General features: G+C 48.0%; 2 protein-coding genes and 2 long non-coding RNA genes across 4 annotated transcripts in view; 3 read left to right on the forward strand and 1 right to left on the reverse strand.

The window, feature by feature from the left end:
* LOC142070971 (uncharacterized) overlaps positions 1-4586 on the forward strand; it is a 4632-nt gene extending 46 nt beyond the window's left edge. Inside the window, exons 1-4 of the mRNA XM_075125073.1 lie at positions 1-242; positions 1274-1325; positions 1873-3477; positions 4573-4586. The exon at positions 1-242 is cut by the window's left edge and continues 46 nt beyond it. Of these exons, the coding sequence (XP_074981174.1) occupies positions 108-242; positions 1274-1325; positions 1873-3477; positions 4573-4586 (1806 nt within the window). The 5' untranslated portion in view covers positions 1-107. The remainder of the gene's footprint in view (positions 243-1273; positions 1326-1872; positions 3478-4572) is intronic.
* Positions 4587-5720: 1134 nt separating this feature from the next.
* Positions 5721-8981, reverse strand: LOC142069417 (uncharacterized). Its single transcript, XR_012665240.1, has 3 exons — positions 8928-8981; positions 7113-8798; positions 5721-6339 (listed from the first exon to the last, which is right to left on the reverse strand). It is a non-coding gene; the product is annotated as an uncharacterized LOC142069417 (long non-coding RNA).
* A 29580-nt stretch (positions 8982-38561) lies between these two features.
* LOC142069403 (antigen WC1.1-like) lies at positions 38562-88407 on the forward strand. The gene is made up of 15 exons (XM_075120328.1): positions 38562-38701; positions 46867-47181; positions 66153-66467; positions 66717-67022; positions 73113-73430; positions 73510-73824; positions 76398-76712; positions 77286-77348; positions 77424-77738; positions 78195-78332; positions 80613-80708; positions 82181-82264; positions 85931-86020; positions 86996-87139; positions 87979-88407. Exons 1-15 carry the CDS (start codon positions 38638-38640, stop codon positions 88125-88127), a joined length of 3027 nt encoding a protein of 1008 aa, XP_074976429.1. The 5' UTR covers positions 38562-38637; the 3' UTR covers positions 88128-88407.
* Positions 88408-94091: 5684 nt separating this feature from the next.
* On the forward strand, positions 94092-98192 carry LOC142069419 (uncharacterized). Its single transcript, XR_012665242.1, has 2 exons — positions 94092-95653; positions 97644-98192. It is a non-coding gene; the product is annotated as an uncharacterized LOC142069419 (long non-coding RNA).
* The last annotated feature ends 24764 nt before the right edge of the window (positions 98193-122956 follow it).

Genomic DNA, 122956 nt, shown 5'->3' on the forward strand with positions numbered 1-122956 from the left:
TGTTTCTGTACCATCCTCGATAGCAGGATGTTCTGGTACCACTTGATAGTGGGATGTGTTTGCATTCCAGCAGCACCTGTGTCACATGAAGCCTGCACCACACCAGTATGTCTCTCCTGCTCTCAGATCAATACTTTGCTGGCCAGTACCCAGGTTACCAGGCCCAGCCCTTCTCCCCAAAGGGTGACAATGGTTGTGTGAGAGGAGAAACTACATCTGGACTACTTCACCTACGGTTTTGGGTAAGCTCTGAGTGTCTGGTGCTCACGCTCCCTCTCTTTCTGTCTTGACCCCGCACAGTCACCTGCTCTGTCCCTCTCTTTGTTGTATGTGCCCCAGTCTCCTGTCAGTGCCATTTGTTTACCTGTGACTGACTCTTAGCATGCTGGATGCCACAAGAGCTCCCTCCCCACTCTGTCAGTCTGGACTGGGCTAGGAGCTACATTGCTGGTAGGCCTTGACGTTGCCTACTTGGCTGAAGAGCTCAGATTCCCTTCCTCACATGACGAGGATAGGTAATGCCTGTGCAGTGCCCTCTGGATGAAAATCTCTCTGCCAAGGCTGAGTCTGATCAGTTTAGCATGAAGCCAGTACTAGTTTGAGTGACTCAGGATTTAATTCTCTCTCTCACTCTGGTTTGGTACATGGGCAATTATCTTAGGTATCGTGAAAGACACCAAATGAGACGAAGCCAAATGCTGGAGCCTGTGGGAGTGGGACATCCCAGGAGCTGGAGATAGGACAGAAGGACACCCTGATCAAGCCCCTGTTGGTTGAAGCATGGTAGAAAGCCCTGACCCCTGAGAAGAGGGAACATTCTTTCTATCTCATCCCAACGATAGCTGGAAGCTAGTTAGGATTTTTCCTACCTGTGCTGAAATCCGCTCAGCTGGGGATGAGTAAAGCTGGCAACAAAGCTAAGGTGGACCCCAAATAAGACTCCTCCTCCTCAGGAAATCCAGTGTTTGGTAAATGTGATGAACATGGTCTGTTGGGGACCTTGCAAGCTCCAACCACAGAGCAGGAGGGGGTTGGCCTCAGAAGAATGGGCATGCCTGACCCCTTCCTGCTAAGCGATGGGCAGATGTTCCTCACAGCCAGTTCTTCTAGTCTCCTCTCCCAGCATAATGCCACTTGCTGTGCGTAAGCCTGTATATTATTGTGGTCCCCCATTCCCCATAGGGAGCACCAAGGCCAGGGTAGACCAGAACACCATGCTTAGCATTTCATGAAGTCACGTCTGCTTGTGTCTTCCCCCATCTCTGCTGAGCAGCCTGAAGACATCGAAAAGGAGGTGACCCAGAGTTCCCTCATCTGCATAAAAGGTAAGGGCATCTCTCCAAATTCTGTACTACTGAGACTAGAACCAGCAGCGAGGGCAGCAAAGGGAGGGAATTTGCAGCATCTCCCTCAGTCCACAGCTAACATGATATGCTCAGATACACCCATGTAAAACAAACCCTTGGGTGTGAGCTGGTACCTAGGACTCTCTGGCAAAACACTGTGAACGCCTGTTATGTTGCACTGCCACTAATATTACATCCACACTAAGGACCAAGGACATCCAAAACTCCATGAAAACCCACTCCAGCAAATCCTTCAAAAGGAGCTTGCAAGTGGACAGCAAGAACCGCCTGCTGCTCCAGCAGACTGCCCTGCCTGATGTTTCGGGGAATTACACAGTGTATGTGAATGGCCATGGCTGTGTCTATGTGCAGCTCAGAGATCCCTAGCCCACTGCCCCTCACTGTGGGCAGCTCCACCCAGTAATGAACCATTCTTGTGTCTGCCTCTTCTTTGTTCTTTCATTCTTTGGTACATTCATTCTTTCTTTGATTCTTTTGTTTCTTTTGCAATGTTTTATTCTTTTAGATTTCAGAGGAACAGCCGTGTACAGCCTCAGAAACAACTCTGACATCATAATCAAAAAGGCTGACAAAGGAGGTGCTGTTGTCATCATGAATAGGTCGGAATATGAACAAGAGGCTGCTCGGCAGCTCTCCAACACGAGTTTCTACAAGCCATTACCCTCTGATCCCACTGAGAGTTACCAAAAGCAACTACAGCATTTGCTCAAGAAACTTCCTGAAAAAGCACAAGATCAAATCCGCACAGACACACCCCTGGAACCCCGACCTGGGATATTCTATCTACTACCCAAGATCCATAAACCTGGAAATCCTGGGCGCCCCATCATCTCAGGCATTGGCACCCTGACAGCAGGATTGTCTGGCTATGTAGACTCCCTCCTCAGGCCCTACGCTACCAGCACTCCCAGCTACCTTCGAGACACCACTGACTTCCTGAGGAAACTTCAATCCATCGGTGATCTTCCTGATAACACCATCCTGGCTACTATGGATGTAGAAGCCCTCTACACCAACATTCCACACAAAGATGGACTACAAGCCGTCAAGAACACTATCCCCGATAATGTCACGGCTAACCTGGTGGCTGAACTTTGTGACTTTGTCCTTACCCATAACTATTTCACATTTGGGGACAATGTATACCTTCAGATCAGCGGCACTGCTATGGGTACCCGCATGGCCCCACAGTATGCCAACATTTTTATGGCTGATTTAGAACAACGCTTCCTCAGCTCTCGTCCCCTAAAGCCCCTACTCTACTTGCGCTATATTGATGACATCTTCATCATCTGGACCCATGGAAAAGAAGCCCTTGAGGAATTCCACCATGGTTTCAACAATTTCCATCCCACCACCAACCTCAGCCTGGTCCAGTCCACACAAGAGATCCACTTCCTGGACACTACAGTGCTAATAAACAATGGCCACATAAACACCACCCTATACCGGAAACCTACTGACCGCTATTCCTACCTGCATGCCTCCAGCTTTCACCCTGACCACACCACACGATCCATCGACTACAGCCAAGCTCTGCGATACAACCGCATTTGCTCCAACCCCTCAGACAGAGACAAACACCTACAAGATCTCTGTCAAGCTTTCTTACAACTACAATACCCACCTGCAGAAGTAAAGAAACAGATTGATAGAGCCAGAAGAGTTCCCAGAAGTTACCTACTACAGGACAGGCCTAACAAAGAAAATAACAGAACGCCACTAGCGGTCACCTTCAGCCCCCAACTAAAACCCCTCCAACGCATTATTAAGGATCTACAACCTATCCTAAAGGATGACCCAACACTCTCACAAGTCTTGGGAGACAGGCCAGTCCTTGCCTACAGACAGCCCCGCAACCTGAAGCAAATACTCACCAACAACCACATACCACACAACAGAACCACTAACCCAGGAACTTATCCTTGCAACAAAGCCCGTTGCCAATTGTGCCCACATATCTATTCAGGGGACACCATCACAGGGCCTAATAACATCAGCCACACTATCAGAGGCTCGTTCACCTGCACATCCACCAATGTGATATATGCCATCATGTGCCAGCAATGCCCCTCTGCCATGTACATTGGTCAAACTGGACAGTCTCTACGTAAAAGAATAAATGGACACAAATCAGATGTCAAGAATTATAACATTCATAAACCAGTCGGAGAACACTTCAATCTCTCTGGTCACGCAATCACAGACATGAAGGTCGCTATCTTAAAACAAAAAAACTTCAAATCCAGACTCCAGCGAGAAACTGCTGAATTGGAATTCATTTGCAAATTGGATACTATTAATTTAGGCTTAAATAGAGACTGGGAGTGGCTAAGTCATTATGCAAGGTAGCCTGTTTCTTCTTGTTTTTTCCTACCCCCCCCCCCCCCAGATGTTCTGGTTTAACTTGGATTTAAACTTGGAGAGTGGTCAGTTTAGATGAGCTATTACCAGCAGGAGAGTGAGTTTGTGTGTGTATGGGGGTGGGGGGGATGTGAGAAAACCTGGATTGGTGCAGGAAATAGCCCGACTTGATTATGTAAAGAGTTGTCACTTTGGATGGGCTAGCACCAGCAGGAGAGTGAATTTGTGTGGGGGGGTGGAGGGTGAGAAAACCTGGATTTGTGCTGGAAATGGCCCACCTGATGATCACTTTAGATAAGCTATTACCAGCAGGACAGTGGGGTGGGAGGAGGTATTGTTTCATATTCTCTGTGTATATATAAAGTCTGCTGCAGTTTCCACGGTATACATCTGATGAAGTGAGCTGTAGCTCACGAAAGCTCATGCTCAAATAAATTGGTTGGTCTCTAAGGTGCCACAAGTACTCCTTTTATTCTTTTAGAGTTTTTGTTTCATTCTTTATTCACTCCTTCATTCCTTCATGTCTGGTGTTCCTGTGTTTCCCTCACCGTTCGGAGGGAACTCTTTGTCCTAAGCCTCTTCAGTCCAATTCTGCACTCAGAGGCGTAGCTTTGTTTTCCAGCTTTAGCACCTCCTAGCTTTAGAGTCTCCTAGTGGCACATGAGGCAAACCGTTTTTTCCACTGCTGTCTGCCCAGAGCAAGACATTTGACTCCATTGTAAGTTTTCTCCATGATGGCAACATCCTTTTCAATCATCCTGCTCAGAAAAGTACATGCATTTCCAGTTGAAATCTGTGCCAATTGCACCCTCTTGAGCTCTATGGTTTTCTTCTTTCCCAGGCAGTGAGGTTTGAGGGACATTAACAGCAATGGATTGTGTGTCCATTGCAGATAAACCATCTGCCTGGAGGAGTCTCTGTGCTGTAGTATTTGAGTCAGAAATGAATCTGATCGGAATTAATGATGTGAAAAATAAAGGATAGAGGTAGATCTGTCTGAAAGGCATTTGAGAACTGCCACTGTGTTAAATGCAGGATGGGAGTGATTGGGGTTTGTCAGGACATCTGGGTTCAATCTCTCTCTGCAGACAGTGAATGCTTCCTGCACACCAGCCTTGCAGCAAAGTTTGATCTGCTCCTTTCAGCCAGGTCACTTCCCACCATTGCCCCAGCTCCCTGAATGACAAGAATCAGCCAACTGGGAAATGGGGGCGGATAGGGGTTTAAAACAGGATTACTGATTATAAATATTAGAACAAATCTGTGGCACCCAAAGACGTCCCTGTTGTCACTCTGCTGCACTGCATGGCCCGTCAGGGCTGCACTGTGACTGTGCACATAAGGCTTGGCTTCTCCTGCCCCATAAACCCCAGGCCTCAATGACTGGAGCTAAAGGAGATTGCCACTAGCTGTTAGCAGTATAGGGTCTACAGCTAAGCACTTCTGGTTCCATCCAACAATGCCCTGCAGGGCGCATTGACAGCTGAGTGCAGCGTTAGTGCTGTTTTATAGTGGGGTTGATTCACGTTTGCTCCCTGCACCCCTTTAGCCTCCTTGTTGTTACAGAGATGAATACAAACCACAACATGCATACGACCAATGAATAATTTACATGGCAGTTGCCACATTGCAGCAGCCATTGTAAGTACACTGGGTTCTCTCCAGCCTAGGGGGACCATACGTCCCATTTTGGACAGCATAGTCCCTTTTTTAAGCCCTGTCCTGACTTTTTTGGCAAAAGTGGGCATTTGTCCCATTTGCTCTTGTGGTGCGGTGGTGGGGGGGAAGGGGCAATGGTAGCCCTGCACAGGGGGAGAGGCAGGGCTCAGGTAGGGGGTAGGCAAGGCTCCAGCGCCCAGCAACAGCCTCACATGGGGGCAGAAAGGACTCAAGTAAGCAGCAACAGCCTCGTACAGGGGGCAGGCAGGGCTTCAGCGAGCAGCGGCCCCGGCCCTGCACAGGGAGGGTGGCTCAGGAGAGCAGCTTGCGCCAGCCCCATGCAGTGTCCTGTTTTCCGTTTGGGAAATATGGCCACCCTACTCCAGCCACAACCCTGTGACACCTGAGTCCCCTGAAGCACTTCCTCCTGCTGAGACTCCTGTTGCCTGTTCCTGATGCTGGGAACTGTCTGCAAATGTGATTTGTATTCAGTGGCCCCAAGATAACCAAGTCCAATAATTTTGTATCAGGTCCCTGTACTATGGTCCGAGTCAAACACCTGGAACATTAGATCCCTCATCCTGCATGAAACTTACCATGCTTCATGGAAACACCCTTTCTGTTTCTAGATGTTTATAGAGCACCCAGCACTGTAGAAACCAGGTACTGTATTAAGAGGCCTCCTCTCATGGCCTATCGCTCCAGGGGGCCCTTTGCTACCCTCTCTCTCTCCGTGATGTAATTAAGTAATCACAATGGAACAGGTAAATCAGAAAAGTCTTCACAGGCTATTCGTGCTCTGGAGCAGAATGTATCGTGTTTCCTCCTCACTTGTGGTCCAGACTGATCCAGTCTCTCTGGTTTCAGTTATGCTGGGAAGCGCCATAGCTCCAGCATGGCCATTGTTGATAGCAAGATGCTCTCAGGCTTCATCCCTCTCAAATCATCCCTGCGGAAGGGAGAGATCAAATATTTGAAAATAAATATTAAAAAAGACAATTTTTCTATTTGGATTTTTTTCACAAAAAGGAAACTTCTTTGAAATTTGCTGTCTTCAAAACAGCAATAATGATGGATATTTTTTTCATTAGAAAACTATTTGATCAGCTGTCAAGGCTGATTTGATCAGCTGTCAAGGCTGATTCCCCACTTTGGCCCTTCGAGTGCAGAAGGTGGGGGCTCGCAGGGATTTTAAAAATTAATGCTGGCCACTCCAGGCTTGTATTAAACTCCCAAGGCTACAGCTTCTCTCTGACCTTGGATGGGTAGATGCTGTTACCACCCAAATGCAAAACCCATTGGAACCCAGGAAGGCGCACTTGGGAATTTCTTTCTGTGGGGTACTTTCAAGCCCTTTCTCACATACACACACACACACACGAGCTGAGAAAGAAAACAAAGGAAATTAGCTGTTGCCCCCAGCTAATTAAACATCTGCACAAACCTCTTAGGACATCAAAAATCCAATCCTGTTCTTAAAAAAAAAGTACATTTTATTAAAAACAAAAAGAAAGAAAATACACCTGGAACTTAGGCTTTTGTTAGATTTAAAAAACCCACTTACAAAAATTAAACATCAAGAATTCCCTTCTTAAGGTCCAGCTTAAAGGTTACAAGCAAAACAAAAGCATTTGGGGTTAGCACAGAGGAGTCCACAAGCCAACAAGAACTAAACAGAAATAAACCTAATCACATCTTGCTAAACATTCCTCATTTACTTACAAAATCTGGTTTGTTAAATAAGTCGTTCTAGATATGATCTGATGATTTTTATATCTGGCCTTCAGCTTCTCACAGCATAACTGCTCCCTGTTCCCCTCTTTCCCGGAGAAGAACAACAGCACACAAAGGGAAAGCTTTTTCCCCAATTTTACAAAGTTTTAGCCTTCCCATTGGCTCTTTTGGTCAGGTGCCTATTCCCTTCCTTTTACCTGGACTTTTTTAACCCTTTACAGGTAAAGAAAGTAGAAAACAGCTACCGAGAGGGACTCTATAGCTAACTGGCTGGCTGGGTGTCCATAAAAGGGAGCTTGCTTCATTTATCACATCCTCCTGACGTGCTTGGCTCTTGCAGGAGTTAGGCCCCGTCTACACTGGCAAGTTTCTGCGCAGTGAAGCTGCTTTCTGCGCTGTAACTCCCAAGGTGCCCAGACTGCCAAGCCTCTTAGTGCACAGAATCTGCGCAGTTGTAGCGCTTTAAAAACCCGCCCCGACGAGAGGCGTGCGGCTTTCTGTGCTGGGGCCACAGTGCTACGGTGCCAGTGAACACACCGTGGTCGATACAGCGCTGTGAGTGGGCTCCGGGAGGTGTCCCACAATGCCTCTTCTCACCTCTCTGGTCATCAGTTTGAACTCTACTGCCCTGCCCTCAGGTGACCAACCGTCATCCCCACCCCTTAAATTCCTTGGGAATTCTGAAAGCCCCCTTCCTGTTTGCTCGGCGATGCGTGCAGTGGTCTCAGCGCATCTCTCCAGGCGGCCAGGCCTGCTCCACGCACCAGGCGATCCCCCACTTGGAGCAATGCCGAGCTGCTGGCATTTGGGGAGAGGAGGCTGTGCAGTCCCAGCTGCGCTCCAGCCATAGGAACTATGATACCTACAGACAGATTTCACAATGCATGACACAAAGGGGACATGACCGGGACACACTGCAGTGCAGGGTCAAAGTGAAGGAGCTGCGGAATGCCTACCACAAGGCGCGGGAGGCAAACCGCCACTCTGGTGCTGTGTCCATGAGCTGACAGTTCTACAAAGAGCTGGACGCGATACTCGGTGACGACCCCACCTCCACTGTGAAGATCACTGTTTATACTTCGGTGGCTTGCATGACCATTGAGAGGGGACCGAGCCAGGAGAAGGAAATCTTGGACGAGGATGTGGAGGGGTACCCAGAGGCGGAGGATGTCTCCGATGTCAGAGATGCATGCAGACAGGAGCTCTTTTCTACCCCGGAGGAGGCTAGCCAGTCACAGCAGTCAGAACTTGGTGAAGCGCAAACAGGAGAGGAGGCCCCTGGTAAGTGGAACTGATTTTGGGAATCGCTGAAGTGAATTGTTGGGGGCAAAAGGGTTGCAGAAAGCAGGCTTGTCTCCCACCGCATGGCAAGTCTGAGCGGTGGAACAGGCTGATGATTGTCTCCCTCACTTCATGGGAATCTCCCTCAGAGATCTCCAGGAAACTCTCATGGAGATACTGGGCAGCCCGCTCCCACAGGTTCTTCAGCAGAGCTGCTTTGTTTCTTGCCCCATTATCGGTAACCTTCCTGTGCCATCACGGGGCGGGGGGGACCATTGCTGCACACAGGTGAGCTGCACAGGAGCCAGGACAGAAGCTGCAGGCTTGGAGAAGACCCTCCCTTGATTCCCTGCTCACCGTCAGCAGTGAAATATCTTCCATAATGATCACATCCTGTGGAAAGTGTGGGGATAGGAATGATTATCAGGCCTCCCTACAGTGCTGGCTCTCCCCAAAAGCCATGTGCCCAGTGTACAGCAGGGTTCGGGAAGAGTGATTTACCCTGCCCCTGTGGCTACTCACCATTTTGGGGGTCTTGTGGCTCATGTGTGCTTGCCTGGGGTCAGCCAGTTAGTGACAGATGTGTGAGTACTGTGTTTTAAATCACTGAATCAGTGTTCTCTGTGTTGCAAACAATACTGCTTCTGTAAAATGTTGCATTTCAACTTCACAGAGATGACCTTGGGAGCCCAGCCTCCCTCTTTCTAATCGGCGGCTGAACAGCTGCAGAGAATTAGAAAGCGGCCAAGAAGAAATAAGGAGGACTTTCTGCGTGATATTATGATGCACTCCGCAGCTGAAAAACAGGAGTTGAAGGAGTGGAGGGACAGTGAGAAGAGGCACCAAAAGGAGAACACAGCACGCCAGAATGAAGCCACAGAACAGCTCTTAAAGGTTATGGAGTGCCAAGCAGACACGGTCCAGGTGATGCTAGTTCTTCAAACCGAGCAGCTCCGTCCCCACCCTCCCCTGCAGTTGCTGTCACAATAGTCTTTCCCATGCACCCCCCAGACACCGCCAACACACTCTTATCAACCTCCTGACTGCAGTCCATACCCGTAGTATTCCACTCCTCCCTGCTCACAGTCCAGCACTGCGGACTCCCACTGCCCACTGCACTCAACACCCATCCCTCTGCAGTTTGGCCCTGCTGAAGTACAGCACTCACTGCGTTGTACTCCAAAGGAGAAGGTTGGATATGATCCCTGGACATACACAAATCTTTAGCTGTTCCGGGACCCATCCCCCTCACTGCTGATGGGGTTTTTTTTGTTTGACTCTCTCCTTCAGTTGTTGTCTTTTAACAAAAGAATTGTGTTGGTCTGAAAGCAATCTTTATTCTATTAATTGAAAGCAATTGAAAACAATTATGTTAAACCCACATATTGCATCATGTGCACCAATCGCCTCCTAGCATTACAAGCACTGCACTCCCGAGCATATCAACAAATATTAGTGGCTTTCAGCTTCAAATTGCTGCCTCAAGGCATCCCTGATCCTTATGACCCCACGCTGTGCCCCTCTAATAGCCCTGGTCTCTGGCTGTTCAGACTCAGCCTCCAGACACTGAACCTCTGCGGTCCAGCCCTGAGTGAAGCTTTCACCCTTCCCTTCTCAAATATTATGGAGCGTACAGCACACAGCAATAAGCATAGGAATATTGTCATCCGCCAGGTCCAGCTTCCCATAGAGACAGCGCCAGCGGGATTTTAAATGGCCAAAGGCACACTCAGTCATTCTACACTTGCTCAGCCAGTTGTTGAACCGCTCCTTGCTTCTGTCAAGTTGCCCCATATATGGCTTCATAAGCCACAGCATTAAGGGGTAGGCAGGGTCTCCCAGGATCACAGTGGGCATTTTGACTTCCCCTATGGTGATCTTCTGGTCCAGGAAAAAAGTCCCTGCTTGCAGCTTCCTGAACAGGCCAATGTTCCGAAAGATGCATGTGTCATGCACCTTTCCCGACCAGCCTGCGTTAATATCTGTGAAACGCCCACGGTGATCCACAAGCCCCTGGAGAACTATTGAGAAATACCCCTTGTGATTAATTTACTAGGGGTCTGGTGCCAGAATTGGAATATGCATGCCATCTATCGCCCCTCCACAGTTAGGGAAGCCCATTTGTGAAAACCCATCTACAATGTCACACACACTGCCCAGAGTCACGGTCTTTCAGAGCAGGATGCAATTAATGGCCCTGCACATTTCCATCAACACGAGTCCAACGGTAGACTTTCCCACTCCGAACTGATTAGCAAACGACCAGTAGCAGTCTGGAGTAGCCAGCTTCCACAGAGCAATCGCCATGCGCTTCTCCCATGGCAGGGCAGCTCTCATTCTCATGTCCTTGCGCTGCAGGGCTGGGGTGAGCTCATCACACAGTCCCATGAATGTGGCTTTCCTCATGCAGAAGTTCTGCAGCCACTGCTCATCATCCCAGACGTGCATCACGAGGTGATCGCACCACTCAGTGCTTGTTTCCCGAGCCCAAAAGCAGCGTTCCACTGTGGTCAGCACCTCTGTGAAAGCCACAAACAATCTCATCTTGTAGCTATTTGTGTGGCGAGATCAATGTCTCACTCCTCTTGCCTTTGTAGTTTAAGGAATAACTCCACTGCCATTCATGACGTGTTGGTCAGAACGAGCAGCACACTGGTCAACAGTCCGGGATCCATTCCTGCAGCCCGAAGAGACAGGGCGCGCGCAGTACGCAAACCATTGGAAGATGGTGCCAAATGCGGACGGAAGCACAGGGATTGCTGGGATGCAAAACAATACATCCCAGGTCATTGGCACAGGACCCAGGATGCCGCAAGACCCCCTCTGCTTTCCTACAAGTCTTAGCTGCAGAAGAGAAAAAGGTATTCTGTGGGACAGCTTCCCAGAGTGCACCGCTCCGAATACCGCTGCAAGTGCCACAAGTGTGAACACACTATTGTGCAGGCAGCTGACAGTGTGAACACACAACAATGGTTTCCCTTCCATGGTGTCTGAGCGGTGCTGTAACTGTCGGTGTTGTGACTCTGCCAGTGAAGGCATGGCCTCCGTACATTTCTGACTACCAGAGGAACCTTTGGAAACAGACTCTTTGGTGCATACAGGAAAGTGCCCAACATGCACGCCCACACACACACCCTGATCCAGAGAGATTTGTCTCAGGTGTGTGCTTAAAAAAAGGGTCCCAACATTCTCTCATTTAAGATACAGAGATTAATCCTTATAAAACTCAGACGGAACTGCAGAAACCACAGTACCTCCTCTATACAAGTCTCATATTTCCTCAGGGCCTGAGTGAGGTTTCCTGAGTGGTTTCTTTCCCACCACTCATTTCTCCTCAGGCAATGAGCCTCTTTCCTCCCCGTTGTGTAAACTCTACTATTAGCCCCATCTCTTATATAAACATCCTTATAAGAGATAATAGAAGCTGAAAATCAAACGTGCACTCATAAAAACGTACAGTTGTAAACAGAACTGTGAAACCCTGGTAATTTGGCTCTTGGAGTGTGTGTGCTCTCTCTCACTCATATATATTTATAGACTGTAAAAGTTTTCAGGGCATGGGATATCTTTTAACATATATGTTTGTACAGTCCTCAATGTACAGTGTTCAGAACCCTAATCCTGACTTGCGGCTTCTGAACACTACAGTAATATGTACAGTTATTTGTGTCTATATCTCTATATGTCTCATTCTAGGCAACCTAGGAAGCAGTGACCATGAGATGGTTGAGTTCAGGATCCTGACAAAAGGAAGAAAAGAGAGTAGCAAAATATGGACCCTGGACTTCAGAAAAGCAGACTTAGACTCCCTTAAGGAACTGATGGGCAGGATCCCCTGGGAGGCTAATATGAGGGGCAACAGAGTCCAGGAGAGCTGGCTGTATCTTAAAGAAGTCTTATTGAGGGTGCAGGAACAAACCATCTTTCTGATGTGCAGAAAGAATAGCAAATATGGCCGGTGACCAACTTGGCTAAACAGTGAAATCTTTGGTGAGCTTAAACTCAAAAAGGAAGTTTACAAGAAGTGGAAATTTGGACAGATGACTAGGGAGGAGTATAAAAATATTTTTAGAGCATGCAGGGGTGTAATCAGGAAGGCCAAGGCAAAACTGGAGTTGCAGCTATCAAGGGATGTGAAGAGTAACAAGAAGGGTTTCTCCAGGTATGTTAGCAACAAGAAGGAGGTCAAGAAAAGTGTGGGACCCTTCCTGAATGGGAGAGGCAACATAGTGACAGATGATGTGGAAAAAGCTGAAGTACTCAATGCTTTTTTTGCCTTGGTCTTAACAGACAAGGTCAGCTCCCAGACTGCTGCACTGGGCAACACAGTACGGGGAGGAGGTGAGCAGCCCTCAGTGGTGAAAGAACAGGTTAAGAACTATTTAGAAAAGCTAGATGTGCACAAGTCCATTGGTCCAGATCTAATGCACCTGAGGGTGCTGAGGGAGTTGGCTGGTGTGATTGCAGAGCCATTGGCCATTATCTTTGAAAATTCGTGGTGATCGGGGGAGGTCCCGGACGACTGGAAAAAGGCAAATATAGTGCCCATATTTAAAAAAGGGAAGAAAGAGAACCCAGGGAACTACAGACCGGTCAGCTTCACTTCAGTCCCCGGCAAAATCGTGGAGCAGGTCCTCAAGGAATTCATTTTGAAGCACTTGGAGGAGAGGAAGGTGATCAGGAACAGTCAACATGGATTCACCAAGGTCAAGTCATGCCTGACTAATCTAATTGCCTTCTATGACGAGATAACTGGCTCTGTGGATGATGGGAAAGCGGTGGATGTGTTGTTCCTTGACTTTTCATATGGTCTCCCACAGTATTCTTGTCAGCAAGTTAAAGAAGTATGGATTGGATGAATGGACTATAAGGTGGATAGAAAGCTGGCTAGATTGTCGGGCTCAATTGGTAGTGATCAATGGCTCCGTGTCTAGTTGGCAACTGGTATCAAGCGGAGTGCCCCAGGGGTCGGTCCTGGGGCCGGTTTTGTTCAACATCTTTATTAATGATCTGGATGATGGGACGAATTGCACCTCAGCAAGTTCGCAGATGACACTAAACTGGGGGGAGAGGTAGATATGCTGGAGGGTAGGGGTAGGGTCCAGAGTGACCTAGACAAATTGGAGGATTGGGCCAAAAGAAATCTAATGAGGTTCAACAAGGACAAGTGCAGAATCCTGCACTTAAGAAGGAAGAATCCCATGCACTGCTATGGGCTGGGGACCGACTGGCTAAGCAGCAGTTCTACAGAAAAAGACCTGGGGATTACAGTGGATGAGAAGCTGGATATGAGTCAACCGTGTGCTCTTATTGCCAAGAAGGCCAACGGCATATTGGGCTGCATTAGTAGGAGCATTACCAGCAGATCAAGAGAAGTGATTATTCCCCTCTATTTGGAACTGGTGAGGCCTCATCTGGAGTATTGCATCCAGTTTTAGGCCCCCCAGTACTGAAGAGATGTGAACAAATGGGAGAGAGTCCAGCGGAGGGCAACAAAAATGATTAAGGGGCTGGGGTACATGACTTACGAGGAGAGGCTGAGGGACCTGGGCTTGTTTAGTCTGAAGAAGAGAAGAGTGAGGGGGGATTTGATAGCAGCCTTCAACTACCTGAAGGGGGGGTTCCAAAGAGGATGGAGCTCGGCTGTTCTTAGTGGTGGCAGATGACAGAACAAGGAGCAATGGTCTCAAGTTGCAGTGCGGGAGGTCTAGGTTGGATATTAGGAAACACTATTTCACTAGGAGGGTGGTGAAGCACAGGAATGGGTTACCTAGGGAGATGGTGGAATCTCCTTCCTTAGAGGTTTTTAAGGCCCGGCTTGACAAAGCCCTGGCTGGGATGATTTCATTGGTGTTGGTCCTGCTTTGAGCAGGGGATTGGACTAGATGACCTCCTGAGGTCTCTTCCAACCCTAATATTCTACGATTCTATGCTTCTCGTGCACATTAATAAGCCATTAACAAAGTCCATTTAAAAAAAAAAAACTCTTATGACTAGGCCAAATCCCTAAAAGCTTTTCTCTGTGCTAACAGCGCATCTGCAACAACTCTGCTAAATTTCTAGTTTCTGCACCAAACCCCAGAGATGCTATCGCTGTTCAGTGTAAGGTGTGATTTGTTTTGTTTTAATAATGGTAAAAAGTGTATTTTTTTCTTTGTGTTTACAAATGTCTGGCCTGTTTTGGCTGATTTTTTTCTTTAATCACCTTTAGGAGCGTCTAGGTTAGAAAACTTCTGCCTTAAAGACAAAAAGTTATAAAGAGGTGGAAAGGATCCCTTTAAAGTGGAAATGCCCAGGCAATGTTAACTGTAGTCTGGAGCACAGGTGTTGCTCTGCACCCCACCAGCAAAACACACAAGATGACGACCATCCCCCGCACGGCTGGATGTGGCTCTCAGTGGTCAGCTCTTGTTATGAATTCACTTGTTTTGGGCAATTCTCTTGGATAAATTTGATTCAGTAGAACTGGTGACCTCATGTGACCTTAATTTCTCCAAATGGAGGCTTCAGAGTAGAACTGGTTGAATAATGAAAAAGATTTACAAATATTCTCAAACTTCTCTCATTCCACTTGCTGCTGTTCATGAGGTCAGACTATTCAGATGACTGCCTGGGACTCTTCTAAATAATTTCCAAATCCCAGAAGTTACATGAATTTGTATCAGAAATTCATTATTTGGTCATTATTCACTTTTCATCTTGTATTGTTCTCTAAAAGTTGCATTCATCAAGTCAAGGAGCAGACATGTTACTCTGGGACCGGTCACACACCACAAATAGTGAATACAAAATACTCAACGTGAACATTTGGGAAACATTCCATATGCTAAGAGATGTTCATCCAAAGCATCTGTTGAATACTTAGGAATACCTAATACATGTTTATGTACTGGTGCAGGTGAGCCAAGTATTCAGAAGTCAAAACTCCTACCATTTTTTGTTTATAACTAATGTTCAGGAGAGCTGGCTGTATTTCAAGGAATCCCTGTTGAGGTTACAGGGACAAACCATCCCAATGAGTCGAAAGAATAGTAAATATGGCAGGCGACCAGCTTGGCTTAATGGTGAAATCCTAGCGGATCTTAAACATAAAAAAGAAGCTTACAAGAAGTGTAAGGTTGGACATATGACCAGGGAAGAGTATAAAAATATTGCTCGGGCATGTAGGAATGATATCAGGAGGGCCAAATCGCACCTGGAGCTGCAGCTAGCAAGAGATGTTAAGAGTAACAAGAAGGGGTATGTTGGCAACAAGAAGAAAGCCAAGGAAAGTGTGGGCCCCTTACTGAATGAGGGAGGCAACCTAGTGACAGAGGATGTGGAAAAAGCTAATGTACTCAATGCTTTTTTTGCCTCTGTCTTCACTAACAAGGTCAGCTCCCAGACTGCTGCGCTGGGCATCACAAAATGGGGAAGAGATGGCCAGCCCTCTGTGGAGATAGAGGTGGTTAGGGACTATTTAGAAAAGCTGGACGTGCACAAGCCCATGGGGCCGGACGAGTTGCATCCGAGAGTGCTGAAGGAATTGGCAGCTGTGATTGCAGAGCCATTGGCCATTATCTTTGAAAACTCGTGGCGAACCGGGGAAGTCCCGGATGACTGGAAAAAGGCTAATGTAGTGCCAATCTTTAAAAAAGGGAAGAAGGAGGATCCTGGGAACTACAGGCCAGTCAGCCTCACCTCAGTCCCTGGAAAAATCATGGAGCAGGTCCTCAAAGAATCAATCCTGAAGCACTTGCATGAGAGGAAAGTGATCAAGAACAGCCAGCATGGATTCACCAAGGGAAGGTCATGCCTGACTAATCTAATGGCCTTTTATGATGAGATTACTGGTTCTGTGGATGAAGGGAAAGCAGTGGATGTATTGTTTCTTGACTTTAGCAAAGCTTTTGACACGGTCTCCCACAGTATTCTTGTCAGCAAGTTAAGGAAGTATGGGCTGGATGAATGCACTATAAGGTGGGTAGAAAGCTGGCTAGATTGTCGGGCTCAACGGGTAGTGATCAATGGCTCCATGTCTAGTTGGCAGCCGGTGTCAAGTGGAGCGCCCCAGGGGTCGGACCTGGGGCCGGTTTTGTTCAATATCTTCATAAATGATCTGGAGGATGGTGTGGATTGCACTCTCAGCAAATTTGAGGATGATACTAAACTGGGAGGAGTGGTAGATACGCTGGAGGGGAGGGATAGGATACAGAAGGACCTAGACAAATTGGAGAATTGGGCCAAAAGAAATCTGATGAGGTTCAATAAGGATAAGTGCAGGTTCCTGCACTTAGGATGGAAGAATCCAATGCACCGCTACAGACTAGGGACCGAATGGCTAGGCAGCAGTTCTGCGGAAAAGGACCTAGGGGTGACAGTGGATGAGAAGCTGGATATGAGTCAGCAGTGTGCCCTTGTTGCCAGGAAGGCCAATGGCATTTTGGGATGTATATGTAGGGGCATAGCGAGCAGATCGAGGGACGTGATCATTCCCCTCTATTCGACATTGGTGAGGCCTCATCTGGAGTACTGTGTCCAGTTTTGGGCCCCACACTACAAGAAGGATGTGGATAAATTGGAGAGAGTCCAGCGGAGGGCAACAAAAATGATTAGGGGTCTAGAACACATGACTTATGAGGAGAGGCTGAGGGAGCTGGGATTGTTTAGCCTGCAGAAGAGAAGAATGAGGGGGGATTTGATAGCTGCTTTCAACCACCTGAAAGGGGGTTCCAAAGAGGATGGCTCTAGACTGTTCTCAATGGTAGCAGATGACAGAACGAGGAGTAATGGTCTCAAGTTGCAGTGGGGGAGGTTTAGATTGGATATTAGGAAAAACTTTTTCACTAAGAGGGTGGTGAAACACTGGAATGCGTTACCTAGGGAGGTGGTAGAATCTCCTTCCTTAGAGGTTTTTAAGGTCAGGCTTGACAAAGCCCTGGCTGGGATGATTTAACTGGGAATTGGTCCTGCTTCGAGCAGGGGGTTGGACTAGATGACCTTCTGGGGTCCCTTCCAACCCTGATATTCTATGATTCTATGATTCAGCAAGATCTGCTGCATTCCCAGCTCGCTGAAGGAACTTAAGTTGTGTAGATTGTTAGATCGATGACCTTTCAGTAGGATGGCTGAGAATAGCTTGTGAACAGCTGAAAACCAATAGTGGACAATGAGTGGCCTTTGGGCCCAGATTTATAAAGGGATTTAGGTGTTTCTCCACCCAGGGTTGCAAGGCCTAAGGGTGTGTCTACACTGCAGGCTTGCCACAAGTTGTGCCATGTGGTGTTGTCGAACCGCCACTACCATCCACACTCAAAGCCCTTCAACACATATGTAGGGCCCTGAATCCGTGCCGGAGTGCTTGGCTGATGGCATAGGGCAAAGCATATGTTAATACTTGACCTACCCCCTTACCTGCCCACTTTGCAGTATGGGGACAGCAAAAGCATGGACCTGGCCGCACGTTTCGATAATCCTTCAATGCCATTCCCAGAATTTCCTGCGCCCATATCTTCTGGCACATCTACCTACTCACTTCCCCTCTATGCGTAGCTGTAGTCTGATTGCTAGATGTCGGGGGGGAGGGGGCAAAGTGCACATATGCACACACACACACACACACACACGTCCACGCTGAACCCGGTTTCCTTGGCTGACTGGCTCTCTCCCCCTGCCTGGGGTGGTCCCTGGGCTGCTGGTGCTGAGGGGGTTGGGCGGCATAACAGGGGAGCCCCAGCTGCTGCTGTCTGCTGTGGTCACCTGAGCATAGGAGCTGCAGCCACCCCAACACCAAGTGCTGCAGTGATGGTGCTGATCTGGTGCCTTCTGGTGCTGCTGCAACCGCCTCCCAGCTGGGGCTGGGCCTGGGGCTGCGGGCACAACATATGCTTCCCCAACCTCCATTCCCATTTCCCTTTCTCTTTCCCATCCCATCCCCCTTCCCCTACCCACTGTCCTCTGCCCCATCCCATCCCCCGCCTCACACCCTATCTCACCCCCTTACCCTACTGTCTCTTCCACAACCCCATCCCCTTCCCCCAGATCCACCCCCTTGTCCTGCTCCCGTATGGGCACTCGCCTTTGTACAGGAAACTGGAGGGCACTAGGTTCCAGGAGGCAGCAGCAAGAAAAGCAGCTCCATTCCTCCCCCACCCTGTCTCCTCCTGGGCCCAGCTGCAGGGGAGAGGGGGCTGAGGGAGCAGGAAACATGCTGAAGAAAGAGGAGGTCACAGTGTGGGAAGGAAAGAACAGTGCAGTGCGGCACCTCCCCCTCCCAGCAAGCCGAGCAGGGCAGCTCAACGTTCGCATAAATGAGGGGGTACCACATGACCCCACAGCCCCTCCATGCCTCACCTCTGTTGGGGGGGGGAATGCCCCCCCCAACCCCAAAACCATGAAACTACCTGACAGTCCTTCTTCAAGTAATGTCCTATGGTTGCTCCACTCCAGGTGCACATACATCTCTTGAGGCCTTGATTGGAGATTTCCGTTTGGCCCACGCATGTTCCCTGTGCCTCCTCATGGCAGACACTGAGGCTAGGAGTGTGTGGGGCAAACCACCCTCAGTTCCTTCTCTAACTGCTAGGCCCAAGATGGCACACTGGTGTGTCCATTTTGAGCATACTCAGCTTTTCTCTTCACTTCTGTTAAAGTTATTTATTACAAGTGAAACAGCTTCAAAATGAGAAGAATTCAGACCAGCACACTTGCCTGTAGTGCAGGAGATCTGAACTCAAATACCTTCTCTGCATCAGGTAGAGTGGGGGCTAGAACTTGAGCCCCATGCCTGTGAGGTGAGTTCCCTGACCTCCAGCTCTGAACACTGCATGGGGCTGACAGCTCAGTCTATCAGCCCTGGGGCAGGGAGGTGGCTCCAGCTGTGAGCCCCACAGGGGCTGACAACTGGAGCTGGAGACCAAAGGTCAACTAATAGCAGCCATTACACTGACAAGAATGTCAATTTAACTGCTGGTAGGCTCCCTGTTGTGTAATTGAACCTTGTGCTTGGCTCACAGAAAATCAGCCTTAGGATGGTGGCAGGGGGAGCTCTCTCTGTGAGCTCTGTGTGGCTGTCAGTGCCTCACAATGCCCCACTTCATTCAGTGCAAGCGCTTCTGCTGAGGACACACATCACTGGCAAAAAGAGGGTAGTGTAGACACCAACAGACGCTTTAATTACTACGGTGGCTGTAGGTCGACCTCACTTAAGTCAATCTAATTTTGTATTGTAAACAAGCCCAAAAGCTGTGAATTCAGATGCATGTTATCAAAGGAATACAGACCAACAGCTTTCTCAGCCCCAGCATGGCAGCCACGATGGGCCTAGTGAGAAAGGTGGAAGAACTTGATGGAATATTTGGTGATATTCGACTTCTGAAAGGGAATCCAGTACAAATAACCTTAAAAAACAATACTGAACATGTATAAGTGTATATACACCCTGTAGGATTCCTATTTGGTTACTTCATAAAGTGGAAACTGAGTTAAAGAGAATGGAGCTGAATGACATACCCAAGAAGATCTCCAAAAGCATGGTGTTCCCCAACAGCGTCAGTTAGAAAGACAAAATGGGAAAAATACGAATCTGTGTGATCTTAAAAAATGTAATGAAGCAGTTGTGAGAGAAAAAATATCTCCTCTGAACACTTCATGACTTCCTCCCCAGAGGAAACAGCAAAGCCCTCAGTGAAGTCCAAAGCCTAATCACTCAGTCTTAACTGAAGCCAAACAAGGAACAATGCATTTTCTGCCTATCCCAAATCAAGTTTTTGGGACAGACACTAAACAAAGATAGAATCAGTCCAGTTTGAGAATTGAATGCACCAGGAAATGTAACAGAACTGAGACATGTACTGGGGATGGTAAATTACCGTGGTGGATACCTACAAGACCTTTCTACAATGACAAAACCACTGAATTACCACTGTTAAAGTCCAACACATCTTGGCTATGGGGGCCAAATTAAGAAATTGCCTTGAAAAAGGATAAAATAAATTATCCAAATGGCTCCAGTTCTCAAGTACTGTGATGTGAACAAACCCATACTGGTCCATGCAGATGCAAGCAGGTCTGGCCTGGGTGGTGTATTGATGCAACAACATGGCTCTAAGTGGAAGCCAGTTGCATTTTGCTTTTGCACCCTCATAGACACAGAAAAACGATGTGCACAGATTGAAGAGGAGTGCCTGGGGAATGTATGGGCATATGAGAACTTTTACAGATATCAGTGTGGATTGGATTCATTTACACTGATAACAGACCATAAACTGCTTGTAATCTTCATCAAGGGGAAAAACCTGGATCAAGTACCTTTGAGATGCTAATGTCTTTTGATAAGTTTAACGCAATTTAACCCAATTGATAAATATGTTCCTGGGGAAATCTGGTAGTAGCCGACACTCTGTCACAGACCCTGGAATCACATTCAATTACCGGTGAGCACGAAGATGACATAAAGGTGTACACAGATGCTGTGGATATATACAGATCAGTGTCAGATAAAAGACAACACCAGCTACAAACAGCAACCTGGACAGATACGCAACTACAGGAAGTTCTAAGTCTCATTGGGGTGGCTGGCCCAAGTACCTAAAGAACACTATGGAAATGACAAGAGACTAATTAGTGGAGCGTGGACAATATAGCGAGTCAAATGAACTCATGGTTAAAGGCAATTGTATCATAATTCCAAATGAAATGAGAGGAGAAATCCTAAACCTCATCCATGAAGTATATTAAGGATTAACTAAATGCCACAAATGTGCCAACCAGTCAGTGTGGAAAGAAAGAACAAACAATAAATTATCTGTATGTGAACACTGTAGAACTAACAGATCAACCCAACACAAAGACCCTTTAATAACAACACTTTACCTGGGAGACATTGGAAAACACTAACTGCAGATTTATGCAAATTCAGAGGACATCACAGGCATTGTGAACTATTTTTCCAGCTCTATAGAAAGAATGTACTTGAAAGACATAACATGCCACAGTATTACTGAGAAACAGAAGTGCACTTTTGCTCACTTTGGTATTTCAGAAGAACTAGTGATAGACAACAGACCACAGATCACTGCAGAAGAATTTAAGTTGTTCTGAATGAAATATGATTTTGATCATATTATTAGTGGCCCACATTACCCACAAACAAATAGAGAGGCTGAGAGATTTGTACAGATAGCCAAGAATATCCTAGAGCAGTAAGATCCATTCCTTGCTCTTCTGAATTACAGATCTATACCAATAGCCGCTACTGGATATAGTCCAGCACAAATCCTGATGGGAAGACAACTCAGAACTCCTGTTCCAACTTTGGAAAAGAATCTGTCTCCAAAGTGGCCAGTCATGAAGAAAGTAGCCAAACTTGGATAACAAGGCTAAAAGAGCTTATGAACACTTTTGCAACAGATGTCATTCAGTTCAAGTACAGCCATGTCTAGAATCTGGTGACCGTGTTCATGTCAAATCAATTGGAAATAAAGGATGGACAACTCCTGGTGAAGGGATCCCTGGGGTACAACATGGAACTGGGGTACCGCTGTGCCCCTGTCATAAATATAAAGGGAAGAGTAAACCCCTTTAAAATCCCTCCTGGCCAGAGGAAAAATCCTCTCACCTGTGAAGGGTTAAGAAGCTAAAGGTAACCTCGCTGGCACCTGACCAAAATGACCAATGAGGAGACAAGATACTTTCAAAAGCTGGGAGGAGGGAGAAAAACAAAGGGTCTGGGTCTGTCTGTGTGATGCTTTTGCCGGGGACAGAACAGAAATGGAGTCTGAGAACTTAGTAAGCAATCTAGCTAGGTATGTGTTAGATTATGATTTCTTTAAATGGCTGAGAAAATAGCTGCACTGAATCAAATGAATATTCCTGTCTGTGTGTCTTTTTTGTAACTTAAGGTTTTGCCTAGAGGGATTCTCTATGTTTTTCTTCTATTAAAAGTCTTCTTGTAAGGAAACTGAATGCTTTTTCACTGTTCTAAGATCCAAGGGTTTGGGTCTGTGGTCACCTATGCAAATTGGTGAGGATTTTTACCAAACCTTCCCCAGGAAGTGGGGTGCAAGGGTTGGGAGGATTTTTCCTCTGGCCAGGAGGGATTTTAAGGGGTTTACCCTTCCCTTTATATTTATGACAGCCCCCTTAACTCTCTAGCCTGGGCTGTCTCTCACAATGCTCTGTTAGTGACAAGCAGCAAACCCTATCAGGCACTGTTATCACTCAGCACAACAGCATGTGGAGCACCCCTCCCCCTACCAATCAAATTGTGTGAGTGCTCCCTGAGTCACTCAAGAATCACACAGAGAAAGGCATGAGCAAATCTCCCAAGCCCCGAGCCTTGCATCCCTGGAATATAACGTCTTGCCCTGGTCAGAAGCTTGACCAGTGTAAGTTTATTACCCAGTCTGCCCCACCCTTGATGTGGAGAGGATACACACAGGTCTTTGTAAACTGAACTGAGATTTCCCAAGCACTTGAACAAAAACACACTGTTTTAGGTAAAAATATAAAACAAGTTTATTAACTGCAGAAAGAGATTTTAAGTGATTATAAGTGGTAGGCACAAAAGGTCAGAGAGAGTTAACCAAGAAAATAAAAGGTAGGCACAAAATTCTAACTCTTAAACCTTATTAGACCAGGCAGTATTTGGATCAAGTAGTTTGTGTCACTCCACTGGATGTTGCAGGTAGGTTACCATTTTTAATACACAGGTTTCCCCTTTAAGCTTGGGACTAGTCTCCTCAATTTAAGTTTTTGTCTTCCCAGCATTCTTGCTGCTTCCAGCATAGGTGGGGGAGGAGAAAGGTACAAGCATGATGCCATTGTCCTCTATTTTATATCCTCAGTCCATGTGCCTGGAAAACACTAGCCCAGACATGTCCTGGTGGTCTTTTCTGAGTCACAGAGTTTCATAGATTCATAGATATTAAGGTCAGAAAGGACCATTATGATCATCTAGTCTGACCTTCTGCACAATGCAGGCCACAGAATCTCACCCACTCACTCCTGCAATAAACCTCTCACCTATGTCTGAGCTATTGAAGTCCTCAAATCATGATTTAAAGACTTCAAGGTGCAGAGAATCCTCCAGCAAGTGACCCGTGCCCCATGCTACAGAGGAAGGCGAAAACCCCCCAGGGCCTCTTCCAATCTGCCCTGGAGGAAAATTCCTTCCTGACCCCAAATATGGTGATCAGCTGAACCCTGAGCATATGGGCAAGATTCACCAGCCAGATACCCAGGAAAGAATTCTCTGTAGTAACTCAGATCCCACCCCATCTAACATCCCATCACAGGCCATTGGGCCTATTAATCATGAATATTTAAAGATCAATTAATTGCCAAAATCATGTTATCCCATCATCCCATCTCCTCCATAAACTTATCAAGTGTAATCTTGAAGCCAGATAGGTCTTTTGCCCCCACTGCTTCTCTTGGAAGGCTATTCCAGAACTTCACTCCTCTGATGGTTAGAAACCTTCGTCTAATTTCAAGTCTAAACTTCCTGATGGCCAGTTTATATCCTTTTGTTCTTGTGTCCACCTTGGTACTGAGCTTAAATAATTATTCTTCCTCCATGGTATTTATACCTCTGATATATTTATAGAGAGCAATCATATCTCCTCTCAGCCTTCTTTTGCTTAGGCTAAACAAGCCAAGCTCTTTGAGTCTCCCTGCATAAGACAGGTTTTCCATTCCTCGGATCATCCTAGTAACCCTTCTCTGTACCTGTTCCAGTTTGAATTCATCCTTCTTAAACATGGGAGACCAGAACTGCACACAGTATTCCAAGTGAGGTCTTACCAGTGCCTTGTATAACGGTACTTACACCTCCTTATCTCTACTGGAAATACCTCGCCTGATGCATCTCAAGAGCGCATTAGCTTTTTTCATGACCATATCACAGTGGCGGCTCATAGTCATCCTGTGGTCAACCAATACTTCAAGGTCCTTCTCCTCCTCCGTTACTTCTAATTGATATGCCCCCAGCTTATAACTAAAATTCTTGTTATTAATCCCTAAATGCATGACCTTACACTTCTCACTATTAAATTTCATCCTATTACTATTACTTCAGTTAGAAAGGTCATCCAGATCTTCCTGTATGATATCCCGGTCCCTTTCTGTATTGGCTATACCTCCCAGCTTTGTGTCATCCACAAACTTTATTGGCACATTCCCGCTTTTTGTGCCAAGGTCAGTAATAAAAAGAGTAAAAAAGATTGGTCCCAAAACAGATCCCTGAGGAACTCCACTAGTAACCTCCCTCCAGCCTGACAGTTCACCTTTCAGTATAACCCGCTGTAATCTCCCTTTTAACCAATTCCTTATCCACCTTTCAATTTTCACATTGATCCCCATCTTTTCCCATTTAACTAATAATTCCCCCTGTGGCACCGTATCAAATGCCTTACTGAAATCTATGTAAATTAGATCCACTGCGTTTCCTTTGTCTAAAAAATCTGTTACTTTCTCAAAGAAGGAGATCAGGTTGGTTTGGCATAATCTGCCTTTTGTAAAATCATGTTGTATTTTGTCCCAATTACCATTGACCTCAATGTGCTTAACTACTTTCTCCTTCAAAAATTTTTCCAAGACCTTGCATACTACAGATGTCAAACTAACAGGCTTGTAGTTACCTGGATCACATTTTTTCCCTTTCTTAAAAATAGGAATTATGTTAGCAATTCTCCAATCATACGGTACAACCCCTGAGTTTACAGATTCATTAAAAATTCTTGCTAAAGGGCTTGCAATTTAATGTGCCAATTCCTTTAATATTCTTGGATGAAGATTATCTGGGCCTCCTGATTTAGTCCCATTAAGCTGTTCGAGTTTGGCTTCTACCTCAGATATGGTAATATCTATCTCCATGTCCTCCTTCCCATTTGTCATGCTACCATTATCCCTAAGATCCGCATTAGCCTCATTAAAGATTGTGGCAAAGTATTTGTTTAGTTATTGGGCCATGCCTAGATTATCCTTAACCTCCACTCCATCCTCAGTGTTTAGTGGTCCCACTTCTTCTTTCTTTGTTTTCTTCTTATTTATATGACTATAGAACCTTTTACTATTGCTTTTAATTCCCTTTGCAAGGTCCAACTCTACTTGACTTTTTGCCTTTCTCACTTTATCCCTACATGTTCTGACCTCAGTAAGGTAGCTTTCCTTGCTAATCCCTCCCATCTTCCACTCCTTGTAGGCTTTCTGCTTTTTCTTAATCACCTCTCTGAAATACTTGCTCATCCAGCTTAGTCTACAACTCCTGCCTATGAATTTTTTCCCTTTTCTTGGGATTCAGGCTTCCGATAGCTTCTGCAGCTTTGACTTAAAGTAATCCCAGGCCTCCTCCACCTTTAGATCCATAAATTCTTCAATCCAATCTACTTCCCTAACTCATTTCCTTAATTTTTGAAAGTCAGCCCTTTTGAAAATCAAAAACCCTAATCGCAGATCTATTTTTGTTTATCCTTCCATTCAGTTTGAACTGAATTAGCTCATGGTCACTTGAACCAAGGTTGTCCCCTACAGCCATTACTTCGATGAGTTCCTCATTGCTCACCAAAACCAAATCTAAAATGGCATCCCCTCTAGGCCGTTCAGCAACTACTTGATGAAGGAATCCATCAGCTATCTCATCTAGGAAAATCTGAGCCCTATTATTATTACTAGCACTTGTGCTCCAGTCTATATCTGGGAAGTTAAAGTCTCCTGTGATCAGGTAGTTTCCATTAGTATTTACTTCATTAAAAACATTAAAGAGGGCTCTATCCATAACCAAATTAGATCCCGGCGGTCTATAGCACACTCCGAGCACTATCACAGGGGAGGCTCCAGTAGTTTTCTTCCCCAATGTGATTTTTGCCCAGACAATCCCACACTGTGTGATGCTTGTACAGCCCTCTTACAGCATTGTAAATCCCTTGTTTCCCACTCCCCTGCTGATTAATGGTCGTTTAGCACCCTTCTGGGAGTGGATCACTTCCTTTGTTGTCACTGGGTAACTGGCAGTGGAGAATCTCAAATTTACAGTAACAAGCATACAGCAAAATTTCATAACTTTACACACAATGATATATGTATTTTGACAGAACAGTGGGTTTCAGCAGATCATAATCTTTCCTATGATATCTTAGATGGCATGCACTGTATGAAATTTAAACTTATATGACAGGGGTGAGTATGGGGGTTCCAGCATGCTGCTTTGAGGTACAAAGTGCCACACTCCAGCTGTCGTGGGGGAAAAAAGAATGTAATGCCCAGCTCATATGTGATTGAATCTGAGAGTGGAGAGTTTAACAGAAACAGTTGACATCTAGTGTTTATTCCTCAGAAAGAACAATCAACAGAGCAAACTGTACCGATTACAGATGCAGTTCTAGAAGACCCAAGGATCCTAGACCAGCTACAGCCTGTTGCTGCAACTAATGCACAGCTAGATGCCCAAGTGGTTATGCATTTGGGTTGCATAATTAGAAGAACAGAATGATCCAGACACTTAACAGACTGATATATACTGAACTTCAAAGAACAGCATGATAGTGTAAATATTGTAAATGGTAGGAATGTAGAACTTAAAGGGGGAGATGTAATGACATGCTCAACTGTATTATACCGTTCAGCCACGAGATGTTGATGTATATAACTTACCTTATTTAAGCTAACTTCAGTCACATTTGATTGAGTATTAAAGGTTCTTATGAGGAACACATCCGGTGTGTATCTCGCTCAGAAGCAATCACTGTAGCTGGTCCTTATCTGGTACAGGAGCACGACATTTTCTACCTGAAGCAAACAGAACAACTGAAGACTGAGAGACTATGGTTAGACTGTTGTATGACAGGGTACAATCCATCAAACATCTGTGTGTTCTGTCTCGATGGAAGGACCAGCTGTCTGGACTTGTCTAGAAGGTTGAGGAGAGAATCTGCATATTGACATCCTTTATCACACCCTGAATGTTTTGGAGGCTTTTGTTTTAATCAGGTACCACTTGGCAAATCATCTGCCCCGAACAAGGGCATCGGAGCCTTCCCAAAAGTCGGGGGGGTTGGGGGCCCCCACCCCCGGAGGAGCCTGCCGCACCATACCTAGGGAGGGGTGGGGCCAAACAGCCCCCAGCCCATATCCAGGCCCCCTGGGCTCACTGCCTGACCAAGGGCAGGTGGAGATGGAGGGTCTGTGCTGGCTCCCCACAGCTATTTGCGTGGCTCTCCCCGACCCAGCTTCAGCTGTGGGGGCTCGGCACTGCAGCCTGGCCATGGTAAGAGCTGCGCGGGCAGCTCTGGGGAGCCATGGCAGACCCTCCACCAGCCTGTGGTGCAGGGAGCCTGAGGAGAGCAGCCCCTGAACACTAAAAAGGGAAAATGTCACAGCCCTTAGGAGAACTAAAAGAGGTCATGTGCCAAACAAATGATATTCCCGTCTGGGGGTCAATGCAAAGCCAGCATGGCCAATGTCTCTTTGCAGTCGTAAAGGAAGCGGAGAAGTTAGTCCTAAAATCAAACAATAAGGGTGAGATCTCAGAACAAAGTGTCTTGGTCAAATCATTGATGGACAGAGGTCAGAGCAGAGGCAAAACATTCAAACCATAACCCAGATGAGGGAGGCTCAGAATATCAGTGAAGTATGTACATGCATATGATCCACCCGAGTAAATTTCTATGCTGCCTAGAGGACAAGGCAAAACCTACCTGGACACTTGCAATATTCACTGCTTCGCTGGTTCCAAAGATCCAGCACAGCACAGCTTACCAGTTCCACCTCACATAACCGCTCCGCTTAACACACAGCACTGAGATATGTTTCTAGTTAAATCAAGTATAAGTTTATTTAGCCAAGCACGGGGATTCAAGTAATAGCAAACAGAAGTTTTTGAAACAACTGGTACAATATAAAACAAAATTCTAATGCATTCTAGTGCCCAGACTTAATTAACAAGATACTTTCAAGTCTTGTCGAATATTGTTCACTCAAAATCCATGCAGCATTTTACAGCCAAATTGGTTATGACCGTCCTTTCATGAGACAAGTATGCTACCAGCTTGCCTCTGAGGTGAGGGATTGAGTGTGTTCCTTTCCACCCCCCGCAAGATATCCCAGTCCCATCTTTTCCCTTTATTCAGAAACAGGACGTCCCAATTTTCTCTTTATTCAGAAACAGGACGTCCCACTGCTGTTCTGTTTCTTTCTGTGGATTTTCTCTCTTGTAGATTTTGCAATCTGTTGACTCACCCCGGCTCAGTCTACAGATAGGCCTCCACTTTGAGGCAGACAATACACAATACGCAAATTACCAGTCAGGGACATAAGTGTCTAAAGGAACATTTCTGAGGTATGTCACCTCCTGGTGACCTGCCTTAACTCTAAGAGATATTTTAATGCAGGTGAGGACAAACCAAACTTGAAATTCACTGCAACCCCATGTGCCAGTGTAACACCGACAGACCCCAGTCATTGGTGGGCGCGATTGAACCTGGGACCTCTGGAGCTTAGTGCATGAGCCTCTACCATATGAGCTAAAAGAAAAGGAGTACTTGTGGCACCTTAGAGACTAACCAATTTATTTGAGCATGAGCTTTCGTGAGCTACAGCTCACTTCACCATATGAGCTAAAAGCCAGCTGGCTCTTATCTAAGGCTGTAGAGAGGACTCATTTTATCTCTCTCTCTAAGTGGTCTCAGTGCTACTAGATGGGACAGAACACCACACCCAGGAGGTGTGTGGGTTACACCAGCTCACAACGCCCGGAGCAGGGAGCTGGCCCAATCCTGTGAGACAGAAGCCGCAGCTGTGAGGTGAATGTGGAGCAGGCAGGCTGGCTCTCCAACAGTGGGGCCTCCCCTGCGGACCAGGCCAGGATTGGTGGTGTCGGAGTGGAGGGTACATGTATGTAATGATGGGCTGCAAGAAAACCAAAATGCAGTTAGTAGGTTGCCTTAGTAAAAATTTGGGGAACCGCTGCTCTAATCTACCTAGCTTGGGTACTAGAGCAGTGACGCTAAGGCAGCACCAGCTTCAGCACAGGCTAGCCCCACCAGTAATCACCCAGGGTTCTGTGGCTTCACCGTTCTGATACTGAGGCAGCTAGATGAAAGCCATAGCCCGTATGTCAGCTCAAGCTGGGATCACACCCTGTGATTACGGTGTACCTGTACCCTCCAAAGTGAAAGGCAAGAAAAAGGCAGATGAATTGCTAAATTATGACCCACTGCAAAGAAGTCGGGACAAAAGAGCAACATTGGACATTTCTATGAAACTGCACGGGTCGTTTCAGGTCATTTTTAGAATAAACCCCAGTCTGTTGTTGAAGGGGTCCAGACTAGCCATCCCCACATGAGTGAAAAAGGACTTTCTCCATAAACTACACGGGGGCCACCAAGCCAGCCGAAAATGCACAGAAACAGCTCAATGGTCACTTTACTGAGCAACAAGTACCAGAGAGAGGTGAGAACTCTGAGACCTGCACTTGCCAGAGAATCAACCAACCATAAAATCACAGAACCACAGGGTTAGAAGGGACCACAAGGGTCATCTAGTCTACCCCCCACCCCACCAAGATACAGGATTTGTTGTGTTTAAACCATCCAAGACAGATGCTATCCGGCCTCCTTTTGAAAACCCCCAGTGAGGAAGCTTCCACCACCTCCCTAGGCAGTCTGTTCCATTCTCCTACTGTTCTTACAGTTAGGGAGTTCTTCCTGAGATTTCATCTAAATCTGCTATGCTGTAGTTTGAATCTATTGCCTCTTGTCCTGCCCTCTGTGGAAAGAGAGAACAATTTTTCTCCATCTTTTTTATGGCAGCCTTTCAAGTATTTGAAGACTGCTGTCATGTCCCCCCTTAATCTCCTCTTTTCCAAACTAAACATACACAGTTCCTTCAGCCTTTGCTCAGATGCCTTCCATTCCATCCCTTTGACCATCTTTGTCGCTCGCCTCTGGATCCTTTCCAGTTTCTCCACATCCTTTCTATACATTGACGATTAAAACTGGACACAGTACTCAGCTAAGGCCTAACCAGTACCAAGTAGAGTGGTACTATCACCTCCCATGACTTGCATGCCATGCCTTTGTTAAACGTAAAATTCCATTTTTTTACAACAGCATCACGTTGCTGGCTCATGTTTAGGTTGTGATCCAACACAACTCCCAGGTCCTTCTCAGCAGTGCTGCTGCCAAGCTGGTTATCCCCCATTCTGTATTTGTGAATTTAGTTTTTCTTCCCTAAGTGTAGCACCTTACATTTGTCTTTGTTGAATTTCATTTTGTTGACTATAGCCCAGTTCTCCAATTTATCACAATCCCTCTGAATTTTAGCTCTAGCCTCCAAAGTGTTGGTAAGTCCCGCCCCGCAGGTTTGTGTTATCTGTAGATTTGATCAGTGTGCTCTCTATTCCTATATCCAGGTCATTAATAAAGATGTTAAAACCCACTGGGCCCAGAACAGCTCCCTGTGCAACCCCCTTGAGACCTCCCTCCATTCTGACATCATTCCATTAATAGTTACTCTTTGTTTGTGGTTGTTTAACCAATTATGTATCCACTTAATGATTGTTCGGCTAAGACCACATTTCTCAAGAGTACTTATCGGAATGTCATGTGGGACTGTGTCAAAAGCCTTGCTAAAGTCCAGAGCCATCGTTACCTTCCCTCCATCCAACAGACCATGGAGGAAAGTTCTCCTCCAGCAGGCTAATGGAACTTCTCTCCCAGTGACTGGCTGCTTGTCAACATTTATCGAAATAGCCAAGCTGCTGACCACTACATCACACACAGTGAGGTCAGACGGAAATCCATGTTTGTCTGCAATGGAATCCCACTGCAAGTCCTTTCTGATAAGGATCTTCAGTTTCTAACGGACACTCTGAAGTTTGCAGATCCCTGCGGTTTTATCCATGTTACATCTCAGTCTCCACAAAACTATGGGGAAGCAAAACTTTTAGTAAAAAATAGTGAAACAGCTTCTTACACAATCCACTGGTCATAATCTGGTCCATGCTGCCATTTAGGCCAGCACCTCTGGCAAATGGATTTAGCCCCTTTAAGTTGCTGCGCTGAGATCCACCATCCCAACCATTCCTCCCTGTGAGACCTTTCTCGGTGTTAGTTTCCAGTGTTACTGAGGAAGGAGGAACAATGGAAACACTGTCAGAAGAGAAATTTTGTCAGGCATCACAGAGTCAAACTCCTGAAGGAGCTGAATCCAAGAGACCACATGTGGATGAAAGGCTCCCCAGAAGAAGGAATAGTCCAGGCACTACTAACACCCCTTTATCTTACAGTTTTTGAGGCCTGGGGTATCATTTGCCATCAGATTTTTTTCACCTGGTAACTCTGGAGCACTTGGTCCCTACCCACAGTCTGAACCTGGGAATAAAGCTCCACTGCTCACATAGACTAGTCACCATCTCCTCCAGAACCTGGCTGAGAGGGGACAGCCAGCTAGATCAAACAGCCGCCCTCCTTCCTGAAAGGTTAGGTTAGATCTTGGGAAACTGAGGAACTCAGGGGTTTAGGAGAAAAATGTCTCCCCAGCCTTCAGTGGGCTGTTTTATATATTTTGTGCTGATCTTTAGTGAATGGCTGGATAAATGTTTTACTATTGTTCCCTCCTCACCGAGGTGGATGCAGTGTCAGATGTTTGTCTCAGGACACTTTTTAGACAGGCCACTGGGGGCCTTACAGAAGAAGTAGAAAGTTGGAGTCCAGCAGGAAATTAAGGTTGTTCTGCTATTCACCCTCCCCTTAGTGTCCTCTCTGAATTCAGCTGGCTGGGCTGGAAGGCTGCAGAGCAGCAATGAGATTGATTCAGGTCACTGGGATCAGGCAGGTGTTGAGATGCTAATGGCTCACGTTGCTGAAACTCATGCAGGAGGCTCTAGCTGTCTGCCACATCAGCCATCTCTCCTGCAGGGAGCTGAGACCCTGCATTCACTACGGCACTAACCAGCTTTTGGCATCAGCACGCCTGTGACACTGGACTAACACTGTGAACTTCCTGAGCCCAGCCTGGATCTGTGCTGTTGGTCACATGCACAGGAGAGAGAAAATCATGATAAAGAAGGCTTGTCAATGCTGAGCACTCATGGGAATCAGGCAGGCAGTGATGTAGTGGTAAGAAAAGAAGGGGGTAAACTCCCAAACTAAACTCCATATTCCCCATATGACACGTCAACTACATGACTGCAGGCAGGTGCCTAAGGATGGACTTGGAAGCCTAACTCAGGCTGCTATTGTTGAAAATCAGGCACTGAGAATGTTCCTTACAGCTCTTGCTGGTGCCGTCACCCAGAGAGAAGTTACCATTGAGTTAATTAACAAACGGTGGTGGAGTATATACTAATGATGAGGTAGACTGTAAAGGAATTAGAAGTGATGGAATGGATAAAACAGAGTCTGTTTTGGTCAAAATCTCTTTGAGGAAGAAAGCTACCAGCGGATCCCATGGGATAGTGCCTGGAGAGTGCTACAGACCCCCAGGATCCAATCTGGATAGGGATAAAAACCTCTTTAATGTTCTTAATTCAATAAATACTTCTGGGAATTGTGTCATTATGGGAGACTTTAACTTCCCAGATATAGATTGGAGGACAAGTGCTACTAATAATAGTAGGGCCCAGACTTTCCTGGAGGTGATAGCTGACAGATTTCCTCACCAAATATTCACTGAACCAATGAGAGGTGAAGCCATTTTAGATTTGGTATTGGCGAGTAGTGAGGACCTCATAGAAAAATGGGTTGTAGGGTCAACTTTGGTTTGTGTGCTCATGAGCTAATTCAGTTTCAACTACATGGAAGGATAAACAAAAATGGATCTGCAACTAGGTCCTTGATTTGAAAAGGGCAAACTTTAAAAAAATGAAGGGAATTGGTTAGGGAAGTGGACTGAAGAACTCAAGGATCTGAATGTGGAGGAGGCTTGGAATTACTTTAAGAAAAAGTTGCAGAAACTGACTCAGGTTCTCACCTTGCAGTGAAGAAGTCCAACAAACCTGTCTTTTAGGATTCAGTTCTATGCAGACAGGAATGATATGAAGAACTTCTACGATGCTCTGAGGACATCTATGGGCCACAGTCCTCAGGAACATCTCCAATACTGAGTGCCAATGGCACCACACTGCTCACTGACAAAGAAAAGATACCGCAGAGGCGGGCAGAACACTTAAACCATACCCTAAATCAACAATCATCTATTAGCAAGGAGGCAGTTGATCAACTGCCCCAGACTCATATCAAAATCTCTCTTGCTGATCCCCCAGTGCTAACTGAAACTGCAAAAGCGATTGATCTGCTGTCAAATGGTAAAGCACCTGGAGCAGATGCTATACCAGCAGAAGTCTATAAGGCCGGAGGCTTGCACATGGCTCTGAAACTGACTGAATTTTTCCAGTCAGTCAATGTGGACTCAAGGAACTATACTCCAGGAGTACAAGGATGCATCCATCGTCCACTTGTACAAGGAGAAAGGTAAGAGACAAACCTGAAACAACTATGGGGCATCGCCTTCTTGTCAATAGCCGATAAAATTCTCACCAGAATTCTGCTGAATCACCTTGGGCAACACATTGAACAAGGACTCCTGCCTGAGAGAGTGTGTCTTCAGGAAAGGACTTGGGGCCATAGACATGGTGTTTGCAGCTCGTCAACTTCAGCAGAAATGCCAGGAACAGAACTCTAATCTGTACATGACTTTCATTGACCTGACAAAAGCATTTGATGCAGTCAATCATGAGGACCTTTGAAAGATCATGGCAAAATTCAGTTGCCCGGAGAAATTCATCGCAATGATTTGACAATTCCGAGATGGCATGCTCACTCATGTTATGGACAACAGTGAGTCATCTGAACCATTCCCAGTCACCAATGGAGCCAAGAAGGGCTGTGTGTTGGCCCCAACCCTCTTCAGTATGATGTTCTCTGCCATGCTTACAGATGGCTTTTGTTACTGTGACACCAGGAATGGCATCAGATGTCAAGCTTTCAATCTGAGGAGACTACAGGCAAAGAAGAAGGTACAGGAATCATGATCTTCTGTTCATGATCTCCTGTTTGCTGATGACTGTTTCCTGAATGCCAAATCTGAGTCTGACATGCAGCAGAGTATGGAATATTTCTCTTCAGCTTGTGACAATTTTGGTCTCACAATCAACATCAAGAAGACAGAAGTGATGTACCAGCCTACACCAAGAAAGCCTTACGTAGAGCCTGCTATCACAGTGAACGGCCAAACCCTCCAAGCAGTGGACAAGTTCACCTTCCTCGGCAGTACACTGTCACGTGCAGTTCACATCGATGATGAAACCAATGCCAGAATTGCCAAAGCAAGTGTGGCCTTTGGCAGATTAGTTGTAAATGTGTGGGAGCACAGAGGCACTAGTCAACAAACAAAACTGAATGTCTACAAAGCCATTGTGTTGCCAACTCTGATCTATGCATGTGAAACCTGGACGGTGTACAGACGCCATGTTATGAAGCTGAATCACTTTCACATGGGCTGTCTGAGGAAACTGATGAGGATAAGATGGCAAGACCAGGTTCCAGATACTGAGGTCCTCATACGGGCAGGTACTCTGAGCATCCATACTCTGTTGATGAAATCACAGATGAGATGGGCAGGCCACGTCACCAGAATGTCAGATGAGCTACTGCCAGAGAAGATCTTTTATGGCGAGCTAAAGGAGGGAAAGCGCTCTCAGGGGCCCAGAAGAAACATTTCAAAGACTCAAGCTGTTCTTGGGATGTTTCAACATTGACCCTGAGTTTTGTGAAGATCTCGCTCATGGTGGTTCTACCCGGTGAAGTCTCATCCAGACTGGAGCTACAGTCTATGAACAGTGGTGCTGGAACATTTTTTACAGTGGGGGTGCTGAAAGCCAGTGGTCCCCACCCCAAACTTTTTACCTCACCCCCCTTACTCCTGTCCATGCCCCAACCCCCCAAAGCTGGGGCCAGAAGCGGGTCTGTGAGTCAGAGGGGAGTGGGGGAAACACAGGAAGAGGTAAGGGGCCACGGCTGGGATCCTGCGTGCGGTATGGGAAGCAGAGCCCCCGGTGCTGGGCCGGCAGCAGCCAGGACCCTGAGTGAGGACTCCAGGCACGGGGCGATGAACAGAGCGCTGGGTGCGAGGCCGGCGGCAGCTGGGACCCCACATGCGGGGCCAAGAACAGAGCCCAGGGTGCGGGTCCCATAGCAGCTGGGACCCCGCATGCGGGGCTGAGAATGGAGCCGCAGGCGGAGGTCCTGCAGCTGAGAGTTGGCACCCTAGGTGCGAGGACCGGAGCAGAGCCCCGGGTCCCAGGCCAGCAGCGCCGGCTCCCTGGGCACTGGCAGGGTGGGCAGGATCCCGCACAAAAACTGGAGTGCTGCAGCATCCCCCACAACCCTAGTTCCCATGCCTATGTCTACAAACAGAGAACTACTGAGGCAGAGCAGAAGCGCCTGCAGCAGAAATCTCATAGCAGCAGCACGTCCCCTGTTAATCAAGTAACCCACAGCGGCATCTCTTGTTCAGTGTGCCACAGACAGTTCAAAGCTCAAACTGGCCTGATCCGCCACTCACCTGTTCACAGAAACCAAATCAATCAGGGATGTCACGGTCATCTTTGAACTCGAAGGACAACCAACAAGGACCCAGACAGCTGGGCACCAATCACACCTGTGTCTCTGAGCCTCTGCAGAGAGCAAACAAGCCTTTACTCCCTAGGTGACCCTCAAACACAGAGTAAACTGAGGCACACATAGGCTTCATAAAAATATGCTATGGAGGATACTGCAAGCAGTAGGATGGGATTAGCTTCGCCTAGGTTTGCTACTTTTGATTGGATGTATTCCTGGATAGATGGAATTCCTTGACTTGCCTGGAAATGTTGCCTTCTCTTCCACTCTGGGATCTCTAACAGACTGATATTCTGCAAGGTTTCCCAGTTTAAAATAATGTTAAAACCAGTATTGGTCCCAGGCCCCAGTAGGATTTCCATCCTGTTTCATTCATAATGTGTGAAGCTGAATGCACATTGCATTGAACAAATGAGACTTCATTAAACCCTGTGCACTGCTCTGTCCATGTGGCCACGTTGCTTCCAGCCTAATTCTCCCTGTTCCTTGTGTCTGCCTGTCTGGAGTGTGAGCACCAACCTCAGGGCAGACTGAGAAGAAGCAGGATGCAAGCCGCAAAGTGGATGTGAGTTCTATTCTTAGATTTCACCAAACAAGTGTCAAGTGTGAACTCCTTAGGCGCTGTAACAGCCTTAACATGGAGTCACAAACAGTGCCCTGGGGAACTCGGATTTATCTTGCCACCTAGGTAAGCCTGTCTTTGTGAGAGATGGTCCCTTACACCAAAAATCACAACAATATTCAGGTTTCAGAGTAACAGCCGTGTTAGTCTGTATTCGCAAAAAGAAAAGGAGGACTTGTGGCACCTTAGAGACTAACCAATTTATTTGAGCATGAGCTTCTGTGAGCTACAGCTCACTTCATCGGATGCATACCGTGGAAACTGCAGAAGACATTATATACACACAGAGACCATGAAACAATACCTCCTCCCACCCCACTGTCCTGCTGGTAATAGCTTATCTAAAGTGATCATCAAGTTGGGCCATTTCCAGCACAAATCCAGGTTTTCTCACCCTCCACCCCCTGGATTTGTGCTGGAAATGGCCCAACTTGATGATCACTTTAGATAAGCTATTATCTATCTATATATTTTTAATGTTTATAGCAGCCTTCACTTCCCCTCTTAGCCAGGTTGGTTTACTTTTTAACCGCTGCAGCCTTCATCTTTCTTCTTTAAACCCCCTGCTAATAAAGCAGGCGATGAATTAATTATTAATTAGTATTAATAATAATCACATTATTATTACATGGTTATTATTATAGCATCCAAAGGCCCATTCAGGTCACAAATACAGACACACTCCCAGCTCCAGAAAGCTGACAGTCTAAAAGACTCAAGAACAGATGCAGGATTGGAGAGGGGAGAAATAACAGAAGCAAATTCACATGGTGCTGATTGGTGCAATTTCCTGTTTTGTCATTACTATTTGTTTGAGTAGGGGGAGGGCTGAGTGAGGGGGAATGGCAGGATTGGGGCGGGGAGGTTGGTCAAAATAAGGAGAGGGAAGGAAGGGGAAGAGGCAGAGCCAGAGCTCCTCATCTGCCAAGCTAGTCGCTGTCAGGTGTTTTTCCAGAATCACAACAGAGCGGAGTCTCAAGGAGGGATTCAAAGGAGAATCAGGTGTTGGCTGCACAGATTTTTTTCGGGGACTTTTCTCCATGCGGAAAGTCAGCCTGGGAGAAAATGCAAAGGTAAAGAGTTAAAGACATTTTCCTTAATCCAAGTATTTGTAACAATTCTCTTTAGGAAGAGCCTGTGGTAGGTGTGGTGCTAGCCAGTCATTATTCTGAGCTATATGCCCCTTGCCTTGTGCTTGTTCCATTAATTGTCTGTGTCCCAAGAATCAAGTAAACTTGTTTCCAAGGAGTCTTCCCCCTACTGACAGCACTGATGGGCATAATGTGTGCTAAACATCCTGCTACTGCAAGAGAGGGTCATGGCCTACTCAGGAAGCCCTAAGATCTGCCTCTGCCACTAACGATCATGGTCTAGGCAGGAAACCCCAAGGTCTATTAGTAGGGCAAATGTCAATATTACAGGTAGTGCTGGGTAATTTCTCTTGTACAACGGCTGATCTGAGTGATACAACCTGGTTCTAGTGACATGTCCTTGTCTCCAGTTGGGCATGTCCTATACTGGGAATTGGTCTTGTAATGATCACCGTTGGCACATGGGATTTCTTCCCTAGTTTTTAGAATAAGCTGCCTCTAATGTCTCCCAACTGATGTCTAATACAACATAGAATCTATGAGGGTGAGAAACAGCTTAGATACATACAGTTTGTACAGCAGTTTTTCTTCCCGCACCAGAGATGGGGGTTACCCGATGATCTGAGGCTGTGGTAAACCTGACGTCAGGAGGGGGCTCATCACTCATATATGGTGATGTTTGTTGCTTTTGAGTTTTATTGGATGTTTTAGCTTCATACATTCACAGATAAAACCACTGATAATAACTAAAAAGGCAGATGGGTTTGCTATTGGTTCCTTCCCGCAGCTGATGCCAGTCTTTGAATCTATATATTTCCCTTCCACTGCTTTGTTGTCACTTGTCAGACACAGAGGAGCCCTGGCAGGTGCTTGCTTAGGTGCAACCAGTGCAGTGAGTGGGGGAACAGCAAGTCAGGCTGGCAATGAAGGGACATCTCTCCACTCTGGTGCTGTGGCTTCTTCTCCTCACAATTCAGGACATAGCAGGTAAGTCTCCTCTGTGTTTCACCAGGGGAGCTGGGTCAACTGGAACTAGGGTGGTGACTTTTACTGTCAACTTTTTACCATCGGTGCAAGGCTTGGACTTTTCCTTTTGGGATTGGATCTTGCCACTGTTACCGAGGCTTTTGTTCCCTTGAGATTGGACTAATTGGACTAATCTGTGTGGGGCTGCACCTTAAAACCTTTCCGAGAATAAAGCTGGTGCAAATGGCAGCGACTTACTGAGCGGGGCATCTGGCTGGGAGCATGTTATAGCCGTGCTGCAGGGTCTGCACTGGCTGCCCAGCTCTGGGTGGAGGTTAAGGTGTGGTGATGATTTATAAATTCCTAAATGGCCTGGGACGGGCCTCCCTGAGGGATCACCTCTCTACCCAGGCTGTACGGCCACATCTGTCATCAGAAGGTTTGCCTGAGCTGGTTCCCCCTTTTATAAAGGAGAGAGCTGGCTGGTAGGGTGCTCTCTGTGAGGGCTCCAGGATGCTGGAACTTGCTCTACTCTTTGGGTCAAAATAGCCCAAATTAGGTGACCTTCTGGGCACACTGCAACAGACACTTGTTTGGGGAGGGGGTGGGAAGGACTGACGCCATGCATCACATAATGAGAAATGGGTGGGAAGGAGTTTATGTAGGTGTCTGTCTGGCTGAGATCCTGTTGAAATGGTCACTTAATCCGGCACGGATTTGAGTGTGTTATCAATGCCATCCAGGTGCCTAGAGCCTTGGCTAGGCATCACTTTAGTGTTTTAAATTCCAATAAATACATCAATAATTTGGGATCCAACAGAAATGTCTGTTTGGTCCAGAATCCAACAGCTCCAAGGGTCAAGTCCTGGCTCCTCACTCCCCCATTCACTCACTGAAACCAGTAGAAGTTTTGCAAGTTTGAGGTGAGCAGGATTTATCTAAATAAACCCAGAGGTGATTCCTCCCTCACAGGTGTGTGTGTTTGTGTGGGTTAGGGTGCAGTGTGCAATGCCCTGTGCCCTTGGGGGTACTGGAAGCTCTGCCAGCAGGAAGATCTATCCTGCAGGAGCCCTGCCTCCCTCCCCCAGGGCTTCTGCTGGAGCAGAGAAGACTTTGAATCCTAGCTGGAGTCTAGAGAAGCCCGACCAGCACAAGCTGCATGGCAGAGGTGCTTCATCAGGGCCTCTCACGGCCACATTGGATTCATTCCCTCAAGGCCGCCCCTGCCCAGTTTCAGGTCCACTCTCATTCCTCCAGCACAGAGGGGGCTGCAGGCTCCTTGCTATCCAGTGTCCCAGCTGCAGGCAGACTTAATACCAGTGGGGGGAGAGGGGGCAGGGCAGTCAGACCATGGGTTACAGCAGCATGTGATGGGGCAATTCATGGTGTGAATCTGGCCCAAAGACTCCAAAACTGATTAAAAATAAGGTTCCAATCTAATGTGGGCCCAGATACAGTTCAAATAATACAGTGACTGGAACCTGCTAGGCTGGTGTTAACAGCACAAGAATGATCCATGTGTCTGGCAGGGCAGTGAACTGCTCCTCAGTAGCTGGGTCACGGGAACCCGATGTGCTGCTGCGTCAGCCTGAGAAACTGACCCTGACCTTCATAATCAGCAAGGTCAGTCTCAATTATTGTCTTAGAGAAAAACCTGCCCTGATGTGTATTTCACAGACAGCTCAGTCACTGTGTGGTGAGTAGGGGGCTGGAACCCAGAAAACCCTGAGTAAACTGACTGTTCATCAGGTTACTTGGAGTTTATATTTCAAATTCTCAAGAAGTTCATATATAATGTTCTGGGGTTAGAGCCCATGACACAACTGTGCATGACCAAAAGGCAGAGAATTCTATAGTGACCCCTGGTGAGGGATAAAGGACTGTGCAGTTATTTGTGGATAGTGTCCTATAATGATACCAAGCACATGTTCAGCTCAGTGGATTTTTGTTGGACTGATTAACATATGTGCATCATCCTCTAGAAAGTTTTTGTTTTCTTTAGGAAGTTTGAGTATGTTTCACATGATGCAGACAGAGTGAGGTAGGGGTGTATGCAATGTAGGGGATATCACCATGTAGCTACTCTTCCGTTTCCCTCAGTGCCCCAATCCTCCTCCCTGAGCCCCGAGTAGAGGCCATGTCAGTCTTTGCCAGAAGATTGTGTTTCACAATTATTGGCCTATTTAAATTGTATGGGAAAACAAATTTGTACAATGATGTGGGGTGCAGGCAAACAAATGAGAAAATATCAGGGACGGACCAAAGCCACGAGTTTCATTCCCAGACCCAGATGTGAACTTCCTCAGGGTTCAGGGTGCTGCATTTGGGTCATTATTCAAGTTGGGCCACAGAATTAGTGGAAATATAAGATAGGTTCAGCATGCAAATGTGATTGTTATTCTCAGGGTCGGATTTACACTTTATGCACCCCTAGCCACAGCATCTTCAGCACCCTTTCCCCTCCGCATGTGGCCCTGCCTGGAGCCCCCCTCCCACATCCCCATGTGGCCCTGTGCCCCCCAGCAGCCCTGTGTGGCCCACTCTGCCTCCTGACTTGGCTCCAAGAAGGCTGCTGTAACTTTTCACTTGAGGGAAAAAATGCATTGTCATAAATATAAAGGGAAGGATAAACATCTTTCTGTATACAGTGCTATAAAATCCCTCCTGGCCAGAGGCAAATCCCTTTCACCTGTAAAGGGTTAAGAAGCTAAGGTAAGTAACCGCTGGCACCTGACCCAAAATGGCCAATGAGGGGACAAGATTCTTTCAAATCTGGAGGTGGGGGAACAAAGGGTTGGTCTGTCTGTGTGATGCTTTTGCCGGAAACAGATCAGGAATGCAAGCCTTCCAACCCCTATAAAGTTAGTAAGTAATCTAGCTAGAAAATGCGTTAGATTTTCTTTTGTTTAATGACTTGTAAAATGAGCTGTGCTGGAGGGAATGTGTATTCCTGTTCTTGTGTCTTTTTGTAACTTAAGGTTTTGCCTAGAGGGATTCTCTCTGTTTTGAATCTGATTACCCTCTAAGGTATTTACCATCCTGATTTTACAGAGGTGATTCTTTTACCTTTTCTTTAATTAAAATTCTTCTTTTAAGAACCTGATTGATTTTTCATTGTTCTTAAGATCCAAGGGTTTGGGTCTGTGTTCACCTATACCAATTGGTGAGGATATTATCATCAAGCCTTCCCCAGGAAAGGGGGTGTAGGGCTTAGGGGGGATATTTTGGGGGAAGACATCTCCAAGTGGGCTCTTTCCCTGTTCTTTGTTTAAAACTCTTGGTGGTGGCAGCATATGGTTCAAGGACAAGGCAAAGTTTGTACCTTGGGGAAGTTTTTAACCTAAGCTGGTAAGAATAAGCTTAGGGGGTCTTTCATGCAGGTCCCCACATCTGTACCCTAGAGTTCAGAGTGGGGAAGGAACCTTGACATGCATCCACAACCCGCCTGCTAGGTGTTTGCTGCTGCCCGCCAGACCAGTCAGCCTCAGCCTGCTCAGGCTTTTCTGGCACCACAGTGGCCTCTGGTGGGCAAAAGGCAGAACTGAAGCACCTTTTCTGCAGAAAAAAAAATTCTGCCTCCCTCAGACAAGAATTCTGCACGTGCTGCAAATGTCACCTAAGGGGAGGGGGCATGACGTGAAACAACGTGAGACAAAGGGCTTGTGGGGCGTCTTGGCAGGCAGCGGGGCACATAAGAGGCTCCCTCCCAAGAAATCCTGAGCAGTGCAGACAGGGGGGAGGGGTAGCTCAGTGGTTTGAGTATTGGCCTGCTAAACCCAGGGTTGTGAGTTCAATCCTTGAGGGGGCCATTTGGGGCAAAAATTGGGGATTGGTCCAGTTTTGAGCAGGGGGTTGGACTAGATGACCTCCTGAGGTCTCTTTCAACCCTAATCTTCTATGATTAGTTCTATGATTAGCAGCAGTAGGGCAGTAAACTACCCCAAAATACCTCAAATTGCAACTGCTAAGCCCCCTCCCCCCCGGGCAACTTACAGCTAGAAAATCTCATACTTGGCAACCTTCAGTGCCCCTACAATGCCAGAACCCCATGGCACGTGCCTACTTTGCCTAACTGGAAATCCAGCCCTGGTTATCCAGAGAGGGGCTGATGGCTGCCATCAGGGAGTCTTCAATCCAAAGACAATCACAGACCTCATGAAAGCCAATAGCTGAGCCAAGCACTCTCTTTTAGGCTCAACAGATGGAGCAATCAAGATCCTTTATGTAGTTGTAACAATGTTGGTTCTGATGGGATCCAACTGAGAGTGCCAATTCAGGACAAATTGTTTAAAGCAGGGCAGTTACAGCCCAAGGCTGGGTTTTCTGTGCACACCAAGGCAAACCAAATGAGCCAAACAAAGAAGACTTCGGTTTCACCCCACTGGCTAACCATAAGTCACACAAGCAATTCCCTTAGACACTCCAGTTTCCCAGTATCACCACCAGTGCCACTTGTTATGGGGACAAATGGTTATGAAACCAATACCCTAGTAAAAGAAAAGAGGTTCTCTCGATCCCAAAGGACCAAGCCCCAGACCCAGGTCAACATACAAATCAGATCTGACCCGCAAATCACGCTGTTGCCAATCCTTTAGAATCTAAAATCTAAAGGTTTATTCATAAAAGGAAAAAGATATAGATGAGACCAAGACTTGGTTAAATGGAATCAACTACATACAGTAATGGCAAAACTCTTAGTTAAGGCTTGTAGCAGTGATGGAATAAACTGCAGGTTCAAATCAAGTCTCTGGAGTACATCCACAGCTGGGATGGGTCATTCAGTCCTTTGTGTAGAGCTTCTATTTGTAGCAAAGTCCTTCCAGAGGTAAGAAGCAGGGCTAGGATACTGGCGTCAGACTGCCTGTTTGAGGGAGAAGCCAGTAGAAGGAGTTGTGACCGGGATCCTGGAAGGGAGCAAAGAAACAAAGCCTGTTGGAGCTCACTGGAGGGGCAGGCTGGGGGATTTCTGAAGAAGGAAACTGCCGGCTGTTGTTAGGTTTTACTGTGTACAGGGAAACAGGACTGTGTGCACTTAGTTAGAGCAGTGTTACAGCCTTGGGTCCTGCCACAAGCGAACATTGCTGAGTTAACTCCATTGAAAAAAAAGCCCCCTTTTTCCTAGAGCAGACCAGGCCTAAGGGGTTTTCTTTGGGACTGGATTGAACAGAGCGGCACCTGGATAACCTTCCTTGTGGATTGCAGCAAAAGCAGTGTTTTGTATTTATTTGGCATTGAAGGAGCGGGATGGTCTGGCCACATACTGGTGTGAACTGCACTGTTCTCTGAGCTCCATGAAGGCTCCATAAATGTGGTGACCCCAGCTCAGCCATCCACTGCTGCAACCAGCCTGTTCCAGGGCTCACAGTGCATTTGGCATGTAGCCGTAACTCATGGGCATTATAATGATGCCCCTACTTGCTCCCAGTCATAGGGACAGTCCTGGGTCTTCAAACCCTGTCCTGGGGACCAGTTCTCCCAGCCAATATCCCAGTGACCTCTCCTCACCTTCCCTGTTAACTGCTTCTCTCCCAGCAGCCAGCTTTGCATCTCCACAATCCACAAAGATACAAAAAACTCTTGACACAACTGGGGGCAGGGGGTGGAACTCAGAGCTACTGGGGGAAAACTCAATGGCAGGGAGTGGAGCGGAGAGTCTGCTGCTCATCTGATGAAGGAGCAGCCTGTACTTGCAGGGTAGAGAGGCCAGGTAGAAAGGGGAGAAGAGGAGGGAGGAAGAGCCCAGGGGATGCAGGCGGGAAGAGACCAGCGGGGGGCTGGAACAATTTGTATAGTGGGGGTGCTAAAAACATGTAGGCAAACTGTAAACCCTGTATATGACCGAAACCACTTCATGCCAAGGGGTGCGGAAGCGCCCCCCGCAGCCCTAGTTCCAGCACGTATGGAGACCAGCGGAAGAGAGAAACGTGTAGGAAGCAACTTTCCTTTTAAGCACCACTTTCCTCTTCTGAGTGTTGGAGCCTTTGGCACTAGTGTCCGTATGGGGGCGCTGATTTCAGTCCAAGAGAGGCCACTGCGGTTTAGCTCAATCCTGTGCCCAGTCGATTTAGCTGAATCCCCATGAGCTGCTCTTGGCCTGAAATTGCAGGGCCCACACAGGGATGTCACCTGTCTCACTGGGGCAGGTCGGGAGAGGAACCCGGTGGGCCAAGCGCCACAGATCAAAAACCATGAGACTATAAAAACCATCCACTCTTGCTTCTCAGTCTGTCTTTGGACTGTAGATCCCCCCTCTACGTCTCTGCCAGCGCGGGGGTGAGAATCGCAGGCTGGAAAGTCACCCTTTAGTGCGCCCGAACTGCACGACTCCCCCTGGCTGCTCAGCTGGAGACTGCGCTTACCCTCCCCTCACCCCTGAGACGGGGAACTGCCGTCCATTGCCCAGCACTGCCTTCGCTCTCCCCTCCTGCTTCAGTTCCTCTGACAGACGAAGGGCTGGCTGGGAAATAGCTTGACAGCCACTGAGCTAATTCATGCAGCATGGTTCATGCTCGCACACAGAACTTCTGTTACTGTTCAGGGGTGAGTTACAGACAGAGATACTGGAGACCTTCACACTGACATCAACCATTGACATCAACTACAATGTCACTGTAAACACAACAGGATTGATTTAGTCTTTTGCAAACAGCAACACTTCCCTGCCCCCTGCCCCCAGACTTCTCTGCCTGAGACTGGGAAGCACTGTCCCCATACTAGAGCCCCCTCCCCTCTCCTCCCCATCTCTCCTTCTCTCCTGCCCTCTCCCACTTCTGACCCCATCCCCTGCCTAATCCAGATTCTGTTCCCCTCCCCAATATTCCCTCCTGTCCCCCTGTTCCAGAACCCCTCCCCTACCTCCTGTCCACCAGCACCAGACTCCCCACTCCATCCCCACTCCTCCATCCTCCCCAATACTCCCTCATGTGCCCCTGCTCCAGTCTCCCTCCACTCACTCCCATCCTCTGCGCCACATCCCTCCCCTCCTCACCCTCTTGCTGCCCTGCTTCAGGCCCCCTACATCCTTCCCCTACACATGATCACCCTTCCCCACCCCTCCCTCCTCCTTCCCCACTTATAAGAACCCATCTTCTCCCCATGCCTCCTTCTTTCCCCCTCTCTGCTCTCCCCCTTCCCCTCTCTCCCTCCTGCCCCGATTCCTCACCGCCTCCTCACTTCTTAATCCTGTCCCTCACTCCAGACCCCCTCCTCTCTCCACCTCTCCATGCAGACACCCTTCTCTAAACCCCTTCTCCTCCCCTCCCTCCTTCCCCCTGCTCCATAACCCCCTCCAACCCCATGCTCCCTGCTCTACCTCCAGACCACCCTCCGCTCCATCTCCACTCCTCCCTCCTCCCCAATTTCAGATCCTTGTCCCCTCTCCTACACTCCCTGCTGACCCTCTCTCCTGCTTCCCTGTTAAACCCCACTGCAGACACCCCCCCACTTCTCCCTCCCACCCCCCCTCTGACCTCTCTCCCACCCTCCACTCCAGACCCTCCTCCCTCTGTCCCTCCTGCCCCCTGTTACAGACTCTCTCTCTTCCCCACCCTCTTTCCTCCCCTTGCTCCAGAACCCCCTCCCCACCCTTCCCTCCAGCTGACTCATCATCTTTACCCCATTCCCTTGCAATCCTTGAATCTGCCTCCTGTCCCCGCAGTGCCCTGCTCCCCTCACTCTCCCCAGCCTCCTTTCACAGGGTCTCTGCTGCCCATCACGGTCCCGGGGTCCTCTCCAGCCCCCTCAGCCACACAGAGACAGCCGTGTTCCCGGTGGGCTTTAGTGGGAAGTGGCAGCCAGCTTTACTCAGGGCGGCCATATGCCCACATGCCGACAGACTGTAGGGAGATGGCGGCATCTCACTGACTTCAGCCCCAGTGACAGGAGATGGAGCCATTTGGAATAAGGGAAACTCCATGAGTTGGCTCCTTTCATCGTGTTCTCACGAGACAGGTAAAAACTCCCCAAACCACCAGAGTGGGGATAAAATGGGGAGAGTTGCAGCACTGACAGCCCCGATTGTCAGGCCCTGAGACGTGAGAAGGTGACACCGTGAGGCAGCTCTGGGCATGTCCCATTCTCCTGGCTCTGGGCGCGGAGCCCCTGCTGGCGGGCGCCGACTCTGCTGTTATAACGCTGGGGAGGGGGCTCTCTGCTGCTCTGACCCTGCTCTGTGTCTCTCTTTGAAGGTGCCAACGAGCTGAGGCTGGCGGATGGAGGCAGCCCCTGTGCCGGGAGAGTGGAGGTTAAACACCAGGATCGGTGGGGGACGGTGTGTAGTGGTGACTGGGACATGGAAGATGCTGCGGTTGTCTGTAAGCAATTGGGATGTGGAGCTGCTGTCGGTGCCCCTGGCTGGGGTCATTTTGGAGCAGGATCTGGACCAATTTGGCTTGATGACGTTGCCTGTGATGGTACCGAGTCTGCCCTCTGGCACTGTAGGAACAGTGGATGGGAAATAAATTACTGTGTTCATGACAATGATGCTGGAGTGACCTGTTCAGGTAAGAATCAGCCAGCTCAGTCCTGAAAGGCAAATCCCCTCAGACAAAAGGACTTGAACCCAGAGGACATCATGTGCCTGTGACCCTAGTGAGAGATGAACAAATAACAGAGCAAGTCCTGTCATTATTGTTATTACTGAGCTGTAATTATTACTGTTCAAGACACTGGCCACCGAGGATCCCCCTGTGTGACTGTGAAGCATTTTCATTATCTCATCTCCAGTTGTTTCCATGCCACATATTTCCTTTCCCTTTCCCTTTCCCTCAGAATGGGTCTAAAATGCAGATAGGAGAGAAAATGAAAAATGAAAATGTCACTTAGGCTCCTAAGTCGCTGCGGCACTTTTGAAAATGTTACATTCATGCCAAAAGCCAGACCCAGACAGCCAACTGTAGAAGTACAGAGGATGGGGCATTTATGTAGCCCCTTTGCCACCCTCATAGGGTGATGGAGGAATGGGCAGATTCTCCCAGCTTGGCCAGAATTAGATTTAGCCGAGAGCACTCCCCCGTCTGCTCTGTTACTTCTCACATTTTGGACCAACCAGTAATAGAAAATTTCAAAATCTGTGATACCCTGTAGATCTAGCATAGCATAGAGGGCTCAGTCAAACATAAAACTCTACCCTACACAGCACAGGAATATCATATTATGGAGGCATTTACTGTGACTGAATAGTTAACATTACAACTACAGACCCATGATGTTTTATTTTTAACTCCTCTCTTTTTAACATTTAGTAGGAATAATATCATCACTAAGCCTCCTCTTCCCTGGACAGAGGTGCAGGGCCAGCTTATAGGGACAACCCAGGATTCCTTACTCAGGCAATCGACCACTGACTGTAATGTGAGTTTGCTTTGTACAAACTGAGTAGAATCAGAATAAAGGACGCAGGATTGGGCCCATTCAGAATTATTCCAGAAATAACCAGCCAGCCATCAACAAACTAGCCCTGTGCACTGGATATCACTGAGAACAAACACATATTGTAAGAGAGACGTTTGTGCACGAAGCGATTTTTGAGAGATGCCGTCCTGACAGAATACTAGAAAACTTTTGTCTTCTTATTTGTAGTGTTGCTGTAGCCGTGTTAGTCCCAGGATATTAGAGAGACAAGGTGGGTGAGGTAATATCTTTTATTGGACCCACTTCTGTTGGAGAGAGACAAACTTTTGATCTGACAGAGAAGAGCTGTGTGTAAGCTCAGAAGCTTGTCTCTTTCACCAACAGGAGAGGGTACAATAAAAGATATTACCTCACCCACCTTGTCTCTCTCAACCCCTTCTCGTCCAGCTTTCAGTTTTCATTTCTGGTTGGATTAATACCAAACTTTGCCAAAACAGTCTCCTCTGCCAAGGTCCCTGCCTCCGTCAGTGCACAGGCTGGATGGTGCCCAGGGAGTGAATCAGGGCTCCACAGTGACAGAGGCTGTTGTCTATAGGCCCACAGCCTTATTAGTTGCAGCAGCAGCATCACCAGCATGGGCGATCCCTCCATTCAAGGATGATCTCTACCACAGATTTACAGATGGGTCCTGAAATGACTCAGGAGTCTGATCCTGGAACCAGAGATCTGCCCGCAGTACATACTGATGTTGCCTGACGGGTCAGCTGCCTGCTGGGAGAAAGTTCTTTTTCTTTCCTTTCTTCTCTCTCTCTTTTCAACTTCGAGGGCAAGGCACTTCTCCTTGAAGCGCGCCACTGCCTGATGGAGGATATAGCTTCAGTGTGATCGGTTGGTTGCTTGCTCCTCCCAGCTTGTAATGTCCACTTGAGTTTTCTTGAGATACGCTTTCAGTGTCTCTTTGTAGGGTTTCCTCTGACTACCACGGGATCTCCGACCATGGGTGAGCTGAGAGTAGAGGGCTTGTTTTGGGAGGCGAGAGTCTGGCATCCGAACACAATGTCCAGCCCAGCGGAGTTGGTGAGTGAGGATCATTGCTTCAATGCTGGTGACATTCGCTTCAATGAGGATGCTGGTGTTAGTGCAGCGATCTTCCCACTTGATGCAAAGGATCTTCCAGAGGCATCGTGGGTGTTACCTCTCCAGACTCTTGAGGTGCTGTCGATAGGTCACCCAGGTTTTGCGTCTATACAGGAGTGTAGGAATAACAATTGTCTCATAGACCTGGATCTTGGTTTCCTCCCGTAAGTCACAGTCTGTGAAAACGCTCCAGAGCAGTTTCCTACAGGAAGCACTTGTGCACTGGATCCTGTGCTGGATCACACTGCACATTTTTGCATCTTGAGAAAGTTGGCTACCGAGGTAACAGAAGTCCTCAACGCTCTCCAAAGTCTGTCCCTCGATGGTGATTTGTGGTGGCTCATGTGCAAGGCCTGAAGCAGGCTGATGGAGCACTTTCGTTTTCTTGATATTGAGTGAGAGTTGTAGGCTTCGGTAAGCTTATACAAAAAAAATCCAGTGAGGACTGAAGGTCATTTTCAGTGTGCGTGATGCTGACACAGTCATCAGCATACTGAAGGTCAGTAATGAACGAGGAGAGGACTTTAGACTTTGAGTGGAAATGTCAAAGATTAATAAGCTTCCCATCCATTCTGTATTGAATGTCAACTCCAGTGGGGAGGCGGTCTTTAACAAGGACCAAAATGACTGCTAAATACATGGAGAGCAGGGTTGCGGCAAAAACACATCCTTGCTAAACCCCAGTTTTGATGACGAACGGATCCATCTCCAAGCCATTACAGAGAATGGTGGCAGTCATCTCATCATGAAGACGCCTTAGGCCCTTAATAAATTTTGGAGGGCAGCCAAATCTGGCCAGCACTTTCCACAGGGCTTCGCGATTGACAGAATCAAAGGCCTTTGGCAAATCAATAAAGGCCATGTACAGATCCTGATTTTGCTCCCAAGTCTTTTACTGGATTTGGTGGGCAACGAAGATCTTGTCGGTTGTCCTGCAGGATGGTGTGAAACTGCACTGAGATTCCAGCAATATTTCTTTAGCAAGGGAAAGTAATTGGTTTTAGAGGATACGGGTGAGAATTTTCCCTGCTGTAGATAGCAAGGCAATGCCACAATAATTTCCAGACTCCAATTTATCTCCTTTCTTAAAGATTGTAACAACGTTTGCATTTCTCAAGTCTTATGGAATCTTCTCATGATACCAAATTTGAAGAAAAATGAATCTCCCGACAACTTCGCTCTGAGGATCATTGGAGCACACAAGCCCCTTCATCGCAAGAAGGTGACGGTCTCTGAAGAGGGGCTGCACAGTGGCAAGATGTGTAACCAATAAAAGTATGCTGAAATTCTGCTCCTGGCTGCTGTGGGCCAGAGTGACACCAGGCACTAGAATGGAGATGAGGGAGACTGTTTCCACCTATTGGGCCCAGGCAGTGTGAGGAGGAAGCTACCTGAACTGAATGCAGACCAGGGTGGCAGGGGAAAGTAGATGAGGATAAGGATGCAGGGGGAATATTCTGAGTCCGGAGGCTGGTGGATGTAGAGAAACTGGGACTGGGAGAGAAAACGGGAGATGGGGACTGGCTGGGCAAGGAGACTGGGACTGGGAGGAGCAGGAAAGAGATTAGGACTGGCTAGGCAGGGCGATTAGGACAGGGATGGGTTGGGAGAGACTGTGACATGCTGAGCGGGGAGCTGTGGGAGTCTGGGACTCACTGGGAGAGGAGTCTGGGACTAGGAACCAATGGGGAGGAAATGGAGGTGGGTGAGGAAACAGACCAGATGAGGAACCAGGGTGTCAGGGGAGTCTAAGACTAACTGGGTAACAAGACTGGAATAAGCAGCCAGAGTGGGCTATGGGAGACTGAGAGCAGATCTACATGAACATTTAGTGCTTGGCAAGCTGGGATGTAAATCTACCCTGCACTGTCCTGCCATGAACCGAGTGTCCATGTGGACGGTGTGGCTGCGCACTGAGTCCTTGTCTACACTACTGCTTAAGTTGATGTAAGTTACATCGCTCAGGGGTGTGAAAACACCTGCCCCCCGAGCAATGTAACTTACATTGACTTAAAGCAGTGTCTGCATCGCACTATGTCAGTGGGAGACGCTCTCTCACCATCAGAGCTTCTGCCTCTCGATGAGGTGGACTAATTATGTAGACAAAAGAGCGCTCGCCCGTCGACGTAATGCATCTTCACCAGACGCGTTAAATCGGCTCCGCTGCATGGATACAGTGGCACTGATTTAGTGTGGGAGCGAAGAGAAGCCCGAGCAGTTCCCTTGTGTGCTTTGATCTCTCCCGGTTCCAAGCACTAGGGGACTGTTAGTTCGCAGCAGCTGGCTCCACACAGACAGTGAGTGTGCAGCAGGCTAATGCAAGGTAAATTTACACTCCAGTTTCACACAAGCTAAGTGTGTGTAGAGAGAAACCCTGAGACAGGAAGAGGCATCCAAGGAGGGGAGCTGGGGTTTGGGGCAGACAGGACAACCCAAGGCAGGGATAAGTGTGAGAAACAGATCAGCTGAGGACCCCAGAGGGGAAGGACAGCACAGAGAAAAGGGGGAAACTGGGACTAGGCTGGGGAAGTTAGAGGTGAAGTCCAGGATTGGCTTGTCCAGGAGACTGGGCCTGGGGATGAGAAGCTTGAGGAGTGGAGACTGGCACTGGGTAGAGAAGAAGAATGGGACTGGGACATAGAGCAAGGGATGGAGAAGAGACAGGACCGATACAGGGACTGCTCAGAGGGGATGGCGCAGAAGGGGTTAGGCTTTGGGGAACAGGGGAAGACGGGTCTGTCACTACCAGGACACACACCTCTCCAGAGCCTGGAATGGAACCAGGATCCCTGAGTTTTGCCATTCCCCTGCTATCAGCAAATATCTGTCAAACCCTCCAACAAAATTTTCTGATCCCGCTCTAGTGCTGGTCCACAAACAGGATGACAACCTTCAACTGTCAAGGTTCCTTCCCTACTCTGAACTCTAGGGTACAGATGTGGGGACCTGCATGAAAACCTCCTAAGTTTACTTTTACCAGCTTAGGTTAAAACTTCCCCAAGGTACAAATTAATTTTACCTTTTGCCCTTGGATTTCCACTGCCACCACCAAACTTTATCTGGGTTTACTGGGAAACGGAGTTTGGACACGTCTTTCCCCCCAAAATCCTCCCAACGCTTGCACCCCACTTCCTGGGGAAGGTTGGGTAAAAATCCTCACCAATTTGCATAGGTGACCACAGACCCAAACCCTTGGATCTGAGAACAATGAAAAAGCATTCAGTTTTCTTACAAGAAGACTTTTAATAGAAGTAAAGGAATCACCTCTGTAAAATCAGGATGGTAGATACCTTACAGGGTAATTAGATTCAAAACATAGAGAATCCCTCTAGGCAAAACCTTAAGTTACAAAAAAGACACACAGACAGGGATAGTCATTCTATTCATCACAGCTCTCTTCTCAGCCATTTAAAGAAATCATAATCTAACACATACCTAGCTAGATTACTTACTAAAAGTTCTAAGACTCCATTCCTGTTCTGTCCCCAGCAAAAGCAGCATACAGACAGACCCAGACCCTTTGTTTTTCTCCCTCCTCCCAGCTTTTGAAAGTATCTTGTCTCCTCATTGGTCATTTTGATCAGGTGCCAGCGAAGTTACCTTTAGCTTCTTAACCCTTTAGAGGTGAGAGGATTTTTCCTCTGGCCAGGAGGGATTTTAAAGGGGTTTACCCTTCCCTTTGTATTTATGACACGCCCCCCAAATCTCAGCTAGGGTGAAACGCTGGCTGGGATTTCTTTCTGGAGCTCTAGGAAAAACAGAGTTAATAAGACACATGCACCTCTAAATATACTACCAAGTACATAGAGACTAACTATATTTTCCACATCTCAAGGACGATTTTAACCCGTTGATTCTGGGAAACTTTCACAGGAGAGTGCATCAGCCACTTTGTTAGAAGCTCCTGAGATATGTTGGATATCAAAATCAAAATCTTGGAGAGCTGAACTCCACCAAATAAGTTTTTGTTATTTCCCATGGCAGTATGAAGCCACTGTAGCGCAGCATGGTCGGTTTGCAGGTGGAAACGCCATCCCCAAACATATGGGCGTAGCTTTTCCAGGGCGTAGACAATGGCGTAACATTCTTTTTCACTGACTGACCAGTTGCTTTCCCTCTCAGACAGTTTTTTTGCTGAGAAACACTACAGGGTGGAATTCTTGATCAGGTCCTTTCTGCATTAAAACTGCTCCCACACCACTCTCGGTTGCATCTGTGGTCACTAGGAACGGTTTGTCAATGTCTGGGGCCCTCAGTACAGGGTCAGACATGAGTGTCGCTTTAAGGTGGTTAAAGGCCTTCTGACACTCTTCAGTCCACTAAACAGCATTTGGCTGTTTCTTTTTGGTTACGTCTGTCAGTGGGGCAGCGATTTGGCTGTATTGCGGTACAAATCGTCTGTAATAACTGGCCAAGCCTAAGAAGGATTGAACCTGTTTCTTTGACTTTGGGATAGGTCACTTTTGGATAGCATTCACTTTGGCCTGTAGGGGGCTGATAGTTCCTTGACCCACCTGGTGTCCAAGGTAAGTCACTCTGTTTAGGCCTATTTGACACTTCTTAGCCTTGACAGTTAGTCCCTTATGCGCTCAAGGACTTCTTGTAGACGTTCCAGGTGTTCTGCCCAGGAATCTGAAAATATGGCCACATCGTCAAGGTAGGCGACTGCATATTCTCCTAATCCTGCTAGGAGACCATCTACAAGTCTTTGGAAGGTGGCGGGTGCATTTCACAGCCCGAAAGGGAGTACATTAAATTCATACATCCCGAGATGTGTGGTGAAGGCTGACCTTTCCTTGGCGGATTCATCTAGCGGTACCTGCCAGTACCCCTGGGTTAAGTCCAAGGTAGAGATGAACTGGGCCCCTCCCAGTTTCTCTAATAGTTCATCTGTGCGTGGCATTGGATAGTTGTCTGGGCGAGTTACAGAATTTAGCTTACAGTAGTCCATGCAAAAACGTATCTCCCCTTCTGGGAACTAGAACCACTGGAGATGCCCATGCACTTCCAGAGGGCGGATTATACCCATCTGTAACATATCCTGGATCTCCCGTTCTATAGCAGTTTTAGCTTGAGGAGACACCCGGTAAGGTTGGACTTTAATTGGGCAAGCATTACCTGTGTCAATGGAGTGATATGCCCGTTCAGTCAGTCCTGGGGTGGCTGAGAATGCTGGCGCGTAGCTAGTGCACAGCTCCTTGATCTGCTGTCGCTGCATACGCCCTAGGGTCATGGAGAGGTTCACCTCTTCCACACCACCAGCACATTTCCCTTCGTAGTAGACACCTTCAGGCCACTCAGTGTCATCTCCTCCCTGGGCTGCAAACTGACAAACCTTTAATTCTCTGGAATAAAAGGTCTTTAGAGAACTAATATGGTACACCTTAGGCTTTCGGTTGGAGGTGGGGAATGCTATAAGGTAATTAACAGCTCCCATGCACTCCTGGACCATGAATGGCCCTTCCCACGATGCTTCCATTTTATGGGCCTGGAGAGCCTTTAAGACCATGACCTGGTCCCCTACTTTGAAGGAACGCTCTCTGGCATGTTTATCATACCAGGCTTTTTGCTCTTTTTGAGCATCCTGTAAGTTTTCTTTAGCAAGGGCTAAAGAGGTTCGGAGGGTGTTTTGTAGGTTGGTTACAAAGTCCAGAATGTTAGTTCCTGGAGAAGGCGTAAATCCCTCCCATTGGTGCTTCACCAACTGTAATGGTCCCTTAACCTCACGGCCATATACAAGTTCAAATGGGGAAAACCCTAAAGTGGGATGTGGTACAGCTCTGTAGGTAAAGAGCAACTGCTGCAACACTAGGTCCCAATCATTTGAGTGCTCATTTACATATCATGGGCCCCAAAGTTCCATTAAACTTCTCCACCATGCCATTTGTTTGATGGTGGTAAGGAGTGGCAACCAAGTGATTTACCCATGAGCTTCCCAGAGGTTTTCCATAGTTGCTACCAGGAAATTAGTCCCTGCATCTGTGAGGATGTCGGAGGGCCAACCTACCCTGGCAAAAATGTCTGCGAGTGCCTGGCACACACTTTTAGCCCTGGTGTTGCTTAGAGCTACTGCTTCCGGCCATCGGGTGGCAAAATCCATGAAAGTCAGTATGTATGAACTTCAATGATGGGGAGTGGCTGGAGAGGAGCTTTGACCTGGTCTGGGGGTTTTCCCACTCTTTGGCATACCTCACAAGACCGGACATAGGTAGAAACATCCTTGCCCATTCCCTCCCAGTGGAATGACCCCCCTAAACGGTCTTTGGTCCTGTTCACCCCAGCATGGCCACTAGGGTGATTGTGGGCTCAGCTCAAGAGTTTGGCCCGGTATTTAGTTGGAACTACCGACTGTCTCTGAGGATGCCAGTCTTCCTGATATCCACCAGAAAGAGTTTCCTTGTATAAAAGTCATCTTTCTACAACAAACCTGGATCAATTAGAAGAGCTGAGTGGTGGTGGGTTGTTCCGTGCCGCCGTCCAAGCTCTCTGGAGGCTTTCATCTGCTTCCTGTTCGATCTGGAACTGTTTCCTTGATGCTGGAGACATCAGTTCCTCATTGGATTGTGGACCTATGCTTGGTCCCTCTGGAAGCGATGTAGGGGATGGGGCTGTTTCCACTGACTGTGAACCGCTCTCTGCTGGGACACTATGTTGGGGTTCAGGCTCTGGCTGAGCCTCTTGTGTAGGCTTATGGGCTGCTGCTGGTTCAGTTTCGGTGGGGCCCTCTGGTGTTGAGGTTGCAAGTACTGGATTCAGTGCTGGCAATGGGTCTGGTGCTGGTTGTTCCGCTAGTTCCAGTTCTGGGACTGGTTCCGTCTGAGTCTCTGGGACTGGATCCACTACTGCAGTTGCAGACATTGGCCTGGGGTCCGGGTCCATCACCTCTGACCGGCTCCTGATAGAAGTTTCCGGAACAGAGCTAGGCCTCCCGGCTTGTTTAGCCTGGCTGCAGGTGACCATTCCCACCCTCTTGGCCCACTTCACATGATTGGCCAAGTCTTCCCCCAACAGCATGGGGATGGGATAATCATCATAGACTGCAAAAGTCCACGTTCCTGACCAGCCCTGGTACTGGACAGGCAACTTGGCTGTAGGCAAATTGAAAGAGTTGGACTTGAAGTGTTGAATCGTCGCTTGGATCTCTGGATTGATTAAATTGGGGTCCACTAAGGAAGCATGGATAGCTGACACTTGTGCTCTGGTGTCCCTCCACGTGGTGACCTTCTTCCCGCCCACACTCAGTTTCCCTCTGCTCCAAGGGTATCTGGGAGGTATCTGGGCCTGCGGATCTTTGGTGTGATTCCGGTGCAATGAACTGTAATCTGTTGGGGTTCTTGGGGCAGTTGGCCTTTATATGCCCCAGCTCGTTACATTTAAAACATCGTCCAGCTGACGGGTCACTGGGGCGAGGTGGGTTGCTGGAGAACGGGGTGGTGGGATGATAAGGGGTCTGGAGGGTTCTTTGGGAGGTAGGTGGGGCCTTGGGTGGCTCCCGGTAACAGGGTGTGGTCTGGGGTTGTCCCTTCTGGTCTCTGCTCCAACTGCGACCAGTTTTCTTCTTCTCTGCCACCTCCACCCATCTGGCTCCAATCTCTCCTGCCTCGATTACAGTTTTGGGCTTCCCATCTAGGATGTATCTTTCTATTTCCTCAGGAACACCCTCTAAGAACTGAGGTTAGTCTCTAAATTGGTTAGTCTCTAAGGTGCCACAAGTACTCCTTTTCTTTTTGTGAATACAGACTAACACGGCTGTTACTCTGAAACCTCTAAGAATTGTTCCATTTGCATTAGGAAAGGCAAATTTACTGGAGATTCAACACTTGCTCCTGATATCCAGGCATCCCAATGTTTCACAATGTGGTAGGCATGTCGGGTAAATGACATGTCTGGTTTCCACCTTAGGGCTCTGAACCTCCGACGAGAATGCTCGGGTGTTAGCCCCATTCTGACTCTCGCCTTGGATTTAAACAGTTCATACTTGTTCATGTGTTCTTTAGGCATTTCAGCCGTCACCTCAGCTAAGGGTCCACTGAGCTGCGGCCTCAGCTCTACCATGTATTGGTCGGTAGAGATGCTATACCCAAGGCAGGCCCTTTTGAAGTTTTCTAAGAAGGCCTCCGTATCATCGCCTGCCTTGTAGGTGGGGAACTTTCTGGGATGAGAAGTGGTATCTGGAGAAGGATGGCTAGGGTTTGTTGGTATATTCTGCTGAACCTTTACCTTCTCCATCTCCAGTGCATGCTTCCTCTCTTTTTCCTTCTCCTCCTCCACACGCTTCCTGGCCTCCATTTCCCTCCTGTGGGCAGCCTCCTGTACCTCCTTCTCCAGCCGCATGAGTTCTATCTATCTTTCATGTTCCTTTTGTTTTTCCTCAGCCTGAAATCTGGCTAATTCCAGCTTTTGTTGAGCCATGGATTCTGTCATCCTAACCTCTCTGTTTTTAACTAACTTTACACCCGAGGTTTAGAAATAAACAAAGAAAACTTGGCTGTAAAATTTTGCTGTGCTGGAATAGGACACCTATTCTCTGATAGTGATTGTCAGCCTACAGAAAAAGACAATTCCCTTTGTCTCTGCTCTGGCCCCAAATCAAAGCAAAAACCTCCAACTACTTGGAAACCTGCTTACCAGCAGCCCAAAGGAAAAAAAAAATCCTTTTCAAACCTGTGCTCCTTGTAAAAAAAAAATAAAAATCCTAAAAAAAAAAACAAAAAAACCCTGCCACTTTTGTCTCCAGGCAAATGGGTAGAACACCCCACTATTTACTTCTAGGGAAAAAAAAAAACCTCTGGTTTGCGAAGACTGTGAATTTCCCTGCAGGAGTTAATTACTCTGCCTCCAGGCAAAGAAAACCTGCAATTCACAAAGATAATCCCCTTTTGTCTCTGCTCTGGCCCCAAAACAGAGAAAAAACTAGCTGCTTTCAGTTGGACCTCCTTTCCAGCAGCCCCAAAGGAAAAAAAATATTTCCTTTTTAAAATCTGTTTTTTCTGGTTCAAAAAATCTCAAATTGATCTCAAAAGGATTTCAGGTTAATCCCACCACTCTGTCACCATGTCAAGGTTCCTTCCCTACTCTGAACTCTAGGGTACAGATGTGGGGACATGCCTGAAAACCTTCTAAGCTTACTTTTACCAGCTTAGGTTAAAACTTCCCCACGGTACAAATTAATTTTACCCTTTGCCCTTGGATTTCCACTGCCACCACCAAACTTTATCTGGGTTTACTGGGAAATGTAGTTTGGACACGTCTTTCCCCCCAAAATCCTCCCAACGCTTGCACCCCACTTCCTGAGGAAGGTTTGGTAAAAATCCTCACCAATTTGCATAGGTGACCACAAACCCAAACCCTTGGATCTTAGAACAATGAAAAAGCATTCAGTTTTCTTACAAGAAGACTTTTAATAGAAGTAAAGGAATCACCTCTGTAAAATCAGGATGGTAGATACCTTACAGGGTAATTAGATTCAAACATAGAGAATCCCTCTAGGCAAAACCTTAAGTTACAAAAAAGACACACAGACAGGAATAGTCATTCTATTCATCACAGCTCTTTTCTCAGCCATTTAAAGAAATCATAATCTAACACATACCTAGCTAGATTATTTACTAAAAGTTCTAAGACTCCATTCCTGTTCTGTCCCCGGCAAAAGCAGCATACAGACAGACCCAGACCCTTTGTTTTTCTCCCTCCTCCCAGTTTTTGAAAGTATCTTGTCTCCTCATTGGTCATTTTGGTCAGGTGCCAGCGAGGTTACCTTTAGCTTTTTAACCCTTTACAGGTGATAAGATTTTTCCTCTGGCCAGGAGGGGTTTTAAAAGGGTTTACCCTTCCCTTTATATTTATGACAACTGCCACTGTCAGTTACTGTATTAGCTCAAGTGGCAGTGGTTTCTGTGGTGGATCTAAAGGTTCCAACCCTGCTGATGACCCATGTGGGTGTCACAGGGTTGCCATCTTTTTCATGGCTGGTAACCGGATCCTTGAGGCTCTACCTCCTGCCCTGCCTCTTCCTCCCAAGGCAACGCCCTTCCCCACCGCTACCCCAAGGCCCCTCTCCTGCTCCACCTCTTTCCTCAAGGCCCCGCCCCTTCTCTGCCTCTTCCCCTCAAGGCTCTGCCCTCATCGCTCACTCCCCCCTCCCCTCGTCACTCGCTGGATCGTCTCAAGCAGCCGGCCTGCAGGTACGAAGCCGCCCTGGCTGAGCAGGGGCTGGCACAGATTAATGACCCGGTTTCCTGCCCCCCCCCCCCATGAAAACCAGATTTTTGGTTCAGGTGTCATTTAGGTCCCTTTTTTACCGGACTTTCCAGTAGAAAACCAGGCACCTGGCAACCCTAAATGACACCAGGACACAGAAGGTAAAAAACGGACTGTCTGGGTAAAACTGAGACGGGTGGCATCCGGAGGGTGGCAACATGATTCCGCATCTTGGAACTTCTGTTTTTTCAGTTTGCTTTTTTAAAAACCTAGGAAATTATGCAGAAAACATTACTTTTAAGGAACGTTAAGTTTGCAAAGTTGAGCTGTAAAAAATAACGAAATGGCAGAATTAAAGTTGTCTTTGTAACTTTATTTTGGCCCACTTGTACATCTGCGTTAAGATACTGTCTTTAATTACAGGATAACAAGCTATTTTCTCCATGAGAGCCGTGCCTCATTCAGTGCACAGGACAGACAGCATGGGCATAGTTTGGGAGGGTGCAGGGGGGCATTGGCAGAGGAAAGGCATGGGGGGGGCACGCGGGGTCGGTGCAGGGAACGGGGGGTGGGGGGGGTGGAGCCACTTCTCCTGAGGCGGAGAGTAGCTGCTCCGGGTTGTCGCTCTGCAGCTGTGCACGGCTGCCTGGCTCCTAGTGCCTGCCCGTTTCCGTAAAGCGGTGAGTGCCTGCAGCGGGGCAGAGGACACTGGGAAAGGGGGAGGGGCACGGGGCAGCGGGCAGGGGAAGGGGGTGGGATGGGAAGAGAAGGAGAGAGAGGAATGGGAGCGGGGAGCGGGAGCCCAGCATGTGGCGTCCCCTCGGCAGCAGCAGCCCCAGCAGGGAGGCGGCTGCAACGGCCCTGGGAGGCCCCAGAGCAGCAACATCTCTGCAACAGCCGGTGCTGGAGTGGCCACAGCTCCCAAGCTCAGGTCGCTGCAGCAGACAGCAGCAGCTGGGGCTCACCCATGGAGCCGTCCTGCCCCGCCCCCAGCCCTGGCAGCCCAGAGACCACTCCAGGCGGGGGGGGGGGAGGGAGAGTCAGTGAGCCAAGATAACTGGCTTCAGCATGCACGTGTGTGTGTGTGCGTGTGTGCGTGCGTGTGTGCGTGTGTGTGTGCGTGTGTGTGTGTGCGTGTGTCTGTGTGTGCGTGCGCGTGTGTGTGTGTGTGTGCGTGCGTGCATGTGTGTGTGTGCGTGTGTGTGTGTGTGCGCGCTCTCTGTCCCCCCCAGATATAGCAGTCAAACTACGCCTGTGCTAGACAGGGCTCTGGATCAGGGTTGGTTGTGGCGTGAAGGAGGCTGGTCTGTGTAGGACCCTGCCTCATTGGTCGCAGAAACTGCAAAGTGTGCTGTGTGTGAGGCAGGGGATTGCAGAAGGAGAAAGGAGGGTCTCTTGTTAAGGCAGCTGAATCCTGCCCTGGGGAACTGGATTCTCTCCCTGCCTCTGCCACAGAGATCCTATGTGATGCTTGGCAAGTCTCTGAAACCAAATATTTCACAGGTGGTCATTAATTCTGTGTTCCTCATTTTATGGGTGGCCCCTTGTAACCGTGGGGGTCTGGTTGCAGAAGTGCTGAGCATAGGCTGCTGTAAACTGAAGTCAGTAGGTCAGGGGTGAGCAAACTACGGCCCATGGGTCTGATCCGGCCCCTCAGGGCTTTGGATCTGGCCCACGGGATTGCCCCCCATGGTGCCACAGGCCCCACAGAAGCAGCCAGCACCACATCCCTAGGACCCCGGGCTGGGGGGGTGGGTGGGCAGAGGGCTCTATGCATTGCCCTTGCCTCCAGGCACCGCTCCCCGCAGCTCCCATTGGCCAGGAACAGGGAACCGCAGCTAATGGGAGCTTCAGGGGAGGTACCTGGAGGCGTGGCAAGGGCAGCGCATGGAGCCCTGTGCACCCACTCCCCCAGGGGCCATGCAGGGATGTGGTTCCGGCCGCTTCCCAGAGCGGTGCGGCGTGGGGCCAGGGCAGGCAGGCAGGGAGCCTTCCCTGGCCCCGGTGCGTGCCGCTGCCACCCCGGAGCTGCTTTAGGTAAGCGGCGCCAGGCCGGAGCCCGATCCCCTCCTGCACCTCGCCCCCAAACTCCCTGTCTGCACCTCGCACCCCTCCTGCACCCCAACCCCTTCCCTGAGCCCCCTCATACACCCCTCCTCTGCCCCAATCCTTTGCCCTGAGCCCCTTCCTGCACACCGCCCCCCCTCCCACACCCTACACTCCCTCCTGCACCCCAACCCCCTGCCTCGGCCCTGCATAAAATTTCCCCACCCAGAGGTGGCCCTCGGCCCAAAAGGTTTGCCCACCCCTGCAGTAGGTGTTCTGCTCTGAACATACTAAGTGCTGTATAATGCTAAGGAATCTGAAAAATCAGGACCTGGGTGTCTCAAGTTGGGCACCCAAAATCAGTTGACACTTTTGATCATTTTGGCCATAGTGTCTCTGGGCTTCAGTTCCCCATGTGTAAAATGGAGATAACAACACTTCCCTGCATCCCAGGGGTGTTGTGAAGAGAAATTTTTTAATGTTTGTGAAGCTCTCAGCTACCATAGGAATGAGCACCACAGAAAAGCCTGTGAGGAAATGAACAATTCTGTTTTAGGAGTTCAGTTTGGATGACGTGGAGCACATAAGGGCTGGGGCCACACATTGCACAATGAGTATAAAAAGAACGATTGACCATCCACCCATTCAGTCAGCACCACGTGTCCTGTGCACCGAGTGAGGCAGGGGTCCTGGGGCAAAAATAGCATTTGATGGTGTAATTAAAGACAGTATCACAATGGAAATACAAAAGGGGCGAATTAAGGTTACAGAGGACAGCACGCGTCTGGCATTCTGAATGTTTGAGTGCTTGACTTCCTTTTAGATACATAGCTTTATAGATTTTAAGGGCAGAAGGAAGCCTTAGATGATATAGTCTGGCCTCCTTGGTAACAGGCTACAGAATTTAATCCAGTTACTCTTGAACTGAACCCAATAATTTTTGTTTGGCTAAAGTACATCTTCCAGAAAGGCATCCAGTCTTCATCTAAATACTTCAGGAGTGAATAATCTTCTGCTTCCCTTTTTAGTTTGTTCCAATGGTTAATTGTCCTCGCTATGGAAAATGTATGGCTTACTTCTAATATGAATGTGTCTGGCTTTAACTTCCAGCCATTTGTTCTTGTTTTGTCTTTCTCCACTAGACTAAGGAGGCCTCTACATACCAGTGTTTTCTCCCTGCGCAAGTACTTCTACACTAAAGTACTTGTACAGTATAATCACGTCACCTCTTGGTCTTCTTTATTAAAAATAAACAGACGGCGCTCCTGGAATCTCTCACTAGAAGGCATATTTTCAAGTCCTTAAATCATTTTTGTGGCTCTTCTCTGCACCCTTTCCATTTTTTTTTTTAACATCTTTCTTAAAATGTGGACAACACACTGGATGCAGTATCGGTCTCACCATACTGTATACAGAGGTAAAATCATGTCCTTGGTCAGAAATTATCCAACAAAATAGAGCTTCATTGGAAAATGCGGGTTTGTTGAACTGGACATTTCCCATGAAAGTGAGTCGGGTGCAATGAACTTTCTCTAGACCACAGGCAGGGTTGTGGCAGAAACCTGCATGGTTAAGTGCCAGCTGGCTTGGGGGGCTCCAGCCAGCCCTGTCATGCAGACTGCCTTGGGGCCAGGTACCCCAGTCTTCTCAGGTCAGCTGCTCTGGGATAGCTGCACCATGTAGACTGCCCCAAGACCAGAGACCCTGGTCTTCTGTCGTCTGCAGCTCCAGGGCAACCCTGCCATGGAGAAGGGAGTCCTGGCTTTAACCAGAGCTCAGCTCCCAGCTCCACAGCAGGGAATTTAGAAATCCTGGGATGGGATCCTGATTCCCAAGGTCTGCGGCTCTGGGGCAGCCCTGCGTTGCAGACTACACCAGACTGGGGACCCCAGAGCTTTGAGACTCCCAGGCCAGCTGCCTATTTGGGACACCAGCTGGCCCAGGAGTCTGGAAGCCCAGGGGTCCCCAGTCCAAGGCAGTCTGCAATGCGAGAGAAATTGACATTTTTGTTTTTCTCTTAGCACTGTGAAACTGACAAGAATGTCAGTGTCACTCAGCATCTGCTGGTGTCCCTGGGAGCAAATTTCATGTCGGACACACCATGTGTTGGTTTTTCCAGAAGAAATTTTGGAGGGGATTTCTGGTTCACAGGAAGTTTTGAAATAGCAAAATTTCCTGTGAGCTGGAAATCCTGCATTTCAGCCAGCTCTTCTCACTGCTCCCCTGCTTAAACCTCCAAGGATCACCGTAGCCTTTTCACAGCATCACCCTGGGACCTCTAGTTCTGTTGCTTGTCCACTAGGACCCCTGTGAAGACCATGGGAAATATCTGTATGTTTACATATATTATGTGTACCTCTGTTTCTTTTATTGCTGTTTTGCCATTTCCTACCAGGGTTCAAAGAGTAACTCCTTGCTTGGATCTCCCCACATGTCCCAGCAAGGCAGACAATGGCTGCAGAGAACCCAGTCACTGGTACTTAACTGACAATACGGGTGTCAAGGCCTTTGAACTTTTGCCTCTGACCAAGCTGGGCATAACCCCCCTAGCTTGGGAGAGGGGAGGGGCCCTTCAAGTGGGAAAGTTAAACAAAGAGCTTGGGAACTATGAAAAGGAGAGCCCTGATGAACAAAGAGGGAGAGGCAGGGTCTGCAGGGAAGGAGATTGAAACCCAGTCCCCAGAAGCAGGGGTACCTGGGATAGGTTGGGCCAGCCCAGGTTTTGAGGGAAATGCTGAGGATTAGGTAAGACATATGCCCGTTGGCCTTTAGTTGCCTTAACACTTTTCTCTCTGGTCACTGTGTTCCTATGGATACATAAATAATATCACTCTCCTGGGCCTGGAACTATTCAATATTTTCATTAAAGATTTGGATGATGGAGTAGAAAATAAACTCATACGATGTGTGGATGACACAAACCTGGGAGGGGTCACAAGCTCTTTGGATGAGAGTATTAGAATTCATAATGACCTTGATACATTGGAGAATTGGTTTGAAATCAGTAAATTAAAATTCAGTAAAGACAAGTACAAAGTACTAGACTTAGGAAGGAAAAATCAAAAGCAAAAAATCCAAAATGGGGAATAACTGGCTAAGCAGCAGTTCTGCAGAAAATGTTCTGGGGTTATACTGGATCACAGACTGAAATGGATGATGCTGTTTTGAAAACAGGAAATGTCATTCTGCATTTTATTTATAGAATTGTCATATGTAAGACAGAGGAGGTAATTGTCCTGCTGTACTCAGCACTGGTGAGGCCTCCGCTGGAGCAGTGTGTCCAGTTTTGGGCTTTCTCTCTACAATGGGTAGGTAGGACAAGAAGTAATCCATTTAGATTGCAGCAAGGGAGAGTCAGGTCAGATATTAGGAAAAACTTTCTAACTATAAGGATAGTTAAGTACTGGAACAAGATAACAAGGGAGGTTGTGGAATCCCCGTTGTGACATTGCACTCCATATGTTTTATGGAAATATGCTTATGAGTGTGAATATGATGTAACTGGAATATGTTTTATGCAAAAGGTCTCATGTAATGTATCATAACAAAAGTTATAACCTACTGAATATATTCCTCCTATTTGTATGTATGTATCATTCTTGTATCTGAAGCTAGACATATGAAGTATGACTCTGAGGTCCGATTGTAATTATGCAAAGTGTGGGCCATTTATGGTGGTTTAGAATCTTGATGGCTCCGATTGACTGGGACAATTGGTTGTAGATGGTTTATTTACCTGTAAGCCTTCCTGTGTACGTGTGGGCCAGCCTGTGGGTAATGAACAATGAGGTCTCACATGACATCCATCTTAAATCCATCTTAAATCTGGTACTGCTGCTGAGCAGTTTTTGGTTGAAGTCTGCAGCTTTTGGGGTGTGGACCAGATCTGGGTCTGTGTTGCAGCAGGCTAGCATGTCTGGCTCAACAAGGCAGGGTTCTGGAGTCCCAAGCTGGTGGGGAAAATGGGCTCAGAGGTAATTTCAGAATGTGAGGTGACTGTCCCAAGGGGGTGTCTGTGACCGAACCCATCACACACATCATTGGTGACTTTTAAGAACAAGTTAGACAAACATCTATCAGGGATGGACTAGGTATACAAAACCTGTCTTGGTGTGGGGGGACGGACTAGATGACTTTGTGAGGTTCCTTCCAGTCCTACATTTCTATTTATTCCAAGATTTTATAAGATATTCAGGCCTGATGATTTTTTAAAAAAGTTTATCCCTACTAGATACTTTTTAACATCCTCCTTAGTTACCAACAGACTGCAGAGTGGTTCACCCTCTTCACATACTTTGAATACACATCCTGCTTCTATTCAAAACCGGAAATGTTTATTGAACACTTCTGCCTTATTTGCATCATTATAAACTATTTTACCATCTCCATTTGTAATGGGCTACACCTTTGTTAGGATTTGTTTGTTTGTTTGTCTTTACTCCTAATATACTGAAAAAAATGGTCATTATTGTTCCTAGCCCTGCCAACTGTGGAGTTTTCCCTGATAGCTTTAGCTTCCCTTATTGATTTTCTACATCTCAGAACTTCCAATGTATATCGATTGCTATTAAATTCCCCTCTTTCCATTTGTTGTACATTGTTTTTTTTTTTAAATGTCTAATTGCTGCCTGCACTGTCCCACTGCACCAGGATGGGCTTTTGGCCAAAGTTCTAAGGCAGTGGAACACCTAACTCCCTAAGGCTCCTTTGTAATTTTCATCCTTCATTGGCTTTCTAGGACACATTGAGCTCCAGCTGGTTGGAGGGGACAGTGCCTGCTCAGGACGTGTGGAAGTAAGACATGGAGACACTTGGGCTACAATCTGTGATGCACACTTTGATCTCAAAGCTGCCAGTGTTATCTGTAATGGACTAGAGTGTGGAACAGCTCTATCTATCCCAGGAGGAGCTCATTTCCGAGAAGGACATGGACCAATCTGGACTGAGGAATTCCAGTGTGTAGGGAATGAGTCACACCTCGTGTACTGTCCCAGGATATCACACGGGAGTCAGACGTGCTCACATGCAAATGATGCAAGTGTCATATGCTCACGTAAGAATTTACAAGGTCTCTAAAATCCCAGTGGTGTGTATTCTAGAGTAGGGTGCAGCAAAAAAATGATCTCACTCTGTAGGGAGCTGGGATAACAAAGCTGCTACCAGCTTCCAGTAAAACCTAAACAACTCAATATAATGGGAATGGGTTCAATCCCCCCAACTTTCCTTTCCTTTATTATTTAATATAAAATATCTTAAATGCTCCCTCTCTAAACCCCTTCTCCCTTCTCCCCGGGGCACACAGGGTTCCGTCTGGTGAACGGCAGCACAGCGTGCTCAGGAAGGGTGGAGATCCAGGTTCTTGGTGCCTGGGGAACCCTCTGTGACTCACGCTGGGATTTACCAGACGCCAACGTGCTCTGTCGTCAGCTCGACTGCGGATTCGCTGTATCAAACCCAGGAGGAGGGTATTTTGGGAAGGGAACTGGCTCTGTCTGGACAGACACATTTCACTGCAAAGGGACTGAAACCCATTTGGGCCATTGCCCTGTTACTGCCCTGGGGGCCTCTCAGTGCTCACACGACAATGATGCCAGTGTGATTTGCTCAGGTAAGTGCAAGAGAGATGCTGGATTAAGGACACCTGCCCCTCAGTGTGTGGTGCTGCCCCAGAGCAGGGGAACCTCAGGACACAGCAAGGGAAGGGGGAGCTAGATCCTAAAGCACAGAAAATAACAGTAAATGTATTAAAGATAACATTTAAGTCAATAATATCATCAGAAAAGAACAGTTGTGACTGGGGAAAGCCCTGGATTCTCCAGTAAAAACATCAGCAACTCTGTCCTCACGTAGGGCAGCGGAGCAGGGGCAGCACTTTGTCCTTCGGGTTACATCAATGTCACCGATTCATTGTCCCCAGCCTTCTCCAATAGTAATTAGAGGGGGAGCTGGTAGTGACTCCCAATATGGAGCTTGCTTCACACTTTCTATGATAAAATATTCTCGGCACCTTCTTGAGAAGCTCTCGCACCTTCCTTGATGGCTGGAGCCTTGGCAATTTGGGAAGGGGTCAGTGCTGGGGCCAGGGAGGTGCCTTCTCCTCCTGCAGTGAGATTCCTTCCAGGTTTGGCTGAATTATAAACTGCTGAAAATCAGCATTTCCTTTCTCTCACGTGAGTTCCTGGGGGTATTTTTGGTAGCCCACCACAGAGAAAGTAGTGCTTTCACTCACTGAGGTTTTTTTTACTTTTTTCACACTTTTCCAATTGAAAAAACTCCAAAGATTTTTTCCCCGGCTTTCTTCCTTTCTTACACATTTTTACCTTTTTCTAACTTTTTACAGTGGAAGAAAAGATGAGCAGGGGATTGGACTAGATGACCTCCTCAGGTCTCTTCCAGTCCTAATATTCTGATTGTGTGAAAAAATAGAAAGGGAGAGGAAGTGGCAAACCTGTACATCCAAAACCTGGAATGGAAAATTGAATGTTTCATTTACCAAAAGTTGAAACGAATCAATATTTTAGTTAGAGTCCAAACAAAAATTTTCATTCCATTTCCACATCCCAGTATCTCAGATCTGTTTAAAAATTGAAATACTGCACTCAAAATACTTCACAGGAAAAATTTTCGGTTGTTGACCCTCTCTAATATTTAGCTTTTATAAAAATAAATAAACAGCATTATTTAGTTCATTTAGTCAAAGCCAAAGGCACAAGAATTAGAAAATACCAGAATTAAGGTTATCTATATCATGTTAATTCAGTCCCCCACCCTCCCTTCTGCATATACATTATGATACAGTCTAATTGCATGAACATATCCTATTATTCTTACCTACCCCCAGCTCCTGCCTCCTTCAGTGCACAGGGAGGATGGTGCTCAGGGGATGGAGGAGCTGTAGAATATTTCTTTTTATCCTCATCATTCAACCTGTGACCCAGGGCCTTATTCACTCTACAGACCGTACAAACACTGCACTGAATACAGAATTATTCATTTCTTCATTGGCTTTTCTGTTGTGCTCGTTACAGTCGTGTGAGAATGCACCACAAACATTAATGAATTTGTCTTCATAACACCCCAGGAGATAGCAGACTCTTATGAGGTCCATTTCAAAAGTGACTTAGGCACTTAGAAGCCCAAGAATAACATTTTCAAAAGGCCTAAGTGACATAGAGACTTAAATCCTATTTTCTCTAGTAACGTAGGAGCCCAAGAACCATACAGACTTCTCCCTCTTGCTGCCCAAGTCACTTCTGAAAATGGCACTTAGGCTCCTACATCATTTAGGTGCTTTTGAAAATTGTACTTACAACGATTAAAGCCCAAATTCCCAACTCACGACTTATTTGGGGTGATTGGGCTGCAACCTGAGACCCTCAGGGCCTGATTCTCCAGAGTACTCACCATTTCTGCAGAGTTTTATGTGTTCAGAGTACTCTCCAGACATTAATAAAGCCTCACCAAACTCCAGGGAAGTAGGCGGGGAAGTATTATTATTAGCTCCTGTGACAGGTTGGATCACAGAAACCCCTTGGGGGCTGCCACCTGATGTGCCAAGACTACTTCTGCCCCTGCTTTCCCTGCCAGCTTAGGACTCCAGCACCCTGTCTTGCTGAGCCAGACATGCCAGTCTGCTCCAGCACAGACCCAGCGTCTGAAGCACGTGTCCCAAAGCTGCAGACTTAACTGAAAGCAATTTTAGAAGTGTTCTTGTCTTTAACACTCAGATGCCCAACTCCCAATGGGGTCCAAACCCCAAATAAATCCATTTTACCTTGTATAAAGCAGAGAGAGAGAGATGCACAGCTGTTTACCACCACCCCCACCCCCAGTATTAATACATACTCTGGGTTAATTAATAAGTAAAATGTGATTTTATTAAATTCAGAAAGTAGGATTTAAGTGGTTCCAAGTAGTAACAGACAGAACAAAGTGAGTTACCAAGTAAAATAAAATAAAACACGCAAATCTAAGCCGAATACAGATAAAATCTCACCTTCAGAGATGTTTCAATAAGTTTCTTTCACAGACTGGATGCCTACCTAGTCTGGGCACAATCCTTTCCCTGGTACAGCCCTTGTTCCAGCTCAGGTGGTAGCGAGGGGATTTCTCATGATGGCCGCCCCCTTTGTTCTGTTCCACTCACTTATATATCTTTTGCATAAGGCGGGAATCCTTTGTTCCTCTCTGGGTTCCCACCCCTCCTTTTCAATGGAAAAGCACCAGGTTAAAGATGGATTCGAGTTTAGGTGCCATGATCACATGTCACTGTAAGACTTCATTACCTGCTTGCCAGTATACAGGAAGATTTAGAAGTAAAACAGAGCCATCTACAGTCGATTATCCTGGTTAATGGGAGCCATTAAGATTCCAAACCACCATGAATGGCCCACACTGTGCATAACTACAATGGGACCTCAGAGTTATATTTCATATTTCTAGTTTCAGATACACGAGTGATACATTTGTACAAATAGGATGACCACACTAAGTAGATTATAATCTTTGTAATGATACCTTACAAAAGACCTTTTACATGAAGCATATTTCAGTTACATTATATTCACACTCATCAGCATACTTTCACAAAAGCATACAGAGTGCAATGTCACAGCTCCATTTTACAAACGGTAAAACGGAGAGAGAAAAGCAAAGTGACTTGTCCAAGGCCACTCAGTGAGTCAGCAGCGGAGACAGGATAAAACTCAGTGTTTTGACTCGGAGACCTGTGCTCGTTCCACCCGACCTCGCTGCCTGACTGCAGAAGAGCGGAGCAGCCACATCTTGTCTTGAGCCTAGCGGCAGTTGTGAATACTCAGTACTTCTGCAAATCAGACCCCATAAAAACTGGCTTCAGAGACCTGCACAGTATCACCTGTGAAGTCTGCAGCAGAGGCAGGAACAGAACTGAGCTCGACTGAATGACGGTCACTGCTCGAAACAAGAGCATCCTAGTTCTTCCTGCACTCCCCTCCTCTTTCTCCACAGGCCTTCCAGTTTCTAAAGTGAATGAGACAGGGGTCATACAAGCAACAGCCTAATGCTGCACAACCCCGATTTATCCATCCTGGGCACTGAAAGTGGCCAGGGCCCTGTGGGAAAATAATTCACGAGAAAATTAATTTTAATGGCCAGCCAACCTGCTTCCCTTGTGGCTAAATGGAGCCCGTCTTTTGGGTCTATAGATGCATAGAGTTTTAAGACCTAAAAAGGCCATTGTGATCATCTGCTTCTCCTCTCACCACAGGGACCCCTCCTGCTTAATGAAGTTTGAGCTCCCCTCTCTGCCCCATCTTCTCATCCATGTACAGAGTCTCCATAGGGCTTCTTGCCTGGCTGGAACTGGGGTCCTTACAGAGAAACATACTGCAGAAGCCCTGGATTTCAACCTTCTTCCTAATAATGGACACATAGCTTCCAGGACTGTCTCCCACAGAGCCCAGAGTCTCTGGTGCTGTTACACACCATGACTAAGCCTATGTGGCCCTGCCCAGAACTCTCAACAGACATCTACTCTCCTCTTTACAACTGATACCTTTGTACCTTGCGGGTAATTCACCTGGCAGTTCTCCTGCTTCTCTCAGAGGCTGCTACCGGCATTCCTACCTGAATTCCCTGCAGCCCTGCCCTGCCTCTCCTAACTAGCTACCCAGCCCAGACCCTGGTTCTCGGAGGGAACTCCTCAGCAATTGCTGGAAGGAGAATTCCTTCTAAGGAAAAACACCTGGTCCCTTCCATACGAGCTCCATCTGCCGTGATCCCATCCGGCCTTCCTGCGGAGCTGTGGTACCCAGTTATATCCATGAGCCTCCTCGGAAAGCCCCAGATCTACTCTCTACCCTCACACTACACTAGCGGCATACCTAGGACAGGAAACTTGGGTGGGCCCCAGCTTTCCAGGGTGGGCAGTGACGGGAGGAGCAGAGGGAGGGGTGCAGGAGGAATCCGGTGCCCTGGGAAGGGGGCAGGAGGAAGGGGGGCTCTCCTCCCTCCACCCCTTCCAGCCGAGCCTTACCGCTCAGCAGGCACCCAAAGCTGAGGCTGCTCGGGGCACACAGGCTGCGGGGCGTGCCTAGGGTAACCAGATAGGAAATGTGAAAAATTGGACAGGTAGTGGGAGGTAATAGGCGCCTACATAAGAAAAAGCCCCAGATATCAGGACTTTCCCTATAAAATCGGGACATCTGGTCACCTAGGCGTGTATTTTGGGCAAAGTGGGGTCCCACTAGGACTCAAGCTCTGCTCACCCTTCCCAACCCTGGCTCAGTGTCCGTCAGCCCAGCCACATCCCTTTCCTGCCGGTGCCGGGAGCTGCTGCCCCGGTCTCTGGCCCCAGCACTTGCCCCACCCAGACCTGCCCTCACGAGGCACACCCCCTGCGGGGCTAGTGCTGGGGTCAGAGACCAGGGAAGCAGTGCACGGCGCTGGCAGGAGAAAGATGCGGCCAGACTGACGGACACCAAGCTGGGGGTAGGAGTCCCAGCCTGTGGATTCGGGGGCTCCGGCCCTGATTTGGGTGGGCCTGGATGATCACTGGGTGGGCCACAGCCCACGCATGGCTACACCCCTGCACTACACTAGCTGCATGCAGGCAGTCTCCTGGTCCAGTCTTAGGGTGAACTCCTGGCTCCGTTGAAGTCAATGGAGGTTTTACCATTGCCGTCAGTGGGGCCAGGATTTCACTCTTCGCCTTGAAATGTTATTTGGCTACCAAGATCCTTGAGCTGGTTGGATCCAGTGCGCACACACTGCACCCGTCAGGTTGCCATACTAGTACATACTGTACCCGACACAGCCAGTGGGTGTGCCCTGCACTGACTCTGCTGTTGTCTTTTAACATGGTCAGTCTCTCCTGGCTGCACCTGGGTCTGAACTCGGGGAGTAATTCCTAACTTACCACCTTGCTGTAGGACTCTCTGATTCTGAGACACACGGAAAGACTGAGATTCACATCCCAAGGGAGTCACAATATTCACCAACAAAGCACGTCCCCTTCCCCGCCCCACACACAACCTGCTTCTTGTGCTATGAATTGATCAGCAGGAATCTCATGTTGGATTCAGAGATGACACCACACTTCAGGGGACAGCTCCAGTTAGAACCACCAGTGCCGGGAACTATCTAACACTAGGAGCTCCTGCACTGGATCTACGTGAACCAAGAAAGTTGCCACTTGCTGAGCAAAGATCAGAGGGAGCTAAGGGAATTTACCAATAATAACCTGTTCCTGACCACCATGAATCCTGCTCTTCCATTGGCCAAACTCCCTCAAGGCAAACTTGCCTAAATCATTCACGACCCACCTGCTAAGTGCTTGTGCAGACACCATTCACTGGCTTCCAGGCATTTAAGCCTGGATAAAGTGACTACAAACCTCAGCAGCCATTCCACCACCACACACAGAGACTATTTTCCCAATCAGTAATCAGCAGGAATTCCCTCGCTCACTCATTTAGAGAGTCCGTTGGCAAGCCCTTGTGTCAAGCTCAGAGTTTTAAAATCCTTGCAGCACCTTCCACTTTTAGATTCACAGGAATAAGTGTCTTCTGACAGAGGTTGTTCTCTTCAACACTGTGACACACTCTGATCACTGGCTTATACCTTCTTATTGAGAAATAGTCCACAATTTCATGTGCATTATTTCTAGTGTATAAGAGAGAATGTTATTCAGTGTGTTTCCCATCTCTCCTGAGCCCAGGTCACTCTGAATCACTCAGACTGCTGAACGGAGAGAGCCGGTGTGATGGGAGAGTTGAGATTTCCCTCCGTGGTGTGTGGGGCAGAGTGCTGGATGACCAGTGGGACATGGACGATGCCAGCGTGGTGTGCAGGGAGCTCCAGTGCGGAGTCGCTGAGAAAGCTTTTATCCCCCCGAAGTCTGAGAATGGAACGGGCCCCGTGGGGCTGAGAAGGGTCCAGTGTGCAGGAAATGAGACTCATCTGACTCTCTGTGACATCTCCACGTCTGAGACAGCCCAGGCAGGAATTGCTGAGGATGTTGGTGTCCTTTGCTCAGGTGATTCATTTCCAAATCTCACAAACATTTTCTGTTCAGCAGGAAAATACATATTAACAGCTGTGATCTATCCCTGCAGGGAGCCGGCGGATCAGACTGGTGAATGGGACAGGTCGCTGTGCCGGGAGAGTGGAGATTTATTACAATGGCAGCTGGGGGACAGTCTGTGATGATTCCTGGGATCTGTCAGACTCCAATGTCGTTTGCAAACAACTGGGATGTGGACGTGCCATCAATGCAACTGTCTCTGCTCATTATGGGCAAGGATCCGGGCAGATCTGGCTGGACGATGTGAACTGCTCTGGGAACGAATCCAATCTCTGGGCATGTCCTTCCGGGGGCTGGGGCCAGCACAACTGCAGACACAAAGAGGACGCAGGAGTTCTCTGCTCAGGTCTGTTCTGGGAATGCTCACGTGAGCCTGGTTACCAGGGGATTAAATGGAGGGGGCAGATGTTTAAGGAGATTGCTGAGACAGACACTGTCACTGACTGTCTCTGCCTCCCTTTCCCTTCTGTAACTGCCTACCAGGATCACCATTAGAAAGTCCTCAGCTCCCACCCAGAGGTGTTGGAGATATTGCAAGATTTCCCTTAGAATGCTAGAAGGCTGCATCTCAGGTATTTCAAGGAGATTGTATCATGGAAAGCAGTGACTGAAAAGGATGTAGGGTCCTAGTGGAGAAATAACTGAACATGAGCTCCCAGTGCAGTGTGTGGCAAAACGGGCTAATGCGAACCTTGGATCTATAAACAGGGGAGTAGTGAGTAGGAGTGTGGACTAAATTTTACTGTTGTACATGATGCTGGTGAGACAGATACTGGAATACTGTGTCCAGTTCTTATGTCCACAAAAATTGGAGCAGAGAAGAGCCACAAAAGTGATCTGATGAATAAAAGCCTTACGATGAGAGATTTCAGATGCTGAATCTGTTTAGCTTATCAAAACGATCAAGAGGTAACTTGATTACAGGGCATAAGTCCCTTCACAAGGAGAACATACCACTTCCTAAAGGGCTCTTTAATCTAATGCAGAAAGGCAGAACAAGAGTCGATGGCTAGAAGCTGAAACCAGACAAATTCAGATCAGAAATAAGGCCCAGGTTTTTAACAGGGAGGATGATTAACCATCGGAACTAACTACCAGGGAAATGGTGCATTCTACATCTCTTGAAGTCTTCCTGTCTAGACTGGATGCCTTTCTGGAAGCTATGCTTACGTCAAACTCAAGTTATTAGGCTCTATGCAGCTGTTTTACAGAAGGTCAGACTATTTGATCTCATGATCCCTGTCACACTGTCTGGAGAGGCTCACGGCACTGAGTGCCCACCTCAGGGCAGATGGTGAGAAACAAGGCAATACCCCAAACTGCTGGTGTGTTCTATAAGTAGATTTCACCAAGCCTGTAACAGATGTGAACTCCTGAACCAATGTTCCCTCTAATTTTTACATCCATGTGCGGAATGAATTTTGTTCTGTGCACCAGTCTAGAGGTGATGTGTGGTGGGGTTGGGGCTGAGGGGTTCAGAGTGTGGGAGGCAACTCAGGGCTGGGGCAGAGGGTGGCTGTGCACAGGGTGAGGGCTCTGACTGGGGGTGCGAGCTCTGGGGTGGGGCCAGGGATGAGGGGTTTGTAGTTCTGGCTGCCCTGGGGCTGCAGCGGGAAGAGAGGACTCCCCCAAGGCCTCTCTTGCTGCAGCAGCCTGGGGCCAGGGGAGAGGCACCTCTCCCCACTGCGTCAGCTCCAGGGCTGGGGAAGAGGTGCCTCTCCAGTCTAGGCCCCTGTGGCTGCGTGCCTATGTGGCCTTTGATAGCCTTCTGTGCATCCATATGGCCACGCAGCTCAGAGGGAACTTAGTCCTGGATCACTGTATCTATCTTGCCATGGAGTCACAGACCGTCCCCTTAGACTCTCCAGTCTATTGTCACCCAAACAAACTGGACTAAGTGATAAGTGGTCACTTACACCAAAAATCACATCACATTCAGGTTTCTTCCAATCCCAAGAGACCAGCCACTTACTCAGATCACTTGGTACCCTGGATCTTACACCAAAGACAATGCCTGTAGCCAATCCTGTAATAAACTATATACAGGTTTATTCATTAGGAAAAAGAAATAAAATGGCTGTTTACACGGTTAAAGCAAGCAATCGTCTACACACAAATGAGTTACCATTTATATCCTCGGAGTGACAGAGTTGTAGTGATCTGTCAAGTCCAAATGTCCTTCAGCGCTGATCCAAGGGTAACCCCTTGGGGTCTCGGGCTTCAGTTTGGATTCTTTAGCCCTGTCAAATTCAAACAGCCAAAAAGATGAAAAATCTTCCCATCTATTATTTTTATTTCCCTCTTCCAGCCTTCAAATCAATGGGATAAGACCTTCTGCATGTACTACATGCAGGGGATGGATGGTGGGGATCATTCCCGTGCCTGAGTTCATAAGTTCAGAGCAAACATTTTCAGTTATAAAGCAAAACTTACATATGTTCTTGTTGCATAGATCACAGACATTACAAGTGAGATTAATGCCTGCAGCAACTAACCAGCATTTCATAAAGTCTAAACACTCAATACATTCTTTCAAGACTAATACCTGTTTTCAGCAAAACTAACACACATGTGACCCTGCCTGGTCTCCAGCTACGAGATTGTAAGTTTTCAGCCAAGGCCTGCAGCCTGGGCAAGAGCTGGCATCTGGCCTGACAATGTCACAATCCTTCCCAGCCTTTATCTATTACAATCTGTATGTAGCCGCTGGTAAATGGTGGCCTTCCAGAGACGCCCACTGTATTTCGAAGGGGCCTGTGGTGTCTAAAAGAGTCTCTTACTCTTGGAGTGGTTCTCTAGCCGTTGCTCCTGCAGAATGATGCACAGGATCGTTAGCAATCGCTGGGATTTCACTCTTCACACCCCAGTTCATTTCAGAATCAAATGATTTAAATTCCCTTTTTTTCCATTTTCTTCTAGAGTTCACAGATCTGAGGCTGGTGAGCGACAGTGACTGTGCAGGGCGGCTGGAGGTTTTCTACAATGGGACGTGGGGCAGTGTTTGCTCCAATCAGATGTCTGGAGTCACCCCAGCAATTGTCTGCAAACAGCTGAACTGTGGGGACGGAGGGCAGATTGCAAGAGACTTTGAATATGGACCAGGTTCTGGTCCCAGGTGGCTGGACCACGTTGCATGCAGTGAGCAGCACAGCTCCCTCTGGCAGTGCCCGTCAGAGCCCTGGGATCCAAAGTCGTGTGATAACCGAGCAGAAGAGACCCATATTTCTTGTACTGGTAATTCTGAAACTACCTGCATGCGGGCGTGCAAACCCACATGTAAACGATGAGTTTAATTAATTGAAAGGTTAGGATAGAACTTTTGTTGTTGTTCACATCTCAGTGTAGGCAGATTTAAATTCTCAACACAAGATACAAACATATTTTCATGATGTTTTATAGGAACAATCATTTGTCTGATTAACAACAAACATGGAAGTTAATCAATTAATCTTAAAAGAGACCGGTGTTCGACACTGCGATAAGGTAGTCTGAGAGCCAAGAAAAGCCTCTCCCTAGAGACCATCATGAGGCAGCTCTGTGGTTATTAATCCTTTTGGGATGAACACTCAGAGGTGGGCCCAGGCTGTGCAATTTGGGTCAGAACTGGAATCCCCCACAAGTCTGGGTGCATGTCGGCCTGTGTGTCTGAGTAACAGCTGAATAGCAAATTAATTAAGTATTAAATGACCCAGAGTTCACATTTCAGTTCCCACAGTGCTGAAATTAGGGGTTTAAAATACAGATAAATTCTACTCCCACCTCACAGACACAACCCAGTGCATTCACCTCAGCTTTTTCTCTCCATAGGAAAAAAACCAAAACCAACTCAGACCCTGTTTGCCGAATGCCCGAACTCTCCCAGCTGCACAGGTATCTCTGCTTCTCACTGTCTCCCTCTTGGTCCCTAAGTTGTCCCAGTAACATGTGAGGTTTCTGCATTTCTAGACCAGGAGAAATTACGCATCGTGGGAGGAGAGGACAGGTGCTCGGGGAGAGTGGAGGTTTGGTACCGTGGCTTCTGGGGAACAGTTTGTGATGACTTCTGGGACATGGCGGATGCTAACGTTGTGTGTAAACAACTGGGCTGTGGATCTGCTCTATCTGCCCTGGGCGAGGCTGCATTCGGCGAGGGGACTGGTTCCATCTGGGTGGAGACGTTGAATTGCAGAGGGACAGAGTCATCTCTCTGGGACTGTCCTGCCAAGCCCTGGGGTGAGAGCAACTGTGGTCATAAGGAAGATGCTGCCGTGAATTGCTCAGGTGAGTGACAGGAGATGTTTCTGCTACATGCTGTAATATTCAGGGAAAAGGATGGTTTAGCCCACCCATCCCCTTTGGTCCCAGACCAGGCCCTCCCATCTCCTGTGTGCTGGAGCATCCTGGATGTTGAGGGGTGGAACCTTTGTGGGGTCAGACTGGCTCAGGCACCAGCCCACATAGCCCCTGCATCCATTACAGGCCCCACTGTGCTGGTTTGTTATGAGAGTCCTCATTGCTGCACAGAGCACAAGGGACTTGGGCCCTAAATCACTAACAAACAGGCCCTGTGCTGCTGTGAGGGAGTCTGTGGAGGTGACAGCTGGAGACAACCAGGGACTCTCAGAGGTGAGGATCCCCCCGGGAACAAACAAGTCACCTCCCCCTTGCTACAGGTTTGTGGGCTCCCACGACTCTCACAGGCTAATCTCTCCCTGTCGCTTGTTCATTTCCATCCAGCTCCCCCGCGCCGCCCTCCGACCGACAGTGGGAGAGTCACGGTGCCCGTGGTCATCTGCATTATCCTGGGGGCCCTGCTCTGCCTGGTCTTAATCATCCTGGGGGCGCAGGTGCGAAGTGCCAGGGCACAGCTCAGAGGTGGGTCCTGATTGGTGTCACTGTGTGAAATGCTTCTGCAATAGCAGGGGGGCTGCAGGGTGTCAGGGTGAGGGGCGATACCAGGCTGGGTGGGGTGGCCAAGGGTGCCTGTTAACGCCTCTCTCTTTTACTATTTCATTAACTGTCTGGCAGTGGAACAGCCCAGCCATGAAATCTGGAGATGATACTGGCTAGGGACCTTTACAGTTTCAGAGAAACGGCATCTGTATCCCCACCCGCCCTCACCCTCCGGTGATCCACTCCAGGAGTGTCTACTCAGGCCTCCTGCTGTCACCTGTCTCTGGGTGGGAACCCCCTGTCCCATCTCATTGCGGCCAGGGGTTTTTAAGACTGCACAGCCCCCTGCCTTCCACTGTGATACCCCCAGCAAACCAGTCTGCCTACAGGCCAGCCCCCATGCTGTGCTTTCTCCCCAAGGTCTATGAGCAGGGCATTGCCAGCAGTTACAAGTTACCACCCAGCTCTCTCTCGGCAGATTACACCTTATTCCGAGGATAAAAGTGTGACAGAGAAAACATTAAAAACAATAAAAATTCCTCCACACTTGCTGAACATACCAGAATTCACCCATCTTCCTCATGGGCAGCCTGGTAGACCAACATCCCTCCAACGATTCAGTGTTGGGATCCCCATGGACAGAAGGTCCTGCCCATTGCAGAATCAAAATGAAGGCCCTGAGTATTTTTAAACTCAGCCTTTCATATCAGAAGCCCTCCTTTGTCTCTTGGTCTCTGGTAACCCAGTTTGAACCAGTTTGTATAAACCACCCTGAAGGTTTTTACCTTTCTGGAGTTGTTTACAATCTCAGTGATTTACCTTAATCATCCACCCACCCACACACACACACTCAGTGTTTTTTCTTCCTGGAGGAGCTGTGGTAACCCTCCGACATGCAGTAGAACATAAACCATTCATAGCTTTAATACAGTGATTCCCAAAGATACTGCCTGGAGCTGCAGTATCTGCCACAGGGAGGGGATCTGAATATCATGAGGAGAGACATCATGGAAAAGGGACCTAGAGAAATTGGAAATATTGTCAAGGGAAAAAGGTGTATAAAAATAGAGCTGTGGTAAATAGTTGTGAAGAGAGTGATCCAGTAGAAAAGACAATCTTAGTTAGGAGAAGTGTGGGAAAGGAGCATTTTACTGTCTTGTACACAAAGCTGGCACTTGTAGGGGATTTTACATCTATAACACACTTTATACAAACATTAGCTACCAGCTCCTTGGCAAGAAGATAGAGGATGGGACTGCCATCAACATACATGTAACAGTCACAACTTTGCAGTAAGACAATGACTATAATCAGATCTCATGCTTCAGGGCTTCAGCCAGTCTCCTGCAGGGGTCAGGAAGGAATTCTGGGAAGACCCATCTTTGTGTTTTGTTTTGCTTCGTTTTGTTTCTTGCCCTCCTCTGAAGCATCAGGCATTAGCTACAGAGGGATATGTGTCACTGAATGGGCTGGAACAGTCCTCTGAGGTGATACAGAGAAACCTCTTTCGAAGATAGGTGGGTGGTGTGTCTTTTCCACATGTTCAGGGTCAAACCAATTGTCAGATTTGGGGTCAGGAAGAAATTTCCCCCCAGGTCAGATTGGCAAAAAGGGACCTTGGGGGATTTTCCTCTTCCTCTGAAACATGGAGCGTGGATCACCTGCCAGGATTATCAAGGCATCTCTCAAGTAATCAGTTCCCTGCCACTGTGGGACCATTGGGCATTGGTGGTACCTTACTCACTCCTGCTTTCTGCCTGTGGCACACAATAGTTTATTCTCCTGAGGACTGAAATGCTTTACTCTAAGTGCATCTTTGGGCTCAAATCTAGGAGTATCTGGGTGAAATGCAGGTTGCCTGTATTATACAGGAGGTCAGACTAGATGTTCTAATGGTCCCTTCTGGCCTTAAACTCGATGAAAAAAAAGAGGTTCTCACCATTTTGCAGAGAAACACCTGCCTGGGGGAAGAATTATTTAAGCTGCTCCAAAGGGGAATAGCCAGAAATAATGAGATGAGATTAAAAAACATTTAAGATGAATGTGAGGAAGCTTCCTGACAGCGAATTAGCCCTGGGAAGCATCATCAAAGGGCTGTTGTGGAAAGAAACCCTGTCACCTGGCTCATTTAAATTCCAGCACTGGGAATGTGCGGTAGGGTTCAGGTTCACACTGGGTCCATGGGGAGAGGCTGGATGATCCCATAGTATTTCCCATCTCTGGTTTCAATGACCCTGTGCGAACCCTGCCCTTTGTTTTCAGGCTCCAGAAGACCCTTGGATCCCTTCTCTGAGGCCGTGTACGAGGAGATTGATTATAACCTGATGAGAAAAAAGCAGGAGATGTTCAGTCGCTCAGGTCAGTGGGTCTCACTCTTAACAGAGAGCAGCTTTCTAATGCCCTGTCCATCTGAGGCCCTGACCCAGAGTTAAATCACTGCAGCTTCAGCCCTGTGAGCTTGTCACTAGAGCTGGGCACAAGTCTCCGTTATGAAATGTTTTGGTGAAAAATGGAGATTCAGAGACACCCAAACATTTCACAAATTCCTGTCAATTTCACCCAATTGTTCCAAATACACACAGAATGATTCATTTCATTTCGACACTTTCGAAAGAAAACATTTTGTTTTTTTCAATTGGATATTATTTTTCCATAAGAAATTTCCTTTAATATTACCGGAATGAAAACAAATAAACAAAAATTAACAAATGTCCAAAAGAACACCAAATGGTTTCATTCAACCTTAAACTTTTTTTTTACTTTTGCATTTCCCAAAAATTGCCCAAAAAAAGTCATTTTGGGCTCAACTCAAAACAATCTTATGTTTTGCTTTTTCCCCGCAATGGTCAGAAAACCAAACCACCTGGTTTTTTTGCCAAGCTCTAGCTGTGGGAGCTGGGTCTGTGGTGAGACCAGCAGTTACTCATGTAGACTGAGAGAGATGGGTTTCCTTCCCACCGTACACTGAGTGTCCCAGTTCTAGGGACAATTAATTTCCCATCTGCCCGTCCTGCAGCCTTGGCGTGTAACCAGTGAGGGGTCAGGAAAGCGACTGTCTGGGGCAGGCTAAACTATCATTTGAAAACTTCTTTGGAGCACTGGAGCAGGGGATGTTCTTTGCCCCCCTCCCACCGCAGCCACTGGTCTGCTGTGTCAGCTCCCTCCTGCCCCCGGAGCAGAGAGATCAGCCCAGGAGAGCCTCATGAGTTTGAGTCCCAGCCCTTTTATCCTTTGTGCCATTTTGTCTCAATGTCTGATGGGAACATCCTGCCCAAGGGCTCTGCTGTGGTGGGGCTCTGGGAACATGCTCAGGGCATCTCCCAGCATCACTGCCAAGATGGTTACAGGGAATCAGAAAAAGAAAAGGGGTGCTTGTGGCACCTTAGAGACGAACAAATTTATGAATCACAGACTCTGCTTTGGGCCTTTCTTGGTTTAATCTGGAAACACCACGGAGAGCTGATCGACTGATTCATGGGGGAGGTGGGTATTTACCCTTAAGAAGGGGGAGTCCCCTCTGTGGCTGAGGAGGCCAGGAGAATTGTGGAACTTCCCTGGACCAGCAGCCAGAGACGGGCCTTTCACTCACCACAGCATCCTTCAGGTCAGATTGTATCATCCCCTCAGTCACATTTACCACAATAACATGGAGATTTCTCTTGGGGAGTCTGTGTCAGGCTCTCACTACTCGGAGTTGCTGTGAGTCACCATGTCCTGTAGAGGAAGGTATAGACTGAGACTGGAAATCCTGCTCCAGGCCCCAGATGTGTTCCCAGTCCCACAGTTGTGCTGTTCTCACTGTGATGAATTTCTGGTTCTCGTCTCTCCAGTCTCCTATTCAGATGATTCAGTGACGAAGCTGCAGTATTACACCGGGGACAGCGAGGGGGAAAATGATCCTGGATCAGAACAAGGTAATGGGGGAGGGGCAGACTCAGGCCAAGAGACCCAAATCTGGGCAGAGAAATGAATTTCTATCACACTTTCTGCAATCGCAGCCATTTCCCCTCACACGGTTCCCATTTTACACAGTCGGGTCTGATCCCATTGAACAGGATTTCTGTCAGAATCTCAGGATGGGAACATGTGACCATCTGCTGAGCACACACCCCTGGGAGTGACTCCCAGTGACCTCCCCAGGTGAGGAGGAGACGGGTGAGTCTCTTTGGGTGGAGGCGTCAGTGCCCAGCAGGGCTAGTCTCTTGTCCCCAAGAGAGAGAGGAATCAATCATAGAATCATAGAATATCAGGGTTGGAAGGGACCTCAGGAGGTCATCTAGTCCAACCTCCTGCTCAAAGCAGGACCAATCCTCAACTAAATCATCCCAGCCAGGGCTTTGTCAAGCCTGACCTTAAAAACTTTGAAGGAAGGAGATTCCACCACCTCCCTAGGTAACGCATTCCAGTGTTTCACCACCCTCCTAGTGAAAAAGTTTTTCCTAATATCCAACCTAAACCTCCCCCACTGCAACTTGAGACCATTACTCCTTGTTCTGTCATCAGCTACCACTGAGAACAGTCTAGATCGATCCTCTTTGGAACCCCCTTTCAGGTAGTTGAAATCAGCTATCAAATCCCCCCTCATTCTTCTCTTCCGCAGACTAAACAAGCCCAGTTCCCTCAGCCTCTCCTCATAAGTTATGTGTTCCAGTCCCCTAATCATTTTTGTTGCCCTCCTCTGGACTCTTTCCAATTTTTCTACATCCTTCTTGTTGTGTGGGGCCCAAAACTGGACACAGTACTCCAGATGAGGCCTCACCAATGTCGAATAGAGGGGAACAATCACGGCTCTTGATCTGCTGGCAATGCCCCTACGTATACATCCCAAAATACCATTGGCCTTCTTGGCAACAAGGGCACACTGTTAACTCATATCCAGCTTCTTGTCCACTGTAACCCCTAGGTCCTTTTCTGCAGAACTGCTGCCTAGCCATTCGGTCCCTCGTCTGTAGCGGTGCATGGGATTCTTCCGTCCTAAGTGCAGGACTCTGCACATGTCCTTGTTGAACCTCATCAGATTTCTTTTGGCCCAATCCTCTAATTTGTCTAGGGCCCTCTGTATCCTATCCCTACGCTCCAGCGTATCTACCTCTCCTTCCAGTTTAGTGTCATCTGCAAACTTGCTGAGGGTGTAATCCACACCATCCTCCAGATCATTTATGAAGATATTGAACAAAACCGGCCCGAGGACCGACCCTTGGGGCACTCCACTTGATACCGGCTGCCAACTAGACATGGAGCCATTGATCACTACCCGTTGAGCCCAACAATCTAGCCAACTTTCTATCCACCTTATAGTCCATTCATCCAGCCCATACTTCTTTAACTTGCTGGCAAGAATACTGTGGGAGACCGTGTCAAAAGCTTTGCTAAAGTCAAGGAACAACACGTCCACTGCTTTCCCCTCATCCACAGAGCCAGTTATCTCATCATACAAGGCAATTAGATTAGTCAGGCCTGACTTGCCCTTGGTGAATCCATGCTGACTGTTCCTGATCAATTTCCTCTCCTCTAAGTGCTTCAGAATTGATCCTTGAGGACCTGCTCCATGATTTTTCCAGGGACAGAGGTGAGGCTGACTGGCCTGTAGTTCCCAGGATCCTCCTTCTTCCCTTTTTTAAAGATGGGCACTACATTAGCCTTTTTCCAGTCGTCCGGGACTTCCCCCAATCACCATGAGTTTTCAAAGATAATGGCCAATGGCTCTGCAGTCACATCCGCCAACTCCTTTAGCACTCTCGGATGCAGTGGATACTTGTGCTCATCCAGCTTTTCTAAATAGTCCCGAACCACTTCTTTCTCCACAGAGGGCTGGTCGCCTCCTCCCCATGCTATGCTGCCCAGTGCAGTAGTCTGGGAGCTGACCTTGTTCGTGAAGACAGAGGCAAAAAAAGCATTGAGTACATTAGCTTTTTCCACATCCTCTCTCACTAGGTTGCCTCCCTCATTCAGTAAGGGGCCCACACTTTCCTTGACTTTCTTCTTGTTGCTAACATACCTGAAGAAATCCTTCTTGTTACTCTTAACATCTCTTGCTAGCTGCAACTCCAGGTGTGATTTGGCCTTCCTGATTTCACTCCTGCGTCCCCGAGCAATGATTTTATACTCTTCCCTGGTCATTTGTCCAATCTTCCACTTCTTGTAAGCTTCTTTTTTGTGTTTAAGATCAGCAAGGATTTCACTGTTAAGCCAAGCTGGTCGCCTGCCATATTTACTATTCTTTCTACACATCGGGATGGTTTGTCCCTGTAACCTCAGTAAGGATTCTTTAAAATACAGCCAGCGCTCCTGGACTCCTTTCCCCCTCATGTTATTCTCCCAGGGGATCCTGCCCATCAGTTCCCGGAGGGAGTCAAAGTCTGCTTTTCTGAAGTCCAGGGTCTGTATTCTGCTGCTCTCCTTTCTTCCCTGTGTCAGGATCCTGAACTTGACCATCTCATGGTCACTGCCTCCCAGGTCCCCATCCACTTTTGCTTCCCCTTCTAATTCTTCCCAGTTTGTGAGCAGCAGGTCAAGAAGAGCTCTGCCCCTCGTTGGTTCCTCCAGCACCTGCACCAGGAAATTGTCCCCTACACTTTCCAATAACTTCCTGGATTGTCTGTGCACCGCTATATTGCTCTCCCAGCAGAGCTCAGGGTGATTGAAGTCTCCCATGAGAACCAGGGCCTGTGATCTAGTAACTTCCGTGAGTTGCCGAAAGAAAGCCTCGTCCACCTCATCCCCCTGGTCCGGTGGTCTATAGCAGATTCTCACCACGACATCACCCTTGTTGCTCACATAAGATTGTCCTATGTTATAATTACAGATGGGCTCAGCCCAACTCACTGATCCAAACCCACCAGAACTTTGTGGGAGGGGGGATTTGCAGATTCTGACCCCAGCTTCGGATCTCAGTTTTGGGGCTGGCACCTGTCGCTATAACAGGCTGAAGCAAAATCCTGGACCTGAACTTCCCGGCCTGGCCCCATCTCTAATTATAAACAGGGCGGCATTTCTACCCCAGCTGCTCTCAAAAGAGTCCATGATTTGGGCCCTGTGGGAGTTTAACCTGCGGCTGGGTGGGGGAGACACTGAGCAGATGAGCCAGTTCTGCTGAGAAGCTGGAGCGCTGCCAAGCTGAGCCCTGGGCTGCCTGAAAGGCTAATGGAGAGCAGGAGCTCACAAAGGATCAGGCCAGTGATCTCCCAGTGGGAGCTTTAATTCCTACAGAGGGGAGGTTCCCCCTCCCCAGTGAAACAGGAAAATTCAAACCTGTCTGCAGAGATCAGCTGGATTCACACAGGCCGGCTCTGGCCTGGCAGTGCCCGTGTTCCAACCTGTTATCTCAGCACAACCCAGATCCTGCTCCCACTGAAATATATAAAAGAGCTGCTGTTGGATTCTGCAGGGACAGGATTGGCCCCTTGTTATTTCTGGGACTCCTGTTTTACTGTAGTTCTCTGACTTGTGCCCTTCTCAGCATGGGCCCCCTGCAACTTCCCCTCTCATGTGCCATGACAAACAGCTCTAGTTAGAAGGGCCACTTGCACTGAAGAGATGCTGCTGGTGCCATGGGCTGAGTGTGGTGTTTGCTGTTCCAGAGGGAGTTTCCCCAGGGGGGTCTCAGTTGGATTACGATAACGTGGAGGAGCCTGTCTTGAACGACGTCCCCCAGACTCCAGATGGCCGAGGTGAGCAGTGAATCCACCTCTTGGAAGCAACGTTACCATGACGAAAAACTAACTGTATTTCCCAGTAGGGACAATCGTGGTTTGTTAAGAAAACCAGGAAGTTCACCCACCAGTATTGTCTATTGGCATAACGCTGGGGGTGCTGACCAGGTGCATGACAAGAGCTGTGTGGAGGCCCAGGGGTAGGGAAGCATGTGATATCCTAGGTCATGACAGAGACCCATTGCAGGGATGGAAGGAGCAGTTCGCTCAGCAGCTGTCCATGCTGTACTTGACTCAGGTCACTGCCTTGTGACCCTCACTGCCAGGAGCACGAGGGTTCCTCACTATTTATAAAGACAACCCAAATCAGAGATCTCTACAGTACAGCAATGTTCCCTGCAAGCCTTTCCTGGCATGCAGCTATTGCAGCTTATATACATCTGTGTCAGACACGCTGTGACAGGGGGTGGGTGGGACATGGAGATTTTAAGCCCAAGGGCCCATGTCCCACCCTTATTAGCTGGCTCAGCTCCCAGTGGTGTCAGTACGTTGGAGACTGATGGCAGTTTATGGGGTAAACTTTATCAGGAGAATGCATTGAAAAGACATTTTTAAGATAATGTCAAGTTTAGGAAGCCGGGAACAAATTCTGGGCAATTCCAAGTCATTTACATTTGTAATTATTATAATAGCATGCCTTGTGGAGCAATGCCTCTGGACTCGATCCCAGTCACCTCTTTCTATAACTCCTCCTCTGCCTCGTCATGTGGAAGCTCTAGGATCCACTCAACCAGCAATTGAAATGTATCCGATAAATGTGATACGTGAAATCCCCCAGTCTAAGGGTTCCAGAGGAAGGCTCCTCTTCCCATCCTGAGGGTGGAAGTGCTGAGAGATCCCCAGGGACCAGTGAGGCTGGTGCATCTGTCACTTGTAGTTTATTTCTATCTTCACTGTGACTATTCTCTTAATTACTTCACATCTTCACGTCAGATGCCCCTGCGCTGCCTGGAGATGTCCCAGGGGATGGTTATGATGATGCCAGAGAAGTGTCTGACCCTGAAGGTGACACTGGCTTGGGGCAGAATGAGGAGGAAGGCACTGAGGCGAGTGAGAGGAACGGGGATTCACAAGGAGGTGAGTTTGCACTTCACACTGTCTCTGCAGAGTGGGAGGGCTGGAAATGTGAGGAATGCAGCAAGGGAACAAACCCGGCCAACCCAGTGCCTGTGAGAAAAACTCTCCTTCTCTCTTCTTTTCATTCCCTCAAAGCAGAGGCTTCAGTGCCTGCAATGGTGACAGGAAAAGTGGGGTCCTTGCTGAATGATATTTCATGGTCAAACCAGCAAGATCCCTCAATCCCTAGGTTCAAATCCTTGTGTGGCTGCCACACCCTGGATTACTGGATTGCGACCAATTTACTGCGCGTGTATCTTTTGGGCAGAATCTTATAAACCAAAGTCCTGTTAATGCTGCGCAAATGTTAAAGAGCTTGTGACGCTTCCTGTAAAAGTCGGGCATTTGCCCATTATCCTTGGCCAATATCTCTCCCCCCTCCCCATTGTGTCCTCAGCAGAGACACCACCAGCCACCCCAGAGGAGGTGCAGTGGTGATGAAATGTGCATTGCTTCGTACTTGATCAGAATTATGTGTTCATGTTTGTTGTTAGGGCAGAGTGAATTATACAATGTCCTTAACGAAGAGCTCCTTGCTCGTAAGTGATTGGGTTTTGTACATGAAGTGACAGGTAAATACAGTTGTCACTTGGCACCTTTAAATGGTCTGGAAACCAAGGGTTTTACTTCCAGAATACGTACAGAGGTATGGATTAAAACTTGTCATGGACCCAATCAGAAGAACGAAGAGGGAACATTTTCTAACCCATATTGCAGAGTGCGCTCCACCCTTGCAATGCAGCCAGACCTCGCTATAAAATGGATCCACTGACTGTATGTGTCTCCCTTGGTATTTTCAGGTTGGAATCTGCACTCACTAAGGAATGAAGGTGTTTCTGGGGTGGAGAAGGAAACCCCGTTCCTGCCCCCTGGAGACACAACTTACGATGATGTGGGACATGGTGACTCTGGGAGATCAGTATCAGAACAATGTGATTGGACAAAATAACTTTGTGATGATGTAAAAGCTTTGCCTTTTTCTCTGAGAAAGGTTTCCTTTGGCATGATGCCCAGAGACAGACCCTGCCTGGTAGATAGACAAAGCAGGTGTTTTTTTAGAATTTGTGAGAAGTTGCAGGAAATTCAACGGCGAGTGGGAAAAGATTCACAAATTTCCTCTGTATAACTTCCCACTGATTGGCCAGGATGGACTTTTACTGCTTTTTTATCCCTGTAATTTCTTCAGCTTCATTTTGTGCCTTTTTCTTATTAAATCCTTTCTGAAAGTCTTCCCCATAGTGGAAGTTTTTCTTGCCAGATGAATTGTGCAGTTTCCAGTGTTCATGACGGGGAGAGGCTGAGATTGAACAAACCAAGAGACAAGGGTGGGCCACCACTGGGTATGGCCGGCTGTTTGATGGGAGGTGAGTTTACACTGAATGTTCCGTCAGGCATGTGGTAAAAGTGAGAAACCAGCAAGAGAACATTCTGAGATAAGCAACAAGGTTGTTCCTAAACTGAATTCAGATTTGAAACTTTCATTGAATCCAAGGAGATAAATGGGAAATGCTCCTTGGATAATTCACACCTGAAATTAAACAAATGGTGAAAAGAATTCCCCATTAGCGATAAATACAGAGGATGAATATTTCTGCTCTGATGATAAATTAATTTTATAGACAATAGTGACAAGGGGAAGGTTAATCAGAGTCTGGATTTCCACTGAACCAATAAGGCTACAACAAGTAACAAGTCACTGAGTTCTCACTGGAAACCCCATTAAAACTAATCATCTTCGCACAGTGGCATGTTCATTTCCATGACAATCTACAAATACAGTTTACAATCAATGCCGAGCTGAGTACTGACCAGTGCAGAAGCCAAAGTGTTCAAATTAATCCTCAGTGAAGTAAATACCAGAATGCTTGCAGAGTACATCGCTATTTCACAGAGGTGTCTGTCTTTTCTTCACCACAAATCCTGCATTCAGCTTGGTCACTTCATCTGTACATGGCTACAAAGGAAATAGAAAAGGTCCAGTCGAGAGTCAGGGCTGTTCAGGCCGAGTGTCTGGGGTGCCTCTCCAGTCCAATCTCTAGTCAAGCAGGAGGAAGACTTGTCTGTGCCTGCCATGGCTCAGATCTCACCTCCACTGGCCCTGGGCAACACAAGTCCTACCCTCTGTTTCTCACAGGCCCTGCTGTTACCACACAGCTTAGAGGTAGGTGTACACTAAGCCTCGAGCCCTCCAAGCTTCTCCCTGCAGTGTCCAGCTCATTGGCAGATTTAGAGTTAGCGGGGCCCCCCGGCCCTGTGCTCAGCTTCATTTTGGGGGTCCCTCCTTGGGACCCAGCCAAGAAAAAGGACATTCTCTCTTAGCTCCCTCCTGTCCCCATTTTTCTTCCTCCTCCTCCTATAAGTAATAGGAAGTAAATGAAAATAAAGTGAGGTATCTTGATTGTTTTTGTAGTCTAACTTATTTTTCCACAGGCCACTTGAAAATTGCAGAGGGTCTCAACGGACCACTTAATGATCTTTCTAAATATTGTTTGTACCATTAGCTAACTATTGTAAAGAGCTTTGGATAAGAGCGCTTTATAAAAAAAATTAATGTAAAAAAACATTGGGGTGCGGGGTCTGACCAGGACTTAGGGTGTGGGAGGGGGCTCAGGGCTGGAGGTGCAGGGTCTGGGAGGAAGTTAGGGTGCAGGAGCAGGCCAGGGGTTGGGGTGCAGGGTCTGGCCAGGAGTTAGGGTGTGGGAGGAGGCTCAGGGCTGGGGTAGGGGGTTGGGGTGCGGAGCTCTTACCTGGGGCAGCTCTTGTTTGGTGCAAGGGGTGCAGGTGGGGAAGGTGCAGGAGTCAGGGAGGGCAGGGGGCTGGGGGTGTGTGACGGGGTGCAGGAGTCATGGCTGGGAGTGTGTGAGGGGGTGCAGGAGTTAGGGCTGGGGGTGCAGGGGCTGGGAGGGAGTTAGGATGCAGGAGGGGGTTTAGAGTTGGGGTAGGAGGTTGCGGTATGGAGCGCTTACCTGGGGCAGCTCCCATTCCGTGCGAGGGGTGCAGGTGGGTATGTCGGGGGGGGTGCAGGAGCTCCCGTTTGGTGCTCAGGTTGGGGATGGGGGGGTGCAGGAGTCAGGGCATGAGGTGTGGGGGGGCTGGGTATGTGGGGGGGTTACAGGAGTCAGGGAGGGAAGGGAGCTGGGAGTGTGTGAGGGGGGTGCAGGAGGCAGGCAAGAGGCTGTGGTTGTGGCGGTGAGGTCGTGGGGGTGCTCCCAGCTCCCTGCCCCATCCCATTCCAGCTCCCTGCCCCATCCCACTCCAGCCCCCTGCCATGAGCAGCTCATGGCACGGGACTGGGGGGTGTGTGTGAAGGGGGAGTACAGGGGCCCTGCCCTGCCCTGATTCCAGCCCCTGCCCCAAGGCCCCGCCCCCACGTCTTCTCCGCCTCCTCCCACGAGGGTGCTGTGGCCCCTCTCCTCCCGCTCCCTCCCGGAGTGACCTGAGTGCCGGCAAACAGCTGCTTGGCGGCGGGGGAAGCGCTGGGAGGGAGAGGGAGGGCCAGGAACGCAGCACGCTCAGGGGAGGAGGTGGGAAAGAGGCGGGGGAGGGGGGAGCCTGGCTGCCGGTGCCTGCAGAGTCTGCAGCAGGAGCCCCAGGAGTCGGCAGGACCAAGCTTCTGCCCCCACAGCTGCCTGGCCCTGGGGCCCCCTGTCATTGGGGGGCCCCATGCCAGCCACCTTGTGTTTTACCGTAAATCCTCCTCCGGTCCAGCTCCTCATCCCCAAGACACTCACAGTATTCATGGATTCATTGCTTTAAAAGAAGCTGTGGAACCCAGCTTAGCAGTTACACCTCCAATCACTGCTCCACTTATCATACAGCACTTAGATATGCTTCTAGTTAAATCAAGTGTAAGTTTATTTAACAAAGACAGAGATTCAAGCAGTAGCAAGCAGAAGTATTGCAAAGAAATGATGTATAAAACAAAATTGTAACATGCCTTCTGCAGCCCAGATTTAATTAACAAGACACTCTCATGTCTTGTAGAATAATCCTTACCCAAAACACTTGCAGCATTTTACAGCCTCGCTGGCTGTGACCCTCCTTTCATGAGTCAAGTACACTGGCAGCTTGCCTCCAAAGTGAAGGATCCCGTGTGTTCCTTTGCCCCCCTAAAAATATACCAGTCCCATCCTTTGTCTTGATTCATAAAAAGGACACCCCCCGCTCTTTTGTTTCTTCTTGTAGAAGTTCTCTCTTGTAGATTTTGCAGACTTTCCACTTCCTCTGGCTCAGAAGACAAATAGGCTTCCATTGTGAGGAGTGCAATACACAATACAAACAACCGGACAGGGAGATAGGTGTCTGTTACCCCCTGCTTGAGAGGACCATTTCAGAGGTATGTCACCTCCTGGTGACCTGCCTTAACTCCTTAAGTATCATCTGTACAGACATTCTGCAATGGTTATGACAACTGCTGGGCTACTAGCTCTTGGTAGATGCCTCATATGCCACCCATTAGTGAACTATGCTGCCTATATCTGACCCAGGGAATCCTTGTGAAATACTGTGCACCATCGGGTTCCTGGCTCACACCAGTTCCTTCCTCCGGCATTGTGACCTGGTGCATGGGGTCGCAGAGCCACTGGGTTTTGGTCCTGCTGCCCCTCCATCATCTGTCATTATGAATGGGTCTCCAGTCCAAACCTGAGAGGTGCTGCAACACCGTGAGTCAGGCTGCGATGCCACTTACTCAAATGTGGCCCAGCACCCCCTTGACTTTATGGAGGAGCGGCCAGGCCACTCCTGGGAGGCCCTGCATCCCCATGTGCCAGGTCACAGTGCCCGGAGCAGGGAGCTGGGCCCAGCCCTGCAGGACGGGAACCGCCACTGCAGGCTCTCCAACCCCAGAACCCGCCCCACCCGCCCCACCCCTCCTGGACAGGCCAGGGTTTGGATTGTGGTGCCAGCCTGGAGGGTGCATACAGGTCGTGGTGGGTTGCAAGAAAAGCGAAGTGCAGTTAGTGGGTTGTCTTAGCAACAAGCTGGGGAACCGCGGCTCTAATCTACCAGCTCAGGTACCGGAGCAGTGACACTGGGGCCGCACAAGTTTCAACGCAGGCTCGTCCCACGGTAATTACCCAGGGTTCTGGGTGGGCTGGTAGAGACGTGCTGAAGCACATGATGCCTGGTACCTGAGCTAGCTACATTAAAGCTCGTGCTGGTACGTCCGCTCAAGCTGTGATCACACTTTGTGACTGCAGTGTAGACGTACCCTCCACAGTGAAAGGAAAGCAAAAGGCAGTGAATAGCGTAGCTGAAGTCGATGTACTTAGATCTACTGACCACAGTGTCTTCACTGCAGTGAGTCGACAGCAGACGCTCCCCCATCGACTCCGCCTGCGCCTCTCACTCCGGTGGAGAACCAGAGTCGACGGGAGAGCGCTTGGCCGTCAACTTATTGTGTCTAGAATACATCGACCCCCGCTGGGTCGATTGCTGCCCATCGATCCAGCGGGTAATGCAGACAAGCCCTCAGAAAAGTCTGCAAAGAAGGCTGGACATAAGAGCAACATCAGACATCTCTATGAAGCTGAACTGGGTGATTTCAGATGATCTTAGCCTAGACCCCAGTCTGTTGTTGAAGGGGTCCAGATTAGTCATCCCCACATGGGGATGAAAAAGGACATTCTGCATAAACTGCATGGGGGCCATCAAGCCAGACCAAAATGTGAAGAAACAGCTCAACAGTGGCCTTCACTGAGCAACAAGTACCAGAGAGCGAGGTGAGAACTCTGAGACCTGCATTCACATGAGAACCAACCAACCAGAACCATCATTTCCTTCCCTCTCCCAGACACACCATGGTGGAAAGATCTTCTCCAGCTGGCTAATCAAAACTCCCTTCCATTCACTGGCTGCTTGTCAAGATTTATTGAAATAGCCAAGGTGCTGACCACTACATCCCAGACAGTGGGGTCAGGAGGAAATCCATGTTTGACTGCAATGGAATCCCACTGTAAGTCTGCTCTGATAATGATCCTCAGTTACTATTGGACACTGTTAAATTTACAAATCCCTGCAGTTTCACTCATTACATCAGTTCCCAGTTTTCATAAAACCATGGGGAAGCACAACTCTCTGTGAAAACAGTGGAACAACTTCTTACAATATCTGGCCTTGTTCCCCTGCTTGCCAGCACCTCTGGCAAAAGGATTCAGGCCCAATGAGGAGCTGAGTTGAGTTCCATCATCGCAACCATCCCTTTACTATTAGATCTTAGTTGGACTGAATTTCTAATGCTCCTAAGAAAGGAAGAACAATCTAAAAGCCGTCAGAAGAGAAACTTTGTCAGGAGTCACAGACTCAATCCCCTGAGGGAGCTGAACGCAGGAGATCGGGTGTGGTTGAAAGGCTCTGCAGAAGAAGGAATAGTACAGGCACAGCTGAACACCCCTCAATCTGACCCTGTTTGAGTTCTGAAGTATCATTTCACACCAGGTTTTTTCAGCAGGTAAATCTCACGGAGCACTCAGATCCGTACTTCCGGGCTGAACCTGTGAGTAATGATCCCCCTGCTCAAATAGACCATCCACCATCTCCTCCGAATCTGACTGAAAGGAGACAGCCAGCTAGATCTAAGAGCCTCCCTCCTTCCTGAAAGATTAGGTCAGACCTTGGGTACCTGAGGAACTCAGGGATTTAGTAGCCAAGTGCTTTACTTGGGCAGAACAATCCCCTGGCACGAGGCTGAAGGGTCAGGCAGTCTTCCCAGCCTTCTCTGGGATGTTTTTAATAGTCTGTGTTGATGTTTAGTCCATGGCTGGATCGATGAATGTTTTATTTTCATTCCCTCCTCACAGAGGAGGATTTTGTCTAGGGACACTTTTTCGAGAGGCCACTAGGGGGCCTTACAGAAGAAGTACACAGCTGCAGGCAAGGAGGAAATTAAGGTTATTCTGTTATTTACCTGCCCTTTAGCAGACTCTGAATTCAGCCGGCTGGGCTGGAAGGCTGCACAGCAGCAATGAGATTGATTCAGGTCACTAGGATCAGGCAGGTGTTGAGATGCTAATGGCTCATGCTGCTGAAAGTCATGCAGGAGGCTCCAGCTGTCTGCCACATCAGCCATCTCTCCTGCAGGGAGCTGAGACCCTGCATTCACTGTGGCACTAACCAGCTGTTGGCATCAGCACATCTGTGACACTGGACTAACACTGTGATCTTCCTGAGCCCAGCTTGGATCTGTGCTGTCGGTCACATGCACAGGAGGGGAGTGGTTCTCCAAATGCAGCCGAAGAGAGAAAATCCTGATAAAAAAGGCTTTTCAATGCTGAGCACTCGTGGGAATCAGGCAGGCAGTGATGTAGTGGTAAAAAAAGGAGGTGGGTGAACTCCCAAACTAAACTCCATATTCCCCAAAGGACACCTGGATAAACTCTGTTTACTCTCGTTTACTCCCAACTACACGACTGCAGGGCAGTGCCGAAGGATCAACTTGGACGCCTAATTCAAGTTGCTGGTTTTGAAAACCAGACACTGAGCTTGTTCCTCCAGAGTTTGCAGGCCAGGGACTCTCTTTTATTATGTATTTGTACAGCCCTCAATGTACAATGGGGCCCTAATCCTGACTGGGGCTGTTGCCCCTTTTCAACCCAAGCAGCTCGTCAGAGTTTGGGGCTCTGGGGCTGTTCCAGCTGGAAGCAGAAATTGTTGGTGTCTGGTATTTTCTTTGGTGCAATCTTGGTTGTTTCCAAGGAATGTACAAAATCTGAACACAGGAGGGACGAAGAACAGAAGGAGCCGTTTTTTAGTTTACTAGCCCTCAACTTCTTTAGCTAACAAACCCAAATGCTCTCCTTAGCACAGGGGTCTGCTCTATGAAGGGCCTGTCCAGCCAGGGAGCAGGAGGCTCTGGCCTAAGGAGAAGCTCAGCAGGCAAGTGTAGGGAACCAGCTGATCCAGCTAAGCAGCAGCTAATGAGTGGCTCCAGTTCCCAGCTGGAAGATGTAAGAGAGGACCCAGGCCTGGGGGGAACAAAAGACAAACACTTCCCTGAGCAGCAGGAGGAGGAGGAGGAGGCTGCAATAGTGCAGGGCCCTGTAGCCCCCTGAGGCAAAGGGAGGGCTGTGACCCCTGAGCTATTGGGGCTAGAGGACCCTGAAGTATCAGCCCAGGTCAGGACTATCACTTGTGTTACTTTGCCATATGCCTTGTCTTTGTGTGGCAGAGGAATAAGGGAGGTGACTAAAGCAGAGTTGGGTGGGGCTGGTTGTTTTGCCCCCAGGCTGGTGGCCAGGCCCAGCGGAAGGGTGGAGAATGCAGGCTGTGTCTGCCACTGCCCAGGAAACCAGGGATCTTGAATCCTCTTTACAATGGAGGGGGGAGCAACTGTAGCTACAACATCAGCAGCTGCACCAGATTGTGACCCAGCAGCAGCAGTTACACCAGAAGCTTCAGTTACAACAACAACAGCGCCAGCAAAAGCAGCAGGGAGCAGCAGTGGTTTATGTCTCATCTGAAAACTGGAGCCCACAGGTGAGTGCGGGGCTGTGGTTTCCTGTGTGGGAGGGAGAAGTCCTCACCAAAATGAGGACAGAAGATGTTCTTGAGGCCTTCCTAGGGACTTTTGAGCAGCTGGGCAGGGCATACTACTGGCCCTGGAGGAGTGGGCCACTAAGATTGCTCCCTACTCAACAGGAGAGGCCCAAGCAGTGTGTCATGACCTGGGGGTTGAGATGGCAATGGACAATGGGACACTGCAGGAACCCTACTAGCCTGCCTAGGACTTAGTGGAGAGGGCTATCATCGTCCATTCAAACATGAACCCATTGGCTCTAGATTCCCACCGAGGGCTGCAGCCCAACGATTCCAGGATTTGTGTTCTCTTCTTGGCTGAAATCAGAGACTTATTTGCCAGTGGAAATGGTGATGTTAGAACAGTTTTGCCAAACTATCCTGGGGTGGCCCAAGTTGTGGGTTGGCTGCCACCGGGTGACTTGCCTGGAGGAGGCAGTCTGCCTCGTAGAGAACTTTCTGGAGACTGAACTGGAGCGTGAGCCTCTGGGAAAAGCTTAGGAGTACTTATAGCACCTTAGAGACCAACAAATTTATTTAAGCACAAGCTTTCGTGAGCTACAGCTCACTTGGCAATCAAACGCGCACAGATCTCTAAAGGGGCCAAATTGGTCTATGTAGAGTGTATTCATCGGGATGTTTGGTCCTACCCTGTGGCTAAAGTCAGGTTAATGGTCTGGAGCAGCAAGTTGAAATGTCAGTGGTGATGGCCTGACTCCTAGTCTACCTGATGGTATTGGGCTGGGACAGAGGACCTGTGGGGACTTGTAACCAGTCTTGTGATGGTAGCTGGGAAGGCGGGGTTGGCACTTAACCTCCTCTTGGCATCCCAAGTTAAGCTTAAAGAAATTTTCCCCTTTTCTGACCCTGAGCTGTTCGGTTCCAAACCAAAGTGCTGTTGGGAGCAGTACCAGGCCTGAAGGGTCAGGGTGCAGTGTAGTTTGGAGCTCCCTGAAGAGCAGCCACAGGCACAGCCTCCTCCTAGGGACATCCCACTGGCCTGAGAGGAGGGGCCCAACTTCATCCAGAGTCAGAGGGAGGAGCCAGTCTTGAGTCTTCCGTGTGGCCGGGTGACTTGGGCAAATGGATTGTTGGTTGCTGCTGACCAGGATGCCCAGTACCCCCATTTTGAACTAAAAGGGGATCTCTTGGGTGTGTGTGTGTGTGTGAGATCCGGGAGAAAAAAACCAGGGCCTGCCAAACCCAACTCCTGGTCCTTAAGTTGTATTGGAACTAAGTGTTAAAACTGGCCCAAGATGTACCGTGGTCCTGTCACTTGGGAGTGGAAAAGACCCAAGGGACTATTCTGGCCCAGTTCTTTTGCCCCTTGGATTATTTCAACCTGAAAAATTATTGTTCATCCTGTCCAGAATGCCAGCTGGTGGTCCCACAGCCAGCCCACAGGGCCCCTCAGTCCTCTTCTATTGCTGAGCAGCCCTTTTGCCACCATTGGGGTCGACCTCTTGTGGTCCCTGGAACCAAGTTCAATCTGATGTCAGTTTATGTTGGTGACTGTTCATTATTATAACCCGAGCCATAGCCCTGTGCTCGGCAGTGTCCCAGACACAATCGCTACTCAATTAATTGATGAGTTTGCAAGAGGCGGGTTTCTAAGAGTTCTCCTGACAGACCGGGGCACAACGTTCATGTCCCAGTTAATACCTCAGTTTTGTGCTCTCCTGAAAATGTACTCAGTTAAAACCTTTGTTGCCCGCAAACAGATGCTCTGGTCGAGCAGCTTAACCCTACTTTAGAAAAGATGTTTAAAAAATTTGTAACTAAGGTGTAACACTCTGCACCCTGTAGTCACCATAGTAATATCATTATGAATATGGTTATGAGACAATTGTGATATCTTTTGGACAAAGTATGCCTTGCGAGACATTTAAAAAGACTTCATCGGTTACAATTTAACAGGATATTAATGTTTCTGTGCTATCATTATTTCTAGAGTATTGAAGTTTTGCTCAGCATCTGTCACTGAAATATGTTGTGAAGTTAAAAACACCCAAAACCAGCCTTTCAAGTACAACAATGAAAAGGCCAAACAGCGTTAATGGCCTATTGAGGGAAATACACTCACAACAATTACCCCAGGAACCGGGTACAATAGAAACCTCTCAGAGATAGCACTACGCATTGAGGACTGTTCCAGTCAGGTCACAGCAAAAGATATTTCCAGGAAGATGGAAGAAGCTGTAAAAGGGGGAAGTGATATCACTATGGGGCCTCACTCTCCCCATACAGCACAACACCTGGAAACACCTGAGGAACAAAGACTGCACTGGGGAAGGGGGGTCCCAGGCAGGAAAGAAGGAAGCCTGCTTGTGTATGGAAGCTTGGTGGACTGCTTGTACTATCCAACAGGGTGAGACGCAGCTTGATTCAAATCCTTTCCAGTGTAGAGAACTTAGATTGTGTTTTTTGTTTTATTTCCTATGGTAATCTACTTTGATCTGTACGCTATTACTTATAATCACTTAAAATCTATCTTTCTGTAGTTCATACATCAATTTTATACTTTACCTAAAAACTGTGTGGTTTGAATGAAGTGCTCAGGGGAAAATGTCAGCTCAGTTAACAAAGGTGTGTGCATTGTCCTTTCCACATTGAGGGAGGGGTGGATTGGGTAATAAACTCATATACTTATCAGGCTTTTGACCAGAGCAGGGCAGTGTAGTTCAGGGGTTCTCAAACTGGGGGTTGTGACCCCTCAGGGGGTCATGAGGTTATTACATGGGGCGGTCACGAGCTGTCAGCCTCCACCCCAAAACCCCCTTCACCTCCAGCATTTATAATAGTGTTAAATTTAAAAAAAATGTTTTTAATTTATAAAGGGGGTCACATTCAGAGGCTTGGTATGTGAAAGGGGTCACTAGTACAAAAGTTTGATAACCACTGGTGTAGTTCATGGGGCAAGGCTGGGGAGCTGGGGGTATTTTGTCTGGAGTTTCTCGCTATTGTTAATTCATGAGTGTCTCTGGGAGCATTTATGCAATCTAGCTGGGTATGGGGCTCCACGTGCTGTTGTGCCGAGTGATAGTAGCACCTGGAGGGGTTTACTGCTTGTCACTGGCAAGGCATTATGAGAGACAGCCCAGGCTGGAGAGTTAAACGAGCACAGCGGTACCCCAGTTCCAGGCTGCACCGTGGGAATGCCCATCACACAAGGAATCCCAGAATTGGGACAAAATGTCCCTGTATATGTAGTTTGCAATTCAGAAGGTCCCACAATCCTCCACCAGCTTTTCACCCTTTCAATTGCTGTACAGCAGACAACCCCAGGGGGTAGTGGATCTTTCACAGGAGTCTTGTCAGGAACAAGGCACATCTAGCCAGAGAGTAATCCAGCGTGTCCTTAAATTGAGAGAGAGATTGGATCTGGTAGGGGACTTTGCCAGGGAGAAGCTGAGAGTGTCGCAGCACTCCCAAGAACAAGAGTGCAATAGAAACAGCAGCCTCTGGGTTTACCAGCCGGGGGATGGGGTTCTCCTGTTGCTGCCCCTGCACAATGCAAACTCCTGGGAAAGGGGCAACGGCCTTTTGAGATTGTGTGGGGTGAGCTACAAGTTTCAATTGGTGGGCACGCACTGGGGGTCCCAGATATATCATGTCAAGCCGCTGAAATCCTGGAGGGCCCAGAATGAATGTCTTGCCCACATCCCAACACCAGAGGCAAAATTGGGTCCCCAGGGATCAGAGACCGGGTCTTTCACAGAGATGCCTCTCGGAGAAAACCTGTCCCTGGCCCACCAGGAGGAGGCCAGAGAATTGGTCAAGCGTTTCACAAATGTCCTTACTACTAAACCAGGGTGGACCCACCTAATTGAACACCTATACATCTGAAATCTGAGAGCTATGTCCTAAAGGGCTGCTTCCAGGGACAGGAGAGGTTAAAGGACACCGCCAAGAAGGAATTACAAATTGTGTTGCAATTGGGTGTATCTGAGGAATCAAAGAGCGAGTGGTGCAGCCCAATTGTGCTGGTCCCTAAGCCAGACCACAGCATTCGCCTTCACATTAATTTTCACAAATTAAATGGAGTGTCAAAATTTGATGCCATCCTATAGCCTGGATCAGCGAGATGCCTGAAGGCCTGGGGAAGGCTCATTATATCACCATGCTCAGCCTTACAAAGGGCTATTGGGAAATCCCCTTGTCACCTGACTCCAAGGAGTTAACTGCATTCACCACGCCCTATGGGCTGTACCACTTCCAGACCTACCCATTCAGGCTCTATGGAGCCCCTATGACACTTCACAGACTAATGGATAAAGTACTTCTGCCCCACAAAGCATATGGCACTGCATACGTTGGCCGTGTCTGCACTTACAAGCTTACAGAAGCACAGTTGTACCGATTCAGCTGTGGTGCTGTAAAAGCGTCCGTGTAGCCGTGTTATGCTGATTGGAGAGAGCTCTCCTGTCGACTTAATAACACCAGCTCAAGAAGCTGTGGTAGCTACGTTGGAGGGAGACACGAGTGACATGAGCGCTTATGCCAGCAAAACTTTTGTCACTCAGGGGGGTGTGTTTTCACATCCCTGAGCAACAAAAGTTTTGCCAACAAAACATGTAGACATGGCCTTAGATGATGTAATGATCTATTCCACCACCTGGGCAGTGCACCCACATTGTGTCGGTGCAATACAGTAACTCCCCACTGAATGTCCTCTCCCTTAACTTTATTTCGATCTTACGTCCCTGCTCCATTACAGAACATGCTCCATTTTAAAGTTTGTGCAATGCTTTGCTATATCGTCGTTAGGCCGCCTGCTTTGTCCACAGCTGGCAGCTCCCCATCACCTCCCATATGCCCCCCCCACAGCACCTCCCACCCGCTGGTAGACCCTGCGGATCAGCACCTTCCCCCGCCTCCTGCCCATGGCAATCAGCTGGCTTGCGGCATTCAGAAGGGAGGAGGAAGGAGCAAGGACTCGGCGTGCAGGCTTCCCCCTCCCCTGCCTCCCGAACGCTGCAAACCAGCTGATTGTCGTGGGCAGGAGGCTGGGGAGGAAGTGGGGGAGCTGCGCACTGGGTCCTTGCTCCTCCCTCCCCTGCCCCCTGAGCACTGCAAGCCAGATGATTGCCATGGGCAGGAGGGAATGGGGAGGAGCGAGGACGTGGCACTCCTCCCCCGTCCCTCCTCTGCCTCCTGCCCATGGCAATCAGCTGGCTTGCAGTGTTCAGGCGGCAGAGGAGGGAGGGGGAGCCTGCGCGCCGTGTCCTCGCTTCTTTCCACTCCCTCCTGCCTCCTGAACTCCGCAAGCCAGCTGATTGCCTTGGGCAGGAGGTAGGGGAGGGAGGGAGGAGGAGCGAGGACGCGCTGTGCGGAAGAAAGGGGGCTGGGAGAAGAGGCGGGTTAATGGTGGGGGCTTGGGGGAAGGGGTGGAGTGGGTGTGCCAAGGGTTGAGCTGCCCGCCACTGGTGCTTGCAGAGCAGGGGAAGCTGCTGCTGTTCAACATGCTTCTCCTAGCCTACAGCCCCTTCAGCCTCCTTGCCTGTCTCATCTCCAGTGCCAGGGGGCTGTGCCTGTGTGGGGTAAGGCGGGGGACCTCCCAACTATAGTACTGTATTGTATGGCAAAAAAAAATTCCCTGGAACTTAACCCCCCGATTTACATTCATTTTTAAGGGGAAATTGGATTCGCTTAACATTGGTTCACTTAAAGTTGCATTTTTCAGGAACGTAACTAAAAGATTAAGTGAGGAGTTCCTGTACTCCCGTCCCCTTGAGCTGTGAGTCTCACAGCCAACCCGGCCAAGTGCCAGACTGGCTGTGCGGAGATGAAGTACCTCAGCTATACACTGGGGAATGGGAGGATCTAACCCTTAACAGGGAAGGTAAAGGCCCTCATAGAATGTCCTATCCCCACCTCAAAGTGGCAAATAAAATCTTTCCAGGGGTTGGCTAGGAGCCACCAGTGCTTCATACCCCACATTGCTATGATTATAGCCCCACTGGCATAGCTATTGTGCAGCCAGGCACCCCCAAAAGATGCTGGGAACCTCTGCGTGTGTGGCTGCATATGGTGAAATAAAGCAAATTCTCTGCAGTGCCCTGGTACTTCACAGCCCAGAGTTTAATAAAGAGTTAATCTCACAAATGGGTGCATTGGAATGGGGCCTGGAGGCTGCACTCTTACAGGAATTGGAGGACAGAGACCACCCCATTTTGCACTTGAGAAAGAAGTTGCTGCCCCAAGAACAAAAATACACTGTGATAGAGAAATCATGCCTTGTGGTAAAGTGGGCCACCGAGGACTTTAGATACTATTTATTTGACTCTCATCATAGACCATTCACCTTTAAAATGGCTGCATGCCAGGAGAGACACAAACCCCAGGTTGCCCAGTGGTACTTGGCTCTGCATCCTGATGTGTTTACACTTCGCCATCGAGCCGGTGCCACACATATGAATGAGGACTTTTTTCACAAGATGGGGGAGGGGCTGGTAAGATCAAGAGAAGTCTCCAAGTCCATTCCAGGGGGAGGCATGTAGCAGGGCAGTCTGCCCTTTAAGGGGCTGAGGAGCCCGGGAGCAGCAAGGCCTGGCCTAAGCAGAAGCCGAGCAGCAGATGTTGGGAACCAGCTGATCTAGCTAAGCAGTAGTTAATGAGTGTCTCCCATGTCCAGCTGGAAGATATAAGTGAGGAGCCAGGTCTGTAAGATGGGGGCACCAGGACAAACACTTTCCTAAACAATGGCAAGGGAGGCTGGCAGGCCAGCTCTGTGGTCCCCCTGAGGCTAAGGGAGGGCTGTGAGCCGTGAGCTACTGGAGACTAGAGGACCCTGAAGTATCAGTCCAGGTCAGGACTATCACTCTTGTTACTTTTCCATATACCTTGTGTTTGCAGGGCAGAAGAATAACAGAGCCTGTGCAGAAAGCTAAAACAAAGTTGGGTGTGGGTGACTGTTTTGCCCTCCACCTGATAGACAGACACACCAGACTACACACTCTCTTTGGATTTTGCCAGGGTCACACTGTGCTCATTCACAGACTACTGCTTGGCGCTCTTGCCTTTTGTTTCTGCCTATCCCACTCTTCTTGTCTGTTCTCAGTTTCTAAGTGAACTCTTTTACCCCACTGCCTTTTGTAAAACAATCCTCAGCCAAAAGCTTGTGGGTGGTGTGAAGTTGCACTCACACATGCTTTATGAAAATATTCTTATGAATGTGAATATGATGTAACTAGAATTTGCTTCATTCACCACCCTTTGGATGGGCTATTACCAGCAGGAGAGTGAGTTTGTGTGTGTGTGGGGGGGGGGGGGGGCGGAGGGTGAGAAAACCTGGATTTGTGCTGGAAATGGCCCAACTTGATTATCATACACATTGTAAGGCGAGTGATCACTTTAGATAAGCTATTACCAGCAGGAGAGTGGGGTGGGAGGAGGTATTGTTTCATGTTCTCTGTGTATATAATGTCTTCTGCAGTTTCCACAGTATGCATCCGATGAAGTGAGCTGTAGCTCACGAAAGCTTATGCTCAAATAAATTGGTTAGTCTCTAAGGTGACACAAGTACTCCTTTTCTTTTTGGCCTATCTCAGTGCAATGGGTTTTGCACATTTTTATAATTTTATACATCAAATACAATATACAGCCCCCCGCCCCCAAATACTTCAATATCTTGGATTGCAACATCTGTCACATCCATTCTGTAAATTCTCAGAACTAGATGAAATCCAGACATTTTCTCTGTGCTGTCTAAGAGCACATCTGCAACCAACATCTGCTAAACATCTAGTGTCTGCACTATATCCCAGAAGTACTGTTGGTGGTGAGGATAAGGTGGTTTGGGGATTGTTTTTTGTTTGTTTTGGGGTTTTTAATAATGGTATAAATATATCATTTATTTTCGTGCTCACAAACGGCTGACTCATTTTCACTAAAAACAAATGTAAAACAACTTAAGTAGAGACCAGTTGTGGAAGAATTCAGCCTGAAACATAAAAAGTTATAAGGAGCTGAAGAGAGACCCTTTCAAATGAAAATGCTCAGGCAACATTGACCACAGCCTGCAGCTCAGGGGTTGCTTGGTGCTCCATCTACAATAGACACAAGATGACCGCCATCCTGCCATACAGTTGGATGTGGCTATCAATGGTCAGATCTTGGAGTGAATTCACTCAGTTTTGGCAATTCCTGGGATAAATTTGATTCACTAGATCTGGTGACCTCAGTGACCTTAATTTCTCCCAGTGGAACTGTTTGAATAAGGAAAAAGATTTACATATCATCTCAGACAAACAGCTCCAACTCCATTTGCTGTTGTTCATGAGGTCAAGCCACAATTCAGGTGACTGCTTGGGACTCTCCCAATTACTTTTCAATCTCATGAATATCATGAATTTGTCCTGGAAATACGTTATTGGCAGGGCCATTCTTAGGATTTATGGGGCCCTATGCAGTATTATTAAACTGGTGCCCCTATGCCTGAGGGTATCCCAGGCTCAAAACCCCAGAGGGGGGTGGGAGAGACAAGGCAGCAAAGGATACCGAGCCACCCAGCCCGCCTTACGATGGTGGAGAGTACTAAGTACAAAGGTACTGATTTTGCTGGCGGTTTCTCTTAAAACTAGTTCAACTAATAGTCCAAAGTAAAGAAAGGGAGACTCATTTGTCCAGCTATCTGGCAGGAAAGGGGTGTTGTCCCTTTAAGGGCTCTCTTCAACAGGAGGGTGAAGGGAGAAACGGATGGGCAGAAAGGACAGTGTTACAGGGCGGCCCAAGTTTCCTTCTCCTTGTCCCTGCGCCCTCTGCTTGGGCTGGCCAAAGAAAGGGTCTCAGAGGTCTCTTGCAGGTGCTTCACCCGTGTTCTTTTATTTACAGTGGCGGTACAGTCCCACTTCCCCCAACACCTGTCCCGCTCCGACCCCTCACTGGGTCCTCTGGCCTTTGAGGCTTGTGTCAGCCAGCAGAGTCAGAGCCTCAACCCTCCTATCTTCCTCCCTGGCTATCCCCCTCCCTGAGCTTTTCCCTGGGTTTATACGCCTGCCCACTCATCAACCCAGCTGGTTCCACTAAGCTCAGCAGATCACCCTGAGCCTACCCTCATTAGGGCCTGCAGCTGGGCTCCCTGCTACGGGTCTTGGCCCATACACCCGTCTACCCTACAGGGAAACAGGGAGAAGCTGGGTCTTTAGCAGGGCACCCAAAGGTTTTATACCTCCTAAACAGAGTGCTTTGCATTTGTCCTTATTGAATTTCATCCTATTTACTTTGTCACCAGATTTGCCTGTTACTTTGGGGTATGCTCATTTATTAGGGTTATTAGGGTTAGTCTTCTTGTGGGGGGCGTGTTTCTATAATTCTATTAATGTACTGTTTGTGTCACTTGTGTTTTTATATGGAGCTCTACCTTTCCCTTCTGCAAGTCCCCTCCCAGTGGAGCTATCCCACAGGACCTAGGTTCCCTAGGGCTGGGATCCTCCGGCCCCAGAACCGGATGCACACACACACACACACACACACACAAACACACACACACGTATTAACAGAGTAAGTCTGAGTGGACTGGGTCAATCAGCACTTTCAAGCTGTCACCCTTATATGTCCCTGGACTCAATGGGACCACCAGGTCACTGTGCTCTGGAACTACCCTCCGGCCCTCAAGAGAAACTTGATCCAGGACATGCAAGTCCTCCCCCCACTTCCAAGTACAAATAGTTACATGCCACGGATGGGGCCAAGCTGATTGCCTCCCAGTGGGCTCTGATCAATTCCAAGGCTACTGATAACTTCAGAGATGCTAAAGTTGCTCAAGTGCTACAAATCCATCTCTGTTTAAAATTTACAGCATTTCTTGTAGAAACAATATACGAGTCCCTCCTGTCCTCAGAGCCAGTGATACAGAAACAGCACTGCTTGAGACCATAATGCAGGGCCATTGGGAAGTGCTACAGTTCAATGTGATCTATTCTCCACACTTCCCCCTAATTCACTGCATCACCTGACTGGAGCAGCATAAGCCTTGCATCTCCTGGTGAGAAAAGAGGATCAGTTTCCTCTCTGAATACAGTCAAAGGGTCTGACTGCATGCACCTAGCCCCAACCTTCTGGTCTGGGTCTCCTGCAGCCAATTTGAAGCATCTGTGTGGGAACTCCAGTTCATGGTGGCTAGACTGAAGTGGTCACTTCCAAGCCTCAGTCCCCATATCCCTGAAAAGTATTGGGATTATGGAGACATTTTTAAAAGAAGAATACATACATGCTACCTCTGCGCTGGGATTATGACTGCCTCATAGACCTGCAGCCCACAGCAAATGTCCCTTATGGACAGATCTATGCGATGTCTGAGCCAGAATTAGCAGCCCTTCATGTGTAAATCCAGGAGAACCTGGCCAAGGGCTTCATCTGGTGATCCACCTCCCGAGAAGGGGGGTGTCATAAATATAAAGGAAAGGGTAACCACCTTTCTGTATACAGAACTATAAAATCCCTCCTGGCCAGAGGCAAAACCCTTTCACCTGTAAAGGGTTAAGAAGCTAAGATAACCTCGCTGGCACCTGACCAAAAAGACCAATGAGGAGACAAGATACTTTCAAAGCTGGAGGGGGGAGGGAACAAAGGGTCTGTCTGTCTGTGTGATGCTTTTGCCGGGAACTTATGCTCTTCATAACTCCTCAGAACTTCTGTTAAGTTAGTAAGTAATCTAGCTAGAAATGTGTTAGATTTCCTTTTGTTAAATGGCTGGTAAAATAGGTTGAGCTGAATGGAATGTATATTCCTGTTTTTGTGTCTTTTTGTAACTTAAGGTTTTGCCTAGAGGGATTCTCTATGTTTTGAATCTAATTACCCTGTAAGGTAGTTACCATCCTGATTTTACAGAGGTGATTCTTTTACTTTTTCTTCAATTAAAATTCTTCTTTTAAGAACCTGATTGCTTTTTCATTGTTCTTAAGATCCAAGGGTTTGGGTCTGTGTTCACCTATGCAAATTGGTGAGGGTTTTTATCAAGCCTTCCCCAGGAAAGGGGGTGTAGGTCTTGGGGGGATATTTTCGGGGGAAGACGTCTCCAAGTGGGCTCTTTCCCTGTTTTTTGTTTAACACGTTGGTGGTGGCAGCATAGGGTTCAAGGACAAGGCAAAGTTTATACCTTGAGGAAGTTTTTAACCTAAGCTGGTAAGAATAAGCTTAGGGGGTCTTTCATGCAGGTCCCCACATCTGTACCCAAGAGTTCAGAGTGGGGAAAGAACCTTGACAAGGGGCCAGTCCTTTGTGTTAAGAAAAAGGACCAAAAGTGACACCTTTGCATAGTCTATCGGGCCCTAAACTGGGTGACAGTCTGAAACCTGTCTCCTCTGCCCTTAATCTCGGAGTGTGCAGTGTGCAGATAGTATGCAGTGTGCCTGAATTTTCAGCAGACTGGACCTCTGTGGCACGTAGAAACTAGTTTGCATCAGGACAGGAGACGAATGGAAGACTGCCTTTTGATCCCGTTATGGGCACTTTGAATATTTAGTAATGCCATTTGGGCTGACCAACACTCCTGTGACCTTTCAGTACTCCATGAATGACATATTTAGAGACATCTTAGAGCAGTAGGTAGTCATCTATCTCAATGACAACTTTGTGTTTTCACATAATCCTGAGCAGCATTGTTACCATGTTCGTTCCATCCTGGAAAGACTACAGAAGTATGGCCTCTGAGAAGGTGTCCAGATGGACCCCCAGAAGGTATTCATAGTAGAAGTCGATGCCTCTATGTAGCCATTGGGGCCATAGTCTCTCAGAGCCATGGTGCACAGCAAGTATTGTATCCGTTTGCCTACTACTCCTGAAAACTCATCCCTGCTGAGTAGAATTATGATATATAAGGAGCTACTCACAATTAAATTGGCCTTCAGAGAGTGGCAAAATTATCTCAAGGGAGCCCAACACACAGTGCAAGTCTTTTCTGACTGTAAGAACCTTGAATATCTGCATAAGGCTTGAGCCTTGAACTAAAGACAGCTCAGGTGGGCATTATTCTTTTCTTGGTTTGATTTCATCATCAACTATCACCAGGAACCAAGAATGGGAAAGCCAATGCCTTATCCTGAAAGGGGGAGTGCTACCAAGAGGGTGAGGAGCATAACAAAGAACCATCCTGTCTCTGAAAACCTCACAATTTCCTTAGTGCCACAATATACTAAGACCTGCTTGATCTAATCTGATCTGCTTCGTGGGGAAGTCCATTATCACAGGAGGTGACAGAACAGCCTGAGCAAATGAGAGACAGAACAAAAATGCAATGTTCCACACATGATGGGATCACTTACCTTGATGGGTGCATATTCATTCCACGAGGATGCCCCAGCTAGAAGTGCTCCATCTCTGCTCTGACATTTCATTGGCAGGCCACTTTCGCTATGTCATAAATATAAAGGGAAGGGTAAACCCCTTTAAAATCCCTCCTGGCCAGAGGAAAAATCCTCTCACCTGTAAAGGGTTAAGAAGCTAAAGGTAACCTCGCTGGTGCCTGACCAAAATGACCAATGAGGAGACAAGATACTTTCAAAAGCTGGGAGGAAGGAGACAAACAAAGGGTCTGTGTCTGTCTGCATGCTGCTTTTGCCAGGGATAGAACAGGAATGGAGTCTTAGAACTTTTAGTCAGTAATCTAGCTAGGTATGTGTTAGATTATGGTTTCTTTAAATGGCTGAGAAAAGAATTGTGCTGAATAGAATGACTATTCCTGTCTGTGTATCTTTTCTGTAATTTAAGGTTTTGCCTAAAGGGATTCTCTATGTTTTGAATCTAATTACCCTGTAAGGTATCTACCATCCTGATTTTACAGAGGTGATTCCTTGACTTCTATTAAAAGTCTTCTTGTAAGAAAACTGAATGCTTTTTCATTGTTCTAAGATCCAAGGGCAAACTGGTTAGGATTTTTACCAAACCTTCCCCAGGAAGTGGGGTGCAAGGATTGGGAGGATTTTAGGGGTCAAGACGTGTCCAAACTACGTTTCCCAGTAAACCCAGTTAAAGTTTGGTGGTGGCAGTGGAAATCCAGGGGCAAAGGATAAAATTAATTTGTACCTTGGGGAAGTTTTAACCTAAGCTGCTGAAAGTAAGCTTAGGAGGTTTTCATGCAGGTCCCCACATCTGTACCCTAGAGTTCAGAGTGGCGAAGGAACCTTGACATGGTGGCAGGATTGGTAGGATTAACCTGAGTGGTAGGATTAACCTGAAATCCTTTTGAGATCAATTTGAGATTTTTTGAACCAGAAAAACAGATTTTAAAAAGGATTTTTTTTCCTTTGGGGCTGCTGGAAAGGAGGTCCAAATGAAAGCAGCTAGTTTTTTCTCTGCTTTGGGGCCAGAGCAGAGACAAAAGGGGATTATTTTTGTGAATTGCAGGTTTTCTTTGCCTGGAGGCAGAGTAATTAGCTTCCTGCAGGGAAATTCAGTCTTCCAAACCAGAGTTTTTTTTTCCCCTAAAGTAAATAGGGGGGTGTTCTACCCATTTGCCTGGAGACAAAAGTGGCAGGGTTTTTTTTTTTTTTTTAGGATTTTGATTTTTTTTTTACAAGGAACACAGGTTTGAAAAGGAATTTTTTTTTTCCTTTGGGCTGCTGGTAAGCAGGTTTCCAAGTAGTTGGAGGTTTTTTGCTTTGATTTGGGGCCAGAGCAGAGACAAAGGGAATTGTCTTTTTTCTGTACGCTGACAATCACTATCAGAGAATAGGTATCCTATTCCAGCACAGCAAAATTTTACAGCCAAGTTTTGTTTGTTTATTTCTAAACCTTGGGTGTAAAGTTAGTTAAAAACAGAGAGGTTAGGATGACAGAATCCACGGCTCAACAAAAGCTGAAATTAGCCAGATTTCAGGCTGAGGAAAAACAAAAGGAACATGAAAGACAGATAGAACTCATGCGGCTGGAGAAGGAGGTACAGGAGGCTGCCCACAGGAGGGAAATGGAGGCAAGGAAGCATGTGGAGGAGGAGAAGGAAAAAGAGAGGAAGCATGTGGAGGAGGAGAAGGAAAAAGAGAGGAAGCATGAACTGGAGATGGAGAAGGTAAAGGCTCAGCAGAATATACCAACAAACCCTAGCAATCCTGCTCCAGGTACCACTTCCCATCCCAGAAAGTTCCCCACCTACAAGGCAGGCGATGATACGGAGGCCTTCTTAGAAAACTTCGAAAGGGCCTGCCTTGGGTACGGCATCTCTACCAACCAATACATGGTAGAGCTAAGGCCGCAGCTCAGTGGACCCTTAGCTGAGGTGGCGGCTGAAATGCCTAAAGAACACATGAACAAGTATGAACTGTTTAAATCCAAGGCGAGAGTCAGAATGGGGCTAACACCCGAGCATTCTCGTCGGAGGTTCAGACCCCTAAGGTGGAAACCAGACGTGTCATTTACCCGACATGCCCACCACATTGTGAAACATTGGGATGCCTGGATATCAGGAGCAAGTGTTGAATCTCCAGTAAATTTGCCCTTCCTAATGCAAATGGAACAATTCTTAGAGGGTGTTCCTGAGGAAATAGAAAGATACATCCTAGATGGGAAGCCCAAAACTGTAATTGAGGCAGGAGAGATTGGAGCCAGATGGGTGGAGGTGGCAGAGAAGAAAACTGGTCGCAGTTGGAGCGGAGACCAGAAGGGACAACCCCAGACCACACCCTATTACCGGGGGCCGCCCAAGGCCCCACCTACCTCCCAAAGAACCCTCCAGACCCCTTCTCATCCCACCACCCCGTTCTCCAGCAACCCACCTTGCCCCAGTGACCCATCACCTGGACGATGTTTTAAATGTAACGAGCTGGGGCATGTAAAGGCCAACTGCCCCACGAACCCCAACAGATTACAGTTCATTGCACCAGAATCACACCAGAGGTCCGCAGGCCCAGATACCTCCCAGGTACCCTTGGAGTGGAGGGAAACTGTGAGTGTGGGCGGGAAGAAGGTCACCGCATGGAGGGACAACGGAGCACAAGTGTCAGCTATCCATACTTCCTTAGTGGACCCCAATTTAATCAATCCAGAGATCCAAGTGACGATTCAACCCTTCAAGTCCAACTCTTTCAATTTGCCTACAGCCAAGTTGCCTGTCCAGTACCAGGGCTGGTCAGGAACATGGACTTTTGCAGTCTATGATGATTATCCCATCCCCATGCTGTTGGGGAAAGACTTGGCCAATCATGTGAAGCGGGCCAAGAGGGTGGGAATGGTCACCCGCAGCCAGGCTAAACAAGCCGGGAGGCCTAGCTCTGTTCCGGAAACTTCTATCAGGACCCAATCAGAGGTGATGGCCCGGAGCCCAGGCCAAAGTCTGCAACAGCAGTAGTGGATCCAGTCCCAGAGACCCAGATGGAACCAGTCCCAGAACCGGAACCAGCAGAACAACCAACACCAGACCCATTGCCAGCACTGAATCCAGTACTTGCAACCTCAACACCAGAGGGCCCCACCGAACCTGAACTGGCAGCAGCCGATAACCCTACACAAGAGGCTCAGCCGGAGCCTGAACCCCAACATAGTGTCCCAGCAGAGAGCGGTTCACAGTCAACGGAAACAGCCCCATGCCCTACATTGCTTCCAGAGGGACCAAGCATAGGTCCACAATCCAATGAGGAACTGATGTCTCTAGCATCAAGGGAACAGTTCCAGATCGAACAGGAAACAGATGAAAGCCTCCAGAGAGCTTGGACGGCGGCACGGAGCAACCCACTGCCTCTCAGCTCTTCTAATCGATCCAGGTTTGTTGTAGAAAGAGGGCTTTTATATAAGGAAACTCTTTCTGGTGGACACCAGGAAGACTGGAATCCTCAGAGACAGTTGGTAGTTCCAACTAAATACCGGGCCAAGCTCTTGAGCTTAGCCCACGATCATCCTAGTGGCCATGCTGGGGTGAACAGGACCAAAGACTGTTTGGGGGGGTCATTCCACTGGGAGGGAATGGGCAAGGATGTTTCTACCTATGTCCGATCTTGTGAAGTATGCCAAAGAGTGGGAAAACCGCAAGACCAGGTCAAAGTCCCTCTCCAGCCACTCCCCATCATTGAAGTTCCATTTCAGCAAGTAGCTGTGGATATTCTGGGTCCCTTTCCAAAAAAGACACCCAGAGGAAAGCAGTACATACTGACTTTCATGGATTTTGCCACCCGATGGCCGGAAGCAGTAGCTCTAAGCAACACCAGGGCTAAAAGTGTGTTCCAGGCACGAGCAGACATTTTTGCCAGGGTAGGTTGGCCATCTGACAGCCTCACAGATGCAGGGACTAAGTTCCTGGCAGGAACTATGGAAAACCTCTGGGAAGCTCATGGGGTAAATCACTTGGTTGCCACTCCTTACCACCATCAAACAAATGGCATGGTGGAGAAGTTTAATGGAACTTTGGGGGCCATGATACGTAAATTCTTAAATGAGCACTCCAATGATTGGGACCTAGTGTTGCAGCAGTTGCTCTTTGCCTACAGAGCTGTACCACATCACAGTTTAGGGTTTTCCCCATTTGAACTTGTATATGGCCGTGAGGTTAAGGGGCCATTACAGTTGGTGAATCAGCAATGGGAGGGATTTACACCTTCTCCAGGAACTAACATTCTGGACTTTGTAACCAACCTACAAAACACCCTCCGAACCTCTATAGCCCTTGCTAAAGAAAACTTACAGGATGCTCAAAAAGAGCAAAAAGCCTGGTATGATAAACATGCCCGAGAGCGTTCCTTCCAAGTAGGGGACCAGGTCATGGTCTTAAAGGCGCTCCAGGCCCATAAAATGGAAGCATCGTGGGAAGGGCCATTCATGGTCCAGGAGCGCCTGGGAGCTGTTAATTATCTCATAGCATTCCCCACCTCCAACTGAAAACCTAAGGTGTACAATATTAATTCTCTAAAGCCCTTTTATTCCAGAGAATTAAAGGTTTGTCAGTTTACAGCCCAGGGAGGAGAGGACGCTGAGTGGCCTGAAGGTGTTTACTACGAAGGGAAATGTGCTGGTGGTGTGGAAGAGGTGAACCTCTCCATGACCCTTGGGCGTATGCAGCGACAGCAGATCAAGGAGCTGTGCACTAGCTACCCACCAACATTCTCAGCCACCCCAGGACTGACTGAACGGGCATACCACTCCATTGACACAGGTAATGCTCACCCAATTAAAGTCCAACCTTACCGGGTGTCTCCTCAAGCTAAAACTGCTATAGAACAGGAGATCCAGGATATGTTACAGATGGGTGTAATCCACCCCTCTGAAAGTGCATGGGCATCTCCAGTGGTTCTAGTTCCCAAACCAGATGGGGAGATAAGTTTTTGCGTGGACTATCATAAGCTAAACGCTGTAACTCTCCCAGACAACTATCCAATGCCATGCACAGATTAACTATTAGAGAAACTGGGACCAGCCCAGTTCATCTCTACCTTGGACTTAACCAAGGGGTACTGGCAGGTACCGCTAGATGAATCCGCCAAGGAAAGGTCAGCCTTCACCACACATCTCGGGCTGTATGAATTTAATGCCCTCCCTTTCAGGCTGCGAAATGCACCTGCCACCTTCCAAAGACTTGTAGATGGTCTCCTAGCAGGATTAGGAGAATATGCAGTCGCCTACCTTGACGATGTGGCCATATTTTCTGATTCCTGGGCAGAACACCTGGAACATCTACAAAAAGTCCTTGAACGCATAAGGGAGGCAGGACTAACTGTTAAGGCTAAGAAGTGTCAAATAGGCCTAAACAGAGTGACTTACCTTGGACACCAGATGGGGTCAAGGAACTATCAGCCCCCTACAGGCCAAAGTGGATGCTATCCAAAAGTGGCCTGTCCCAAAGTGAAAGAAACGGGTTCAATCCTTCTTAGGCTTGGCCGGTTATTACAGACGATTTGTACTGCAATGCAGCCAAATTGCCGCCCCACTGACAGACCTAACCAAAAAGAAACAGCCAAATGCCGTTCAGTGGACCGAAAAGTGTTAGAAGGCCTTTAACCAGCTTAAAGCAACACTCATGTCTGACCTTGTACTAAGGGCCCCAGACTTTGACAAACTGTTCCTAGTAACCACAGATGCCTCCGAGCGTGGTGTGGGAGCAGTTTTAATGCAGAGAGGACCGGATCAAGAATTCCACCCTGTAGTGTTTCTCAGCAAAAAACTGTCTGAGAGGGAAAGCAACTGGTCAGTCAGTGAAAAAGAATATTACGCCATTGTCTACGCCCTGGAAAAGCTACGCCCATATGTTTGGGGACGACGTTTCCACCTGCAAACCGACCATGCTGCGCTACAGTGGCTTCATACTGCCATGGGAAATAACAAAAAATTTATTCGGTGGAGTTTAGCTCTCCAAGATTTTGATTTCGACATCCAACACATCTCAGAAGCTTCTAACAAAGTGGCTGATGCACTCTCCCATGAAAGTTTCCCAGAATCAACTGGTTAAAATCGTCCTTGAGATGTGGAAAATATTGTTAGTCTTTATGTACTTGGTAGTATATTAGAGGTGCATGTGTCTTATTAACTCTGTTTTTCCTAGAGCTCCAGGAAGAAATCCCAGCCAGCGTTTCACCCTAGCTGAGATTTGGGGGGCGTGTCACAAATATAAAGGGAAGGGTAAACCCCTTTAAAATCCCTCCTGGCCAGAGGAAAAATCCTCTCACCTGTAAAGGGTTAAGAAGCTAAAGGTAACCTCGCTGGTGCCTGACCAAAATGACCAATGAGGAGACAAGATACTTTCAAAAGCTGGGAGGAAGGAGACAAACAAAGGGTCTGTGTCTGTCTGCATGCTGCTTTTGCCGGGGATAGAACAGGAATGGAGTCTTAGAACGTTTAGTAAGTAATCTAGCTAGGTATGTGTTAGATTATGATTTCTTTAAATGGCTGAGAAAAGAATTGTGCTGAATAGAATGACTATTCCTGTCTATGTGTCTGTTCTGTAACTTAAGGTTTTGCCTAAAGGGATTCTCTATGTTTTGAATCTAATTACCCTGTAAGGTATCTACCATCATGATTTTACAGAGGTGATTCCTTGACTTCTATTAAAAGTCTTCTTGTAAGAAAACGGAATGCTTTTTCATTGTTCTAAGATCCAAGGGCAAATTGGTGAGGATTTTTACCAAACCTTCCCCAGGAAGTGGGGTGCAAGGGTTGGGAGGATTTTGGGGGGCAAGACGTGTCCAAACTACGTTTCCCAGTAAACCCAGTTAAAGTTTGGTGGTGGCAGTGGAAATCCAGGGGCAAAGGATAAAATTAATTTGTACCTTGGGGAAGTTTTAACCTAAGATGGTGAAAGTAAACTTAGGAGGTTTTCATGCAGGTCCCCACATCTGTACACTAGAGTTCAGAGTGGGGAAGGAACCTTGACAGGCTACCTTAAGACTTTCCACACAGCTTTCCATTTCTTCTGGTGGCCCCACATCTGAGTTGAAATCTGTGATGACATTGATTTTTGTGACCTGTGCGTGCATTCCAACAGGCCATGTACTGAACCCCTTTGTGCCCTAGTACCCCTGGAGGCTCCATCTAGACCAGAGGTGACCACCCAGTCAATTGCGATCTCTGGATGCTAAAAGTCTGGTGGTGTAACGGGGCTGCCGCTAAGGCAGGCTCCCTGCTTGCCCTGGCCCCACGCTGCTCCTGGGAGGGGCCAGCACACCCCTGCAGCCCTGGGAGAGAGGGGAGGCAGGGGTCTCCATGTGCTGCTCCTGCTGGTAAGCACCACATCCGCAGCTCCCATTGGCCAGGAATGGGAAACTGTGACCAATGGGAGCTGCAGGGGTGGTGCCTACAGAGGGGCAGCACATGGAGCCACTTGCCACCCCAGGGGCTGCAGGGACACATTGGCCCCTTCCGGGAATGGCATGGGGCCTGGGCAGGCAAGGACCCTGCCTTAGTCCTGCTGCGCCACCACTTGGAAGCAGCCCGAGGTAAGTGTTGTCCGGCGGGAGCCCACACCCCAACCCCCAGCCCTAAGCCCCTTCCTGGAGCCAGCACCCCATACCCTGTCCTTCACCCTGAACCCCCTTCTACACATCAAGCCCCAGCCCTGAGCCCCTTCCCAGACCCAGAACCCCATACCCCCTCCTTCACCCCATACCTCATCCTGCACACCAAGCCCCTGCCCCAGCCCTGACCACCCTCCCAGAGCCAACACCCTGTACCCCCTCCTGAACCCCAACACTCTGCTGCAGCCCGGAGCCCCCTCCTGCACCCAAACTCCATCCCAGAGCTTGCATCCCTCAACCCTCCTGCACCCCAACCCCCTGTCCCAGGATCAGGCCAAAGCCCTCTCCCACACTCCAAACCACTCGGCCCCAGCCCAGAACCCACACCCACTCCCGATCCCCAACCCCTTGCTCCAGCCTGGTGAAAGTGAGTTAGCATGGGGGAGAGTGAGCAGTGGAGAGAGGGGGGTGGAGTGAGCAGCTTGGGGCTTTTGGGAAGGGGCAGGGCCTAGCAGAAGGAGCAGGGTAGATCCTGGGTTGTACTTAAATTCAAAAAGTGATCTTGTGCATAAAAAGGTTGGAGATCACTGACAAGACCCTAGACCTCCATCACCTTGGACTTTCATGGTGGAACTCCCTGACTCTCATAACCACACAGTGGTCTTGAGTGTGGTGTGCCATTTTGATCAGTTGGTCTACTTCATCCCCTGTACAGCCTGCCCTCCCTTAGTTTGAGAGAGCCTTTTGTAGCTCTTCACAGTCTGCCTGGGACTTAACTATCTTGAGTAGTTTTGTATCATCTGCAAATTTTGCCACCTCACTGTTTACCTCTTTTTTCAGATCATTTATGAACATGTTGAAGAGGACTGGGCCCAGTACAGACCCCTGGGGGACACCACTATTTACCTCTCTCCATTCCGAAAGCTGACCCATTTATTCCTAACCTTTGTTTCCTATCTCTTAACCAATTACCAATCCATGAAAGGACCTTCCCTCTTATCCCATGACAGCTTATTTTGCTTAAGAGCCTTTGGTGAGGGACCTTGTCAAAGGCCTTCTGATAATCTAAGTATACTATATCCACTGGATCCCCCTTGTCCACATGCTTGTTGACCCACCTCAAATAATTCTAGTAGATTGGTGAGGAATGATTTCCCTTTACAAAAAACATGTTGACTCTTCCCCAACAAAATAAGTTCATCTATGTGTCAGTTTGCCCAGTATTGAAGTCAGGTTTACTGGCCTGTAATTGCCGGGATCACCTCTGGAGCCCTTTTTAAAAAATTGGCATCACATTAGCTGTCCTCCAGTCATGTGGTACAGAAGCTGATTTAAATGATAGGTTACAAACTAGAGTTAGTAGTTCTGTATTTTCACATTTGAGTTTCTTCAGAATTTTTGGGTGAATACCATCTGGTCCTGGTGACTTATTACTGTTCCGTTTATCAATTTGTTCCTAAACCTCCTCTAATGACACCTCACTCTGGGACAATTCTTTAGATTTGTCTGAGGTTGGGTGGTCCATGAACAACTGTATGAGCTGGAGTGTAGAGATGTACTCTGTGCACCCAACCTGCAAACAACCTGCATCGTCTCTACAGCCACGTGCAACTTGGGCAACACATTCTGTTGTGGGCAGGAGAGCAAGGGGCACCCATCTGGCACCAAGTTCCACCACCAGGGCGACTGACTGTGATGCCTCAGTTTCAGATAATTGCACTGAGCTAGACTACTTGTCTTTCACGGTCAGGCATCAACCAGCAGTTCATTTCACTCTGCACATTGGTCAGTAGTTGTTTGTGGACAAGCTGTGCTCCATCTGCAATGGCTTTAGTCATATTTCTTTTCTTTTCATTAGTTAGTTGTCTTAATAAGTCGGTTTGGTTGGAGAATACGAGGGTGTGGGGTGTTTGCTAAAGAAGGAAGAGGCAGGAAGTTTTGTCTTCAGCTTTTCATAAAGTATTCAAATCTCATAATCATGATAAACCGTTACCTGAGTGACAACAGTCGTTGTGATAGGTTTAGTACAACAGTATGAAACCTTACTGCATCACGTTCCCCCAGCACATGCCCCATCACTGCATTACAGGCTCCTATCCCGGGACCACATCTCCTCCTCCCCCTCCACCCTGGATGTGGGCACACAAGACATCCCTCATTTCCTTTGCTGGCCTGGATCCCGCCCCAGTGATGATAGAGGCATTGTTTGGTTGCTAGCAGATGGGGCAGGTGAACCAACAGGAAGCTCCAAGCTCAGTCAAAGAGGAGCTGCTCGGAGCCCAGAAAGCAAAAGAACTCAGCTAGCGCACAGCCCCGAGAAGGAGGGCCATGAAACCCTGATCTACAGGGGTGAAATTACAGGCTGAAGAGGATTTGAACCACACAGCCCCAGAAGGCAGACTGTGGAAACTCTGACTCGAGGGGCTCAGAGACCCTAAGAGATTAGGACTATTTCTTTGAAGACTTCTTGCTGTGAGTGGATTATTTTGGGGAATCACAAAGGAAAACTGTAGGGCCACTCAAGACCACAAAAGGGTGCCCTGGGACAGCACCTGTCTGTAATCCAAATTTGAGATGGCATATATATTCTATATTTTGAAAATTTGCAGGATGGGAAAGCTGTTCCCCACCCACCAGCTCTACTATTTAGATTTGCTTGTTTCCTGTGTCCCTGTAACAGGGTTGCTGCTTCTGAGCACCCACCATGGCTTGGGATGGTTCTGCAGGTGCCTCTGCCTCAGTTTCTCCTCATCAGGGTTTTCCGTCTCTCCCAGGAATTCACGTTGCTCAGCCCTCTGGCCAGGTCACTCTCAAAGTTCAGCCCCATTCAGGATACTCCAAAGTTCAAAATAAACACCACCTTCGGCAATAGTCTCAAGTTTTTCTCACTTTCATGGGAGCACGGACTCTCTGGGCTTTTCCCCACTGGGAGTCCAACACAAACAGAAACAGTCTCCTGCACTCTCCTGGGCTTCACACTCTACTTAAACAAACATTTTCTTACTCCTTACCACAGCCTGACACCCAGGGCTTCTCCTGGAGCCTGGCCTCTTCTCTGCCTTGGCAGGTCACTCCCAGCGTGACCTAGCAGGAGTCCTTTTCAGGGTCTCCTGCAGGAAGCTTTTTGCTTTCTGCAGTTCCTGCAGCCGTTTACCACTGCCATTCCCCCTTCCTGCCCATGCTGCTGGGCTAAATGAGGCCAGATTGTGTCATGTGACCCTCTGTCATTGTCCCCACCTGGAGAGTGTCACAGGTGGGGCTGGGCCCATTTCCCCTTTAAGGGGCTTGTCATTCTGCGACAATCCCATTTTCTTGTCACCTGTTGTTTTCATGGAGAAGAGGTGGGAAATATGACCTGCAGATTCATCCCTGGAACTTCACTGATTATAGACATTTGTCTCCTGCCCACAATTCATAGACTCATAGATTATAAGGCCAGAATGGACCATTGTGATCATCGAGCCTGACCAACCTAACACAGGCCACTGGAATTCCCTGAATGAATTCCTGTCTGAAATAGAGCTTAACTTTTAGAAAAACATCCAATCATGGTTTAAAAATTACTTATGATGGAGAATTCACCACTGAACTTTGTAGGTCGTTCCAATGGTTAATTCTCCTCATTATTGAAAAATAGTGCCTTACTTCTGGCCTGAATTTATCTCCCTTCAACTTCCAGCCATTGGATCTTGTTATACCTTTGTCTGCAAGATTTAAGAGCCCCTTATCATAGAACCATAGAGAGACTTTAGGAGGTCATCTCGTCCAATCCCCTGCTCAAAGAGGGACCAACCCCAACTAAATCATCCCAGCCAGGGCTTTGTTAAGCCAGGCCTCACAAATCTCTAAGGATGGAGATTCCACCACCTCCCTAGGTAACCCATTCCAGTGCTTCACCACCCTCCTAGTGAAATAGTGTTTCTTAATATCCAACCTAGACCTCCCCCACTGCAACTTGAGACCACTGCTCCTTGTTCTGTCATCTGCCACCACTGAGAACAACCTAGCTCCATCCTTTTTGGAACCCTCCTTCAGGTATTTGAAGGCTGCTATCAAATCCCCCCTCACTCTTCTCTTCTGCAGACTAAACAAGCCCAGTTCCCTCAGCCTCTCCTCGTAAGTCATGTGCCCCAGCCCCCTGATCATTCTCGTTGCCCTCCGCTGGACTCTCTCCAATTTGTCCACATCCTTTCTGTAGTGGGGGTTCCAAAACTGGATGCAATACCCGAGATGTGGCCTCACCAGTGCCGAATAGAGGAGAATAATCACTTCCCTCGATCTGTTGGCAATGTAGGTTCTTTGATATTTCTTCTTAAATATTGGGCACCAGAATGAGACAGTTTCTCCAGTAGTGGTAGAATCAGTGCAAACGACAGAAGTAATTTAACCTCCCTGCTCCTGCTCATTGTTTCCCTCTTTATACATCTGAGCAATAATTCTTTTAGCCCGAGCATCACACTGGGAGGTCATGTTCAGCTGATTATCCACCATGAGCCCCACATCTTTCTAGAGTTGCCAAATGTCTTATCATACAAACCCAAACAGCCCTGCCCCTTCCCTGAGGCCCTGCCCCCGCCTTGCCCCTTCTCTAAGGTCCCACACCTGCTCAATCCATTTCCCCTCCCTCTGTCACTCGCTTTCCCTCACCCTTGCTCACTTTCCCTGGGCTATGGAAGGCAGTTGGGGTATGGGAGCGGATGCAGGCTATGGGCTGGGGAGTGGGGCCGAGGAGTTTTGAGTGTCGGAGGGGCTCTGGGCTGAGTCTGGAGCAGGAGGGAGTGAGGCATGTGGGTGCCAGGAGGGAGCTTGGATGCAGGAGGGGGCTCAGGGCTGAAACTGGGGGTTGGGGTACAGGAGAGGGTGTGGGTCTGGGAGGAAATTTGGGTGAGGGAAGGAGCTCAGGGCTGGGGCAGGGGTATGTGGTGCATGAGGGGGCGAGGGGTGCAGGCTCCGGTAGGGAGTTTGGGTGCAGGAGGGGGCTTAGGGCTGGGGCAAGGGGTTGGGGTGCAGGAGGCGGTGAGGGGTGCAGGCTCTAGCTGGGCAGTGCTTACATCAGGTGGCTCTCGGAAGTGGCTGGCATGTCTGGCTCCTAGGCTCAGGGACGGCCAGGTGGTTCTGTGCGCTATCCCTGCCTGTTAGGCGCTGCCCCCAACACTCCCATTGGCTACAGTTCCCGGCCAATGGGAGCTGTGGAGTTGGTGCCCCAGGCTGGGGCAGCGTGCAGAACCCCCTGGCCGTGCCCCTGTCTACGAGACTGCCTGCCCCGCTGCATTGATGGACTTTTAGCCACCTAAAATCTCCTGGATCAGCTTCAGTAGCCTCCAGGAAATCGAGCCCGCTTCTGAGAGACTCCTGGCCAATCCAGAAGGGTTGGCAACCCTAAGTCTTTCTCAGGGTCACTGCTTCCCAGCAAAGGTCCCCCATCCTATAAGCATGGTCTACATTCTTTGTTCCTAGAAAAATAACTTCACATTTAGCCATATCAAAATAATATTATATGCTTTACCGGTTTACCAAGTGATCCAGATCATTCTGTATCAATTACCTGTCCTTTTCATTGTTTATTACTCCCCCAGTCTTTTGTCATCTTCAAACCTTATCAGAGATGACTTTATTTTTTCCCAGGTCTTTGATAAAAAAGGTTAAATAACATAAGGCCAAGAACTGATCCCTGTGGGACCCCACTGGAAACACACCCACTCAATGATAAATCCCAGTATACAGTTACATTTTGAGACCTGTGTTGACCTGTTACACTGACCTAATCTGAGTGTGCAAGATTCGATTATATATTACGTGTTAAAGCATATTCAAATGCTTGAAGATCGTAAAATAGAAGCTATTAGAGCTGTAATGCAAGACTTGCTAGTAGGTTTACATAGGAATCTGTGTAACAACTAAGGAGGGCTTAACAATAAGCTGAGGCCTAGTGGGTCTCTTAGTAGTCATGACAGCCTATGTAGGAAAGGAGTTAGCATGACAGCGTAAGCTAATGTTATAAGATTTAACAATAGTTCACAATACGTAGCTTGGGATACACAAGGACACCACAGAAGCTGGAAATAATGGATTTCTAGGGGATTTATGGGGATTTGTAACATGGAGAAACCACATTTATGTATTGCAACCACTGAAAAAAGAATGACACTAAAAGAGCTAATGCTAGCAACCAGAATCTAAATTGTGGGACCCGAAACGACAAATATGGACAGTGGGCGGAGACCTAAATCAAAGATTTGTGGGGGATGTGAGGAAAATGGTATAAAAAGATGTTTGCAGATAAAGATATTATCTCACCTATCTCACCCCTTTTATAAACAGATGGTCAGACCAACCCTTGAGACATCGGGATGACAGTATGGTGGAAACAGACTGTCACTGCCAACTTTGGGAGCTCTCCACTTACTGTTCTCTTCATCTTTATCTCTAATGGTCTCCATAAGATTTCAAGAATGTGAGCTGTGGGGGTGTTGTGTTATATGTATTTGTTTTCATATAATTATGCTTGGATTTATTTGGATTTTAAATAAATGTAAATAAAATCTTCCTATTTCTAGTTGTCTGATTCACCAATATCACTTGATAATAATCTTAGATAGGTCCCTGAGTAAGGAATCTGTTATTAGTGACCTGTGCAATTTGCACCTTAAACTTATCAATGGCTCCACTTGTCAGGTAGCCAGTTTTTAATTCATAACCACGATGATGCTATTTATCAACAAAACTTGTAGTGTCACCAAAAAGAGATATCAAGTTAATTTGACAGGATCCATTTTCCATAAACCCACGTTGATTCACATTAATTATATTATGCTCATTTAATTGTGTCTTAAATGAGTTCCATATTAGAAGTTCTATTATTTTGCCTGCAGTCGATGTAAGTCTCACAGGCCTACAATTACCTAGGTCATGCTGTTCAGCCTTTTTAAATATTAGGAAAACATTAGCTTTATTCTAGTCTTGTGAAGCTTCCCCAATGTTCCAAGAGTTCCTGAAAACCAGTATTTATGATTCAGACAGCTTCTTGGCCACTTCTTCTAAAACTCTTGGTTAAAAGTTATCCAGACCTGCTGATTCTAAAATGTCTAATGGTGGCTGCTGTTTAACATTCTCCTGAGTTGTTTCTTCTTCATCATCCTTATCTTTATGTGATATGCCTACATCATCTGACTTTGTCCCAAATATGGAATAAAAATATATAGTGAAGACTTCTGGTTTTTTTCTGCATTGCTACTGATAATTCTACCATTTCTGTCTAGTAAATAGACTGATACCATTTTTAATATTCTTTTTGTTGCTCGTATACTTTACAAATTGCTTCTAATTGTCCTTAATTCTGCTGGCTATAGATTTCTCCTTGTATGCCTTTGCTTCCCTTATCAATTTTCTACACTTCCTG

This window comes from Caretta caretta, chromosome 1 (genome assembly GCF_965140235.1).
Source record: "Caretta caretta isolate rCarCar2 chromosome 1, rCarCar1.hap1, whole genome shotgun sequence".
Taxonomy (NCBI): Eukaryota; Metazoa; Chordata; order Testudines; family Cheloniidae; genus Caretta; species Caretta caretta.

Bases quoted from the DNA above. Each gene is read 5' to 3' on its own strand.
- LOC142069403 (XM_075120328.1), top strand. From the start codon at position 38,638: ATGAAGGGACATCTCTCCACTCTGGTGCTGTGGCTTCTTCTCCTCACA. The intron at 47,182-66,152 runs GTAAGAATCAGC...TTGGCTTTCTAG, and splicing joins TGCTGGAGTGACCTGTTCAG to GACACATTGAGCTCCAGCTG. The intron at 73,431-73,509 runs GTGATTCATTTC...CTATCCCTGCAG, and splicing joins TGTTGGTGTCCTTTGCTCAG to GGAGCCGGCGGATCAGACTG.